The 143,077-nt window shown below is 32.5% G+C and overlaps 2 protein-coding genes and 1 pseudogene across 3 annotated transcripts; 1 reads left to right on the top strand and 2 right to left on the bottom strand.

Annotated features, from left to right (window-relative positions):
* Positions 1 to 22,232: 22,232 nt before the first annotated feature.
* On the bottom strand, positions 22,233 to 108,778 carry Snr1 (SWI/SNF related, matrix associated, actin dependent regulator of chromatin, subfamily b, member 1). 2 transcript variants are annotated; one of them, XM_035350521.2, is made up of 10 exons: positions 108,582 to 108,778; positions 82,803 to 82,908; positions 63,171 to 63,272; positions 60,045 to 60,171; positions 49,376 to 49,510; positions 47,843 to 47,970; positions 45,947 to 46,113; positions 35,592 to 35,782; positions 32,051 to 32,182; positions 22,233 to 22,371 (listed from the first exon to the last, which is right to left on the bottom strand). In XM_035350521.2, the coding sequence occupies exons 1-10, from the start codon at positions 108,660 to 108,662 to the stop codon at positions 22,332 to 22,334; spliced, it is 1,209 nt and encodes a 402-aa protein (XP_035206412.1). In that variant the 5' UTR covers positions 108,663 to 108,778; the 3' UTR covers positions 22,233 to 22,331. The 2 variants fall into 2 exon arrangements, with proteins under 2 accessions (XP_035206412.1, XP_035206413.1); XM_035350522.2 differs by lacking the exon at positions 63,171 to 63,272 and having other exon boundaries at positions 108,582 to 108,777.
* A 3,711-nt stretch (positions 108,779 to 112,489) lies between these two features.
* Positions 112,490 to 113,797, top strand: LOC118181394 (AP-5 complex subunit sigma-1-like). The gene has a single exon (XM_035350524.2). The coding sequence runs from the start codon at positions 112,874 to 112,876 to the stop codon at positions 113,384 to 113,386; it is 513 nt and encodes a 170-aa protein (XP_035206415.1). The 5' UTR covers positions 112,490 to 112,873; the 3' UTR covers positions 113,387 to 113,797.
* A 24,973-nt stretch (positions 113,798 to 138,770) lies between these two features.
* LOC118181393 (hydroxyacylglutathione hydrolase, mitochondrial pseudogene) lies at positions 138,771 to 140,380 on the bottom strand (annotated as a pseudogene).
* Positions 140,381 to 143,077: the final 2,697 nt, after the last annotated feature.

A 143,077-nucleotide genomic window follows, 5' to 3' on the forward strand; every position in this document is an offset into this window, starting at 1 on the left:
ACCTGCCAACACATTTCCTGTAAATTAATTAGAATTGTTACGACCTTATTTGTTATGGTGAGAATTTGAAGAAGTGTTTAAGATTTTAATGATTTACATAATTTTTATTGCCATTAAAAAAGTGAATAAAGTCCCACAAAATCTCCAAATGGAGTTATTTAATTTACACTGCAATGTAAACCCTATTCAGATTTAAAGATGCAGGTCTGATTAACCGTTTTTCGGACTTATCACCCCCCCCCGAAAAATAAATATCTCGGCTATAAATTTTTACAGTGATCATAATCGCTTTTAGGAAACCATTTCTATACTAATAGTCCACACCCCTCCCGCAACTGGAAACGGAGTTTAAAAAAAAAAAAAAGGGGGCTGATCGATGAGCATCTGTAATTCATATATAGTTGATTATAGATTTCCTCCAGTATTGCAAACTACATCGAAACACCATGAGATGCTACGGCTAGAAATAAAGTTTATATTCATAAAAATATGTATTTTCTGCATGCTTCAAAGAAAATTTAATAAATAGCTATCAGTACGTTAGATTTCCAAATTGTGCCCAACAGAAATTTCTTGCAAATCTCGGTAATTAGATTTTGCACAGAAAATAAATAGGAATTTATCATTTAATGTCGTTATCATTACCTTCCATGTATGTTTCATAAGCATTTGGTAAATAAAATCCAAGATTTATTTTAAAAAAGCTTTTTCATTTCGGTGATTAATAGAAAAATTCGGCCCATCAGCTGTTTTTAGATCGTGCATTCGACTCTCATGCAATTTGAGTTCGAAAACGCCGAACTTAGGCCACAGAATATTGGTTGTTCCATTATATTTCTGATGAGTAAGTTGGTCAGCGAATGGGATTTTTGTAGTTTACCCCCATGCAAACCTTGAATGTATTTGGATAGTTAACAAGAAACTTTAATACGATATTTTGTTGAAAAGTTTGCATATTGCATCTTGTAAGACATTTCCACCAGCATTTTCTCCCGATCACTTTTCGCTAGGTAATTACTTGCTTTATCCCCTTTTATGCGGTTCACTTTCGTATGTATTGCACACATTAACACTAGAAAACCATGCACATCCATACTGAGAGCTATCAAGTGCAAACTGATTTTGAGGTTGAAGACACCTGCTCATGTTACAGGAATAGATTAATGCAAAGCGCGGATCTACTTCTAAGCTCTCGAGGGCTCCCTATGGATGATTTATTTCAAAATGTCTTACCCCCCATGATATATAAAAAATGGTCTATGATTAAAGAATATGACCAGTTAAGAAACTTGATTTGCGTTCCCACATATCGTACTAATGGAAGAAACTTAAATTAACATTGACAGTTATTAAGTAAACTAAAATTCTCTAGTTTATGTATTTAAAGTCTGGCAAAAAATGATACTCAACAGCAAGCAACTCATTTGCGAATACGAATAACTAGAAAGCCTGGCGGTCATACGAAATGACCGCTGTTCTAGATATTATAAATTGTAATTAAAATGATTTGGGCAAAGGTGTCTGCTAATTTAAACTGAATTACCCAGGGCAGGCGGCGAGGACGCCCATTTGCTTGCTGGCCCACGGGGTTTCCCTTGTCTACTTGTTTAATTGCTTAAAGTAGAATGCAATGAAGGAAACCACTGGCGGTACATTTCTTAAGAGCCCACCGCTAGCTCAATCAGTAAAGGTGATTTAAATAATGAAATCTTAAATATTCACATGTCAAAGATCTCTTTGTACACAGCATTTCTTGTGTAGATCTTTCCATCATTTTTACTTGCAGAGGACCATCAATTATTTTTAATTTTACGTCCGTTCTTTCACAAACTCTTGAACAGGCAACATAAAGTTGACCGTGTCCAAATGCAGGCTCAGGTAAAAAAACTGCCAACACGCTTAAGCGTTTGGGCCTCAGACTTATTGATGGTTATAGCAAAGGCAAGTTTTACAGGAAGTTGTCTGCGTCTCAATTGAAACGGCAAACATGTGCCGTGGCAACTTCATCCCATTGGCTAGTAAAGTTACGCAAGCAACCAATAAACTATCGGCGACAAACAGACACTTAAGCCGCATATATATATATATATATATATATATAGAGAGAGAGAGAGAGAGAGAGATCGTACGACTTTAATCAGCCGATATGTTAATTAAAAATTGCGGAAACGTCAATTTCCGCCCTCATTTTTCCGAGTGGCAACACTAAACTATCGGCGACACACACTTTAGCCGCTTATATATATAAAGAAAAGACACCAGTTAGTAAATTATAAACCTCGGAAAAAATTTATGAACGTCTCATTCTCATAAGATTAGAACCTTATATGCATCGTCTGCCTAATGATGAATATGGTTTTCGTAAAAATCTCAGTACCACTCGTCAACTGATCAGGATTGTGGAATTCATCGGGTCTGCTTTTCGTAACAAGACGTGGCAAAAGCCTTTGACCGCGTCTGGCATGAGGGACTTGTTTTCAAGCTCATCAACCTTGGATTGCCTAGAGAATTAATTCTCCTGATTTATTCCTTTTAGCAACATTGCAAGTTCTTCGTCTCAGTAGACAATGAAACCTCTACTCTGAGACCTATAAGATCTAGTGTCCCACAAGGAAGCATCTTCGGACTGGTTCTTTAACTGTTTTATATCTCAAACTTTCCTCATCCTGGACTTGACAACTACTCTCTTCTTGCATGCTACGCCGATGGCCATCAAGTCTATCAAAGCTAATTATGCAATTGATAAAATGCAAGATTTTCTTTACACTATAGAGGACTGGGGCACCAATTAGAGAGTTAAAATTAACGCCAGTAAGTCTCAGCTTTTAATCCTTCTCAAAAACAAAAAACGCATTAAGTTTAAAGAACTTTTCCTTTTTCAAGAGCCTGTGCCCTGAGGCCCCGTTCAGACGAGGGCGTAAAGGACATAAGTGGTTAAAGCCGACCTCCGTTGCCAAGGCAACAAGTCACTGCTACGTCACAGAATCTGGTTTAGAGCTCGGGGCATAGGGTTCGAAGTTTTCAACTTTACGCCGAGTTTGGGATAAGCGTCGACCAATCAGAGCGAACCTAAAACGAAGCGGCTTTCTTTAGACGATTTCGCTGTCACATCGAAAGCGACTTTTTTTTTTTAATGTGGAACACATCGTATCCGAATGAGTTGTAATCGTATCCGAACAAAATAATGAGTTGTAATCGTATCCGAACGAAATAAAGAGTTGATCTCGCAAGAAATCTGCGATGATGACATGCATTTTTTAATGAGCTTTTAATGCATTTTTAATGAGTTTTTCAATTTATAATGAAAAATATGGATGAAACTCGTAAAGCGGAAGTTAAGCTCATGATTATGCACGCTGTGTATGATCCTGTAGATGATTGATCCCATCCAATATTTTTCATTTCATTATGAAAATTCTTTAAAAAATACATGCTTGCAAAAATTTTATTTTTTGTGTGTAAATTATTATTATTACTTTCTGTCTATATTTTTTTAAAAAATTATTACTATAATTTTTTCCTGTTTAATTATTTTTGTATTTAAGAATAAATTTATTAAAAAAGCTGGAAATATTGTGTTGCGATTTGCTTCAAATGCTGATTTTCTTTTCAAACAAACTTCATGAATTAATTTTACTAAAACATCAAATCAATATCAAGAATCTCCTGTTTTTTTAACAGTAAAAATATTACTTTAAAAAAAATTATTTTCACTTATTTAAGAATAGTCACAATAGTCAATTCAATGGTGTAAGCTTTGTATAAGTAATAAAAGATTAATCTTTTGAGAAAATGCTCCATATGAATTCCAAGAAAGAAAAAATGTAGTGAAATATCCTTAAAACAACAGTCAGTTTTGTTTCCTGTTGAAGTTCTGTTCTGTTTTTTTAATTTTCTCCATAAAAGGAATTTACTTTTAATGAAACTAAATAGCACACATAATCCATAACATGGACTATAATTTAATGAATAGTATTTGTTATTATTATCCACTCTTTATTACTATCATTTGAATGGTGTTTTGATCATTAAATTCGTTATTTCTCTGGTAGAAATTCCTGGATAAGGTATGAATGTTTATAATTTTGATGTATTTGAAGACTGGGGTACCTAAAATTTGTCATTGTGAAATTACTTTTGAGATTTGGTCGTAAATAGAAATGACAGCATATGTTGAAATTAAATTCAGGGGTGCGGCTTATACATGCAAATTATTAAAAATAGATGTATACAAACAGCTGGCAAGACAGCAAAATGTATTTAATGATTGAGCATAAAATGATTGAGCATAAAATCCTAGTATTGTACTAGTAGTGGTTGCTGGTCATTGTGAGCTGTTGTGGAATAGATACTATTACTAGTGATAATTGATACTGGTAGCGCAGCAAACTACTATAGTGATCGACAGGGACAGTGAATAAGGAGTGCTAAGCACACATGTTTCAATGTCACAGAAACATGTTCCTTTTGATTGAAAATTAAATAATAATAATAATGTATGGTAAGTACTGTTTTTAGCTTAACTGCTTTCACACCTGCAAAATGGAAAAATTTTATATACAGGCTATCTGTTAGTTATCCTCAAGATTTTTTTTTAATTAGGCATATTTAGAATATCGTATTTCTCCTAAGAGAAATTATATATAAAAATTGAAGAAGGTTTTATATAGTATATAAATATGCATGTGCATGTTTATAGTATAGAGTACTACAGTACAATGCAGAAATATTCCATACTGCTTTGCACCTTTCAAAAAAATATCTCTACACCATTTCGTTATTTTTCTTTTTTTACCTTCTTCCGTTGCCTCTTGGCTTATAAGAAGGGCAGGTAAAAGAGTATTCTGTTGAACCAGTAAAATTTTGTGTTGAGCTGAAAAAGCCATGACACAAAATAACGAAAAGGAGCAGAGCGAGCGCGAATCAATTGAGCTAGAAAACAGCGCGTGAAAGGTGTAGACACATCCACGCATGCGCAAATTTAGCTCCTCTCATTGGTCACAGCTTAGACCCCCGTCTCACAGGTGTGAACGGATGTCCCGTATTTTATGCCCTTATCTGACTTTTACCAACCATATTAAGAATGTTGAAAATAAAGCAATCGGAATTATGTGCAGATTTCTTCCAGTAACTGGAAAATTTTCTAACCTTAGTTTAAGAACCAAGAAACATATTTATACTACTTGTATCTGACCTATTCTTTGTTATGCATCTCCAGCTTGGAATACTGCCTCTCCTAATCTATTACATCAACTTTTCAAATAGTGCAGAATAAATTTCTTCCTATTATCACTGATGCTGACTTTCTCATCCGAAATGAACTTCTTCATAGAGATCTTAAACTTGAAACCATTACAGAATTTATTAAAAGAACAAATGAGAAATTCTTCTCTAAAGCTGTCCAGTGCGATTATGTGAACTATTCCCAAGTCTTCAACTACGAAATACTCAATGAAGACCGCAACATAAGACCACTTGCTTCTCACAGCTTCATGGGATGAGACTTCTGCTTCTTCTCTTGCTACTCAATTGAAGGCGGTAATTTTTTTCATTTTATCTGATAAAGACAGTGCTGTACTCTAAGTTGTTTGGATTGCTAGTGTGATGTTGTAATAGTCGCTGTGTATTGATTTTCCGTTGTATGGGTTGAATTCGTGTAGTTTTATGGTAGTATTGAACTTTTGTTATTGTTGTATAGCATTTTGAACCATGTTTTGCATTTGTCATTTCTCTGAATTGTGAAGGATCCGTTCGGATTTTCTTCATCTTGTCAAGTTCCGTTCACCTGCTAGATGCCTTTGGCCTTTTTCCTTTTGGTACCCATCTCACTTTTTCTTTCTCCGTTTTCTCATCCGAGATGTTTTCCATTTCCTGAATTTATTATGTCATGTGCCCTTGGGCTTAATTTAAGGAACCGGCAACGTTGCACCTGCAATAGCTCGGTAATATAGAACTGTCTAAGTCTAGTTAATTATATAAAATAAAGCAGAAATATGTATACCCATAAGTCCCATAAATATGTCGTCCATAATTATTCAGTATTGTAAATCTATCTTCTATCAAATAAGCAAACATAGCAAAATCGAGCTTAGAGCCTTAAAACCATTCTGCAGTTCCTTAACATCATTTTTTCCTTTAGAAAAATTAAGCGTGCCTACTGTGCACTTAAAAGAGTACTGTATTCGGGCTTATTATAAAAAACTGATTCATTTCAGGTCGTTTCTAATGATAAAAGAAGAAAAATTTAAGAAATGAAAAGCTTTTAAAGTAAAATTTTAAATTTTCATTTAATAAAATCTTAAAGAATCGTTTATAAAATTGCACTTATTAAGACGATACAAATGAAATTAAGTAAAAGAAGTACATTAAACCTCTTAAATCTTGTTCATTTAAGATAATCTGACAAAATACATTTGAGTAAAATTCAGATTTTTTTACATTTTTCTGGAAGTTTATTATTTAATGAAATTAAGAAGGGAAAGAAAATGTGAAAGGGAATTATTACTTCAAGAATTAACATAGATAATCACTACATTCTGGAGAGAACGCTAAATTCTCTCCAGAAAACTGACATGCATAGCCAGTGTGAAGTGCTATTTATCAACTGAAATTTCAATGATGACTTCTGATGGAGTCAATAAATGTTCCAAAATTCTGAATTAAATTGTTTAACTGATTTTGGAGTAGAATTAAAAAAATTCGAACGACGGAAAAAGTGCTGGGAGGTTTAAGCTTTCGAATCACGAAATTTCTAAGAAATATTGCATTCGAGAATTCAAAAATGCCAACCCTAAAAAATGGCTTTTAATGGCTCGAATTGAAAAGTTTTTTATACGGATACCATAATTAGGAATAATATTCGCAAAATAGATTCTAGCTCAGGCCCATTGCTTGATGGCTAAATCAGACAGCATATTCCGACAATTTTCTTCAGCAGCAACATATAAAAACAAGATAAGATCATTTAGCTAAATAAAACCACATTCCAGCGGACCTCTGAATACTGGTAATCCGACCGGGATTCGAATTTTAATGGGCTCGTTATAAGTTGCTTTATAATTTTTCTCATGTGCATCATAAATACGAAGCTGTTTTCCTTAAAAATCTTCCACAAAGCCATTCTCCTAGGCAGATAACGTCATTTGCTTTGCAGCATTCAATTAAGCAAGCAATAGATACGATTCGCAAGTATATGAATACTGAATATAAAAGTTTTTATAGATATGAGCTAAAATGAGATTGCAAAAATAGTGAAAGACATCGGAGAACTTCACTCATCATACCTTTACTTTATTTACAAGTGCTCTGGAAATTTTCGTCTAAATCTGTCAAGTTCTAACAAAACAGAGTTCGTAATAATTGATATCCTAGTATAGTTGGCAAAATTCAACTTATGATCACCTCACTTTCAATTAAAGATGCTTAATGCATTAGGAGAGACAATGGCAAGTGTTTTTATTCATCAAAAGTAAATAACTCCGTCAGCTGTATTAATTCACTTAACTAGAAATATAATATATAATACTATATAATATACTTAGAACTGTATTGAGGAGGAATATGGCAGCTGACCAAAGAGAATTTTCGCAGTTCTCTATGTGCAACGTAAATAAAAAAGCCGTTCCCCTTAAAGTCCTTCAAAAAAGCATCCTTCTCATATCGTATTGATCATCTTCCAAATCTAAATCTATTTGTCTTCATCTGTACGAAAAAAAAAGTCAAAGAGTAAAATTCTATAGTAAAATATAGAGAACTGTGATAGTCTAAATGTACTTTTCTATTTACATGCTAAAACACTGGTTATTACATGAGATGGCTACAATTGTTTATCATTGGATGGCAAGGTTTATCATTGGATGGCTACAATGAGTATTTTAATTCATGTATATTTTACACAGGGTGTTCATGAAAGTGACCCACAGGTCTTATTTTCTTTACAACTGATTACAGGTATGTTCTTTACCAAGTTAAGTTTCTTTAAACATCCACAAAAATTTAAAAGAAACCATAAAAATCTAAAAGAACCTAGTAGAGAGCTTTTTAAACAATTTATATAGGGGAAATATTTGCTTAGTAGAATGTTTAATACACTTTCACGAGTTTAAATGCAAGTTCTAAATCTTTATGTGCAAAACTTGGCAATGTTTGAGCAGTCTGAGAATTTTATAATACAAATACACCAAGATACTTAGCGCTAACCCCACTTTACTTAAGCAAATTTCCAAGTTCCAAACTTAATTTTACCCATGTTTGCATATACAATGAATCCATGGATTTCAAAAGAATTAACTCTTTGACCACAGGTATAAAATTCATAAAAGCGTTTAAAAAAAAAACACCCATTCCTTTTTCTTTCTACAAAAACCGATAGCAGTGGAAATCCCACTTTCTACCAATGTTATAAAAACATTCAACGTGTTCATGGATCTTACGGCTGAAAGGAACAAAGGGGTGACTTAATAGACCACAAAAACTCAAATACAAGGTTTATCACATAATCCATAGCTGCATAAGATGCATTTCTATTCCAAATATACATTAATTTAAATTACTAGTATTAAAATGAAAGTTTAGACATAAGTAGTACACTTTAGAACTGACAATTTTATACATATTAAAATACAATTCCAGCGTTATTAATTTATTATCTATAAAATTAGTTTAGCATTATCTTTTGGCATTCCTTATATACTGCCTTTAAACAGTGAATAATCTCTTGAATCAAGATTGAATCCTTAAGCAAAATATTAAAACAAATAAGGTAATAAGGGGAAAAAAACTGACGACAAGCCGAAGTTCTTCCAAAGGATTCGATAAGACCACTGTCCGTGAGTCCGGTTGTGGAGATGGCTATTGCTTGGTCCGTAGGACAGCCTATATACAAGCAATGAGTGTAATCCATTTAATTCTGACCATTCCGGGAGGGATAAAAATAAGTTACCATACAATAATCCTAGGAAACAGTTCTGAGATATTTTAGGTTTTCCTGGTTTAATTCTGCTGTACGAAGTCCCTCACTGGGATAACACAGGTTTTACATGACTCACCTGTTATAATTATGTTGCTCTGATGATGGCGAGATCCTCTAGCACTGTCAGCATATAACACACATTTCTGGGTTGATATTGTTACGAATTTCGTATTTAAAAAGCTAATGTTAGTTCAATTATAAATTAAATGGTTTTATTTCTCGCGCAGTGCAGCGCGTGACGAATATTAAAAGAAAGCTAAGCCGGAAAATTGAAAATACAAGAGCGCGTGCATTAAATAAATAAATATCTCTTTTTGATTTCGAGAAAGTACCAGAAAATTCTAGCGCGTGATTTTAAAATCTTATAAAAGGAGGAAAACATCTCAATTCGTAGTAGATGCTTAGTTTGTTGTTGTTTAGAAAACTGCTCTTGTTGATTGTAGCGAATTCGCGGATTAGTTTTCTTTAGCTGTTTTGAATTACGTTCTATTGGACATTTGAGTAGTTAAAAGATTACTACTGTGAGATATTGTAATACTGCATGATAATTTGAGAAAATTTAAGCATTATTGTTGTGATAATAATAAATTTTTGTTCATTTTTCATCGGACTTGTGCATTCATTTCATAACGAACCCGTACGCACGCAACAATTTTTGGTGGCAGCAGTGGGGTTTGAATGCCAATCACAAGAGCGATGGAAGAGCAGTTAAGACAGCTGATATCAGCCTTTGCTGCATTTAAAGAGGAAATGAAAACAGGTCAAGAAGAAATGAAAGAGGAGATGAAATCTAATCAGGAAAAGATTGAAGCGGGACAGGAAGAAATGAAAGCGGGACAGGAATCCGTTAAAGACGAGATGAAACCTGTTAGAGACGAGATGAAAGCAGGTCAAGAGGAAATGAAAAGAGAAATTGCCTGCGTAATAGAAAACAAATTCGAGGCTATAGAAGGTAGAATAGACTCGGTCGAAAGTAAGGTTGGGGAAATTGAAGAAAGAGTCAAATCTCCGTCAACGAACAAATGGAAGGGAGAGTTTCTGCTGTGGAGGAACGAATTAAAGGAAGAGTTTGTGCCGTCCAACACCAAATCGAACAACAAATTGATGACAGAGTTTCTGCAGTTGCCAAAGAAATGGAAACTTTAAAGAAATTCTTAACGACGGCAGGGAGCAAGAGTGATGATTTTAAATTCTTACCGATGCCTACTCGTCCATCTCTGAAGCTATCCACATATGATGGGAAGACATCCTGGCAAGTGTATAAGACCCAGTTTTCTATCGTTACGGATGCGAATGGATGGGATTCCCAAGCTAAGGCCTGTCATCTCGTCGCTTCTCTGAGAGCAGACGCAGCGGATATCCTGCAGACGCTTCCCGAAAACCAGAGACTAGACTTTGAAGCTCTATCCAGCGCATTGGAGTTGCGCTTTGGTGAAAAGTGTTTGAAAGACTACAGCAGGCTTCAACTAAAATCCCGTCAGCAGAAGCCCACCGAAACACTTCAGGAGCTCGCCACGGATGTTGAAAGGCTGTCACATCACGCCTTTTCGGAGTGCCCGACAGAAACAAGAGAAATCCTGTCGCTGCAATATTTCATCGACGGCATCCGGGATCCTGAAATACAGAAAGCTCTTCGAATGGCAGATGTAAATGACATAAAATCGCTTTGTTGCACGCCATGAAGTTCGAGGCAGCCCAGCAAGCAACTAGAAGAGATCGCTACCCAGTTAGAGCTGTGCGAGTCCATGAGCCAGTGGATCAACTGATGGCTCGTTTAGATGATTTAGCCAGACAAGTCGACGCTTTGATATGGAGTAGGAGCGAGAAGAAAGTGGCTCTAAGGTGTTGGAGATGTGGTAGTGAAGGTCACCTAAGACGGAATTGCAGAACACCCCAGGGTACGGAATATAAAGCAGATGATTTTACCAGACAAGTCAGTGTCTTGAGACGGAACAGAAGTGAAAAGAAACTAATTCTAAAATGCTGGAACTGCGGAGTTGAAGGCCACATACGAAGAAACTGCAGAACACCCCGAGGTACGGAAAATAAGACCATTTCCCAGCAACGACGCAGTAAACAAATTAGTGACCATATCGAGGAACGGAGGTTGCCAGATAATGAAAAACCTTGTTTTAAAGCGCTTAAAATTTATACAGTGAGTGGCAACAGTAACGGAATGTCCATTAATGGGAATATCGATGGAGTTCCTTGCAATATGATCATTGACACAGGAGCTAATGTTACCATCATTAGGAAAGATTTAACTGAACAGTTTAAAGATAAACTTATTTGGACGCCATCCTGTGTTACCCTTCAGACTGCGTCTGGTGATAAGATCGACATAACTGGGAAGTTAAACGTAAGCATCACGTTTGGAAGTGCCGCCTACCATCACACGGCTTATGTGGCGGATATCACAGATCCATGCATACTCGGATTGGACTTTTTAAGGAAATACAATTTTTCCTTAGACTTGAAAAACAACAAACTGCTTTCAGCATCTGATGGCATGACTATCCATCCTCAAAAGGGATCCTCACCGGGAAATGCCGACGCCTTGCCCGAAAGACACAGCTCAGGAAGGTGCCGAAATGGTGCTAGGGTCAAAAAGAAACGCCAAACTACAAGCTATTCTCCATCCCAGATGCTCTTCGGTCGAGAACTTCGTCTGCCTTGTGACCGCCTGTTTGATCGCCGTACGGATGCTCCTTCATCGCCTGAGGAACACATCCAAGATGTCCAGGCCCGTTTTGAAGTGATGCACCGTTCCGCACGAAAGCAAGTGAACTTGGCGACGGAGAAAGTGAAGACCAGATACAACACGAGAGCTACTGGACATAGATCCAACAAAGGAGACAAGGTGTGGTTGTGGAACCCGATTCAACGAAAAGGACTCAGGCCTAAATTACAGTCACTTTGGGATGGTCACCACGCAGTCCTAAACAGGCTGAATGACGTCGTGGTTCGGATCCGTGAGTCTTCGAACTCTTACGACAGGTTAGTTCATTACTATGGCCATAGTACGTAATGTAAATAATTGTAAATAGTATAAAACCATGGTCCGTTTTGTCTTTAAATGTGTATTTGATTTGATTTGTATTTAGTATTTGATTTGCATTTAGTATTTGATTTGTATTTGATAGCATTTGATTTGTTTTATTTATTGCATTTATTGTTCATGTTGTTTATTATTGTAATGTAATGCTTATTAATGCATTTATGCCACAGTTGTAAGTTTAGCTTCCTGTCCAGGGATTGTACTGCCCGGGACGTGCAGTCCTTGGGAAGGGGGCAGTGTTACGAATTTGGTACCAGAAAATTCTAGCGCGTGATTTTAAAATCTTATAAAAGGAGGAAAACATCTCAATTCGTAGTAGTTGCTTAGTTTGTTGTTGTTTAGAAAACTGCTCTTGTTGACTGTAACGAATTCGCGGATTAGCTTTCTTTAGCTGTTTTGAATTACGTTCTATTGGACATTTGAGTAGTTAAAAGATTACTACTGTGAGATATTGTAATACTGCATGATAATTTGAGAAAATTTAAGCATTATTGTTGTGATAATAATAAATTTTTGTTCATTTTTCATCGGACTTGTGCATTCATTTCATAACGAACCCGTACGCACGCAACAATATATAAAGCTATACATACTATTCTCTCTCTGAGGTTGGAAAAGCAACTCACCAGTCGAAAATCCAGCACTCGGTGTAGATTTCCCTTCCTGAGAACAAGGGCTGACGAACTGAGAACTTTACTGCAGTAAATAATGCCTTCCATTCAAGAAGTGACAGGATCCCAGGCAAACCACCTCTATTTTTACCCCTCATTTCAATAGGTCAAAAGCAGATAAATCTCCAACAAATCTCTAATGAAATTTCAAACAAATCTGACTTTCATCACTAGCAACCTCCAAGGAAAACTCGAACTCCAACACCCTTGCTGATATTGGTTCATTTAGAATATTAAAATCCAGCTTTAGCAATTCACTTAGTTGTAGCCCGTACGTAATTAACAGCAACAATTGGCCAAGAACTTCCTGGAGAAAATATTCAAGTCTCTTATTTAGTTCCAAGCTAAGAATTTTTACGATGGCCTCTGACATCACATTCACAGAAACCTAAAACTCATCTCTGATTTAGGCAATTCTAAAGCAACCAGGACGCCTATTCTAGGATCACTGGATCTGTCTACAACTCGAGCGAACAATATTGACTCAAAAAAACCGGTATGGACAGACATCACAACTTATCGGAGAAAGCCATTCTGTGGTCCTCAGTTGGTGGGCGGGTGGGTCCATTTGATTTTACAGAAAGCGGACAAGGCTTCAAGGAGCTTTAGACCAATCGCAGTGCAGACGAGTGACGAAATTTATAGCGCGCGCTGGATGAAGTTCTAGGAATATTCTCCCATTATTTCACTAACTCACACTCTGCATTTGTAGATCGAAAAAAAAATGGTACAAACCGGTATTATAATAAACAACACGCAGCATAGAAGGAAAATCCCGTTTTTTAAGGGTAAAGTTAACGCAGGAATTTAGGGCTAAGAAATAAAGAGTGATCTGGGATACCATAAAAGCAACGGTAAATAGATAAGAGTAAATTAATTAAGCTTACTTCAAATCTTTTTAGAAATAAACAATTTTAATCATTTTAATTTATAATATGATTAATTTGCATTACAATCTAATAGCAAACTAAGATTTCCCCGCACACACACACACGCTTACATTAAAACTGTTTTCACGCAATTTATTTTACAGTTAATATGAGAAAAATATTTCTTTAAGTAAGAAATTAGAAAGAAAATATTTCTTTCTTAATATTTCTTCCTTGTACGAAGTAAAAAGGAAGTATTGTAATCGCGAAAAGTTTCAGGCAGCATATTTCAACGAAAATATCCATTTTGACCGCTATCGAATGCAATTTAACGATGTTTTTGCGTGATATCTGTACGTAAGGACAGAATAAAATACTCTTTTCCTTCAAAAAAATTATAAAACTGCTTTAAAATTAATTCTGAACAGAATTTTTCGTGGCGTCTGTACGAACGTATGTACGTACGTGCGGGCGGGCGTACGTACGTATCTCGCATAACTCAAAAACGAGTAGCCTCAGGGCGTTGAAATTTTGTCTATAATACTGCTATAACATGTAGATGTGCACCTCGTATTTTGGCTGCAATCGGCCGCACCAAACGTATATAAATATATTTATATATATATCCACTCTGTTACCTGGCTCAGTGATCTCAGTTTCTTTACTCTTATATGTTTGTAAATTGTACATTTCTTGCTTTAAAAATGATTGAATTATGTTGTTTTTATCTTCCGGTTAAGGATTTTATGCCTTTAGTCTATCTGTGTGCAATATTTTTAGAATTATCAGCAATTTTAAAGTTGTTTAATTGCCGCTAAGCCTTTTTTAATGGCGGCCATTGATTTTTACATTTGAAACAGGAGATTAGTGGATTTGTTGCCAATCTAGAGAAACTTAGCTTCCCAACAACAAAGATAACGCATTCATTTATTATTACCAATTAAATCATGCTTAATTCTTTCTGGAATTTTTTCGAGGAAATATGTGTTTGAGATTTACTTCGTAATTTTTAATATAGATATTTTGAGTTTTTATGTATTTTTGCCTTCTCGCGAAGTGAGAACTGAATTAATTAAATGAGAAATACTCAATCGTCTGTGAAAAACTGTTTCTTTTTTGTTTTCTTTGCTTAATTTCTTTTATACATCATTCTAGCTTTATTATAGTATTTGAATAGAACATGTGGCAACGATTAGATAATTCTATTCTTTAAATGATATAAATTTTATGCATTATGAGTTATAATATGAACGAAATATATAAGTTAACTGTTATATAATTATTGGATTATACAACAGTTAACTTAGTTTCCGTTATATAATTATTACATAAGTTAACTGTTATATAATTATTAATACTGTTAAGTGAATCTAGCGCCAGAGTGTCGCTATGGTAAACAAATACTAGAGTGAATTTTAAAGAATTCATTTATTCCATTGTGGTTTATGCGCTGTCGGCGAAGTAGATTTAATTCAATTCAATAAGTTTAAATGAAATGCAAGAAAAAATGCGTATAATTTAATATTCCAATAGAAGGAAGTCATGTGGTGTACACATCAGATTTTTTTTATTTTATTTTTCTATGAAAATTATTTATTTCGGGAAAATAAAATTCATTCGCTGGCCGATTGCTGCTGCATTCAGCTATCACACACGCATCAAAATGTTTTATTTTAAATAATTTATTCTATAATTAGCATGAAAAAAAATATTTTTTCAATATAAAATATATAAGCAAAATTATACTAATCTATCCTGTATGTGTGATTAATTCGTATTGCAATTTGTGTCACAGAATTACTAATACATTTTTTAATATTAAATTTCTTATATATATAAGAACTTCTTATTTTAAATATTCTTCCTTCTCAAATGATTTTATTCTGTGAAAATAATTCAAAGATAGTAATATTATTTTTACAATGCAAGTACTAAAGTAAAAATAATCAGTGTAGGTGTCCTGCAGTTGAAGTCCTTGTTAAACCAGCGTTTCGACATATTAAATAGAAAACTAATAATAATCAATATCTCTTTTACAATATAAAAATGAGAACTCTGCTATGAACAAGTTTGCAAAGAAACAATGATTTTTTAATACTAACAGATTACAAAAGTACTATTCCATGAACAAACCCTAAGTCTTATAGCATAGTACAATAATTATGCAGTATAATTCTGCTAATAAGCCCCACCAGTGGCCGAGAGGTAGAGTCGTTGAACGCAGGCAGTTTGATCCGAGGTTCGAATCCCGCGAATGAGCTGGCCGCATCGGCATTTTCATGGCTTTCCCCATATGTAACGTGCATACGAGCCAGTTTCCCTCAGAAAGTCCTCCCTTAGAAACCAGTTTTAAAACGTAATAAAATTACACACACACGAAAAAAAAAATCTGAAAGCCTTCAGATTTTATATTACTCCCAAGGGGCCGTTATTTTAATGTTTTGCGTGTTACCTTTCTTTATTAAATATCATCATGTTCTTCGCACTTAATCCATAAAATTCAATTCAACAGCAATATCATATAATTTAAAAAGAGCATATCTTTAGAATTTCCGATACATAGTCTCGCGCGCTATAGATAAAAATTTGGTGATGAATGTTCTCCACCCGCTCTTGTCCTTCAATAATGCACTTGCACCACTCAAATGTATGGGCCCTAAAAGAGGCACACTTTCTTATACTGTACTATTGAAGACTGCTAAACTTCAAATAACTGAATATCCTGAATAAGAAATTTGATCATAATTTTACAAGGCATGGAAGGTTACAATTCCACGTTCCAAGGTATGTGACAAGTGCCGGAGACTCCTGGCAGCAGCCAGACGTTAAGAGGAATTGTTTCCACCCTCCTTTCAGTTTATTGCAACAAAAATAATTTTGACAAAGCCAGACAAGTACACAGCGGGGGAAAAAAAAAAAAAAAAAAAAAAAAAAAACACTTCTGTAGTAGAACAGGACTACTGGCCCGATTGAAGAAATTCAACTTGCGTTTTTCATGTCTCAAAAGCGCGACTTGGGATATGTATTAGATTTATACACATCATTGTTCTAATATAGGTATTTTGACATAAAATCGAACTTTTTCTGAAATGACATGGCAATTTGTTTCCATATTTCGATTCCAGGACTTAAATTATGCCAAATTGCCAAGTTTTGTAAAAATCGCACAAGCAGGTTTTAAAAAATTACCTCTCGAAATTTTAGCTCTTCAATGTTAATTGAATTTGGCATATATTTACTAATATTTCCTTTTTTATTAAACTCATTCTTCCTTTAATGTTTCGAAATTTAGGTTCATTTCAAATAAAATTTGCCTGTTTTTTTACGATTTATTTTTAAAATTTCTATTTTTAAATAATTTTTATAAATTTTTCGAAAACAATTTTAAATTATAATCTATAAAAGTTTTGCCATCATCTTAAAGGAGATGTATTTCTAAGCATACCTGCAAAAAATTACACTTTTTTATTCAAAATTTTCTGAAGATATAAAATTTATATATTAGCGCGTTTTGAAATTTGGCATATTTGTTCAAAGCGATAATAACATCTAATGTGGTTTACGCACTTTGTTAAAATTGATTGAAAGTAGAAGCGATGTAACTTTTTTCCCGCTCCTGGATAATGAAAGGGAAAGAAAAATAGGTTGCCATATATTAAGAAATTCTTGGCGCAAACTGAAAAAAATTGGCCAAATTAAATTTTTTAATTTCACATCAAATTTTACAAAATTTAATATTTAGGCATAATTTGAGTGGGCAGAATCGAAATATGGAAAAAATTGGTATGTTATTTCAGAAAAGTCCGATTTTGTGTCATACCTATGTTAGAACAATGCTATATATGAATCTAATATATATCTTAAGTCGTGCTTTCGAGGCATGAAAAACGCAATTTGAATTTCGTCAATCGGCCCAGTAGAATGGGAGATACAGAACTGTCCCCTTTTTTTTTCGTAGTGTACATACATGAGAGTAAATAAATGATACATTACAGATGATTTTAGGGGGGCAGTACATAATGAACAGTTTTGTCTTACAGAAGTTGAATGTAATTTCTAACCTTCTAAGGCATCTGGTGTTCGCTCATCACTCACACGTCTGAGCAAGTTCTAATCTCCATATAAAGTAAGTTAGGGGTAGTGGCTGTACTCACCCAGGGACAGATAGCACTGTGATTGAGTACTGGTTTGCAACAGCAAAGGTCCGATCATATTTGAATCCCCTTATAGTTACAAACATTCTCAAACCGCTCAATGTGTGGATCAGTCCATTCTAATTTTACTAGTATCATAGCTATCAGATTGAAAGTACCGCATACGATCATTATCAAAAAGGAGGTGCTATTTGACAGTTCAAAACCATCAAATTTTATTGGTAATTATGGGTCCACAAAAAGTTATTTGGAGAAAATTTAAACAGAAAAGAGGGAATTACACAGGATGCCCACCAGTACCACCTGTTTAACTGCCAAACGGCTGCAGCTACATTTATTAAACTGGTGCCTAGGTATAGTAAAGTGGCTATGCGCTACTTGATGATAGTTTACAGTGCCACCTGGTGAAAAACGGCAGAGTTAGCCCCCTATCTCGAAAACAAATCGAGATAGGAAGGAAAAGTGAAGTTGCAGAGCATCGTCAATTTAGTACGAATAGACACCTTGTGGATATGAATGCTAAAAACAGAACTCTGAAAATGCACATTTGTTTCTTCACGATTTCCGAAAACTGTGATGTCACAAAACATGAACGAAAAGAGAAAAGATTATCTTTCGGATGAAAAACATGCCCGTTTCAAGGCACAATGATGTCGCTTGTAATTCACAGTCGAGAGGACTGTGGTTCAAACCCCGCAAGGTGCATCCTACTGATTGGCTTTACAGACTAGACAACATACAAAACATGCACAATTGTGTTGCAAAATGCATCAACTCAATGCAACTTGAGTTTGGTGTGCGAATTTGTGTATTATGCAAATAGTGTACGAAACATCACACTTGTTCATCTGCGACAGCTATAAAAGAGATATCTCCTTGTGATTGTATGTCAAAGCTCATGGTCATAGAGAGATTTTAGAAAAATGATTGTTGCAAGATGGTTCGACCTACGGTGAATGTGAGTGCAAGGCACGATCGGCAGCGCGGCGCGCAATGAACTGGAAGTTGATCTGTCAGTACTACCCTTATCTTCAGGGCAGATGTTTTATTTTATTCGGCTTATAATTCCTTACTAAATATAGTATTTCATCTCGATGTACTCCGTCTTTGATACGATTTAAATCAAATTCCTCGTCATTATAAATATCACGATTACACATCAAATAGTTTTCTGGTTGCAATTTTCTAATTTTGACTATGCATAATGTATGCTTTACGCATGCAAGTGTTGAAAGAAAAGTTTAATAAAGTAAACAAATTAATATTCAGCTTTTTTGTGTAAATTTTGATACCCTGTAGATCACAATTGCTCTTTATTTCATAAATTACGGTTTCATATTTTTAATTTTATAATTTCTGCATGCCACCTTACCAGATTTAAACTGATGATCTATAATACGGAGAAAAACCGATAATCCGGAATCGCCGAAGTCCCGACGAGTCTGGATTAACGACGTTTGACTGTATTATGTTCGATTATTTTTAACTTTGGTTGTAAACTGATCATTGCCTTTCCAATCCAAAAAAAGTAACGACTTTTGACTGTATTATGTTTGATTACTTTTAACTTTGGTTGTAAACTGATTGTTGCCTTTCCAATCCAAAAAAATTTCGAATCATATATAGATGCTAGAACACAAGTCCTACAGCAAGAAATTTCCAAGTAAAAAGTGTTCTCTGACTGCAAAACAGTCGTATAAATGTAATAATAAGTAATGTAATGCGCGCGAGTTCACAGTTCGTAATGACATCACACAGCAGCAGCGAATCGCAACAACTGGATTAAAGACTTTTGACTGCACTTATTTCTAAATGTTATGTTTCAGTTTGAAGGTCATGGCTTTTGCATGCTTATGTATCTACAAATTTACATAAGTCCGGATGTAGTGCTATTTATGCTAGATTTACACAAGAGCAAACTTGCCCAACCATCACTTTCAAGGAAGCCTTCAAAATTCTCTTCTACTATTTAAAGAATATAATTTAAATAATATATAAAAGTTTATATGTTTTAAAATGTAAAAGCATTTACTTCAATATTAAATTGATAACATTTTAATTGCATAACTTTGATCTTACCTGTAAATTAATTAGTCAAAGTCTGCAATAAAATCATAAGAATTTTTTAAGTTCTTTCAAGAAATAGCATCTTGATTTAAAAAGTATTAGATTACATTTTATACAACATATTAACAAACCAAAACCATAAAAACAAAACATACAAAATGAGAAATTTTTTCATTTAAATCCACTCTATAACAAAAAAATTGACGCATCAAGAAGGAATCATTCAATTGCTTTGAAATTTCGTATGCATAAATATTTTGACCAAATACGCAAATGATTAAAATTTGGTGTGCAATGAAAAAATAGTGCTATGTCCAGTGCATCGGAACTGCGCATCCAGCAGATGTATATAAGGAGTTATTCTTGAATTGTTGTTACTGCATTGCGATTTAGAATACCTTTCAAAGACTGAAAAAATGCCTCGCCGCAGGATATGAGCTCATTACGAGCAACTGTCAGAGTTTGAAAGAGGTTGTATCATTGGACTGAAAATGGCAGGTTGGACAAATTGGAAAATTGTTCCTCATATGAGTCAAAGCGATGCGCCGATTAGAAGATGCTGCCAAGAATGGGTGAATGGCAGATTTCAGTGGCATGATGGTAGTGGTCAACCTACAGCTACAAGACATCGGGACGACAGAGTCATCGTCAGATCAACTGTCACAGTGCCTGTTTCATCACTATCAACCATCAGACATGCAACCCGCACACGAGTGTCCATCATGACCTTTCACAGGCGGCTGATAGAGCGAAATATACGTTCGTACCGACCATTAAGCCACCTGCCACTCATGCCTTCAAGATGTCGAGCCAGATTACAGTGGTGCTTGGCTCGATCAGATTTGAATGATGCTGACTGGGGACGTATAATCTTTAGCGATGAATCCTGCTTCCAATTTTGTTGTGACAATCTTCAAAGACATGTTTGGAGATGCCCAGAGCAGCCTGCCGATCCTGCTTTCACTATTGCAGCCACACAGGCCCTCAGCCAAGAGTTATGGTCTGGGGTGCCATTACCCTTGATAGCAGGATCCCTTTGGTCTTCATTAGAGGCACACTTATAGTCCAGCGGTACATTGACGACATTCTAAGACCTGCTTTGCAGTACCCTGGCCTCATTTTTCAGCAAGATAATGCCAGACAACATATGGCACATGTTGCCATGAACATTACAGCTTGTCAAACACTTCCTTGGCTAGATAGATCTCCATATCTCTCTCCCACCGAGCATGTTTGGGATATGATGGGAAGGCAACTGCATCTACCAGTGAATGTTGATGACCTAGCCAGACAACTGGAGCAAATTTGGCAAGAAATACCACAGCAGACCATCCAAGAGCTTTATCAGTCTATGCCATGCCACGTGGCAGCTTGCATCCAGGCTAGAGGTGGGCCAACACGTTATTGAGCTTGTTATTTTGTAACTAGGTAACTCTGATCATCAATTCTAAATCATTCAATTGTTCTGAAATTTTAATCATTTTTTATTCAGTACATAATCTTCCCATCCAGCAATTTTTGTTTCCATCGGACAACTCCTTCTTGGTGCGTATTTTTTTTTTTTTTTTTTTGGTTATAATTCTGAAGGCAAAAATGATGAATTATTCTATTACTTCATGGTGCATTTTAAATAATTTGCTTGGGTGGCACTTTGAATAAAATGTCTGATCAAAAATCCACCAACAGAGCTTCATATGGCATTGTCCAAGCCTTTTGCGAATGAACATCTTTTTTCTTCTACAACAATTTCCACAAAGTTCTTTTCTCAGGCATACTTATTAAAGCCACTGTTGTCAAATATATGATTTTATTTTTCCTTAAAAGAAAAATTATATTTTCTCCAAACAGAAACATTCACACATTACAACACACTCCATTTCCAAAATAACTTTCATATGACATTTAAAAGATAATTTGATGTTAGAAACTAATCTCTCAACTATAAGCTTTATGCAATTATATTGTTTACTACATGATTTTGCCAATAAAAATCTGTGAATTAAGCAATTTCCAAACAATATGTAATTTCGTTTTTGAAGTGTTATTTGGAGGGGGGGATGTTAGCTAGAATTGAATTTCTGATCAGAAAAATGCATGATTACCTAAAATGGATCACAGATCCATCTATAAATCCTAAGCTCTTACCCAGATTTAAGGCACCTGCATTCAGTTCTAACCCTTCAGCCTTTTTTTTTCCTGGAAGGGGGGAATGGAAAGAAGTTACAGGAACATATGAAGGTGTTATTAGGAGGTGATGAATGCTAGCGTGCAAACAGCAGTCTTTTAGCACATAAATATCTATTCAATTACAAATATTAGAGTAAATAAAACCACATTATAAACTTAACTCAAAAATCATGAGCACAATAGACAACTTCACGTAGACACTACAGACAATGTCAATATCACGCAATAGACATTTCACAATAGACAACGTCTATATCGCATTTCACGTAGCTTTATTGAATGAACGTTCTTGAGAACAAATACAATGTGTAAAGTATAAGAATTTCTTCAAATCTACAAATTATTTCTTAATTTTCACCATGATGGAGCAGTATTTGCCAGTCGCCTCATCCTCCTAAAAAAAAAAAGATAACCATTAAGAATGATTTATTTACATCTGTAAGTTGAGTGATAAAACATGAAATTACAGAAGCATACCCTCAATAGCTGCTACATTTTTTATGATTTATATCAGCATTCAAAGAAATAAATTAAAACAACATGGATTTTGGGTCATTATGAAAGTAATTTATTACACCTGAGTTCTAATAGCTTTAATTTACAAAAAAAACTGCATTGTATTATCTCAAAAATATTTTAACAGAATTACTGGATAAAGGTTATACATAGATAATTGTTTAAACATTAGATTATTACATAACCCTTACCTAATTAAGAACCTTTAACTAACCCAATTAAAAATTAATTAACTTTAACACTGAATATTTTTAAAGATAATACATTAGATAATTCAGCTACATTAGAAAATTGCTTATAGCAAAACATATTTTAGTTATCTGCTTTAGGAATTTCTTTAAAGAAGGCTTAACATCTGAGGCTTTTGATAATTATAAAATTATACAAAACTTTTAAACTTGATACACTAAAATAATGCTTAAATATTAGTAAAAACAAGAGTTGGAATGAATGTTCAGTTAAATTTCCTCGTTTATTGTTTTCTGGAGAGTTATTGTACTTCACAGAATCAGTATTCAGATATGTCATAGATTGAAAGGAAGGTCTCAGTTGCAACATGGTCTAGTGGCCTTCTCTGATTTTAAAACTGATTTTATCTCAGGGTTTACTAATGATTTTGGTTTTGCTCCACTCAGCTATTGAATTTAGATGTTCTCAGAAAGTAATTAAAAAAAAAAAAATATGCTATTTTGAAAATCTAGATGCCAATTCTGATATGAACAGCAAACTTGCAGAAGGCAATAAAAGATTGAAACAAGTCTGAACCATTCATTCCAGCTCTAGTTGGAATAGTAAGCAAGTCATCTGTGAAACTCCTTTTTAACTAATGTTTAAACATATTTTTAGCATTTTCAACCTATTTTTTTAGAATTCCAATTCCTTTTTAACTTTATTCTGAGCCTGCCTTTTAATTCCTCAATTTAAAGTTATACCAGCACACAAAAGAACATAACATTGAATGCCTCTATAAAAAACCTTTTTAAAGTCATCCCCTTAAACTATGAATGGGTTCTAATTACATGAAACATAGAGAAGGAGGTAATCGAAATATTTTGCTGTTGAAGCATGAAACAAAACAGGTACCGTAATTTCCGGAAGAAATGCCACGGCGTTTACGTGTTTAAAACTTAAATTTTCAGCGGGTGCGGCGTTTAGGTGCACTAAAAATAAAATATTTTTTATGATGGTCATTGTACATAGTTTGGATGGCCTTGTCACTGTGCACAGACTGGTGCTGTTCCCACACAAAAGACCACTCAGTTGCTTTTTGCGAACGTTATTTTGTTTACATTCTTTCCCTTGAACGGACCTACATGCCTTATTCACCCTAAACGAGATCTCAGAACAATAACATTCTTCACCCTTGCAAATCAACATTCTCATCAGTTCGAATAGTCTCTCTCCTCTGCCATTCGATGAATCTTCCAGGACCCATTCTCTCCTCACCCCTGCCTTTTCTGCAATTTTTTTCAAAGGCGGACATGACTCCACCTGCCTCGCAATAACGAACTCTGACGTATTTCCCCTTCAGCATGAATGGATTTTTCTTGGCATTCTGCCAGATACAAATCCCATCAGTTTGGGTACAAGTACTTTTTGGATAGTTTTTAAGTAAGAAGGGAGCGGAAAATTTTTGAAAATGTCCCTAAACGGCACAGAAGCTATGCTGCTGGTTTTAAGCTTAATGCAATTTCACGTGCTGAACAAATTGGAAATCGAGCAGCAGCTCGAGAGTTTGAAGTGGACGACAGATGTATTCGACGTTGGAGAACTGAAAAAGAACTTCTTAAAAATATGCCACAACAAAAACGAGCCAAAAGAAGCGGTACTGTAAGGTGGCCAAATCTAGAGGACGACCTTGCAAACTGGATAAAGGAGCAACGAGGAAAGGGAATGGCAATTTCGACTGTAAAAATTCACTTACAAGCAAAATGAATGAACATAAATGATTTCAAAGGAGGGGTAGCAGATTTATGAAAAAAAACAATTACCAATGGACTGGCAGGATAAAAAGTCATCTTTTCTAAAATATGTGACAGCTATTATTGACCAAAAAAAAAAAAAAAACTTCTTCGGTCGCAGATAATAAATATGGATGAAACGCTGTTAGCTTTCGACTCTCCTGCAAACAGAACTGTTGATGAAACTGGTGCAAAAACTGTATCTATGTTTATGACGGGGCATGAAAGAACGTCATTTACATGTGTGTTAGCTTGTGCCGCAAACGGTGACAAGCTAAAGCCGATGATCATTTTTAAACGAAAGACTTCCGAAGGGAGATGGTATGTCATATATCAGGACTTAGGTTGAGTTTTTGCATCTATACGGCCCACAACGATATCACGCGCAATTTAAACTATTGCGGCGTTTCTGTGTAATTTTAATTTTTTCCCCGCCATTTTTCTCGAGTGCGGCGTTTACGCTGATGCGGCCTTTTTTCTGGAAATTACGGTAGTATAAATAACAATACATTGATAGTTAATAGACAGTGCTGCACCTCAACCCCTTGCCAATTTTACCCGTACACCGTATGGGTGTGTTCTTCGTGCCTTTTATGGATTTGCCCGTATCGCATGTAGGTGATCTAATTTCTTTGTCGCTTTCATTATTTTGGTTGTATTTTTTTCTATTTTTAATGCCAAATTAGTCTTATAGATTGTGATAGTTGTCCACAAAATATTCATAAGTTTTGTGGACAACTATCACAATCTATAAGTTACTCCATGAGTTTTTATCTTTGAATGTTTAGCTTTTAGTATGTATTTTACACATTATTTGATAACTTTATTTATATACAAGTAGTGAAGACAATCTTTATCATAAAATAAAGGCTGATCCAGAATGTATGGAGGTAATTTATTCTGATTCGGAATAAGAATCTGAAATACCTGCAAAAGAGTCTGGAAGTAGTGGAGGTTTTCTAAATGACTGTGACACTAATGACTCTGATAGCAGTACAGATGGTTTCAGCCAAGCAAGGCAATTTTTTTAAATTAATTCTAATAATACACCCGATGCACCTCCTAGATTTGCTTTAATTGGAAATCCAAAAATCAACTTAAATATTGATATAGCTAATAGTAAACTTCAGTTTTATGAAGCTTTCATGGATGATTATTTGCTAAACCTGATTGTTTCGGAAACAAAGAGATATGCTGAGCAGTGCATGCAAAATAATGTATTTAGTAGGCATTCTAGAAGAAAAAAATGGGAAGCAACATCGAGAGATGAAATACATGTACCTTTTGCCTTGATTATTCTTCAAGGTATTATAAAAAAAAAGGCAGTAGTTGAGTAGCATTGGAGCAAGAGGCATTCTACATCTACACCATTTTTTCCCCAAAGTATATCATCATCGAGTTAATATTGGCACTTACTTACATTTTTCAGATAAAGAAAAATTGGATATAAATTCTTATATGTGCCCAAAATTAGTTAAAATCTGGTCCTTGCTAAAGCATTTGAAAATTCGCTTCCAAGAAGTTGTTACAACTGAACGAGATGTCATCATAGATGAGAGTCTTATGTTATACAAAGAAAGACTAAGTTCGAAACAATACATCCCACTAAAATGATCACGATTTGGAATAAAAGCATACATGCTTTGTGAATCAAAGACTGGATATGTATGGTCTATGTTAACTTAAACAGGAAAATGAACTGTGTTTGATGGCAATTACAAACATTTGAGCAAATCGTCGCAGGTTGTGATGACACTAATGGAAGCACTTTTACATAAAGGATACCATCTGACAACAGATAACTTTTATACATTGCCTGAAATAGCAGATGCCCTCATTAGTTGCTGCACAGATATGTACGGAACATTAAAACTTCAGAGAAAGGAAGCTCCTAAAGCAATGCTGAAAAAAAAACTTCAAAAAGGACAATTGGTTGCATACCAGAAAGGAAAAACATGTATTATGGATGGATAAAAAAGCTGTGTCTCTGATATTTACAGTACATAATCCAGAAACAGTTCAAGCATCCACATCCAAAAATGATATAAAATGAAAACCGACAGTAGTTATAGAGCAACATAGTGGATGGTGTAGATCGAATGGACCAGAATGTAAATATTTATCTTGTGATTTAAAAAAAAGGAAGAAATACTAAAAAAATGTTTTTTCCATCTTCTAGACATCAATTTATGGAACGCTTATGTGCTGTACAAAAAAAAAAGCATGGCAGTAAAGATAAAAATTTATAGTTTTGATTAGATACAGTCAAAAGTCTTTAATCCAGACTCGTCGGGACTTCGGCGATTCCGGGTTATCGGTTTTTCTGGATTATAGATCATCAGTTTAAATCTGGTAAGATGGCATGCAGAAATTATAAAATTAAAAATATGAAACCGTAATTTATGAAATAAAGAGCAATTGTGATCTAAAGGGTATCAAAATTTACACAAAAAAGCTGAATATTAATTTGTTTACTTTATTAAACTTTTCTTTCAACACTTGCATGCGTAAAGCATACATTACGCATAGTCGAAATTAGAAAATTGCAACCAGACAACTATTTGATGTGTATTCGTGATATTTATAAATGACGAGGAATTTGATTTAAATCATATCAAAGACGAAGTACATCGAGATGAAATACTACATTTAGTAAGGAATTATAAGCCGAATAAAATAAAAACATCTGCCCTGAAGATAAGGACAGATCAACTTCCAGTTCATTGCACGCCACGACATCCCCTCCCCCCCTGTGAGATTGATAAACAGATTTCGGAAACAGGTCCGGATTATAGATCATTATGGATTATAAGAGGTCCAGATTAAAGACTTTTGACTGTATATATCATATTAAACCCTGTACATATAGTATACCCTGTATATATATATATATATAGGGTGTCTCGTAAATGTTGCGACAAACTTCTGTAACTCCTATCATAAGGATTAGGAATTGAATAGGAACCCCTGTCCAGATACATCATTGTACACCGCCAGGGCATCTGGTACAGGATAGAGGAAAGTAAGGATTGCCTCACTCGAAAGGTAGGCACCATACGAAAATCATGGAATGCTACATGAACGGATAGCTTGTGAACATGTGGTTTCGACATGATGGGATGCCTACTCATTTTGAACTGGATGTTTCAACAGACAATTCCCGCATCGATGGACTGGGCATGGAGGACCGTTTCCCTGGCCCCCACGATCACCCGATTTATTGAGCAATAAAATTTTTTGGTTGATTTCCTTTTTTGAGGAGCCATCAAAAGACGTGTATCATGATCCTGCTGTGTTTGAAATGGATCTTGCGGCAAGACTCGCCTGCGTAGCTGCTACAATCAGATAAACGTCCGGTGTGTTTGAACATGTTCAGCAATCAATGGTCCATCGTTGTCGGGCATGTTTGTCATCTAATGATGCAAACTTCGAACATCTGTTGTAACATTCAAGCTGTCGTATACCATCTGTATCTATGTCCAATAAATTATTCCAATTAATCACTCTCTTGTTTCCTTTCCCATCTTCTACTTCTATTGCCACTTATCCTTGATACACCCAGGCATGGGTTCCTATGCCATTCTTAATTCTTATGATGTGTCCTACCTCCCCAAAAAGTTTGTCGCAACATTTATGGGACACCCTGTGTATGTATATATATATATATATATAAACTTAAAGCAATTAAAGTTAAAATAAAATTGGAATTAAAACACGGCAATACCTCAACAGTATTAATAATTGCAATGGTGGCTAAGAGGTTAAACACCGTATGTAAAAGTATGAAAATTAAAATATGAATACATCAGTAGAATAAACTTTTAAAATAAAAATACAAAAAGGAGAAAATATAAAAATTAATCTTCTTTTAATTTTATTATTCAAATAATATTTTATTTTTCATATTTATTAAAAATATTATTTTAATATTTATTATTCAAAAATTTAATCTTTATTATTAAAAATCCATCAAGGGAAAATGAATTAAAGTTACATAAGAGTCGATTAATATGTTTCGTTCTGGTACATTTCAGATCAAAAACTGAATAAAGATTCAATTAAATTTTCAATAAAGACATTAAAATTTATTTAAAACCGAGAAATCGAATCTCAGATGTATCCAGAGTTTTCCTTACACATAATCCGAAACACTTGGAAAAAAACAATAAAATATTACATTGTGCCAAATTAACTACTCACAAAAACAATATACAGTCAAAAGTCGTTAATCCGGACTCGTCGGGACTTCGGCGATTCCGGATTATCGATTTTTCCGGATTATTGATCATCAGTTTAAATCTGGTAAGATGGCATGCAGAAATTACAAAATTAAAAATATGAAACCGTAATTTATGAAATAAAGAACAATTATGATCTAAAGGGTATCAAAATTTACAAAAAGAAAAAGCTTAATATTTATTTGTTTACTTTATTAAACATTTCCTTCAATGTAAGTTGCTTCGTTTCATGTGATAATACTTTCTCTTTAATTCTATTAAACAGACATAATTTCTTGTTTAGTTACAAAGTTCCGCTGTTCAAGTCCTATAATTGCTGTGTTGAGAATACCGAATTATAATGAGGAGGAACTTGATTTAAATCATATCAAAGACTATATCGAGATGAAATACTACACTTAGTATGGAATTATAAACCAAATAAAATAAAAACATCTGCTCTGAAGATAAGGATAGTGCTGACAGATCAACTTCCAATCCGCAGCGCAGCGTGAAATTGATAAACAGATTTCGGATTTCAAAACATACTTTCGCTTTGTAGATACAAATTACATATTAGTAAATATATATCGGAAATTCTATTTGACATAATCTTTCTAATCTATCATAATCTAATAATGACGTTTCTGCCCCCCCCCCCTGCCGCAGGTGAAATTGATAAACAGATTTCGGATTTCAAAACATACTTTCGCTTTGTAGTAAATATATATCGGAAATTCTATTTGACATAATCGAAAGTTCAAGCTTACTTTTATAAAATTGCTCTAACAGTCTGCAAAAAATAATAAGCCGGATCCAATTCGAAGATTAAGGAACAACGCAATCTGCAACATTAACTGAATTAGATAACTTTAGCTTAGCGTATAACTCCGTTACACATTAAACGCGCATGCGCACAAACATATTTGCAGCTGTAAGGGTCTTATGCGCTCTCGTAAACGCCTGTGCGCATGCGTGAACGCGACGCATGCACAGAAAGTTTGTAGCTTTGAGGTCCGGATTATGGGTGTCCGAATTAACGACTTTTGACTGTATATATATATATATATATATGTTGTATGATCTTAAATGGTTTGTTCCCCTTGAAATGTCAACTAATTTCCGATCAATGACAATGATTACATGTTTTAATTTTTCCTTTTACAATTGAAATTTTATTCTTCATGATGATTTAACTCCAGTCCCCATTAAAACATTATTAACATTTTGCTTTCAAATTACTTCAAAACATCTTTCAAAATATAACTTACCAGTATGGATTCACACTTTTAAAATAATTCTAATTAAACTTAGGAGATAATATAATCAATTAATCAATACTGTTTAGGAAATAAATTATATATATATATAAGTATACATAAGAATTTCTTTTCAATAATAAAGAAATATTTCATTCTCAATAAATTTATACATTATTTATGAAAAATAGATATATTTATTCATATATCTTTTCCCTTTTTCTACTAATTTCATTGCATGAAAATCGAGAAAGGAAAATTATACGAATTATTGAATTTCTAAAGGATGCAGTTACAGTAAGAATGTAACAAATGAAAAGCATTCATAAATAAACTACTAGTAACTATCACAATATTATTTATTTAAAAGAAACCTGCATTCCAATAAAAATATGCAGTAATAGTAACATTACCAATATTATCATTATTATTCAAGATTAATTATATTAAAAATATCACCAATATTATTCAAGATACAGAAAGTAGAAATGATATGTTCATTTCTACTCCCTGTACATTGAATCTAGTCTACTCTTACTTTTATCCATTGTTACTACCTAGGCTTCAAATCATTTAGTTTCTAGATCTGCTATAGCTTGTAAGTCATTGCCGTCATCTCCATTACCATTCAGTTTGTTTTCCCATGTGCAATTATCTTCAGAACCATCAAAAGCATTAGGTATCTCTGTTTCCTTGAACTTTTTTGCTTGTATTGCATCCTCAATCAAGATTCCATGCACAAAACAAAGTCCATGAGGAAATCAATAGTAATATTAAAACAATTACTATGAAGCCAAATCCATTTCAAAAATCAGAGAAGCTTGCTTTCTGAATGCCTTAAGGAAGGAAAATTATGTTCCGAATTAAGTCCAGAAATCCGCAACGCTTGGGACCAGAGGTTGTACAGATTTTAGGATTTTGCGGATTTCAGGACAGAAAAGATAATATTCAGACTAAAAGTGCAAAATAAATAAGGCGTATTAGATACATTTAATTAAATTATTATATATATTAATACAATAATTAATTATACACATTAAATTAGTATTACATATATAAACTGATTATATTATACTGTTCATTTGCATTAGGCTCCTATTTTTAAATCAGCATGAATCTGCTTCCCCTTTTCTCTCAGGAGTACAGGTTAGGCTTGGCGCGGGCCTGAAATAGGTACCCCATCACTCCGCCGCTGCCAGAACCACTCGTACAATACAGCATTGAGGTTTGCCGATTTCGCCTCATGTTAAGATTTCCGGTTTCCGATGTTAGAATCACTGTTCTGTAAAATTTCAACAGCTTTTCTTTATTGTTCCGTATATCATACACAGTCCCTGTGGCAATTCTATATGATTCTGCTATAAACCGAGCAGTAGCACCTGCCTCCATCTTAAGCAAAATTTCCACTTCTTTCATTACCGTCAATGCAACGCGTTTACGTTTTTCAACGTTGCAAGCAGTAAAATCTTAAGTGCGTATCTTATCTGTCACTGTATTAAAAAGCGCTGAAATTTAAAATATTCTTAATATATCAACAAAATATTCAGATAAAAAAATGACATTACTAAACAATCTTGTAAAATAACAAAGTTCAGAAAGTACAACAATGTGAAGCGTGAACTTGAAAGAAGAGTTGAGTTAATCGTCTGCTTTTTTACCTCGATGTAGATTGGAGGGGGAAAAAGCTCTTATCATGATGTCAATAATTTGGTATTTCCGTTGAAACTCATTATTATTTGGTAATTATGACGTCATTATCCTGCAAGTATTTTTTCTTCGATATTTCGTACTCCATGTTGCGGTTTCCAGAACCTATAAACTAAATGTTTCTATTTTGAGAGGCAATGTGGATTTTCGGTATTTGACTGTACTAAAAATATTTTCAGAACCTTGCACTAAAAAAGCTAAGGAGATAAATATAAGAGAGAAGGAGAGAGTATGTGAATAAATATGGTACATCATATTATTGCAACCTATACTGGAGACTTTTCTCCTTATAAAACTACATTCTGATTCAAGCCAATCTAGTCCCTGCAAGAACAAATTTCATAACTGAATGCCAATGTTTAAAATCATTTGTTATGAGAGTTGAAGAAATCATGAGAATGTTAAAAAATTACCTAGTATTTCGATCTTGATCTCTGATTTTCTTTTCCATTTCAGCATCTGTAAGTGTCTCCAAGAATGGGCACCACTGATCAGCTTCAGATTGATTTCGATACGGAATGTCAACAGTAGGTAAAGGAGCTTCACTAAGAATATTATAAAAAATTTTGCAACAATTGACACTTAAATGAATAAAATGAATAAATGAATAAAAGCATATTCTAAATTCATACATAAAAGCATTATGCTATTAATAACAATTACATTTCCTTAATAGCCCTTTTCCATACATTATGACAAGAAATAAAAATGCTCCAATTTTGAGGAAGCACGATGTATTTTATGAATTGAAACTACTTAGTAAGTTATTTAAAAACCAGTTTTTTATTACATTTATTTCTGAAAATTATTAATTCGCCTCAACATTTTCACTTGCAGTGCTAATGGTGATAATAACAGAAATATTAGCACTATAACTAAACCTTTATTCAAATTTTTAAGAATATGAATTAAAAACTAACTTTCAACTTTTTAACAATGAGATGCTAAAAATTTAAACAAATAAAGATTCATTTATTTTCAAAAGCCATACAAAATAGCTTGATTTAAAGTTCAAAAGCTATAGAAATCAAAGTTTAAAAAAATCAATACACTTAACTCTTTTTTTACATGATTTTGAAATAACAGGGTTCACCAATAAGAACAAATACTCTTTTTTACACGAATTTTTCCTTTTAGCATGAATCCCCACCACCACCACCACCACCCCAATTTTTTTTTAAAAAAACTCTATGTAGCCTTGGCTACTAATGTTTAAAATTAATTTATGACTAGGAACAGCATGAATTATAAACAAATAGCTAAGTTATTGCATTTTATTTTCCAGCTATCGAAATGCGACGCTACGAGCAACGTTTTGAAACCAAAACCTAGCAATCATGAATCAGAACTAGAACTAGTTGCCATTCAGCATAAAGAAATTTAAATATAAATATGAACTACTTATTGCCATTCAGCATAAAAGAAATATAAATATGAATATTAACAAAATATTAAAGTTAATTTTATAAAATAATTAAACACATGAACAAATATATGAAATAAAAAATAATTATTTCTCATGCAATAACTGGGCCACTACACTACTCCCCCACCAGTAACTAAGTTACGTTATGAAGATGGAGAAATAGGTAGTAACTAGTATTGCAGTGTTAACCACTATCAAAATAATTTAGTCAGTCCTTGAATCTAACAGGTAAACGTATAGTTCTGCCTGTGCGAGAATGTTTTTGATTCACATCCGAATTTGAGTCCGGTCTCTGCAAATTAGTGTAGTCAGGTTGTATCAACTGAGAATTTTCCTCAGCTAAAATATATGCTGGTTTCAAGCGATCCAGGGATGCATTAACATGTTTTCCTTTTATGCTAATAGTAACATGATGTAGCCTTGGCTACTAATGTTTAAAATTAATTTATGACTAGGAACAGCATGAATTATAAACAAATAGCTAAGTTATTGCATTTTATTTTCCGACTATCGAAATGCGACGCTACGAGCAACGTTTTGAAACCAAAACCTAGCAATCATGAATCAGAACTAGAACTAGTTGCCATTCAGCATAAAGAAATTTAAATATAAATATGAACTACTTATTGCCATTCAACATAAAAGAAATATAAATATGAATATTAACAAAATATTAAAGTTAATTTTATAAAATAATTAAACACATGAACAAATATATGAAATAAAAAACAATTATTTCTCATGCAATAACTGGGCCACTACACTACTCCCCCACCAGTAATTAAGTTATGTTACGAAGATGGAGAAATAGGTAGTAACTAGTATTGCAGTGTTAACCACTATCAAAATAATTTAGTCAGTCCTTGAATTAATTTTGACAGTGTGATCAGAAGTCGATCAATTTATACCCACATGTGTTAATGACATGGTCTATTTCATTAAAGAATTTGTAATGTTAAGAAGGAAAGCTTCACCAAAACAGAAGAGGCTATGCCACACTGAAGAGGGGCACCCTCTTCAGTGTATATGCGAAATGCTGTCAAGCAGGTGGAAAAGGTTGAATGTCACATTCTTCGAGTTCAAACTTCTGACACCATTTTCTCCCGCATCAAATCAACGTAAATTAAATCATTGATCAAACTGTGATATGGATCAATCAACAGCAAATGAAAGTAAAACTTCATCGAACTGCTCATCACTTCCCAAGTAAGCTTCAATCCGAGTTCAAATTATTGTGAGAACTTTGTCAAAGAATGAATCCTAATAATTCTTGGTTTCATATTGTATTTTTCTCAATTTCCTGTACGCTTGGCAATGGGAATTTGTTCCTCCTAGGTATAACTTGGTATATTTGTGTAGCTTGATATCAAGAATAATATAAGCAACTTGAGTAACAAAAAAATAGTAGATAATAACAGATTTTGTAACAACAAAATTCAGAAGGCATTAACAACGAACAAAATTCTTCATTTGAATCAAACCAGAGAATAGTGCTAGTCATATCTGATACATGTACTTATGGACTGAACTTTCAATTTACACTAATTTGAATTTTTTTTTTTTGTAATAAAAATGAATTGTTTTTGTTTTATAAATATGTAATATTGGTTTCATTGTTACTTTATTTGCACACTTTTGGGAGGAAATGTTTAGAGTTTTTCCATCTTACACATTTTTTTTTTAAAGTTGTGGAACATATACCGAAATTTGTCACATGTACGATTTTCTTTTGCACGGTTTTCTAAGGAACGTACTGCTATGCAAAAAAGAGTTGGGAGTAATTTAATTTTTTACAGCTAGTACAAAAGAAAGGAAATAAAAAATCAACCTCATTTGTAAACATATTATTTGTATTGTGTACATTTTTTTTCATTTAAATAAATTTTAAATCAAAAATCAGAATTATAAAATAATTAATGAAATATTTTCTATAAATTTTGTTCTCTCGGTTCTAGTTTCCAACTTTAAATGTTTCTACATTAAAAAACTATAAATATGCTTCAGGCAAAATGCAAAATTTTCTCCTTTGAAATTTTATGAACAGGCAAGAAGTTATAACAACATGTATTTTTAACTAAGTTAATAATAATATATTTGTAGCAACAGCACTACTGAGCTAATGCACTTATAATTTATTAATTTAATCATGCTTATAAGGTTTAATATTAACTGAGGTTAGAATGATAAACATGATGCATAACATACCAATGGAGATTCCTACATCAAAGATTTTTCATATAAAAATGCTTAGATCTTATTTTCAGAGTTAGTTTGATTGGAGTGTTGAACTATCAAATTACACTTTGCATATGATGATACAAGGAAAGTTTATGTAACACTGTGACTACCCCCTTTTCTCAGCAGTACATAAAATAAAATAAAAAAAAGAGGGGAAAAAAAAAGAAGTTGACAGATCCTACATAACTGTTCACGAAAACAAATGTGAAAGCATACACATTTAACTTAAAATTATCAGTATTTACACTGAAAAAAAAAAAGGGGGGGGGAGAAAAAAAAAACTTTTTTACCTAAAAGCATAAGTTCTTTGATGCCATGATAACTGTCCTCTAATACTATAAGCAATTGCTGTACAGAATTCTCCACCTAAACCTAATTCTGAACAGAGTTTATTGGCAAATACTTCAGGACTGTTTTCTTTTTCTGACATGTCCCATTCAAATTGATCAACAAGAGAGATGTTTCCCACATGAATATTTAGCTGTGTAATAACAGAGAAAATATGAATATATATAAGTTCATTTCATCACACTGCATTCATGGTAATAGAGTATTAAAACATTAATTTAATAGGGTTAAACATGAGTTGCTTGTATATAACAATCAAGAACACAGATAAACCTCACATGTGTAAAAACTTTGTAGAGTCATTAGGTTATTTCGAAGCAGGAGAGATGAAAAAAGAGCAATGCCCTCGACGGGACTCAAACCACGGATTTCTCAAATACACGTTGAGCGTGCTGACCACTACACCACAGAAGCATACTAAGAAAGAGGGAGAATTACCTTATATATTCCCCCTTTTAAATGGCGACAGGGGTTTTAGGGGACCCAATCGCCAAATCCTGGTGGTGACGAATCATCATTCACCACCTTTTAGTTTGGGCGCCACTGTAGAGTCATTACGTTATTTCGAAGCATGAGAGATGAAGCTCGAACTACAGACCTCTCGAATACGCATCAAGCGTGCTGATCACTACACCGCGAAGGCATGCTAAGAAGGCAGGAGAAATACCTTATAACTTTCTTGATCAAAATTAAACAGTTTTCAATTATTTTACAACTGATTGTTTTTAATGCTAGAACTACAGCTACATCAAAATGCAAAATTTTCTCCTTTGAAATTTTCCCCTTGTTGAAATACATATACTTTGAATGTCAGTAATTCTTAATGTTAAAAAAAGAAAAAAAACCATACACTAATTACCAACATTAATTTTTTTTTTGAAAATTTTACTCTGTTGCAAAAGATTTTAAAAACACTAATCTTTCATAAACCTATGTTTACTTTATTTTGTGAAAAATTACAAAAATGCTAAGTAAATCATTTTTCAGTGACTCTACGACACACTACACACACTTTTGTGCAAAAACATAGCTAAAATGATTTCAAGATGTTTGTTTAGGATGTAAAATGTTTAACACTGTTCTTCAAGCTATTCATATACATTAATAATTTTCAGATCTGGTGTTTCTTCAATGTGCCTTGAGAGATATATTACTTTTCATACTTTTTAAAAAGACAATTTTTGTTGCTCTTATTTCACCAATCTTTGTAAGTTTTTAAAGCATCTTTATTAGAAGTCGAAAATATATAGAGATATAGAAACAGATTTGATCCCATTTGAAAGAAATTATTTAAATTTCAATTAGCATCATTAAATAGCAAGTTACTATCCTGCTTATTTTTACTGATGCAAATTAAAGGCTGCCTTAAATATCTATTTAATTAATTTAAGTAAAATATGTGCAGGTTAGCTGAAACAATGCATTCAAATTATTTAACCCAGCTTTATTTTATTTCGCATATTTTCATGCTTAATCCATTCGAAGAATTTTAATTTTAATTTATTTGACTAATTTAAAATAATAATATAAATTTCACTAATTTAGAATCCAAAATATATGCAAAAGCTAAGAATAGTAAATGTACATATGCTTTTCAGATCTGATACATTCAATGAAAAAAATGTAACAATTTTAATTTTAAAATTAAAATGCATTATTTCTTAATTAATACTAATTCATAATTGTAAAGGTAGAGAAATATGAATAAAACTGAATAAATACATAAGCTAAAAAAACCAGATTAACAAAATTTAACTTCAGCAAAGATTTAAAAGCCAGAATGGAATTTCCATCATGCACGAAAAATGTTTTCATTGATTAACGTTTAACTGATTTCTGATAAACGAATTTAACTTTAAGAAATATCATTTTCAAGGATACAAAGCATTAAAAACTATTATACTGTCATTAGGTTATTTTTTGATGTAAGGAGACTGAAAAACGTGCAATGCCCTTGCCAGGATTCGAACTTTGGACCTTTCGAATACGCGTTGAGTGTACTATTATTACACCATGAAGGCATGCTGGAAGAATGGAGAAATATAAATTATATATTTCTCCTTATAAATTCAATGCAGATTCACATATCACCTGCTCTCTGCTGTCCAACAATATTAATATATTATTGTGTACATATTTGTATAATATAAATATTATACATACTTATATTGATTTAATATTGCATATATTTATATAGCATATTTATGTTACCCAGTACATTTTTATATTATTTGTGTAATCATATGGTAACCATTGTCTGGAAATAAAAAATTAATTTCGTATTTGAGTGATCACACTGTAACTATTTGAATGTGTATCATATACATGTAAACAAACAGCATGAATTGTTGTCTAAACCTATGTTCAAAATTGTAATATAATCAAAAATCTGTATGTAACTGTAGATAACAAATGTTCAATTTGATCGAGTTTCCAATAGTGTAATTAGAATCTTGTAACAGTTGCATAACCATTGAATGCAAATGCTGTACTCTTAACGTTTCAATAATACCATAGGTCCAGGACATAAGCTCAACTATTGCTGGTGCACAAAGACACTCCCAGCATTAGCTGAGCTTGCAATGCCAAATGCACCAGACAACAGTTGCATCTCGCCACCAGAACAGTACCATAAGCCCCAGGAACGAGTTATTTATCTGGATAACTCCAGTAAGTGGTTTATCTGGATAGCCAGAGCTTACTCAGGGTAAATAACAGATGACCCCTGCACTTATACCTAATCTCTCTTATATATCCCACACATGGATCTACTCCACAGCCAGCAATATTACTCACTACTTTACTTGATATCACTCAATTTTCAACAAGAGAAATAAATAAAGAACAATGACAAGGGTTTCATTTTGGAGACTTATATCACTGTCACACATTCTTCTGTGCATGGGTTCTGGATATATATTTACTACCTAGTGTGGACGTGAACATAATGTGGGCATCTCATAAACATACATTTAACGGCATGAACACTTTATAATCACACGAACAAAACAAATAGTTTACACAAAAATAAAAATGAATTTATCATTATTATGCTGCCATATAGCGTGTTACTTTCGTTACTATCACATCTTCTCTTTTAATGTAAGTCATGTGAGTGAGAGGCAATGCACACTTATTCGGCTAAACTGCACATGCACATGGTCATCTAACCCCTTCTTTTAGAGCATTTAATCTCTAAAAAAATGTTCAAACTAAATAGTCAAAATGATGATGACTATGATCATAGCCTTTCAAAAGTTATCGACTTTCAGTCATGCTTCTACTGATAGGCAGTTAATCAAGATAATGAGTCTGCATTAATATGGTCTTTTCCTTTACGTAATCATTGCAATGCTAAAGACCGGTGCTGTAAATAAGAACTTTGTGAGGAACATTCTGTGAGAAATTTGAGAGGGTTGCAATCACTAACAATGACAATCTCAGAACTAAATACGTAAGTTTCAAATTTCTTCAAGGCAAAGAAAACACAAAAAGCTTCCTTTTCAATAACAGCATAATTTCTCTGCGTCTTAGTCAACTTTTTGCAAGTGAAAGCTATTGGGTGTTCCACACTGTTTTCACCTTGCTAAGCCAAACAAGCTACTACGGCGTATGATGATGCATCTAAACAAATGATGAAAATCAGACTAAAATTTGCAGAGTAGCATTTAGGAGCATTGCAAATGATACGTTTTAATTGAATGAATGCTTCATCATGTTCTTTCAACCAAGTAATTTCATTAAAACTCTTCTTTTTGTCAATGCTGTCAAAAGTTACACTACTGCAGAAAATTTGGATGTTTAAGACTGGTAATATGATAATAGTCCTAAAATACTTCTTACATCTTTCTTAGTATAGAGAAATTCTAAATTCTGTATGGCTTCAACTTTTCTGGGTCAGATTCGTGTGAACTAGAACCAACTATGTGTCCTAGAAATTTGATTTTATGCTTTGCAAAGTCACACCTTTTGAAATTAACTGTAAAATTTGCTTTTTCTAGCATACCTAGGACTTTGTTAAGATGTTTCAGATGTGTATTCCCATCATCGGAAAATATAATCACGTCATAAATATAAGAATCAGCTTAGTCTTTATGTATGACGAGAAGCTTGTTCATAGTCCTCTGAAATGTTGTGGCGGCATTCTTTAACCCTTTCAGGACGGGCATCCCATATACGCATTCCCTAAGAACGTCTCTTACAGCCGAGCGTCTCATCCACGCATCAGTAAAGATCGCATTCAGAGGACGGGTGATGCGTATACGCATTTTAAGGTGGAACGTTTTTCTGAAGGCCACTAGATGGCATCCTGTGGCCATTACTTTTGAAATGAACACAGTTTTAGTTTCCTGACCTTGAGTTTGATGTATTCTGCTTGACTTTTGTATTTTATTCATCAGCTGTTCGAGGGTGGGGAGCGGAGGGAAAGCGTAAACAGAGGTGAGCTCTTTAAATCGCTGCGTGCTAATGAAAACATTCTCGTATCTGATTTATATCCAACTCCTAACCAACGGTCTTTTAGGGTTACTGTGCGGAGTTTTCTTTACGTTTTGCATTGCCTTCAGATATATTTCCGTTCCTTCTTTTTTTATTTAGGAAAGCCCCACCTCCAGTCTATTATGGCGGGAAGGCACTATTTATCAGAGGAAGAATACCCTAGTATGGTTAGTGAACCATTTACTAATGCAAATGAGAGTATTGATTCATTTTCTAAAGAGTTAAAAAGTGATACTTTTTCTAAGAGTTACAAAGTGATACTTTTTCTAAGAGTTACAAAGTGATACTTTTTCTAAGAGTTACAAAGTGATACTTCTATGTGCTTCGAGATTTACCACACTTGTTTTCATTTTAAATTTTGTTACTTCTTACTGTAAATAGTCCTTATTGTGTTCTTTGTATTAATTTTAAACTTTATTGATGGATTTTATCAATTAAAACTTTGGAATAATTTAAATAGCGCATGCGAAAATTATTTTAGAAGCTAAGCAACTTTTTAAGCATATTTTCATGTAAAATAAAGAAAAAAATGTTTTAAGGGCTAATTTTAACATATATAAGAGCTCAAGTAATAATCTAAAATGATACCAAAAATTACGATGCTAGAAGCGAAACTTTTGTTTTTCTGATTTTTGTTATAAAATTAGGCTTAGCGATGCAAAACCTCCATCCTGTACGGTGACTCCCTTCGATTCTCTTTTGTCCCGCACGAGCGTCTTAAACAGAGGTGCGCTGTCATGAAAAGGTTAATCCAAATGGTAAAACTACAAAGACATATTGTCCTCGGTACGTCACAAACGAAGTCAAATGTTGGTACTCAGGGCACAATATTGTATCTGCCAGTATCCTTTAAGATCAATCAAAGTGATGTATTTGGACTTTGACACTTGGTAAATTAGGTCTATGGTGTTTTTCATCGGAAAGGCTCAGATTCCGTTTGTGAGTTCAAGTACCAATAGTTTACACATAATCTCACAGTTCTATCTTTTTTTGACACCCAAACTACTGGATGTGCATATTCACTCTCTGATTCAACAATTAGCCCTAGCTGTAATAGATCACCTATTTGTCGATCAGCTTCATTTTTTAGAACTTCGGGTATCTGGTACAGTTTCTGCTCCTTTGGCACCAGGCTTTAGTAGGCTTTTTTCTGTATCATATATCATACCGACACTATTCACTGAAGTTTTCAACTCTCATACCTTATTTGCCTGAACGTGCTTTGAAGAATTGTCAGGCATTTGCACTATGGAACTATAATTAGTATGCTTTTAATGATCATAGCAGGTCCGGTCCATCTGGCATAAACTTTGTTTTTGCTATCAGGAATTAAAACTATAACCCTGTCACCTTCCTTAAATTCTTTATGACAAGTCTTCCGGTCATGGCAGAATGCATAAGCTTGCTGCTTTCCAACAGCTATAAGTCTTGCATATTCAGCAGCTTTTTCTAACTTCATCTTCAAATCATTCAGGTAATCGGTCACTGAGCTTAACTGTCCACGAGGAACAAGGTGTTTCTCCCAATCTTTTGAATATTCTCTGATGATATGCTGTATCAATTCCTTTTCAGCAGTATTAAATCTTTCTACGAGGCCAATCCCCAAAAAAAAGATTTACAAAGAACCATTTATTTTCTATAATTTATTTTCTATATTTTTAGATATACAAAGAACCATTTATTTTCTATAACTGCTACATCACTTTAAAGATTGAAGAATGCTTTATTTTTTAACATAATCGCCATTTCGGTCGATGCATTTTTGTAGACGCAGTGGCAGTTTTACAATGCCCATGTCATACCAGCTTGCCGCCATGCCCTTCAGGAAGCGTTGAACCTCATCTTTCACCTCATCATCAGAACAGAACAACCGTCCAGACAAATGTTCCTTCAACTTAGGGAACAGGTGGAAATCGCTGGGTGCCAAGTCCGGACTGTAGGGTGGGTGTGTGATGACGATCCAACCAAAATTTTTCAGGAGATCGACGGTTTGACGGGCGACGTGAGGACGGGCGTTGTCATGGAGAATGCTTACACCCTTTCTCAACATCCCTCTTCTCCGGTTCTGAATTGCCCTTCTGAGTTTCTTCAGTCTTTCACAGTACCTGTCAGCGTTAACTGTTGTCTCAGCAGGCAGAAAGTCAACCAACTTTACCCCCTTCCTGTCCCAAAACACAGTTGCCATGACTTTACCAATAGATTGTGTTTGCTTGAATTTTCATGACTTGGCGAAAAGGGATGCCGCCACTAGCGTGACTGTTCTTTTGTCTCAGGTGTAAAGTGGAATGCCCAGGTTTCGTCACCTGTGACAATCGAGTCCAAGAAGTTGTCCTTTTCATCTCCATAGCGGCAAAGAAATTCGTGGGAAGAATCAACCCGTTGCCGTTTGTGGTCTTCTGTCAGCATACGCAAAACCCATCTTGCACACACCTTCCGATATTGCAACTTTGGATGGTGCTTCTGGAAACCTCGGGAACAAAAATGCAGAGAGCATCCAGACTGATCCTCAGATCTTACGCATTAGTTCCTCAACTTTCGCGATTGTCTCGTCGGCAATTGACGGCCTCCCGCTCCTTTCTTCGTCATGAATTTCAGTACGACCGGCTGTAAACTCTCTACACCACTTGCAAACGTTTTTGACATCCATGCACGACTGTCCATACACTTCCGTCAATAGGCAGTGAATTTCAACCGATTTAACGCCTTTTGCGTTAAAAAATCGAATAACTGCGCGCACTTCGCACTTGGCGGTAACGTTTATCGGGAGCTCCATTTCGAATGGCTGCCAAGCCAAGACTGAGCATCCGAGCGAAGCGCCTGCGTACTTATGTAGTAGCGAAGAAGGCACCACTCACAACAGTGTTGCCAACAACCGTATTAAAACTTTCTCTATGCCCCCAAGAAATAGGAGACCTTTTTTTGGGGGGATTGCCCTTGTACAAGGCCATTTGAACTTGGATGGTCAAGAGTGCAGAAACTTGGTGATGATCCGATCCTTTTCAAAAACTCGATGAAGCAGTAAAATTAGTTCCTTGATCTAAAGCAACAATCTGAGGAATTCCAGTGTGTGTAAAGATTTGCAACAACACATTTCATGTTGATTTGATATTATGATTCTTTAGGGGCACCGCCTCAGGCCATCTTGTACATTGATCAACAGCATGCGGAACACATTTATAACTTTGGCAGCTTGGTTCTAGAGGTCCAAGGATATCCACATTAATTACCTGGAATAGTTCGCTAGGATGTGTTACTGGCATAACCAGAACATCATCAAATGGACATTTCTTACCTTGAAGTTGAAATAAAGTACAAGTATTACAGTACTCATTCAAATCTTTCTTGATATCAAACCAGTAAAAGGAATATCTCAATTGTTCGGCTGCCTTTCTGGTTTGCAGGTGACCTCCCCATATGCTAGAATGAGCCAAGTCCAAAATCTGTTTTCTTCTTTTGTTTAGGATCAACTAATTAGTGAACTCCTTCTCCTAAAATTTTATCTTTATGACACAAAAGTTGTCAATAATAATAAAAGTATTACTTCCATTCTTAGCATCTTGCCAGCATGTTTTTAAAGATGGATCATTTATTTGCTGAACCTGAAACAGTTCTGAATCCGAAACACATTGATCTTGTCTTGTGCTACCTTTGGAATCATCCTTACCGGTGTCTCCATATACAACAGCACAACATTCTATTATTTTCTTAATGGTTTCACTACAATTTTCATTAATAAGGTATTCCCTATCATGGTTAAATATTTCATCAAAATTTTCAGTTTCATACAAAGGCATTTCAACCAAACTATCATTAGTAATATTTACATTTTTGCATTCAAAATTAAACCTTCGTTTATCATCTCCATTAACTTATTAAAAGCACTTAACGACAAAAGTAAACCATTACATACCTTATCAACCATTGCACATGTTATAAAAATGACTTGAATTTATCATCTCCAGAATGCATCACTAAAAGTTGGTTAATGAGAGGAGCTTTTAAAGATTGTCCAAAAGCTGATGTGAGGATAACACTTTCATGTGGCATATGGTATCTTTCTGGTACAATATCAGCCTTAACAACAGTTACTTGGGTGTCTGTATCTGCTACTGCATTAATTAATTTACCATCACAACTAAGTTTAACATTTGGCAAGTCATTGATTAATTCCCTAGCTTATGATGCAAATTAAAATATTTAGAAGAAATCTTTGCTCTTAAGGCGTTAGAATTATTCTTAATTTCCTCCTTATTAATCTTTTTTTTTATCTTCATGCAACAATATGTTATGATATTTTAAAAATTATATTTTGAACATTTTGATTGAGAAGGGAAATTTTTTGTTCTACAGTTCCTTTTGAAACAAAGAAACCACAGATTAGAATCTTTCAAACTCTTTTTTTCTTTCTTCCTGCGACATACTACATTTTTCCAAAATATGATCTTCCCTTCCACAAAATAAACAAGAAAGAGGTTGAACAGCTGTAATTTTGTTTACATTATGAGGATGACCAATTGGTTTAGGAATGAAAGAAATACAAGCGGGAAAACTGTTTCATTTAACATTAGATAGAATGAAATGTTTTTTCGTATTCGCATAACTCTTAGAGCAAGATAAATTTAATGAAGCTCATTCATGACTTTCAATTTCCCATTTTAGAAATTTCAGAAGGCCTCCGACATTAAAATTTTCTTCAACTGCTTTCTAACTAGCAAAATCAAGCGATATATCCTTAGGAATACATTTTATCAATAAAGCATAAACTCCCATATGATTCAATTTTGATTCCTATTGAATTTAGCAACCTTACTTGTACATTACAGGTGTCATATAATTCTCTCAAAGCATGAATATTATTCGAACTTCAATGATTTATAGAGTGTTAGGCAGATGAACGGCATACATTAAGTTATGGCAGAAACAACTCAACCTTTGTGAAATATGACTTCTGACTGAATAGTTTTATGAAAGAACTACGTTTTCTACATTTAATCTGATAACCAAATAGGCAAAAAGGTGGAATTGTGGAACTAGCTGAAAGTCTATTCTTCCAACAAAAATTCCAAGGCCTGCAGGGTTCTTCCATGATACTGTATATTTACAGGTTATTCTGAGGAACTGATAACTGCTTTCTTCTTCAGGTTAGAGAAGAAATAGCACTCATGACAAAAATTAAGAATCGTGTACAAGAGAGATTGATAATTTATTTTCAGACTGTTGAAGAGTATGCAAAATAGAGGAACTAAATAAAGTATGATACACTCAGTTCATTGTGAATCATAAATTCTATTTTGTGGATCTGGAAACAGCTGCTTATATAAAAAATGTTGAAGGACTGTGAGTCTGCTAAATGGAAAAATAAAAGGCAATGATGCACTGCTCATCGCAAGGAGGCTACTTTCTCGGCTTGTCACAACCTTGAGTCCATTTTGCAGGATGCACCCAGAAAGAAAGTTAAGATCTTACTTTAACGTTTTCAGCAAGACGGAAAAAAGATAAGTGGGTGAAAATTTAATGAGGGGAGATTATTCTTTATTTTCACTCTGAGCTGATTTTCTTTTGTTTCAAAGATGATACAGCATTTAAAATTTCCTGGAAATTTTAAAATCCTGCATTTTTTACGGTTTTTTAATTGATATTTTTAAGAAGTCAGATTTTCAAGAGGTGAGCAAAATGCATAGATGCTATACAACACACAATATAGAGAATCTAGGTATAATTGAATATATATTATTACATTGATTAATATCATAATCTAGGTTCATTAAAAAAATTAACTTGATAAATAAATAATAAAAACCTTCAGAATAACTCTTTGGTCAGCCTGTTCATCTAAAAGATTATCAGTAGGAAAAGCATCGATTTGCTGCCGTATTGACTGAGCAATAGCTGGTACAAAAGAAAGAGGAGGCAAATCTAAATCATCACAGAGAGCTTCAGCAAACTGCTCTGGAGTAATCAAAGACTCTGTAATAAACATAATTATATTTTATAATAATTTGACAATGAACATAAAATTCATACAACTGATTTTAACAAATATTAAACTATCAGTAATATCACAGGGAATTTTTTTTTTTTTTTTTTTTACTGAACATAAAGTAATCATTGCTCTTTAGCGAAGAAATGTTCGTAAGTTATAAATAATATACACATAATGTTACAGAAAATTTTTAAAAACTTTGAAAATTTACATTCTTCATGTAACCATTCATTTATTCTAAAGGAAAATTTTTGATGATATGATCAGTTCTTTTGATAACAATTAATGAAACAGAAGCATATTCCTAAAAAACTGATTTTTTAAACCTTTCTCCAGAGGGAACTGAAAAAGATCCCCCTCCCTTTTCGTTTCAGGGTGTTTTTTGTACACAAAATTATCCTACAGCACAGATTATCTGTGCTCTATTTCATCCAGCACACTATAAAAACCTAATTTACAATAGATATTATTATTATTGTTACTGTATTAGGTGTACTTACTACTATCAAGCACATCACAGTTCTCAGTCTTCATATTACCCAACACTTCAAGTTACCTATCTATCATTTAAAACTGTGTGACAGAAAACCATGATTATATTCTTTAGACATTAAAACATTATATTTTCAATAAACATGGAATGGGTAAGATGTTTAAAATATGTTAAGATTTTTTAAATAAAGATATCTAAAATAATTTTATTAAATAAATATAATTAAATTAAAAAATAAACATGCCCAAAAGAATTAAATATCAAGTGCACATACAGAAAAAGTACAATACTATAAGAGGGGGAAAAAGAGAGAGGGAGGAAAGAAAAGGCTTTGCAAAAATTTTAAAATACATCAAGACATTATATAAAGAAAAAATGGGTTTGTATTTATTTAATGGAAAACCATCTTTTCTTATTAGTAAAATCTTTTCTTACTTTCCCTAGTACCTAATTCATATCATAAACTGGAACTGTTTTTATAAAACTCGTACAAAAACTTTCACTGGGACATAAGTACACCTCACTAGTTAGTATGCAATTTTATTTCCAAATATTAAGCTTAATAACTTAATATTTTAATACAATAATGATTGCTTAGCAAATAATATTACACTTAAAAATTTTATCTCAGTATTCTCAAAGGAAAATTAAAGGCAGATGAAAGTGCTCAGAATCCTCCCACTGAGCACATACTTAAAATGTGGAGAATTACTATATTAGCTTAATTACCCACAGATTTTCTAATTCTTACTGAATAATACATATTTCCCCCTCCATCACTAAATTGAATTAATTTTCCTACTATGTATTATCTATTCTATATCTTCCACATTTTTTAATCATTATTGGCTAAAACTAAATTCTTATTATGATTGCTATTACATGTGATAATAAATCTGATATAAAATTACAAGACTGTGTGTCTTCTAAAATCAATCTTAAAATTTGTTTCTTTTAAACAGTGTGAAACCTGGTTAATATTTATATTTTTTTAAAACAATTCACTGAATGCTTTCAAATATAGCTTGTATAGAATCGTTTAACAAGTAAAATCAATTTAAATTACTATATTTATTATAAAACTTAAAAATTGTATAAAAAATTTTCTGTAATACACGATAAGAAAAATAATTATCAACATCTCTGACACAATTGTAAATTAACTAATTTATTAATATTCTAATAAAATATGTACAACTAATTTTTATGTAAAAAGTTACCATTCTTATTCCAAGTAAATGTATCTCGAAGCTTATGGCCTTCAATTTCCATATCTAAACGCACTGGGACAAGAACTTCAGTTTGTGTAGAATTTTCATGAATAACAGATGGTTCTAAATCATCATACCTATAAACAAAAATCAATCATTCATATATGTTATAAATATTTAAAAAAAAAAGTGGGAGAAGGAGAGAGAAGAAGGAAAAAAAAAAAACATAAAATATAGCTTACCGTATATCTTATTGATATATTTTCTTACTTTTATAGAATATATATAGATAGATCTTTAACAGATAAAAATTTTAGAAAATACATATAAATAAGTCATAAAATTAACTGCAAAATATATTCGTTTATTTTGAGATTGAGAATTTCTTCATCATGTTCATGCAAACTAAGCAAGTAAACATATTTGAGTTTCATATTCTCTCATTAGTCCACTATACAACTCATCCCATATGTTCAATTCTGTACTATACAGGAGCCCCAAATTAAATGCAACCACAATGGGTATGAAGCTTTTTAAGAATTTTTAAGAATTACCTTTTAATTAACTGGACAGTCGTACTACTCATTCAGACAGCTGTTAAATGGGATACAGGCTTCTGTACTTTATACCCCTACAGCCAAGATCAACAAAGTACTAATCTCTACCAGTATAGTAAATGACCACAGAGGAGGAATAAATTTTGTAACACAAAACAAAATCAAGAATTTGACATACATAAAACCCCTAAATTGAAAGCAATTCAAACTACTCAAAGGCAAAATCTTATTTTAGTAAAGAAATTAAATAATGTTGAAAATTATCAATTTATGAAACAAGACCCCAGTAAAAATTAATCTGCCCCTAAGTACTGCTTTGTTGGCTGAAAACAAAACTAAGTCTTAAATAAAATCATGAAATGTTATTAAAATACTTAGATGATCCTACATAGTGAATTAATTCTATAAAACACACAAGGGATCATCTGCCTATGACACGGGATGCCATTTTCAAGGACTGAAGCTCATATTTGTCCCAGATGAGGAAAATCATGAAAACTTCAAGCAGCTAGCATATTTAATTACCAGGAACAATTAACTTTTCAGTTCCTTGTGGTTTAAGCAATTTTGCAGTTGGTATTGATCTTATAAATACGTGATTAAACTTTCACAGAATTTGTTACATTTTTACAGACAGAAAAAACACATGTTCATGCAGCCTCTTTACCATTAACAAGAATACTGGAAAAAAAATTTAAGATAACTGTTTAAAAAAAAAAAGCTATTTAGCTTTAAGATAAAGTTTTAAAAATGTCTCCCAATTTACATGCTATATTCTCAAACACAAAAGTTTAAGTAAATTTCTCTCAACATACAGCTTTCATAAATGCAAAAAACAACTTGGAATCCAGTCTTCAATAACTTGTTTTTATCTGCATGCAGTTACATTATATACATGAAATGAAATATGACCTTTGAAAACTACCATAAAATATACATGTTAAATTATTTTTGATTAATGCTTTTATGTCATCAGCATACTTACAATAAGGGAAATGTTCGCACTTTTTTATGACTTATCCTATTACGATTCACAGGAGTTGAACATGGAACGGCATCTAAATGATGAGAACTATTTGGCATGGTAGGCATCCATGTACTTCTCTTTGTCTTGATTTCACTAAAGAAAAAAATAGTAGAAACTATAGATTTAAAATTTTAAATTAAAAATTTTATGCATAAGAGATTTTTATCTTAAAATACTGCATTCAAAATTAGAGAATTAAGGCGATCAAGAACAGGTCAAATAATTCCTTAGTATCACTAGACATGCATCTCATTTTATACCAAGTTCAGTATTTACACATAATAGTAAATTTTTTAGGCAATAGCAATACAAATATATGTTAATTAGACAATACTACTGCAATGCAATGCATTATGACGCATGCATTTAAATTGCAAGTAAAAACTAAATGTATATAACTCCATGGTGTTTATTGCAGGGTATGTAATTTATTGCATATGCACTGTGAATATCACCAAGTATCAATAAAGATCAAGTATTAATAAAGATTTTAAATCAATAAGATAAACTCAAATTTTTACATGGCCTTTATTCAACAAAAATGTTTAATACCCAAAATAAATATATAAAATCTTCCAAATAAAGACACAGGTGCATACTTGCATTTATGAAAACTTCTGGAGACTTTCATATAAAAATGACCAAAAATTTCCTTGATTTATGCTTTTATAACCTAACAGAAATATAAAATTTATATTACATATAGTTCCCTTTTACTGAATTGATGCGATACAGAAATAACAAAATATGGAAATCTAGACTGAATTTTACAATCATTTAAAGATCAAGCGATTGAATGACGCTCAATTTAGGTGATGCAGAGGATTGCATAAAATTAACAAGAAATCTAAAAAATATGCTGCAAACAGCTGTAAATCAATGCATATGAACATTTTCACCTTATCAGTACTTATGTTAGTTTTCTTATATGAAAATGAAAACTTACAACTTGCAGATATTGGGAAAGTCAGAACTAGATTTATACAATAAACTATAAATGAATAAATTTCACGAGTTCTACACCAATGTTCTAACAATCTAAAAACACAAAAAAAAAAAAAAAAAAATTAAAAAAACTTTCTTAGTCCAACAAAGGAAATTAATAAATCAAAATAGCACCAATGAAATACATGTAATAAGCATTTAAAGACTTGAAAAATTTAACTTTCAATTAAGGTTGATCAGAACACACACACACACACACACACACACACAAAAAAAAAAAAAAAAAAAAAAAAAAAAAAAAGATGCAGAAAATGAAAGGCAAGTACTATATGATTTAAGAGCAACAAAAAGTAATAAAATAAGCAAAATATGTAAAAGTATAACATTAAATATATGTACAAAATTTATTTATTAAAATGATTTAAACTAGGCAAAATTCAGTAATACAGCTTTATGTATTTCTGATCTTGGGAACTTTTTATCTGCATTTAATAATTAGCAGCAGGATAATATGGGATTGTCCAGTATTCTGTGTAGCAAAAAAGTCTTTCCAGTGTTCTGTCTGGTAAGCATTGCAGATAATTTCTTAAGTAATAAGTGAAAGGTGGGGCAACAAAGATTCAAAAGGACTATACCAAACCTTGCCTTTTGCATGAGTTTGGTCTAGAGCACAATGCAGCAGCAGAACATCAAAGGATAAGTGGTGCATGTGAATGTAACCCTTTATAAGAACATGCACACAAATGCTGGTTTTGGTACTTCAGTAACGACTACTCAAAAAGACTCAAAGTGACTGATGGAATTTCAAAGTAGTGATCTAATAAGAGGTGTAACCACCAAACCAAATATTAAATGAAGAGATAAGTAGTTTAGCAGCAAACATGTAGAAGTACTACTAACTGAACTGTCCTAACAAGGTTTTTTAAAAAAAATCACACATTCCTGTGGAACTCTCAAGAAGTTTCATTCCATCACAACTATGCATGATCTCTCACATCTCTTTAGGCTCAGAGGATCAATATGGTAGAGTTCATAAAGCACATCTTGTATTCACTTGCATTGTTCCATATGAATACCATCTCTTTTGGTCACAACATGATTTTCTACATGTAACAAAATAAAAAATCCTCATGGCGGATTACAAAATTTTTATGTGACAAAGAGAAGGAGTTTTAAAGGAGAAGGACAGAAAAATTTCCAGATAAATGGCAACAGTTTACAGAAAATGGTAGAGAGTATATTGCAGATCAAAAGCCAATAAAAGTATTTGTTCTACAGAATTCAGTACTTCTTTATTGCAGTGGCCCACAACACTGACTCACGAATCAACTGGGATATCTCACCAAAATCTTGCCACATATCCAAAGTTCTTTTACTAAAAAAACATAACTTTTGCACACATCCAACAACAGCCTTTTGTTTTTTTATTTGGCAATAAGCACACAGCAGGTTGTCTGAACTACAAGGCATTATTCAACATAGATTTTAATTTAAAAAATTAAATTATGTGCTATTTAAAAAGGATTTTCAAAATAAAATTTCTATTTCAAATTATATTTGAAGACTATTGTTTGTTAAGACAGACCAGATTTAAAGAGCCAATAAGATCCTTGAAATTTTAAGCTGCAGTTGGCTATATGCAGAATATGACATGAATGACTCTTCTTCACACAAATATTCAGCTAATCATAACAGAATATTTTTGCTCTTTGAGGAGAAGCTGCTGTCAGGCCCATAAAATGAATACAGTTTTCCTATTTAATTGTATCAATCTAAATTAGAGTTCTTAGCTTCTAATTTCAAACTGGCAAGCTACTCTTTCATCCATCAATAAGAGTTTTAATAGTTTTTAAAAATCACAAATGAATAAGACATGCATACATAGCAAAATTGATAAATTTCTTAACATTTTAGAATATAACATCAGAATACGAAATTAAACTAATTTTCCAACACTAACTATTAAATAAACTGATAAACTAACAATTTTAATAATTAACCCCTTGTTATACAATTGCGACTTAGACTAGTAGTACAGAATCTAAGACAAATATGAAAACAACTTGTGGTTATTGATCATGGTTTAAAAACAAAAAATTTAAACTATTAAAAAAAACTAATTCTTAAATGTTTGAGAAGATTGATTTCAGAATGTATATATTCCATTATAAAAAGTATACAGCATAGCTGCCAACCTTGAAAGACAACAGGTTTAGATCTGAGAGATTTATTTAATTATGGCACAGCATTTTGGGGCTATCTGCCTAAAGGGAGCATTGCTTTCATGGAGGATGAAAGGAAACTGGCTCTTAATACACATTACACAAGGAGAAAACCACAAAAATTTGCATGCAACCAGCCCGTTCACCAGGATTCAAACTCCGGACAGAACTAACAGTGTTTGGCAACAAATAGGGAGGATTTTGAGTTTAAAAAAAAAAAAAAAAAAAAAGCATTTTCAAAAAGATTCTCTAAGTTGATAAATATGACTTTGAGAGAAAAGAAAATTATTTTACACTTTTTGAGGAAAAGATAATTTGTTTCATAGAGGTAAATTTAAAATTTTTTGCATGTCACTTTATAATGCATGATTTAAATTATGAAATTAGTTATAAAATGATTTTGATGTAAAATATGTAAAATTAAAATTTAGAATAACAAAGTCTATATTAAATTATGTGTTTCACTAATTTGTTTCGATTTGGTAATCCTGAAAATTTTATACTAAAAAAATCCTAAGTGGGCGGGAGCTAAAAAATCTCTGAAATGGATAAAAACAGATTAAGTGGAATAAGAATTAATCAGAAATGCTGAAACTCATTTGGGAAAAATTTCCCCTTTTTCACAATGCGAATTTCATTAAAAGATGACAGTGCCTTAGTGGAATTTTTTTTAAAGACTTTGTCATGAAAATTTCTTCAGGGTTCGTACACATTTCTGCACACGGAAATTAAGTACTTTTAAGGACTTTTAAGGACCATTAATGAAAAAAATTAAGGACCTATGAGCAAACGGGAATTGAATAAATTCAATTGAAGATATTATCTATGCCTAAATTTCACTTTTGTAATATCATCCTAAAAATAAAATAGATCCCTAAGTAGTACGCATTATTACTAAACATGAATTAATTAACATAATTGTTAATAAGTTTGAGAATAAAATAAATTATGCCATTTATCAAGTAGCAATAAATATTTTACACTTACGATAGTTGGTCATATTTGAACGTTTATATTGATTTCCTTCTCTTTTAAGCCTCTTGTCTAACAATTAGAGATTTGTCTCAATATGCAAACCAATGCTCTCACTAGTTTCTGCATGCTTCATCTCCTAACTTGTCAACCTCTCCATAATGTATCTATGAGGGTTTAATCGATCTGGTAAAACTTAAATAGTCCAAAACCCCTGATAGACGTGAAGCATATTATCGCTATGTCTGAAATTAACTACAATATCAGACAAAGGTTTAAATAAGCATCTTATTTAAAAAGAACTTAGAACATAAAGGCATGTTCTGATGTTAACAAAATCCATTACAGCTCACGGTGATGTAATTAAACAAGAACAGTCAAATTATATTAATAATATGGATGACTAGTGGTCAAAGATAAAATTTATTTGTAATTTAATCTGACTCAATAACTCTACCATATGAGAAAATAGAAATGGGAAATTATAGTAAAGGTTGAAATCATAAACAATTGGGTAATTTACATAATAATAACTGCACATATCTTTGAAGAATAATTTCCTTTATGTACTCAGTTTCTTTCTTCAACATGTTTCTCCTTTTCATTTTAGAATTTAATTAAGGATTTCCGTTATTCTAAAAAAACACTAAATGCATTTAGAATGTACAGAAAAAGTGGCGAGTTTTATTTCTTTAGTAATATGAACATTCAGAAGCAATATGAAATACATATAGTAAAGAACGGTTACAGAGCTGATGTGGCAGAATTTCTAGAATTTAGTAACACACCGAACAACAAAATCTAGAAATGGCAAAACTTTCAGAATTTAGAGCAAGCATTGGAAGCAGAATTTAGAAAGGCAGTAGGCAGCAGAATTTAGGATCCACAGAGATTGCATCAGGTGGGAAAATGCCTAATGTGTATGATGCATTAAGAAATATCAGATGAATCTTTTAAATTGTAAGTTTTCAATTTCTTTATTAATAAAAAAAATCCCTTTCTATAATGCCTGCCCATGTGATAAGATCAGAAGCATTTTTGATATTTTCCATGCTTCTGTCTAGTGAAAAGTAGAGAAAATAAAGAGAAGATAAACATGTTAAGATTCTAGTATCAGTTTCATTGTTCTTCCAGATGTTCTCCCAAAATTAAGAAATTCATTGCAAACTTTCTGCAAAATACATCCACTACATGTTAATACCATGGAGACATTTTTCATTTTGTCACATATTTCTCAAATCTTCTAGAATCGTGGGTCTATAAATCTTGCCTTCAAATCCTTCTAAACTTTCCAAGCTGCAATGTCTAAAACCCTAAAGAAAAATTATCCCTATCATTTCTGTAACAGAAAAAAGCCAGAAATATTTTGGAAAAAAGTAGGAGGGAAAAAGTATAAAATTAATTTTATAGACAAAACTGATGCACATTCTGAGAATTTTGAATATTCTGAGACAATTACATGGGAAAAACTCTTACTATCAAAAAATTAAAAACGACATTTTTAATTAATTACATAGCTAATTTTGTTTTGCTAAGAGCTGTTTCATAAATTCTGCTTTATAGCATTATACCTTGTTTATTTTTCAGATTTAAAATATTGTATAAGTTGCCAAAATGAAACTTTATAATATGACAGCAAAAAATAAAAATGTTTTATTTTAATGTTATTTTTTAAATATAATTTCAATATATTACCATTATTTTAATAAAATTTATCAATGTTATGATGTTTAAAAAAAACTGTCGAAAAATTCTCAGATTTTGGAATTAAAATTTTCTATAGAGACTAATCTTAAAATTGCCAAAATGTTGAAAAGTCGCCAAATTTAGAACCGTTTAAAAAAGAATTCATATTCCCAAGAGCAAAAAATTGTTTAAAAGCTCTTTACTAGAAAAAATTAATTTCAAAATGCTTATGTTTCACTTATTGCTTAGAAACTCGAGTATCCCATCGTTTATATTAGAAATAAAAGCAAATTATAACTCATGAACCCATTCGAAAGATTACCATATATACGGCAGTGAATCGCCAAAAATATTCCTCAAAATGTTAATTCACACTCAAAATGACAGTCGTAAAAACAGACAGAAATTTCAGATGATTAAAATTAAGGACCTTCTGTTGATTTTGGCCAAAATTAAGGACTTTTAAGGACCAAAAATCGATTCCAAAAAATCTAAGGACTTTTAAGGACTCTTAAGGACCGTACGAACCCTGTTCTTTAAAGTATTGTTTCTGACAATTAGAAATCAACTTTTCTTCTAGACATACATCTGAAAGAGGTGATCTAAATTTAAATAAACTTAAATCTGGGAAATGTGAATATTTACCAAGAAACCGGGAGATGTGATAAAAAACTGGAGTTTCTAAATTTTATCGGAAAATTTCGCAGCTTTGATATGGTGAAATGAAACATACAGTACAAAGTCCATAATCCAGACTCGTCGGGACTTCAGTGATTCTGGGTTAGGGGTTTTGCCGGATTATAGATCATCAATATAAATCTGGCTGGTAAGATGGCATGAAGAAATTATACAATTAAAAACATGAAACAGTAATTTATGAAGTAAAGAGCAATTATGATCTAAAGGGTATCAAAATTTACAAAAAAAAAAGGCTTAATATTTATTTGTTTACTTTATTAAACATTTCTTTCAATGTAAGTTGTTTAAGTTGCTTCATTTTTTGTGCTAATACTTTCTCTTTAAATCTATAAACAGACATAATTTCTTGTTCAGTTACAAAGTTCCACTGTTCAAGTCCTGTAATTGTTGTGTCGAGATTACCGACTAACTTGTCTATCGAAATTTTGCTGTTTTCAATAACCTCTCTGTCACTTTCTTCACTATCGGAAGTGCTATTTTCTGGATCTAGAACCATACTACGGATTTTGCCGTCTGTTAATTGATTGATGATTGGGGCATTTTGTCGCAATGAAAAACTTCTGTTATATCATCTTCCTTTATTACCACTTCTCCACATTTCTTTACATAATCCAATAACTGGAAAATTTCACATTAATTTGCGATGTCTGAAAACCTTCAAATTCACAGCTATCATCTTCATCGTCCTCACCATGAAATATGGCAGCTGGCTTTAAATTATTCCAAGCATTTTTTAACATACCTGAAGACTCCCGCGATCTTGCGATGCTCCACACAGCAGATTTTATGCTAAAAAATTTCAAAAAGTCTCGTCATGTCACTTTATATTTGCATTTCAGCACGTGCACTACAGTCAAAAGTCGTTAATCCGGACTCGTCGGGACTTCGGCAATTCCGGATTATCGATTTTTCCGGATTATAGATCATCAGTTTGAATCTCGTAAGATGGCATGCAGAAATTATAAAATTAAAAATATGAAACCGTAATTTATGAAATAAAGAACAATTATGATCTAAAGGGTATCAAAATTTGCAAAAAGAAAAAGCTTAATATTTATTTGTTTACTTTATTAAACATTTCTTTAATAAATGGCCAAAGTGAATTCGAAATGGGTATTTAGTGGTATTGAAAAGGGTAGTAATAAATGTTTGTTTAAGGTTGTGCGAGATAGAAATAAAGATGTTTTATTAAGTTATTTGTCTACCTGTAAGTTGTTTAAGTTTTGCTTCGTTTCATGTGATAATACTTTCTCTTTAATTCTATTAAACAGACATAATTTCTTGTTCAGTTACAAAGTTCCGCCGTTCAAGTCCTATAATTGCTGTGTCAAGAATACCGACTAATTTGTCAATCGAAATTTTTTTGTTTTCAATAACCTCTGTCACTTTTCTTCACTATCGGAAGCGAATTATAATGACGAGGAACTTGTTTTAAATCATATCAAAGACGTAGCATATCGAGATGAAATACTACATTTGGTAAGGAATTATAAGCCAAATAAAATAAAAACATCTGCGCTGAAGATAAGGATAGTGCTGACAAATCAACTTCCAATTCATTACGCGCCCGCCGCCGAGCAGCGTGAAATTGATAAACAGATTTCGGATTTCAAAACATACTTTCGCTTTAGATCCTTTACATATTAACAAATATATATCGGAAATTCTATTTGATATAATCGAAAGTTTAAGCTTACTTTTATAAAATTGCTCTTACAGTCTGCAAAAAATAATAAGCCGAATGCAATTCGAAAATTAAAGAGCAACGCAGTCATCAACATTAACTGAAATAGATAATTATTTAGCTTATACGTCCATTATACATAAAATGCGCGTGCGAAAACGTATTCTGCACTTGCGCACACTCATATGCGCAGTCGTAAAAGGTCTTACGCGCACGCGTGAACGCCTCTGCGCATGTGTCAACGCGGCGCATGCGCAGAAAGTTTTTAGTTTTGATGTCCGGATTATAGATCATTCCGAATTATGGGTGTCCGAATTAACGACTTTTGACTGTATTCCCATACCGATAGGCTGAATGATAGACGTACAATCTGGAGGGAAGAATAATATGGATACATTATCTTTTACTAAAACTTCAAGTGAAGTATACGCCGAACAGTTGTCAACAGTTAACAATCAGGACTATTTTTGAATCATCAGGTAAACCAATTGAATTCAAATGTCACTGAGCCTTGGGTTTAAAATGATTTTCAAACCAATCATTCATCAACGCTTGTGTCATCCAAGCTCTTTTTATTTGTGCAATATATAACAGGGAAAATCATTACTCTAACTACTCGAGATCGTGCATGTTTTCAGATCATGAAAAGTTTGCACTTGTGCATTCCTGCAGCATTTGCGCACGCTTAAATTGTTAGTCTTGCTTTGGAATCTTTGAAACCAGAAGGAGCCTTTTCTATAGAAGTTGCCAAGGTATTTCGCGGTACATATTGCCAGAAAAGACCAGTTCCGTCAGCATTGGAAATTTGTTCTGGAGATAATTGTTCACTAGTAATGAGTTCAATGAATTCATCTGCAAATTGTTCAGCAGCTTCAGTATCAGCTGAAGCTTTCTCACCTGAAATTTTTAATTGTCTTATACGATGGCAATTTTTAAATTTTGTTAACCAACCTGTCGAATATATGCACTCAGTGTTTAAGTTCATTTCTTCGTGAAATATTTTGGCTTGAGCCATTAGCATTGGACCCGTCAATGACACACCCTCACTGCGACGCTGTCTGATGCATTCAATCATCACTTTGTCATGATCATCACTTTTAGCATAACGAACCCTTTTTCTGTTATTCATTGCAAATGGGGTGTCAGAATCCACAAAAAATTCAAAAAGTTCCTTTTTCTTTTTGCTGATGTCATATACAGTTGACTTTCCAATGTCATACTCCTCATATAATTTTGAGACGAATATGCCTTTATCCATTTTTTGCAGCAATTCCACTTTTTGCTTGATGGACATCGAAACATGCTTTTGCTTTGTAGATCCTTTGGCAGCTCCAGAATTGGAAACTCTTTTTGACATAATCGAAAGTTCAAGCTTAATTTTTTATAAAAATGCTCTAACAGTCTTCAAAAAATAATAAGCCGGATCCAATTAGAAGATTAAGGAATAGCACAATCTGCAACATTAACTGAAATGCCTTAGAATCAGTAAAGATAATTTTAGCCTAGCTTATACCGTCCGTTATACATTAAACGCGCATGCCTAAATGCATTACGCGCATGTGTAAAGCATACAAAAAAAAATGTTTGTGGCTTTGAGGTCTGGATTAAAGATCATTCCGGATAATGGACGTTCGGATTACGGACTTTGTACTGTATTAATTACTGAATAAATGTAGCAGAGTCATGCCTGAAAAACACCAAATTACCAAAGGATATAAGATGTCTCTGGCATTGTGGGTTCATTTAATTAAACATAATAATGCAATACTATTAAGAAAATTCAATAACAGCCTAAGAATCATTTAAAAATGCATAAAATGGCAAGTTATTCATAAAGTTGTTCTTCACCCAGTTCACCCAGTTGTTCATAAAGGTACTTAATACAGAGCAGAACTATTAAATTCAATATATTATTTATCAAACACATTAACATCTATGACATCTCAAAAGCTTTAATTTTTGATTATATTACTAATTGTTTTTATATGGCACAGAGGTTATGTAAAGATGCATATTCAGAGAAAAATAATAACAGCATAATATGAATACAGCATTGAAGTTTTTTTATTAGAGTATCACTGGGTTCTACATGTCCAGTATTGAACATAATGAAAACAATCGAGTATAGGGGTATAATTTATAAGATTGTATAAACTGTTACTATGGATTATTGGCAGTACAAATGAAGGGCAAATTTTATCCCTCACTACAGTCTTCACTATAAAATTATGCTGCATGACAAAGAACTAAAAGCAATAATTTCTAAAGCATAAATAACAATATTCAAACATTAAGCACCTTGATTACAATAATATGTGAAAACAGGATTATAAATATTTCAAGTATAGACATCACATACTAAATCTTTTTAACCTATTTTACCAAAAAATAAACTTTCAAAAAATTAAATGAATAGTACCGTGAAACTGGTGGTTCTGTGCTTATAGACACTGCCCTATATTTTTCATCTTTGCCCTCAAAAATTTCATCTACTTCAGTTGCTCTTAGAAGAGTGATATTAGTTGCCAAACTATGTGGCCCTAAACCTGTGAACAAATTCAACATTAATTTAGATTGTGTTTAGTTATCTAAGAAATTTTCCTCATAATTCATACCCAATTAAGCATTCACTAACACTTTATTTCATTTCTTTGAAAAAAAATTTAACAACTTAATGGTGAACACATAATTTGTCTTTAAGAAACAAAACCAAATACATGAATTCATAATACTCATAAAATCATTAGACCAAGATGCAAAATAAAAATAATTAAATGTTTTACCAAAACCACATTTTATAATTTAAAATTTGTTTTCGTATAAACATACTTAAAACAAAATATATAATGATATGAAATATTATTAGTACAGTAAAATAGGCAAAGATAGCATTCAGCTACAAGAATATAAGCAGAGAATAGGTAAAGCGGCATTATTAAGAAGAATACCTAAATGAAACGTTAAAAACGAAAAAAATTACAATTCTGTAATTTTCCAAAATCTCATATGATGTCATTTAAATCATACTTCACTCACACAGACAAAACCATAAATTATCTAATTCAATTTTTTTTTAATGCAACATGTACAAAATAAAAAACTTTCTTGTTATTTGGCCATGAAAGTCTATGGTAACAAGTTCATGTCCAGTACTTATAAAATGTAATTTGGTAGTTTCTGAAATTCAAGAAGTGATACATAACATATGAAACAGTAGACAAATAAAACATACTGTGCTTATATGTGTGAAAAGTGCTGAATGTGCAATAAGTAGGAACACAAAGAAGAGACAGTTGCAGAGAAATATTTTATTAAGACAGACAAATAATCAGAAACAGACAATTAATACAGAGAACAATGCAATGCATATAAAAAAAGCAAAAGCTGTGCAAGTAAAAAATAAAAAAAAAAAAAGCAGCATCTAAAAGAAAGCAAAAAAGCTGAACAAGGCAATAAAACACATAACTAAAAGACAGTTCTACAATTAAGCAATGTTACACATTTCAATAAATTTGACATATATGAAAATTATTTTTTGTAATGCTCAAAAATACAGCTTCGAAACTTCTCGCTTATATTTAAATCGATTAAATATTTTAGCAGTTTTAAGTTTCAGCTTTAAAATTCTACAACTAGGAATAACCTTATATATACCAAAAAGCGTTTAAAAAAAAAGTCTTTTCTTCAATCATTATGGTTTGATAACTTCAACATATGAAATGCAATGTCTTAAAATGATTGACAAATCTGGTGCTCAGCTTGATGAAAGCCTTCAATGAGAAAAATACATTATTAAACTAATAGTTTAAAATATTTTGATTAATATGTATGAGACACTTTTGTCTATCATACTCATATGGGAATTATTCTTATATTTTATGATCATAAAAAGTGAAAACTTTAAAATACATTTCCGTAATCACACAGGACATAAAATATTTAATTCTATGCTAATATTCAGAAAAAGATGTAAATGTTGCCTAACATAGTAAAGTGACAGAGAAAGAAACTACAGAGCTCAGTTTTCTACTGTTAAAATACATATCTATCTATATAATAAATGTATGTTAAAATTTATAATTTGAAGGCCAATTGTTATCGATATAACTAAATTTTTTGGTATGTGTGCATTAACTTCACCACCTCTGTGTTGGGTAGTAGCATACAAAATATAGCATAAAGTTACAATTTTGTTCACAAGAGTGAAAGTCAGGAGGTACTATAACTTGCAAGTAAACAATTTTCATTAATTTTTTTTTATACATTTTGCAATATTTTCCCATTTTCTATTAAGTTCAAATCAATGTAACATTAAATCTACAATAAAAAGTACGAAGTACACTTTATGGAAGTACAAAAAATATTGGTATGAAAAAATTCTGATCATCATTCCAAAAATTACTGCAAATTTTTCGAAATGATTATAACATCAATGTAACATAAAGCACCGCATTAATACTGTTTGTAGGTCTAATATATTAATCTGAAAACTGTTATTACAGTTTTCAAATATTTAAATTATTTTGATAAATTTTAACCTAATTATTAAACATGATTCAATGCATAAGTGTACTTGCATATTTAAAAAATAATTAAGGGAAAACATTTCTAAAAGCAAAAATTAATTTTTTATGAATAATGAAAATTAAAAAGACCTTTTTTTCAAAATGAAGTTACAAGAAATAAAACCCATAATAATAAATTACCAAACTGAATCCAAAGGAAATACATTGATTAATTAAAATTTTAACTTATGTGTGAATTACTTACCATAAGCACAAACTAAATGAAAATTCTCCTAAACAGAGTAATAAAAAGGCGGGGAAGTTTTCTGCATCTTCAACTGCTTAAGTTTTTTTATCTTTCCGACATCTAAATCATTCTTTCATAAGTTATATATTTAGTTGCAAGTAATTTCTCTTTGCAACTGGAAAATAAAAATTTTACTTTAAAAAGTAAAATAATCCTTCATTCATTGGCCTCTTAACACCATCCATTACAAATATTCCTGCCTAACAACAAAATATACTAAATTGCAACCATAAAATAAATCATACTCACTGGTGACTAATTACTTCAATTGTAATAATACAAAATAGGAAGGAAGCACATCCCAAACTACAACACTAAGCAAGCCCTCTGTCACTTTTTCTCAGACTTGTACATGTTTATTTACTGTACCAGAGGTGGTCAAGTGCTATTAAATATCCAAAAACAAAATAAAAAGCCTTAATATGCCTGGAAAAAATTAATGGAATGGCAAAATTTTAAATGTGTGGCAAGGTGAAAAATAAATACTAAAACATTTTGCTTACTAGAATCCTTCTACATGAATTACTTAAGTTACATCTCTATGCCTTCAAATAATGGGAAAATATTCACCAAGATTTCCAGTTTATTCAGCACAAAAAACACTGAGTATTATTTACCAGGAGGTGGTGAAATTAATACATTAAGTACCAATTTTTTTTTTTTTTTCCTTCTACCAAGCAAGATTGCTAATTTTTAGTACTTCAATTTACTTCATTAAACTGAATACTTTTACCTTTGAGATCAGGAGGTATATTAGGGTCATCAGGATTAACGGTTCCAGCTTTCTTAAGAAGTCTGTTTTTGGCATCAATTCCCATAGTTCTCGTTGACAGACCTACAATTAAAGATTTAGACATCGTAGGAATCACTGCACGGCTATCTTTGTAAATATATATATTTTGCACTAGCCATTCTTACGAGTTTCCACATGGCCTCATAAACAGATTATCCACAAAGTGACCTTTAAAACCTCAGACAAGTGTTCAAATTTGAAAGATACAATAGGCAACATAAAATTAAAATTTATTTCCCTAAATATTTATACATATTCTCTGTCACTTCCTCAATTCAAATAAACAAAAATAATATTAAGTATAGTAATAATAGTACCTCTCATCAAAATTTACTAATAAGGGAAGCACACAAGTTTAGAGTCACCAAATTAGTCCAAACACTGCAAGTAATGCCTCTCGAAAATTAGCATGATAGCTAAAGCTAAAATTTTATATAATTCTCATATTTAAGTTTATTCCTATAAAATTCCTCAAAGACATTGATTGTAGTAACATGCCAATCTTACAAACTAAGAGTTCTCAGTTTGAATTCTGATGCTAATGTCACTTTCAATGCATATTATTAGTTGTTTTATTTTATTTCAAAGCAAAATTATTTAAAATAACGTTTTCAGAGGTTGGAGCAAAAAATTATATTAACTTTTTATGAATGTTCGGTTACCTTTTCAGTCTGTTTTCCATACCAATGCAAATATTATAGAATATCTTAAGTTCTTGATTAAAACCATTTTATATTGCAGCTGCACTTCATCACGATATAGAACACCATAAAATTATGTCACTCCTAACAGAGTGCTTCTTTCACATACACCCTTTATACTAGATTTTAACTTCTCTGTTTGTATTTTGGTCAGTTTTTATGTGCACTTCCTCAGAAATCTGAATGAATAATTTTGCTCATTCTTTTAATTTTCTTTTCACACACACAGACAATAAATAACAATATTGCCTAGATTTGATTTTTTTCACCCCGTTTCCCTTCTGAAAATTAAATGTGTTTTACAAAAACATAAATATACAATGGAGGAAAACAGTTAAAAAAAATTGTGATATCAATAAGAGCAGCACTACAACCAAGAATTGCACAAAATAACAAAACAAACATAAAACAGTAATTAACAAAATTAAAACTACAAGAAACATTCATAATAAAGCACTTTCCTTTAGAATGCTTTCCCATATACAGAGTAATCTATTTTAGTTGCAAAAAAAAAAAGAGATACTTAAAGGGGTTTTTTTATTATGGTTTAAAAATAATATCATTAACGCAGCCTCCGTTCTGGTCAGTGCATTGAGATAGTCAAGTTGTGAAGTTTCTTTCCACTTTTACCAGCATATCAACCGGTATGTTGACAATAGCAGCTTGAATATTGTTCTTCAGTTGAGCCAGGGTCTTTGGCCATTAGAGATTTCATATAGCCCCACAAAAAGAAATCACACAGGGCTAAATCAGGTGAGCGCTCTGGCCACTGAAGATCGCTCCTTAAGGAGATAAAGCATCCAGGGAAATGTTCTTCAAAAAACCATGATCCAATGATGCCTATTCTACACACCAAACAGTTACGTGTTCTGTATGAAGGGGCTTTTCATGAAATTCTCGAGGATTTATGCCACTCCAGCAGTGCATATTTTGCGCTTATTCAGGCAACCGGAAAGATGAAAATGAGCCTCATCGCTAAAGGGCATCAAGGCCATCATAAGGCATATTGTCAAGAATGGTACCACATGCATTTTTTCGTGAGAGAAAATCGCGTGGGTTAAGTTTTTGCACCACTGCCACTTTATATGGATGAAAATGCAGTATGTTGAAAAGTACGACTCCACGTTGAACGAGCCCTTCTCTCTCGTCCACTGCATGATCGGTACTAAACCTACACAACATAAAACGTTAGACACTGCTCTTTCAATGAGCGCCACCCCACTCTTCCTGGAATAAATGTTCTTAGATGGCATGTGTTTCAAATAAGGAAGTTCCCCTGCCACACCCTGTAGATCCATTTTGGTCAGTTGGAAGATAAGGTTCTCCTATAACATGCAAAGTTTGAGCAAAACTGGCAAGTCTTAAGATCATGTGCTTCCCTAATCAAAATAATCTGCTTCAGCAATATTTTACACAGTGAAAATTTTATACTCTTTCAATGTATAAATAGAAAAATAAATAAGTTAAAAAAAATAGGTGTTTTTAGATTATGCAAATTTAGTCTTTTGACTAAAAAAACATCAATAAGCTAATGTAATTAAAAAATAAAAAATTCTAAAAAATAAACTGCTTTTATTTTTTCAAAAAATAACAAAACATGACTCCCCTCCCCCAGATAATTAAAATTTTATAGAAATATTTTTCAAAATATCAGAATGTGAAGTTTAAATTTCAAACTAATTTTATGCATTAAGATTTTCATCAAATGTTACACATTAAAACTACTGCTAATATTTTTAAAAAATTATTTGAAGAGTGAGAGCAGTGCAGTGAAAGCACATGCAATTTCATTTACTACAAGCATAAAATAAGATACTCAAAACTTACCTCAGATAATATTTCTTGCGATGGTAAGATGCTTAACCAATCTCATTAAATAAGGACATGATTTTTAAATGATTTTTTCCTCTTTCATACAATGGTTAGATTTCAAATATTTTTTAATGTGAGAATACAAAAATCATTAATAAAGATGTCAAATTTTCTTTGTTTACTGCAATAAAAAAAGACTGTAGAGATAAAACTATATAAATTTCTGATGACCTCAAATTAGACTACATTGAAATATAATTGATAACTACCAGAGCATTATTACAAGTTTTATTTCTGAGATTTTACAACCACTGTTCATTATGATTTGTTCTGTGTAATGATGGCATCAAACAGTACAATCTCAAATGATAAAGGTATAATTATTCCAAACTATTCAACACAGCATTTTATATTCAAAAATACAAAGTATTATGCAAAGGGATGAGTAAACAGAGTAGATTTAAAAAGACACATGGTATCACCACAAGAGACATGATGGTTGATAAAAAAAAAAAAAAAAAAAAAAGACTACCAACCTACTGTCTATATGCACTCAGCACAAAAAAAAAAGAGAAAAAAAAATTATTACTTTTTCCTTTCTATGTTATGTTCAGTGCTGCAAAATGTATGCGCATGAACGCTAGCCTATCAGATTCAAACCCCCTCCGGGGAGGGAAAAAAAACCATAAGCACATGCTTTGAGCTTTTTAATGGAAAGAATATGAAGAAACAGATTCTGAACTGTCTGCTGATTACAACTGATGCTGTAGTTATGATTAGTTAACAGATGTGCAGAGAATAATGATATATACAATCAGAGCCTGATTTAGACTTGATAAGCTATTTGAAGAAGCTGAGCCTAAGCTATTTGAGATATGGGCCCTTTATAAGTCTGTTATAGTATATTTTAATATTATTTGTACTATATTTTAATTTTTTGGGGAGGGGCAAAGAAAGTGGGGGCCCTAAGCTATATCTTGTGTAGCTTTATATGTAAATCCGACCCTGTATAACAGTACAAATTCCGAGATCCGGAAGTCCAATATCTGGAATGATCTGAAATCCGGACCTCAAAGTCAACAACAACCTTCTTTTTATCCTATAGTTTACGCATGTGCATTTGATTTTTCCCCCTGTAATAAAACATGTGGAGAGTTGTTATTGAAAAAACAATCATTTTAGCATAAATTTATTTGATCAATAATTTGACTCACTATCTGCATATCTGCTTGGCATACATCTCAAACCAAAACATTCCAAACATCATTGATTTTACACCAACTAATATTTTATATTCCTGATGCCCAACCTGGCAAATCATTTTTATTATATTTGGCCTTCATCACTGTATGTTTATCAGCACATGATAACTTGTGTAATCACTCATGCAGCAATGCCAAGTTTTCCTTTTATTAGTAATTGAATAACAAAGAGTACGGTAAACTTTTCTGATGTTTCTGTCTTGTGACGCTAGGCAATGATTACAGATTTAAGTTAAATGCATTTAGAAATGTTGACTAAAAAAATTTTTTTTTAATTTCTCTCCATGTGCTAAAAACAGATTTAGTTAATGCTACTCATAGGCCAAAAGATTAAATTTAGTGCTATTTGAATTAAGAATAACTGATTTGTCATTCACATAAACCCAGAACCGGCACCAGAGCTCATATGGTTGCAATGGGTGATGGAATTTAGGGTAGACAATTTTATTGGAATTTAGAGAAGCAGCAAAATTAAGGAATGACAAAATTTTTAGAATTCAGGGAAAGCACTAGAACCCAAAATTTAGGGACGGCAAAAATTTTGAGCTTAGGAAAGCGCTTGTTAACAGAATTTAGGACACACAGAGACTGCATCAATCAGTAAGATATCTAGCACTAATAGAGAAAAGTTATCTCAACAAATTTACAATGCAGATAAATCTGATCTTTTCTGGCAATATGTACTGCGAAACTCTACAGAAAAAGCTTCAACTGGTGTCAAATATTCCAAAACAAGACTAACAATTTTAGCATGTGCAAATGCTACAGGAGAGCATAAATGTAATATTTTCATAATCGAAAAAAGTACATACCTCGAGCATTTAAAGTAGTAAAGATTTTCTGTTATATGTTGTGCAAATAAGAGAGCATGGATGACACAAGCATTAATAAATGATTGGTTTGAAAATCATTTCATACCCAAGGCTCGGCAACATTTGAATTCGGTTGGTTTACCTGATGATGTAAAAATTACCCTTACTGTAGACAATGGTACGGGCTCATACTTTGCTTAAAGTTTTAGTGAAAGATAATGTATCCTTATTATGCTTTTCTCCAAATTGTATATCATTCATTCAGCCTATAGATATTAGAATAGTGCACAAGCTGAAATGCAAATATAAAGTAGCATTTTTAATGCCCATGTTAAATTTAGCATTTTTCAAGTCCAGGTTAAATTTCTTGAATAATAGTACGACTATTCAAGAATTTTTGAAATATTTTAGCATAAAATCTGCTGTGTGGAGCATCACTAGATCGTGGGAGGATGTGTTCCCAGATTCTTTAAAAAATGCTTGACATGATTTATGGCCAGCTACCATATTTCATGGTGAGGTTGATGAAGATGATAGCCACGAATATGGAGGTTTTTGGATATCGCAAACCAAAGTTGAAATTTTCCAATTAATGGATTTTGAAACAAATGAGGAAAAGCATTAATAAATAAAAATGATATAGCAGAAGTTTTTCTTTGTGATGACAATGCCTCAATCATCCTTTAATTAAAGGATAGTGAAATCTATAGTATGGTTCTAGATCCAGAAAATACTGCTACCGATAGTGAAGAAAGTGACAGAGAAGTTACTGAAAATGAAAAAAATTTCGATTGACAAGTTAGTCAGAATTCTCGACACAGCAATTACAGGACTTGAACGATGGAACTTTGTAACTGAACAAGAAATTATGTCTGTTTATAGAATTAAAGAGAAAGTATTATCACATAAAACGAAGCAACTTAAACAACTTATATTGAAAGAAATGTTTAATAAAGTAAACAGATAAATATTAAGCCTTTGTTTTTTATCTTGATACCATTTCAATCATAAATGCTTCATTATTTCATAAATCATGATTTCATATTTTTAATTTTTTAATTTCTACATGCCATTTTAGTAAATTTAAACTGATGATCTAATATCCGGAAAAAACCTAAATCCGGAATCGCCGAAGTCCCAACGAGCCCGGATCTCAGACTTTGTGCTGTATATATATATATATCATTATTATGGAAAAGGAGTTAGAAAGCTTGTGTCATAAATTGTTGTATGAGAACTTACGTTGCAATTTCGTTAATTGTATAGATGTGCCTGGAATGAAGATGCACTTAACTTTTCAAAGAAAATACTTTAGCACTTTTCAAAGAAAATACTTTAGCAGTGGCCTTCTTTAATAAAATAAAAAACTACTAGAATGTTTCCTATACAGTAATTTATTAAATCAGAACATATTTAATATTTTTGTTGCATGCCTCTTGTAACAGTTTATATTATTATTTTTTCCAAACTTAACTTCATGCAATATCATATGCTACGGCTAAGTTCGGAAAAAAATTTAATGCAATATTAAAGAAATTAAATTTTACATTTCAAAAAATTCTGACAATGACTTTCATGGACCAAATAGTAAGAAAGTTACATGTTAACTATAAATTTATTTTATTATGAGAATTTCCACAAGATTTCTGTGCAGTAAACATGATTTTAATTTGAAAAAATATAAGATGGAAGAGATATGACATTCATGATTATTAAGAAAATCTGATATACGAAATATTTTTCCTTTACCATATGACATATAAAATAAAAATTTTGTCTGTTTTAAAAATATAACTACAAAATGCAACCAATATAATAAATCGATAAAAATTCTCAGTGTATCACTGTTTAAATTCTTAAGATTAGAGATAAAAATTACTTAATACATATACTTCTGTTTTTCATTATCACAGCCCAATTGAATGTAAGAAACCATTTGCAAAAGAATGCTGTAACCGCAAGTAAAAATTTAACATACAGAAAAAGAGAAATTAAACATAGTCCGCAATTATAAAGTTTGAATATAGACAAAACACTAACTCATGACAAAATAAGATCTGTTATTTTTAAATTCAAGAGAAACTCAACTACTATTAACCATTCTCATTATCCTCTTAAAGTGTATGTATAAAAACTTTAAACATATGAAATTCAGGTATTCAAATTTCATTCAATGTGTAGATCTTCAGATAGATGCAAATTACTGTGTTTGCTTGCATAATAGTCGCACCCCCGTTTTGAAGTGGAAAAAAATCATCAAAAGTGTACAATATTGTGCAGCAGATTTCCCTGCATAACAGTCGCACCTAGACTTTCGCAATGTAAAATTGGCAAAAAAAGTGTGACTATTACTCAAGTAAACGCAGTATAACTTATTAGGTAAAATCATTTTAAATGCAACTATGAATGCTTATAGATCTAAACTAATTACCTGAAAATCATTATTTTTTACAATTTAATATTATTGATTATAATATAATAACTGGCAACTATTCCACTGATAAGATGCTAGTATGCTAAGAATTTCAGCGCAGTTTGGAAGATAAAAAGCACTTTCATAAAAAGAAGTAAAATAACTAATTAAAACTAGACAACAAAAATAGACTAGATGATTTTTCATATTGTTAATCAGAAGTATATTTTCTGCACCAGAGTATAAGCTACTGCATTAAGATAAAACATATACTTTTTTTTTTGTTTGTTTTGTTTTTTCATATTCACCAACATTTTTCATACATTTTCATACAACTATTAGATAAACTTTCTTCCACAATCATCATATTTAAAGTAACAGAATTTTTTTCCCTTAAAATTATTAGAAAATACAGGTACATATATAATAATAGAAATAATGCAAAATTACTAAAATTGACTATATTACACATCTAATTATTTGAACCATATATGAAATTTTTCTCAGCCATCAGATATACATTTTATATGATTAAGAATATAAAACATACATTGCAAAAGAGAGAGAGAATATCCAGCATGCTATATATTTTATAGACTGCATTTAATCACGACCAGACTACAAACAATGAATGTTTTCACAATTTTTCATCTACCTTTTTATAGTCACTAGCCAGGACTGTGGAGTCAATAGGGAAAATTACCGAAACCGACTTCTGGATCGACTCCCTCATATATACATATATGTAAACATATACACATGGGTTAAAGCTTTTTTTAATATAAAAGAAGTAATAGATACTATAGGGGAAAAAAATGATGGCATAGCAAATTATTTATACTAATTAGCATTTGTTATGAAATGAAAACACTGGCATTAGTTATTTCTAAGAAACAGTATAGCTTCAGCAAGATCTTCTTTGTTGAAGGACCATAGATCCGATTTTATAAACTTCTGAGCAAAGAAGTCCTTCCATACTGACTTAAGTAGTAGGAAGAGCTATTACTCTTAGGGCTACTTCTTTTAACTTTTCCAGATAGATTTTTATAAGTTCTAAAAGAGGTGTCTTGCAAGGGCAATCATATTTCTCTATTCCTTCAAAGGTGGTGCAGAAATCTTGTTTGTATTTTTTCATTTTTACATCTAAAGGCTCTTGGTTCTTTATTTTCATTCGCTTTGCTTTAGCCTTTTCAATATTATCCAAATATATGTCTCAAAATCTAATTCTTCACTAGAAAAGGATAAAAGACTCAGTTGCAATGTCTGCAGTTTGACTGTCATAATTTGAATATTCCAATTGTTCTCATAATAATTTCATTCTTATTGAAAGTTCATAGATGGCTTTCTTCGCCTTCTTAATTTGTTCGTCATCCAACAAAATTTGATGTTTTCAATCTGAATATATTGAACCCAGCAAGATCTCATTGTCCAGCAAACTAGTTTCTCTTTTCTTCATTGCAGAAATGATTCCTTCTGGAATATACCCTCCATTTCAGAATGAACAAACATCACATTCTTCCATTCTCACCTCCTTTTAATTTTTCAGATTGTAGCTTTTTTGTGGCTATATATGGTGTAGAACAAAGATTTTCCAATTCTGAAAGATCATTCCACAGTCTTTCTGTTAGTGACGCAATAGGGTTATAACATCTAAAAACATTCTTAATTCTAACAACCTCTATATCATCAAATACATACTTCCCCATCGCTTTGCTTGATCAATAATTGCTTTTTTCCTGCTCGCTTCCTAAGAATGGCATCAATTTTGGGAGTTCTTGCTGCTATTGCTGCTTACAAAAATTTACCAGTGAGATTTGTAATTAAATGAATCAGTTTAATCCCTAATGGCAAATATCACATCCATCCTCCTCCCTTATATTTATTTATTAATATGTCAATAAAATAGATAATAACTATTAATGTATATAGTCCATAAATAAAATTAATAACTCAATTTGTCATTAATTTTTTTTTACTTCACTTTAATTTCACTTGAAATTTAAACTGTCCAACAAAAACTAGAGTTGGAGTTGACCTGTTTTTATCAACTCCAGCTCAGACTCCTTTTACCCAAAAATCTGCCTAACTCCGATTCAGACTCCACAGCCCTGTCACTAACATACAGCACTCAGTTTAAAAATCAATAAATCTACAGACATTTAATTTTGCATCCAAATTAATCTGAAATGTGAAGGAGATAAAAATGTCAGGGGCTAAATATGTCACTGGCAGCATATGTAATGGGCACCACGATACCTAATGTCCTTTAGCCAGCTGCCTGGACAGACACAGTGGCCCATACTGAAAGTGCTGCCTGTGACCAGATGGTGGACAAGTTGTTGCTTTTGTGTATGTCAATGATGTGATGGTCCTCTCGGCTACTGGTCTGTCAAGGACACCCTAAGCCAGGCCGCCGCATATGTAACCTTTCATCTATTAGTCACACCTCTTCATAATACATTTAGAATGGCCTATGTGGTGAGCTACTCACTGAGCTAACAATCCAGCTTCTATTATCCCAGTGATTCTTCCTCTCTTGAATGCAGATAGCTAATCATATGGTCTTTGATGACAATGTAATGGTATCCCTAGTGAAAAAACATTCCTGTGCAATAGATTAATGATAGGCTTGCCTCTGCATAATTTTTTTTGCACCAGGAAGAATTAAATTCAGTGCTCTCTTGTGGCATTACACCACATGTTATCCTTTTGCATTTTTAACCATTTGCAAATCTTCCTGACATATAGCTTCAAGCCAAGTTTTCTTATAATCAGGCAATTACTTTTTGGTGAACAAACTTTTAAGGCACTGAGTGCATTATAAGGTGAATTTAAATCCATTTCTTCTTCAGAAACAATAATTTAAAGAACTGTTTTAAAATACATTATTTTCTACCACAAAAGCTTCTTCTGTGTGGGGGGACACAGCAGAAATGCAATTACTTGTCAATAAATGACTGGCTTTTCCTTGCTGCAACCACAGCCTTTACATCATATATAATAATAATAATAATAATAATAATAATAATAATAATAACAATAATAATAATAATAATAACAAGTGGTTTCCTGACAAATGTTAATAATGCACTGAACAAAATAACCTTATAAATACACAGAATTTCTAAACCCAAGGTACAGGTGTGATTGTTAGATTGCTTAATGAACATATTTTGAGAATTCATCAAAAATAAATAAATTTGCCAAATTTTTACCATACCAGAACTGAAATAACCATTACTGATATCATCCCTATTTATTCGGTTGATGCCATAACTTCTTGTGGATAACCCAGAATTAACAAAAATTCTATTATCATTAGAGTAATACATTATTTGCAGATATAGACAAGTGTTATACTTAAGTGTAGAATATTTACAAAGACTAAATAAAACAATGTTCATCTGCAGAAAGATAAGAAAAGTTTAATAGACACACAATATTCATTACCGATGTCTGATATTATAATGCGTTTTGATAATTTTTATATCTGATACACAAATTATAACTGCTTTTTCCAAAATTAAATCTCTGGTTCTTAATCAAGAAACTTCAGTCACATAAAAATAGATTCCAAATACATGAATGTAGAAGTTGTAATTTTTTATATGAAAATAAAATCTGTTAAACACAGGAATTCTTTTAGTATACAAGGCTGAACAATAAAATTCAAAATTTCATATTTCCTTCTCCAAAAATGATTCATTATTTGTTTTTTAATATTTTTCTCTTCTTGCTGCATCTGAAAATCATAACACGTAAAAATAGGAAGAAGCAGTATACTATTAAGCTTATAGAATGAGTAAGCACTTCTAAAACAAATTCTAAATGCATTACTGATTTAATCCAACTTCAGTTTTAGGCTTTTTATAAGCAAACAGCACATTGTATACAGTAAGACCACGCTTAATACTGGTCCGTTTAGTGTTGTTTCAGTTTAATGCATTTTTATTGGAATAGTGGGATTCCCCGAAAACTGCGAGCGACATTGGGCTTCTCCAAAATCGAAAGTAATTTATCTGCATTACTTCTTCTCTGTAGCATTACACTAACATATTCTTATTATTTCAAATATTTGTTGAATTGGCAGACCATCTCGCCAAAGAAGCAGCTACAGGACTGACCAATTTACAAATTGACATCCCATGGCCTGTCTCATTCCTGAAGAGGACTCTGCGTTTAAAGGCAATTGGGCTATGGCAGCAGACATGGGACAATAGCGAAACTGGGAGACGGGCTCATTACCATATCAGCTACGTGGATACCACCAGGAACATTGCTAACATACAACTGGTCAGGTACATTACGGGTCATGGACCATTTCCAGAATATTTCAACAGATTCGGCATAAGCCATACCAGTCAGTGCACCTGTGGACAGACTGGCTCTCTGGAGCACTACATAACATCCTGTCCCCTTACAGAAGAGCTTCACGTCAACTTTCCGTCCACAAATCGACAGGAATTCTGTAAGTTTTTAATAAAGCAAAGGCACCTGGTCAGAAAAATCGGGCTCCTAATGGGCAAACTGGCAGAACTAAATATGGATCTGTGCCAAACTTAGCCAAACTCACAGACTGCCACAATAGACAAATAGCGATTTAGTGATTGGCATCAATATCTAATACCTTTGAATAATATTGAATGTGTGTACAACACTGATAGTCCTATTGCATGTATATACAAGCATTATTTAACGAAACTGTATTATGCCAATTATCTGTATTATGCTAACTAACTGAACTGTACAATGGAATTAGCATTATCTGTATCTGCATATATTTATATCTTCTGTACCTTAAATCATTTATTTCGTATCATCCTGTATCATGCAAACTATTCAACACCCTGTATCATGTATTCTGACATCCACATATATTATCTCGTATTATCCTGTATCATGTAACTTATTTATTCAACTTATCCTGCGCCTTGTATCAAGTATCCTGGCATTAGCAAAAATTTGTATTTCTAGCACCTAGTATCATATATCTCGCAAAATCTTAGTTATGTAACTTTTTCTGAATCCAGTATCATGTATCCCGGCATCTGCATATATAATCTCATATCATCTTGTAGCATGTAACGTATTCTGCACCATGTATCTTGGATCTTGGTATCTGCCTATATTAGTATCTTCTGCACCTTGCTTCATAAATCTTGTAACATCCTGCAATACGTAACCTATGTTGTAAAATGTAACCCTGTACGTTTTAACAAATATCTTGTATCATTGTGAAATAATTATCATATATCTCGTATCATCCTTTAATATGTAACCTATTTTGAACCTTCTTTTCTTAAGTATGTGTATGTCACCTTATGCATGTCCTTATATTTGTCACCTTATGTACCTACCGCACCTTATGTTCTGCGTATCATACATCCTGGCATCTGCCAATATTTGTATTTTCTGCATATTGTAACATATATCTCGCATAACCCTGTATTATGCATCTTATTTCGCACCTTCTACCATGTATCCTGCCACTTATATCACTCTGCACCTCCTACAGTCAAAAGTCGCTAATTCGGACATCCATAATCCGGAATGATCTATAATCCGGACCTCAAAGCTACAAACTTTCTGCACATGCGTCACGTTGACGCATGCGCATAGGCGTTTACGTGTGCACGTAAGACCTTTACGGCTGCGAATATGTGCGTGCGCATAAAACGTTTACGCATGCGCGTTTAATGTATAACGGACGGTATAAACTAAACTAAAATTATCTAATTCAGTTATGTTGCAGATTGCGTTGTTCCTTAATCTTCGAATTGGATCCGGCTTATTATTTTTTGCAGACTGTTAGAGCAATTTTATAAAAGTAAGCTTGAACTTTCGATTATATCAAATAGAATTTTCGATATATATTTGCTAATATGTAAAGGATTTAAAGCGAAAGTATAATTCGAAATCCGAAATCTGTTTATCAATTTCACGCTGCTCGGCGGGGGGGAGTGCCGCGGCACGCAATTAATTGGAAGTTGATCTGTCAGCACTATCCTTATCTTCATAGCAGATGTTTTTATTTTATTTGGCTTATAATTCCTTACTAGATGTAGTATTTTATCTCGATGTACTCCGTCTTTGATATGATTTAAAACAAGTTCCTCGTCATTCCGATAGTAAAGAAAGTAACAGAGGTTATTGAAAACGAAAAAATTTCGATTGACAAATTAGTCGGTATTCTCGACACAGCAATTATAGGACTTGAACAGCGGAACTTTGTAACTAAACAAGAAATTATGTCTGTTTAATAGAATTAAAGAGAAAGTACTATCACATGAAACGAAGCAACTTAAACAACTTACATTGAAAGAAATGTTTAATAAAGTAAACAAATAAATATTAAGCTTTTTCTTTTTGTAAATTTTGATACCTTTAGATCATAATTGTTCTTTATTTCATAAATTACGGTTTCATATTTTTAATTTTGTAATTTCTGCATGCCATCTTACCAGATTTAAACTGATGATCAATAATCCGGAAAAATCGATAATCCGGAATCGCCGAAGTCCCGACGAGTCTAGATTAACGACTTTTGACTGTATTATGTTTGATTATTTTTAACTTTGGTTGTAAACTGATCGTTGCCTTTCCAATCCAAAAAAATTTCGAATCATATATAGATGCTAGAACACAAGTCCTACAGCAAGAAATTTCCAAGTAAAAACTGTTCTCTGACTACAAAACAGTCGTATAAATGTAATAATAAGTAACGTAATGCGCGCGAGTTCACAGTTCGTAACGACATCACACAGCAGCAGCGAATCGCAATAACGGTTGAGTTGCAACAAAGCTTCCGAAGTCCCGACGAGTCCGGATTAACGACTTTTGACTGCATTATGTATCTTGGCATCTGCATATATCTGTATCCACAGCATCTTGTATCATATATCTCGCAACATCCTGTAACATGTAACTGATTCTGCTCCTATATATCTTATATTCATAAGTATGTGTACGTCACCCAATGTGTGTCACCTTAGATGTGTTCTTATGAATGTCCCCTTATACGTCTCATGCACACCATGTTCCTATGCAAGATTTATTTAGGCATCTGAATATATATGTATCTTCTGCACAGGTCTATCTGTAGCCACCGTATGTTCTTAGGTATCATGTATCTAGGCAATAGATAAAGGTGGACGTGGTGCTATACCGATTAACCGTATTGGTAGAGGGATGGTGCCCACGTCCTCCGTCGCATGTCGCATGCTGTTATTGTAAGTATAAATTTATGTAATGTAACGATTGATATAGTGATAAATATTATAATTTTTAGTTTTCTATACGGATGATAATATGAAACACGAAAATAAAGTGACAAGAAAAAGCATTTCGCTAGAAACTAAAATACAAGTGCTTAGAAGATTAGATAGTGGTGAACGTCAAACTGGTGTTGCATTGAACTTGTTAACTTCAACAATAAGGACAATTCTGAAGAATAAAGAAAAAATAGTGTCATCAGCAACAACTACAAAAGCCTCTGCAACCAGAATAACCTGTTCCAGAATTAATACAATGGAGAAGATGGAAAAACAACTTTCTGTTTGGATCGACGACGAAATTGAATGCAATATACCATTAAGCCAAGCTATTATAATGGGAAAAGGGAGAGCAATTTTTAATCACATTCAGATGGAAACAGGTAAAACAACTGAAACTTTCGTTGCATGTCGAGGATTGTTTAATAAGTTTCAAAATCAAAATAATCTTCATAACTTGCAGATTACAGAAGAAGCTGCAAGTGCAGATATAAAAGCAGCGGCTGAATTCCCAATGACATTAAGAACAATAACTGAACGAGGAAACTATCCTCCAAAATTAGTTTTGGGTAGTCTATATTTTAGAGTACCCCTCGGATTATTGCCAAATTGTTTCATATATGGTAACTTAAATATTTTACAGTGTATGTTTTAGAAACCCTATCATCACGTGATCGGTTGTAATGCATGATGGTACTGATTTTGATCATTCGGAAAGCATTTCTCAAGGCTTATTTCTGTGTTGGATGTCAGTTAGAAAGTACGTTGCTTATTTTGTGCTTTATACTGTAAAATGGCTGCCAGTGGTAAACTGGGTGTTTGGTGGTATAGAACAAGGGAGTAGAAGGTTTTTTTTTTTTTTTTTTTTTGAAGTGGTTGAGGACAGAAGAAAAGAATGTTGGAAACTTCAATGGAATATCTTACCTGGAACAATGATCATATCTGATTGCTGGAAATTGTACGGTTATGTTTCTCATGATGGCTTGGTTACCCTCTCAGTAAATCATGCAATGGCATTTAAACATCCAGAAACTGGAGCTCATATCAACACCATCGAAGGTATGTGGGGTGTAATAAAAAGGTATTTTCAAAAGAAATGCCCCCGAAAGTCCTGCACTACAGAGGATATTTTTAATTCTTACTTTTATGAATTCATGTGATGACAGCAGTATGCAGATTCTAGTTCAGATAATTTTAAACAGTTCCTGGATGCTGTTGAAATTCGATGTACCACACACCAAAGACACAGGAAATTTCTAAATAAGGTAAGTCAATATTTCCTTTTTGTACTACGCAGATTAAATAACATATATTTTCATTTTTATGTTATTTCCTTTCTTTATTTTGAATTAAAATGCAGTTTATTGAGATTGTAATTTTTTTATGTTTTAATTATGTTTTTGATGCTAATTTACTTGTGAGGGCATTGCATATAAACAGGAATGGCAACAAAAAAAAATCGCCAATTTTTGCCAAAAGGGACCTTGAAATATATTTTTTCCTTAGTTTTTAATGTTGATGAAAAAGGCCTATTTTGGAAAAGAATGCCAAAACATACATTTCTATTCTGTGAAGAAAAACATGCACCAGGACTGTGAAAGATCACTTAACACTTCTCCTGGGTACTAATGCCAATGGTGACTTCAAATTAAAGCCACTTCTTGTTTATTATTCTAAAAACCGAAACGCGATGAAAGGATTATCAAGATCAACTTTATCTGTAATTTGGGTGTCTAATGAAAAAATCATCAATAACTATGAAAATTTTCCAGAATTGATTCACTGAACATTTTTGCCTGTCTGTTAAACGCTATTGCAAAATAAAAAAACATGAGCCAAAAGCGCTACTTTTAATAGATAATGCTCCAAGCCACCCAACAAATTTATCTGACTTAATAACATGCATTCCAGTCGAAGTAGTTTTCTTGTTGCCTAACACAACTTGCATTAATCCAACTTATGGATCAAGGTGTTACATGAAATTTAAAGCTTATATAATGCCCAAATGTTTAAAAAAAACAGACAGAGATGATAAACAATCAATGAGAGATTTTTGGAGGAACTATAATTTCACGGATGCTATAAAAAACAAATATTTCTTGGAATGAGGTTACCAAAAATGTTTGAAAGAAGTATGGGAAAACATTTGGCCAGATTTAAACAAGAACGATGACACTAGAGATTCTGTTGCTGGTATGGACGAAACAGTGGAATTAACGAAACAAACAGGTTTAGAGGAAGTAAATGTGGAATACCTCGAAGAAATGTTGCAGGAAACAGCAGAAAATCTTTCTAATGATGAGCTCAATTAGCAGATCAAGAACAACACTAAAAGTAACGATCCTGAAGGAGAGTAAAAAGAACTTTCAATGGCACTTCTAAAAACCATAAAGGAAATTATGGATTTGTTGACTGAAAATGATGCAGATTTTTTATAGGAGTTCAAGGGCAAGACGGGGTGTCATAGATGCCTTGTCCTGCTATTGACAACTTCTTACGGTGTGCAATAGAAAAATGCATATGACATCAGGTACCTTGTTTGTAAAAAAAAAAAAAAAAAATAGAAAATTAGAAATGCAGAAAAATCTGAATGATCTAAAACACAAATGATGACTTACAATTTTATTTATTTCTATACATTCATTTGTTACGTTTCAATTTTGTAAAAAATAAGTTTTTATTTTCTATTGTTATAAAAAAACATATTTAATGATCTTAATACAAATAACTTGAACAATTTTTTTTATTTTACAATTGTTTTCCCCTACCCCATTATATACAAGATAAGATAACCTTGTTTAACACTATTTCGTATAACGCTCTACTTTGATGAAACGTTACCCTTGTGTTAAGCGGGGTTTACTGTATAAGTAATAAAATGAAAAATGAACATTGTCCATTTAGACTTTTCTCCCAAACAGTCTCTATTCTTAATATGATCTTTACAAACATACTCGAGTTACTGTATTAATTCCTCTCTCAAGGAAGATTATTGAAAAGAAACTTTCTTATACTGGATGGAATTTTCTTTCCAATGGTTTACTGCAAACCTGCCTAGTCAATAATAACTTTGTATTAACATCAGCAGCAGTAACAGGGATAAATATAGCAGAAGCCTCTTTCACACCCTTACATCGGTGAGGGAGGGTAACATTACCATCTATGGGTAATAGAAAATCGAAAGACTGGAGAATCTGAAGGAAAAGAATAGACATCAGGCCCTTCTCATTCAGCTACGACAGAGAAATACTATTAACATTTCCTTAATTGTAAATTCAAAGATATATATTTTTAGCATAATAAAAATTATATTTAGTTCAGAAATGATATTATGGTTTGTTCTTCAGTTATGTTACACAATATATGTGCAGTTTGACAAAATGCAATGCATGCAGTTTTTGTTACATTAAAACCCACTATTAAACTGATTTATTAATAGGGTTTAACTGTAAATTAGATATTAATTAACATAGACAACATTAACTGCCGTTTAGGTAACAAGCAAGGAGGTAGTGCAAGTTGGTATCTAATATCATGATTTTGAAATTCAATAATTTGCATCAAGCATCTAAACTTATTTTCAATTCCATTATATAAAGATTTTGCTGATGACTTATATTACATTTAAATCCTTGCAAAAGACTGATACAGAAAAGTAGTCACATACAAATTTACTGTCCGCTAAAAAAATAAGTTTGGTTTATTGAGATTACGGCAAAGCATACTAGGGCTATCTGCCTAAGGGAAGGAATGCGAGGGATGCTTTCATGGAGGACATTCTATGAGAAACTGGATCATATACACATTACACATGGGGAAAACCACAAAAATGCCCATGCAGCCAGCCCGTTTGTGAGATTTGAACCTCAGACAGAACTAACAGTGTTCAGAGACTTTACCTCTTGGCTGCTGGTGGACAACTAAAAAATAAGAAACAGTTCCAAACTCAGCTAGTATGAAACAATAAGCAACATAGTAGTAAACCTGTATCGAAAAGTGTTCCTACATTTCATGCAAAATCAACCTTGATTAAGTGAAGCCTAAGATAATATTGATCATCACATATCAGGTGATTGTCATATTATGTGCATAAATAACCTCTTTTAATAGAAAATTTACACAAGGTCACGTTAAGATCTTCCTTTTAATCTGCCATACAATCCAGGGCCGGCACTAAGTTTTTTTTTTTTTTTTTTTTTTTTTTTCCTGGTGCAAACTCTGTGACTCTGGAATTCTGCCATACGTTTCCTTCCTAAATTCTAAAAATTTTTCCACCACTAAATTCCGCTGCCCAGTGCATCCTCAGCGGCTCTAGTGCTAGCCCTGCATACATCCGGCATCAATTATCTTAGATTCGGTAATCCTACATGAAGCAAAATTGCATGAAATAAGAACAAGAGGACAGAAATTTGATCAAGTTATTCATTTGGATTCCAACTAACAAAGCAGACAGACTGCAGACCTTGGTAATGTTTAATCATGGTTTTAAGCATGTTATTTTAGTTTCTATGCTAATTGTTATTATGCTATGCTATTTTATTTCGAGTTAAAATTGAATGTTTCTGAATTTGCTGTTATTTTTTTTTAAACTTCACAGTAACTTTTTAAAGTTAACATCGCAATGTACAATTTTAATATATATTTTTATACTTTGCCAAAACATTAGATTAAGATCTTAACCAAGCGAAGTAATAGAATAAGAAACACATGTAAAATAAGTAATAGTTACGTATTAAAAAAAGTACCACTATCTTATACCTCTATAATAACATTAACATATTTCTCAGTTTTTAACACCATATTTTTCGGTATGTACTTTTTATTAATACTAATAATGCTAAACTACAGTAAAACCTCATTCATATGAATCTCAATCATTCTGAAAAAATAATTCATGTTAAAGTGTTATCTGGAGACTCGAGTTTTACTTCCGGAATAGTCTTCTCTACACATTAATCATTTATATACTGTAAGATCAGATGCATCACTGCCGGGAGATTTTTTTTTTTTTTTCCTCGTTAACCGAGTGTTTCTCTCAAACGAGTTTACATTAAGGAGGAGATACTGTAATAACATAATGATAAATGACACAGCTATTTTTCTTAAAGATATCTATATAAAATTCTAAAAGCTTAGCAATAAAGAAAAGAATGTTATATGTATTACTTTTTAAAAATACTGAGAAAATGGAAAATATAAAAAGATTTAGTTTTAAATTATACCTATCACCATAAACTGAGCTGTTAAGAGTAAACTGGAAGAAAACTTTCAAAAATATTTTTTGATACCCGCATAACTTACCAAGTGAAGCAATTTTCCGTCGTTCATCAACAGTTACTAAACGTCGCCACAGTGAAGGGTACCTTTTGTATAAAGATCCTCTAAACATTCGAAGGTAATTCCCAACCTAAGAATTCAGACAGATTAAATATAGTGAAAATAAAACATATTTAAATACTGTGAATAAAAACTTCAATCATTACCAAAAAAAAAAAAAAAAACTGAATTTATTACATACATTCTTGCTAAATCTTCTTAAGAAAATGTTAAAAATATGACACACCCTCGCCCTCTTGCAGAAAAATGAAAATACTGGCAGTCACATCATACTTCAGTGTAGTAAGAAAATTACTTTTCTTTAATATAATTAATATTTCATAGCACTAAAAAAATCTCAAAATTGTAGGATCATTATTTTTTAAACTCTGATAACACATATACTAGATAGACATGATGTAAAATATTTTTCAGCATTTTTCTTTGTAGCACTGGAACAGTAACAGGTTTCGAGCCTGCAAAGAGCGTGCAACGCAGAAAACACAAAGTATAAAAGAAACTTAATAAAAACAACAGCACTTACTTCAATTCTAATAAGCATTTGCTTTAATTCTTTAATTCTGATTTTAATTCTTCTACGGTAAATGCAATAGGTATTTGATAAAGATGGCAAACAATTAAAATATCAACTTATTTATTTAAATATCACTTTATTTGTCATGTCGAAGCACTCAAGGGCTATCTGCCTAAAGGGAGGGATGCCTTTGTGAAGAACTTTCTAAAGGAAACTGCCTCATATACACAATATACAAGCAGAAAACCACAAAATCGCCCATGCAGCCAGTTCATTCACCAGGATTTTAACGCAGGACCAAACTACCAGTGTTTGGTAACTTTACTGCTCCACCGCTGGTGGGCATTTACATATAAGACATTCATAATGAAGTTCATTGGTTCCAATATATTGATATTAAAAACTATTTATCAGATGAGATATAATTTTATAAGAACAAATATTAAATAGATAATTGGAAACTAATTAAACAGTCATAAAATTAATCCAAATCTATGCATTTAAAACCCTTATTAAAAAATGAAAAACTTAACATTTTTTAAGAAAGGCCAGTTTACAGCTGCATGTAATTACAAGTTAGTAGTCTGCTTGCATGTCTATAAAATTTATTATGCTACCAGTTTATAACGTTCTATTAACATTTTCTGCCCCAAAAAAATTCATGTTTTGCAGACTTTAATTTTCAAAATACGTAACAGCGCCTAATGAAACTGCATCCTTCCCATGAAACCTTAACTATCTGCTGATGACTAATGCATATCTAAGGGATATCTTACATAAAAGTTGTTGACTGTGATATAATTGAGCTATTTTTCATTTTACCACGCCTTCCACTCGCTCTTTCTGTGGTAGAAATTTTATAATGTTTGATGCTGTTTAGCTCAAAATTTCTAAATAAGACAAGAATACCAAAGTAATATTTGCTTTCAGGGGGGGATAAAATGGTAGCTTTGATTAATAATAATTGAAATCCTAGAGCTTATAATCCTAAAAAAAACGAATCAGCATCCTTAAATATTGAAATTGAAATTAACTAAATCTACAGAAAAGAACAAACAGAAAATATAAATTCATTTACAGTACTTAACACTGCATAAGTAAATGCTAATATTTTCTTTAAGACTAACAAATTCTTTCTGCATTGAAAATAAACCCCTATGGACACGCCCGACCATAGCAGGGGACCATAGCACAGCATGTGGGCGGCTAGATTTAAAGGCAGCAAAATGATTATCAAGCATATTATATTTGTGTAAAAAAGGGCAGCTGATGATCTAGCATCGGTACCGCCTAGGAAAGTTTTTTTACTCTCCAGTATTGCAGATGATAACATAGCTTAAAGTATCATCTTATCCTCCCCAAAGAGGTGTTGCTATGGTTATCCTGGCCATTTGATTCAATTCTTTTTGATGAAAAATTTCAATTTGGCCTCAGCCAGAATCTTGACAAAGAATAAATTAATGAAATATAATTCTGATATCAGAAATCTAATGCAATGGTCAGTGGTACCCATTGACAAATTGGCAACATTTTCTCAAAGGCATTTAAAGCATTCAACACTAAATTTCCCTTCAGGCAAAAGAAAGAAAATCCCATTTATAATTATGTTTATTGATTGATTTTCTGAATAAATATGTAATTAAAACATAAAATATAGTTGTAATAATTTTTTTTTTCCAATTTTTAACTCATCATTCTTTCTTTTTTTGCAGAAAATTGCCAGATTACACCAAGGTGGATGCACTAATACATAAGTAACAAATTGTTTTGTTTAAGAGCACAAAAATTGCTTCGAATGTACTTTTGCTGGAAGATATATCAATTTTTAATATTTTGTTGCACATTTATAACAGACTTCTTCATATCTGCAAAATATATATCTCTCTCTTACCTCTTTTCTTCCTCCACTATATTCTTTTCCTGCACAGGCATATTTTCTTTAAATATAATAGTTTCAGAAGATATAACAGTTTCATATTCTACAAAACCTGATTATGCAATTCTTAGAGTATGATTGGTTGGTTGGTTGGCTTTTAATGGCACAAAACCTTGAAGGTTATTATACACTAGACGGATTGTGAATAAAATCCAAAATGTACAAACACACTGTATCAGATGAATTGTTGGAATGAACCTGTAATGCTGATGAAGGCATGGATAAATGACTTTGAGAAATTCTCTAGCAATAGGTAGAGCAGGATAAAAGGAAAAAAACTTCAAATCCTATGGTAAAAAGAGATGTCTTTTAACCCTCTGAGCGTTATGACCAGGTTTAGCCGGTCAAGAAGACCTACCTCAAAAGCATTACCGATGCTTCTATTAGGCGGTCAATGGAAAAGTGCTCGAAAGCGTTACTGACGGTTCTAGGCGGTCAGTGGCGACGACCTCAAAAGCGCTATGACCACCTTAAAGCGGCCGTGCAGATGTCTCAGCACCTCCCTTATTTCTGGAACCCTGGAGATCTCTAAATGACAACTCTCAGTAGGAGGCCAAGAGGGTTGCTCTTTTTCGTTTTAGATTGCTATGTTCAATCGCCAAGAAAATGATTGAGCATACAGTGGTTTATAAACAACAAACAAACATGGACATTCCTCGCTAAATAAATAAGTAGCATGTAAGCATGTTTTTTCAATAATCTATTTAAACAGATAATATTTTCATAAAATATCCTTTAGTTTTTAAACTGAATGTTCAGAAATATGCAAAATGCCCATGAATTCAATTAAAAAATAGTACTATTTGGAAATATTTAAACAAATTTACTAATGGATATATAGATACATAATTAAAACCGGCAAGTTAAAAGTTTTAATTATTCAAGCAAAACGAATAGTGCATTTAATTAACCTGAGTTACATATAATTACATGTAAAGAATAACATTAATTCAGCAATAATTCAAATAAAAATTAGCCATTAACAGTAATTTATAATAGGCGCATTCTTGAACGGGTTTATGAAGCACAATCTAATTTGATAGTAAATATAATTATGGCGAATTATTTATTCTTTTTGGAACAATATTCATCGCTTATACTAGTTTGATGAAGTTCTGTTCAAATTCATTTTAAATATTCCAAATCTTTTTATGTACATTGATTTCAATGTGATTTTTTATTAGAAAAAAATTCAATGAGTTTGATTTTCTTACATAATTGTAATTACACTGTTCAACACAATGTAACTACAAGCAGAAAGGCAAAGGTGAGTTAAAATTTCTGTATTTTGCTATATAAATTATTAAAATAACCAAACTACAGCATAACAACCGAGTGTATGAAATATAACCCGCAACTTTTTTAAAAGTAACAAATTTCAGTTTAAAAAAAAAAACTACAGTAAATAAATAATTAAAACAAAATACTAATAAGAAAAGAAGCACAAAAATTTACTTTTTTATGTTCGCTTATTTTATTTTTAGTCCAAAGGGGCAATTTCCCCTGAAGGACTATTAATTTCGTTGTGGCATTTTGCATTGAAAACTATAAACGGCAAATCACTTTTCAAATTGTCGCCCTAATTTGAATTTGAAAATTGTTTTATTATCTATTTCATATTTTATAACACTTCAAAGAATTTTTGATTAGAAAACTAAATGATTTCAAAGCAAGCAATGTCAACATTGTACGAAAAAAACTCATTTTTATCTCCAGCAAGCGATAAATCTTATTAAATAATTTGAATCACTTTTAGCTCATTTTAAAATAATTTTGAGATATTGCTGTTGAACTGAATTTTATGGTTTGAGTATGTAGAACATGATATTTAATAAGATAACACACAAAACGTTAAAATCGCTGCCCCTTTGAATGTAGTTTAAAATATGAAACCTTTCAGATTTTTATTTATTAGTCCAAAGGGGCTTGTCCCTAAAAGACTATTGTTTTAGTTTGCGATTTTGCATTGAATCACTTCAGACTGTTGCCACCAAATGTTAGAGTCCTCCATTATATTTGAACTAATTAAATAATGAAAAATCTGCATAAATGTATGTATATTTCTCGCACTGTGGTAAAACAATGGTACATAGAGTCATCCAATTTTGACTGACGTAATCCTCCTACGAATATGGGCATGTGGAAGACCAAACTTGGAATTTGTTTTATTATCAATTTCATGTTTTGTGAAACTTCAACAAATTTTTGAGTAACAAACTCAATGATTTCAAAGCGAGCAATGGCAACACTCTGCGGGGGGGGGACCTTTTCATCTCCAGCGCGCGGAAGTGTGTATCGGAAATTCTAAAGAAATGCTCATTTAAAAAATAATTTGCGACATTGTTACTGAACTGAATTTTATGGTTCAAGTGCAAAGAACATGATGTTTAATAAATAAAGGTAACACACAAAATGTTAAAGAAATGTCACTTTAGACGTAATTTAAAATCTGAAACCTTTCAGTTTTTTTTTTTTTTTTTTTTTTTTTTTTTGTTTTTTGAATGCATGTTGTTTCCGAATGATGCAGTAGTCGTGTACAATAAAGAATAATGATCTGTGCTATTTTTTATTTGAGATGCATAGAATATTCTAAAATAGTAGCATTTTTAGACTGAATGCTGTCTAAGCAGTCGCAATGATATTTTAACTTTATTACCATATCAAATACAATTTCTTTTAAATTTACGCAACTTCATTAGTGATCCAAAGCCCCTTTCCGAATCATAAGATAATTTTTAATAAAATCTGTAGTAGTACCAATTTTTATAAATATTCAGAATTATTGAAATAATAAAATCTATCCTTTTTTAAATTTCTTTATGATTCTTTATCAATTCTTTTATCAAAGTATTACATCTTAGGTGAGCAAGACCTGATTAATAAAATCTGGGAAAGGATCTAAGATTCATAGGTCTAAGCAGTAAAAAAAAAAAAAAGCTTTATGCCTCTATGGAAAATTGTCACGTATGTTGGAAAAGATTTTGCAAGAGATTAATATTTTAGCCCAAACATGATTTTTTTAAAATTTAGTGTCTTGTATTGGAGATAGGTTTCAAGAATTTTACCATAATTTTATTTTCACATGTGCAGAATTTTTATATTTTTTATTGATCGCTGTATTTTTAACTTCCATAGCATAAATTAAAAAAATAGACATAGCAACTTCAAATGACTTGAGAGAAATTTGTTTTGACATGTTATGTGAAAGAATAAATATTAAATGATTTTGCATTTATATTAAACAGTAATTTGAAAAGAATAACTGTAGATGTGTAAAAAAACCTGTACTTATAACCTTCTGTATTTTTAAAGAAAAGTACAAAATAGTTCAGAATAGCTTTGAGATCATTCAGTAATGTCATCCTAAGAATATTCTCTTCACATTTCGGAAGAATTGCAGCAGATTTGTCGTAAAAGAGTAATTACACCCCTGGGCATTGGTGTACTTACGCAATGCAAAAACAAGCTTTGAAACATACACATACAAAAGTCCTACCTTTTCTCGACAGATAAATGACAGATGTGATAATTTGAACACATGCTTTCAATCAGTTATTTCCTTCTAACAAAGCGTCTTGCACTGCTAGCAGGATACTAGCAAAGTCTTGTAATAGTCTCTTGTTTAAAATATGCTGTGATCGAACTTAAATTCAAAGACAGGCATTTAAAAATTTTATTAATGCTTTTTTTCCCCCATACAACGATTCAATATTTGTTTAAAAAAATACATAAATAAACTTGCATAGCAGATCAAAATTATGTTGCTGTGGAAATGTTCCATCAACAGTTATTTCTTGTAGTTATTTTAAGTAAGCCCCTTTTGAAATGTGGATGATATTGCATTCATTATTTTTAATATGAAACAATATCAAGTCAACTGACACATTATGCGAAAATTTTTAAAATGAAAATTGGATTCACTTTCTTTCACATAACTTCTTCCACTTTATGCAAAGTAACTAAAATTCAAATACCTTCGTTGTTTAAATTAAAGATAAACAAAAAATGTTTTTTTTTTTTTTTTTTTTTTTTTCATGAAATGCTAATTTTATGTTATTTGATAAAAACTGGGAAGTGCAAAATCAAAATCCTGGCAAAATACATATATTGATGAATGAACGCAGCACACAAACATTTCTTCACACCAAGCATGAACACAAATAATATTTTAAACAGCTTAAAATGGATCCACGTTCAAAGTATTTAATTTGTGATAGATAATGAAAGATGAAAACATTTTCCAATCTTACAAGATAAAATGGTTATTTCTCAGATAGTTTCACAAATAAACTCACAAAAATAAAAAACACTTTTTTCATTAGGTGCTTAAAGCCATGAAAGAGGTACACTCAAAACGCCCTCGGCAGGATCAAAACCATGATTGATTCAGTTATTTAAATAACGCAAAGCTGCGAGGGCTATCTGCCTATAAGGAAGGATGCATTTGTGAAGGACATTCTGGGAGAAACTAGCATATTATACAGGGGGAAAACAACAAGAATCAACCATGCAGCCGGTCAGTTCACTTGTGATTGAACCCAAACCATGTCAAACTGCAGTATTCAGAGGTCTTAACCACTCAGCCCCTGATGAGGCTTGGATCACAATCATGAATCTTCAAACTTATTCATCTAGACGTGCTATCAATTTACCTTACAAGGGGGGGGGAAACACCGATCATTCCTTATATTCTCCTCTCTTAAGGGCTGAGATTCGAACCACAGATCTTCCAATTACTAGCTGGATCTGCTACTACTTGCAGCACCACAGGATGCAAAGTAAACCAGTAAGTCTTTATAAATGTACCAGCACGACAGAATTATATGAATTGTTGAACATTTTAACTTCGAAAATTAGATAGACTGTATTTCCAAATGAATACAGTCAAAAGTCGTTAATTCGAACACCCGGAATAATCTATAATCCGGACCTCAAAGCTACAAACGTTCTGCACATGCGTCGCGTTGACGGACTTCAATGCGTAAAAGCCTATGCGTCGCGCATAGGCTTTTACGCGTGCACGTAAGACCTTTACGGCTGCGAATATGCGTGTGCGCAAGCGCATAATAATTTACGCATGCGCGTTTAATGTATAACGTACGGTATAAGCTAAGCTAAAATTATTTAATTCAGTTAATGTCGCAGATTGTGTTGTTCCTTAATCTTCAAATTGGATCCGGATTATTAATTTTTGCAGACTGTTAGAGCAATTTTATAAAAGTAAGCTTGAACTTTCGATTATGTCAAATAGAATTTCTGATATATATTTACTAATATGTAAAGGATCTACAAAGCAAAAGTATGTTTTGAAATCCGAAATCTGTTTATCAATTTCACGCTGTTCTGCGGCAGGGAGGGGGGAGAAACACTGCGGCGCGCAATGAATTGGAAGTTGTTCTGTCAGCACTATCCTTATCTACAGGGCAGATGTTTTTATTTTATTTAGCTTATAATTCCTTACTAAATGTGGTATTTCATCTCGATGTACTCCGTCTTCGATATGATTTAAATCAAGTTCCTTGTCATTATAATTCACTTCCGATAGTGAAGAAAGTGACAGAGAGGTTACTGAAAACGAAAACATTTTGATTGACAAATTAGTCGGTATTCTCGACACAGCAATTATAGGACTTGAAAAGCGGAACTTTGTAACTGAACAAGAAATTATGTCTGTTTATAGAATTAAAGAGAATGTATTATCACATAAAAAATGAAGCAACTTAAACAACTTACATTGAAAGAAATGTTTAATAAAGTAAACAAATAAATATTAAGCTTTTTCTTTTTGTAAATTTTGATACCCTTTAGATCACAATTGTTCTTTATTTCATAAATTACGGTTTCATATTTTTTATTTTGTAATTTCTGCATGCCATCTTATCAGATTTAAACTGATGATCTATAATCCGGAATCGCCGAAGTCCCGACGAGTCCGGATTAACGACTTTTGACAGTATTATGTTTGATTATTTTTAACTTTGGTTGTAAACTGATCGTTACCTTTCCGATCCAAAAAAATTTCGAATCATATCTAGATGCTAGAACACAAGTCCTACAGCAAGAAATTTCCAAGCAAAAAGCTCTAACTGCAAAACAGTCGTATAAATGTAATAATAAGTGATGTAATGCGCGCAAGTTCACAGTTCGTAATGACATCACACAGCAGCAGCGAATCACTACAATGGTTGAGTTACAACAAAGCTTCAGAAACTGTATTTACTAAGATTTCGGGATTTCAAATTTTAATATTTATGACAAAGATTACCAGAGGTGTTTCGGCATTGAAATAATGGAATAATAATTCTGAATTCCCTGTCATCCACATGTTTAAGTCAAAATATTTGGCAAGGAACTAATAATAACTTAGCAACAACTTAAAAACATTTACTTGATTTGGCCACCCACTTAACTTACACGCTGACTATTTAAATAGAGCACTACCATTTGGCACATTGAAAATGATCATATTGCAATCAGTGTCTTTGGAAGAAGCAATGAATTTAGAATTTACGGCAGCTCCATTTCTTGTTAACAAAATGAAATAACTGAGCAAGATCAAAGTTATAGATAGCGGATGCTTTTTTGTAATTGCACAAAGGTAACGGTCTCCCACATAAAGTGTAAAATGTACAGATAAGCTTTTTGTTCAGTATCCCCTAGAGGTATATTTACGTTGAAGTCAACTTGGAGATTCGGCTATCAGGTGTTTTCCTCTGCGTAAGCCTTAACGTTTAATATGTATACATGATTATTACAAAATGATAATTCTTTTGGGCCTTTCTTTAAAAATCCGGATAAAAAATAAATGCAAGTTTTAACTTTTTTTTTTTTTTTTTTGCAGTCAAATACCGAAAATCAGCCAACCTGAAATCCGCGTTGCCTCTCAAAATATAAACATTAAGTTCATAGGTTCCGGAAACCGCAACATTGAGTACGAAATATCGAAGAAAAAATACTTACCAAATAATGACGTCTTAATTACCAAATAATTATGAGTCATAATGGAAATACCAAATTATTGACATCATGATAAAAGCGTTTTCTCCCTCTAATCTGCATCGAGTTAAGAAAGCAGATGATTTACTCAGCTCTTCTTTCAAGTTCACAATTCCCGTTGCTATATTTTCTGAGTGTTATTTCACGAGATTATTTAGTGCTGCCTTTTTTTATCCGGATATTTTGTGGATAAATTAAGAATATTTTAAATTTCAGCCCTTTTAATACAATTACAGATAAGAAACGCACACATGATTTTACTGCTTGCCACGTTGAACACATTGCATTGATGGTAAAGCAAAAAGTGCAAATTCTGCAAAAGATGGAGGCAGTTGCTACTCCTCGGTTTATAGCAGGATTGTACAGAATTGTGATTGTGTATGATATACGGGAAAATTATAGCAACAGTGATTCTAACAACAGAATCCAAAACCGGAAATCTTTGCATGAGGCGAAATTGGCAAACCTCGATGCTGTGTATATATAATACAGTGAATAATATAATCAATTTATATATGTAATAATAATTTAATGCATATAATAAGTTATTGCAATAATGTATATAATAATTTAATTAAATGTATCTAATAGGCCTTATTTATTTTGCAATTTTAGTCTGAATATTATGATTTATCTTTTCTGTCCTGAAATCAGCAAAATCCTAAAATCCGCACAACCTCTGGTCCCAAGCTTTGCGGATTTCTGGACTTCTACTGTATTTAAAATTTTTTTTAAATCAATGCGCAGAAAAAAAAAAAATTCTGAAATGTTTCAGATTTTAAATTACGTCCAAAAGGGCTTTTTTTTAATGCTTCGTGTTTACCTTTATTTATTTACCTTTGTTAATGTTTTGTGTTAACCTTTATTATCATGTTCTACGTACTTAAACTATAAAATTCAGTTCAACAGCAATATCACAAATTACACATCTTTAGAATTTCCGATACAGCGTCTTGCGCTGGAGATTTTTTTTTTTTTCGTACAGTGTCACCATTGCTCGCTTTGAAATCATTTAGTTTTCTAATCAAAAATTCACTGAAGCAATACAAACTCTGAAATCGATAACAAAACCAATTTCAAATTCAAATTAGCACTTCCATGTGTCCATATTCTACGGAAGATTACGTTATTCAAATTTGGATGGTTCTAGATACCGTTGTTTTATCACAATGCAAGAAACATACATACACTTATTCAGATTCTTCCTTATTTAATTTCTTTAAATATAAGACAGGGTGATAATACATGGCAGAAATGATTTCAAAAGTGATTCAATCTCTTAAAAGTTTTCGATGCAAAATGCCAAAACAAAATTAATAGTCCTTCAGAGCAAACTGCACTTTTGGACTTTAAAAAAAAGAATGGAGGTAAAATGCACAATGTAAGGGAAATTTCCTTGCACAACAAGGTATTCCATATTACTTCAGCTTAAGAGTAATAATTTTATCAGATTTTAAATAATGAGAAAAAGGAATTTAGACTGCTCAGGTATATGATATACCAATGAGACAAATAATATGTGCGTATGTCCGATTTGCAACAGAACTGCTATAGGCAAATATTAAGTTACATTATACATAAAGTTTTGCTTAATTTAATAACATTTATAGTGAGACATCAGATAAATAAATAGCTAATGAGCAATATATCGAACCACTAAGCAGTGAAGAAAATCACACCATATCATATGATCCTTTTTTGGAAGGCGGCTGAAAAATCGGCAAAAATATTTTGTAATTATGTTATTACATTAAAATTGAATAATTGAAACTACAATAACTGAAGAATTGAATTATCGCAGTTAATTTTATATACAGTTTTAATTTAGCTGTATTAAAAATTTTAATACTTATAAACTTCATTACATTATAAGGTACTTCTCCCACCTTCGTGGTGTGGTGGTCTGCACGCTCACCGAGTAATTGAGAGGTCCGTGGTTCGATTTCTGGCGAAGATGTATATTTTTCATCACTCCTGCTTTCCAAAAATTACCTAATTTCTCTACAGTGGCATCCGAACTAAAAGGGTGTTGGATGATGATTCTCCTTACCCAGGATTTGACGACTGGGTACCCTAAAAACAAAGTTGCCAAATCCCCCCTTCTTGGCATGCCTTCATGGTGTGGTAGTCTGCACGCTCAGAGCGTAATTGAGAGGTCCATGGTTCGATTCCCGGCAGAGGTGTTGCATATTTTTCATCTTTCCTGCTTCCAAAATACCTAATGTCTCTACAACAAAATAAGGTTTATGATTTCTCATCCATGAATAATTTTTTTTGATATATTTTCAATTTATTCAAGCTAATTTGTTTTAAGTGCATTCTGATTTATCCCAGTTTGGAAAGTATGTCTAGAAGCAAAATATTGTTTGCATTTTATTCTCCTTCGAAAAAAGTTTCAACACTTCAAATGCATTTACTGCTTATTTTTATGTCATACTTTCTCTGTGTATGTATATCATACTTCCTCGGAACGATATATGTATATAGAGGACTGTTGTACTTCCTCTGTCCTACTTTTACATCGCACTTCATCGGAAGCTCATTTGATTTAACTATAAACTATGAAAAATACTAAGGTTATCTGCCTAAAGAGCGTAATGCGTGAAGGATTCTGTAAGGAAACATGCTTCACATTTGAATTCCATATGGAGAAATCCACAAAAATTCTTATGCAGCCAGGCATATGTCATGATTCTGGCCCAGGTCGAAAAATCAAAGTCTTTGGGCTTATCCGATCAGCCACCAGAAGGCCTAGTTTTATAGAAAATTACTTGAATTAAGTTATTGAGAATTTAATAATTTGTTGTTATACAGTATCTGCTAAATAACTTAAAGATCACATAGATTTAAAATTCTAACATAGTACAGTGGTAATATCTCTGAACACTAGTACTTCGAACCGGTGTCTAGTTTTGGCGAACAGGCTGACTTCATGGACGCTTTCGTGGTTTTCCTTATGTGTTAAAGTCAATGCCAGCCAGTTTTCCTTAGGCAGTTCTAAACGAAGGCATCCCTTCATTAGGCAGATAATACTTACTTGCCTTGCCGCAATCAAATAAATAAAACAAATATTAAAACACTTATGTGTTTTTGCCATCTTTAAAAGGACGTTTCACACACAACATCTGTAACAGCAATGAGATAATTTTACTTGATCGCATATTTCATATTGATATATTTTACCGTTCCAATATTCAAAAGGATAATTATAACGCTATTTTGGCTGATCATAGAGTTAGAAATGGATTACAGAACAGATGGAAATAGATGATAGAAATCAATCTTTACACAGAGATTGTACAATTGTTACATTGTGGCTGAACTGGCTGCTTATAGTATATGCAGGTAGATAACATACATTTAAGCATATCAAATTTATGAGTAAAAATCTGACTTTAGAATGAATATTACACAAATATTTTTCGGAAAACAATTTAAGGGGGAAATATTGTGCTATATTCATTCTAAAACAATATTTTCCTCCTTAAATTGTCTTTCTGAAAACCATAACTGGTTTTATATGTAATATTTTATAAAAGGATTTAAAGAAAATTTAATCAGTTATTCTTTAAAATTTCAATTTTCCTTGAAAAGACAATGCATTCAATGTGTTTCTTCTCAAGGTATGCTATTTAGATTATTTCTTGTCTTCCTTGCAGAATATTTACAAACAAATAAAGCTGATATATTTGAGATCATTTGATATATAAACCATAAACAATACATTTGTTTATTTATTTGCAAACATTTTAAAAAATCTGACGTGGACACCACATAATTTCCTTGTACGCCAAACAAAGTAATCACATTTTTGCTGCACTTAATTTAAACTTATTTTGTTTGAAAATGAGATATGATCTTCCAATTCAAAGTGCCCTTTAGCACTGCCGATTGCACTATAAAACGGAGGTGCACAACTAGATATTATAGCAGTCCCATATAGAAAGTTTGAACATTCTAAGGATAATCGTTTTTGAGTTATGCGAAATGCATTCATACATACGTACATACACACGTCACGCTGAAACTAGTTGTTACTCCCAAATAAGTATAACGTTCCATCATTTTGTGTCGAATAGTTTTTCTAAGTTATGTGACATACATAAATATTGGTGTCACAATGGAACTAGTCAAAATGAAAATATCCTATGAAACCTAAAAATTGAAATTTTTAACGAATACAGTCAAAAGTCGTTAATCTGGACTCATCGGGACTTCGGCGATTCCGGATTATCGATTTTTCCGGATTATAGATCATCAGTTTAAATCTGGTAAGATGGCATGCAGAAATTATAAAATTAAAAATATGAAACTGTAATTTATGAAATAAAGAACAATTATGATCTAAAGGGTATCCAAATTTACAAAAAAGAAAGCTTAATATTTATTTGTTTACTTTATTAAACATTTCTTTCAATGCAAGTTGTTTAAGTTGCTTTGTTTTATGTGATAATACTTTCTCTTTTTATCTCTATAAACAGACATAATTTCTTGTTCAGTTACAAAGTTCCGCTGTTCAAGTCCTATAATTGCTGTGTCGAGAATACCGACTAATTTGTCAATCGAAATTTTTTCATTTTCAATAACCTCTGTGTCATTTTCTTCACTATCGGAAGCGAATTATAATGACGAGGAATTTGATTTAAATCATATCAAAGACGGAGTACATCGAGATGAAATACTACATTTAGTAAGGAATTATAAGCCAAATAAAATAAAAACATCTGCCCTGAAGATAAGGATAGTGCTGACAGATCAACTTCCAATTCATTGCACGCCGCGGCGTTCCAGCCGTGCGTGACGCATGCGCAGAAAGTTTGTACCTTTGAAGTCTGGATTATAGATCATTCCGGATTATGGGTGTCCGAATTAACGACTTTTGACTGTACAATACTTTCTCTACTTTGCGCAAGGACTTGAAAATAGTAAGATCGAAGCTAACTTGTATTCGGGCCAATACAATATTTCATTTAATTAAGAATGTAGCCTTGACGTACAGTATATAACATTACTTGTTCACTGATTATAAGAATTGTTTGCTATGGGGGGGAGTCAGTATACAAGTTCAGCTATTCTTAAATTACTAATGAACATATCTGCCAGCAGATATCGATATTAGAATTCACCTGACTCCATTTTCTTAATTATTAATACAGTACAAAGTCTGTAATCCAGACATCCATTATCCGGAATGATCTATAATCCGGATCTCAAAGCCACGAACTTTTTTTTTTTTTTGTGTGCTTTACATGTGCGCGTAATGCGTTTACACATGAGCGTTTAATGTTACGCATGTGTGTTTAATGTTTAGGCATCCGCGTTTAGCACAAAAAAACGAAGCAACTTAAACAACTTACATTGAAAGAAATGTTTAATAAAGTAAACAAATAAGTATTAAGCTTTTTTTTTTTTTTTTTTTTTTTTTTTTTTGGAAATTTTGATACCTTTTAGATCATAATTGCTCTTTATTTCATAAATTATGGTTTAATACTTTTAATTGTATAATCTTATCAGATTTAAATTGGTGATCTATAATCCAGAAAAACCCTTAATCCGGAATCGCTGAAGTCCCAACGAGTCTGGATTATGAACTTTGTACTGTAATAAAAATTGTTAACCAAAATAATTTCTTAAATTGTTAATGAAAACGATATGATAAATAATTAACTATTAATAAATTTACAATGCAATATAAAGAAATTTTTAAATCTAATAGTTAAATCTGAAATAAATTTAAAATATTTGAAAATTAAAATATCATATTAAAATAAGTTGTGCATAATATATATTCGAAAAACTGGAATGCAAGGGGAAAAAGTTCTTGCGTATTTCCTTTGATTACGTATATTTAAAAGTATTTTCACAGAAAATGCCTGGAAAGAATGCAAGATTAATTTTTCACCAGTATCGAAGCAATTTCTTAAAGAAACTAAAAATTTAAAACATATTATGTAGTTTCTATTAATGATGCATATTGACTATATTTCTGCATTCGGCACATATCCTGATTAAGCTACGAATACTATATAGCATAGGTGTGTTTGTATCAAAACTATAAAATAGCCAAATACGAGCTAAAATATCATTCTGGCAACAACACATGTTGTGAAGATACCATAGGGAGAAAAACTAATTTCATTCGCTAAATTCAATGGAGGGAAGAATTATCTTAATTATATCCACATGGTAAGGGGGCCCACTTTTGAAATAGTTTGAATCAAAATACTTGCCACTTTTGCGAAAGACCAATTGAGTATACACGATTATTTTTAATGTGGTTTCCAGAAAAAGCCTTGCCACTCGGGGGGGTAAAAATCTAATGAGGTTGATGTGAGAGTTTCTTCCAATGAGATCTGTTAACATTCATAGAGTTAAAATGATATTCACGTTTCTGACTAAGAGCAGGGCAGCAGATTAAAATGTGATTGACTGAAATGGGAACATTGCAAGTGCCACAGATAGGCTCATTATGTGTCAGTCTGCAGTGACCAATTCATAGGCGAGTCAGCAGTACATCATCCTTTCAATGCTCTCTTGACTCCCAATACTCCAAACTGGGTTTTTTACCTGCCTTCATTTGTTCAGTGTCTGGCATTCCCAGAGTTCTTGCCCCTTGGACAAGATCTTTGCTCTGATGTAATTCCGTATGTCTGTAAAAAAGACATCATTTTCAGAGGTAATATCAGCAGATTTTGCTACACCAGTGAGTTCATGGCACCCAGCAGTACGCAATAGATGCTTACTGCGTTTCTCATACGAAGGTGTGCCTTTAAAATTTCTAAGACAAAAGGGTAGCTAGTATTTGTATTTATTGAGTCAAGAGCACTCAGAGAGTCAGAGTAGATGATGAATGTTCTGCTATTCTGCTTAGAGATAAAGATTACGGAATTCAAAATGGCAAAAGTTTCTGCAGTAAAGACAGATGCAGCCTTATGAAGTTTATTACTCTTGATTTCTTTATCACACACAAAAGCTGCCCCGACATGATCATGATTCTTTAAGCCATCAGTAAAATTTGCTTTATAGTTAGAATGACTGCTTCTATGCTGTAGGAAAATTTGTTGATATTGGAATTCATTCTTACTGCTCTTTTTAAGTTCTCCACAAACGTTAAGTAGGTGAATATTCACTTCTTGCCAGGGAACAATACCGAAAAAGTTAAAGCTTTTGGGATGCAGATCTTTTAGGTTGAATTCTTCAACCAGTGAGTGAATGCGAAGATCAAAAGGTGGGATACATGAATGACGTACTTGGTAGATATGCCAGTACTGATCAGATGTCATATCAGAGACAGGATGTTCGACTAGTGTAAACAAGTCAGTTCTAAAATAAAAGTAAGAACTAAAGACATGTAAACAAACTTCAGAAAGACATGACTGATAATTTGCTGTGCTTACATACTACCACAGCCCCTTTGGCAAAGTTTCGTGATTTTTTTCCAGAAAAATAAGAATGAAGACAAAGTATAATTGAAAAAAAAAATTACTCATCGCATTTGTAGATAATGTTATCTACATAATTCTTATTTTAATTAAGTTTATACAGTACAAAGTCCGTAATCCGGACTCGTTGGGACATCAGTGATTCCAGATTAGGGGTTTTTGCGGATTATAGATCATCAATTTAAATCTGGTAAGATAGTACGCAGAAATTATACAATTAAAAATATGAAACCATAATTTATGAAATAAAGAGCAATTATGATCTAAATGATATCAAATTTTACAAAAAAAAGCTTAATATTTATTTGTTTACTTTATTAAACATTTCTTTCAACGCGCGTATGCGTAATGTATGCACATTCTTTATGCACATGCGTAAAGTTTGTGGCTTTGAGATCCGGTTTATAGATCATTCCAGATAACGGACGTCCGAGTTATGGGCTTTGTACTGTATCTCAAAAATCAATCAACAAACCTACTTATAAGGGGTTTTTGTTCTAGTGGAAATGTTATGCCTAAAGTGAAGCAATTGTTCCCTTTAGCAAATTTGTTGCAAAATGTTCAATTCCTGCAGCAATTTTACTTGTTTCTTTAATTGCAGGCAAATCCCATGACCACATATTTTTAAACTGAACTTAAAACAGAAACATCACGATTTGACTATAAAAATCACCAGAACTTGGAATACAGTAAAAAGGCCATACAAAATACAGCTATGCTGCTTGTTAAACTGAAGAACTGTTATGCACATAGTTGCCAGAACTTGGCACATTTTAAAAATTTGGCAACTTCTGTTGAGGTGGTTGCATTAATGCATAAGTATCTAATCTGCAAAATATCAGACCCTAATCCACACAACTATTGGCCCCAAAATAAGTGAATTATCTGAATACAATAGTATTTACCACCCACTATTAAACAAGTACTCTACAGCATATATAAAGCAATCAAAAATACTGGATAGTATTTGGCAATATTTCATAGAAATTTTCCTATCAGTATAATTTTTATACTGCTCTTAATGATTACCAAATAATGTAAGTTCAATTATTGGTACTTTGTAATAATCTGCACAACCCTGAAAAGAATCACTCAGCAACGCACAGTGTCGTTAAAATAGGCAACACGTAATGTCACAAAAATATCAGAGCAGGCTCGAACAAGCCTGCTATGACACTGGAAAAATACAATTCTGCAGATTCCCTAACTTGTGTGTATATGCAAAATGCAGAATGACTTTAGGGATCTGCAAAATGGGATAAAAAAAAGAGAGAGAGAGAGAGAGGAAAATAGCAAGATATCACTTTCCAGGTTATCTAGTAAAATCCATGTGGTGAAAATGTCAGCAAGCAAAGGAGAAAGACTGTTATGATAAAAGCTGAAAGCAAATAACTGAATAGCTAAAATTTTGAAGCAAACAGCTGAATCCTCAGGCTATAAAGATGTAAATACTGTTGAGATTTTTTTAATCCTCACACGAATATTTTTTATGCAGTGTGTCTTTTTATTACTATTATTATTACAGTTGTTATTAAAGTAATAAAATGGCACATTTGCTAGCTTTCTTTCAACTCAAATGTTATATGATTACAGTAGCTGTGCAGCTCGAATGTAGTACATCAACCATTCTTAGATGATTGTGTTAAAAGCTTTCGCAAATTTCTGTAATTTTCTTATCTTTTTTTTAAGAGAAAACAGATCAATGTGTACATGGGAAGAGGAAGAGTTTGTACTTTATTAGTGATGTTTCTTGCACTTTACATTTTGTTAATTTGTTGTTCTATATAATTCTTAGCACAGTGCTGTTTTTGAAAATGGATTCGTCTTTCGTATAAGTTGGCAAAAAATTAATCACCAATGACTGGTGACTTTTCAGGAAGGTTATCTACATAATCTGCACCCAACTAAAAAGTACCCAACTACTTACTTAAAGCACTGAAGTTTATTTGCTTTAAAAAGCCACACCCAGCCAATATAGCAGTTAGTGACATTGTCTGCTTTACCAATGAGCCCAATTTCAAATCCCAGGGAACGAATGGATGTTTGTAAGAGTATTGTCTCTGTGCAGCAACAGTGCATTCAAAATAGATGGTGAGCAGAAAGTCTACAGGGGAACATAGTGGGTGATCTTAAGATATTATTTCTCAAATTTGGGGCAGGACTGCAATTACTGTGGTGGGGCTATATTTGTACAATCAATGGTGAAATTGTGGTATTTCATGCCCTTCTACCTGTACCTGTCTTAGATAGAATGCCCTTTGTGTAAGATGTTTTCAGGAAATTCAAATATTCATAATACATGTACAGGGGGGGAAAACTTAAGTTCATTTAACTGTGGATGTAAGAATCTCCAAAATACAAACAATACACTTGTCTTACTTAAATACTTACAAGAAATAAAGTGATGTAAGTTAGTTGAATGTGGCAAATATTTAATATTTCAACTGTCATGTTTTTCATATATCTTTTCTCAAAAACATACTTTCAGGTGAACATGTGATGACAAAATTTTTAAAAAAATATTTCACTGTAAACTAACTTCTGCAAGTGCAAACAGAAGTAAAAAAATTATGTGTCTGCAATATAGAAAACAACATACTAGTATACGAATTTAAATTTTCCTTCGTATTTCAAGTATAGAAAAATAACAACTAAGTTTTTTCTTTTAATCTTTCTGTAATTCTATGAGACTATTCAATGATTAAGAAATAAAACACAAAGTTACATTTCAGAGTGATGTACCATGATAGGATAAACAGTTCTTTTACAAACTCCCCATCATGAAAAACATTTTGAAGTCTTAAGTACTTTAACAAATAGAGGGATCATAGTTTTATTATCTGAAAATCTCTTCACTTGAAAATTCTGAAATTTTCTATACATATGCAGTATGCAGTCTTAGGAACAACTTTGTCCAAGAGATCTGTTTTTAAGTTATTACAAATGACAGAGTTAGCTATGTACTTAATGATATTCAAAATGCCACACATTATCTTATTTTGTAATGCCTGAAGACTTCTGCATTTCATTTTTTAACATATTCAATCAGACAGGGATTGCATAGGCACAAATACATATGAACTAAACTGCCCTCCAAAAGTTAAGAAACATAGTGTTTTTGTGTCTAATTTGAGAATGAGGCAATATAGAAACACGAAATTTACAGGACATGTTCACTAAACGGTTTTCTTAATGAATGTGACATAGAATGTTTCTAAAGTTTAACACAAATTACCAAAAAAAAAAAAAAAAAAAAAAAAATGCACTCTTGGCAGAGAAATCCAGTCTTGGAGAAACAGTATATCACAGTTTTTTGGGGGAAAATGGGGTGTTAACATTACAAAAACGGGTTCTTTAAGGAATGTGTCCACCCCTAGCAGCAATACATTGGCAGCAGTGACGTTCCATGCTGTCAATTAAGCTGTCGGTCTGTAAAATGGGAAACAACAACCAGACACGGAGTAATCCTTATTCAAGCTCATGTAATGACCTTGGAGGCGGACTTAAAGCAGCAACCTGTCTACCAAGGTAGTCCCAAAGATCTATCAGATCCAGGTCTGCAGACTGAGCTGGCCATTCCATTCACTCCATAACATGATCCTCAAGATATTCTTCAGCAACCCGAACTCGGTGCGGTTGCGCATTGTCGTCCATCAGAAGAAATCCTGGACCAATAGCAGCAGCATATGGGCAGACATACTGATCAAGGATCTCGTCATATCTCACACCGGTCAAAGTTCCTCCATGGTACACATGCAGGTCAGTGTGACCACCAAGAGCGATCTCCAGCAGGTGTTGTAACTCTACATCTGCCTGGAACATGTCTTCTGGACACAGAATCCCCGGCTTCAAACTGATTCCATAGTTGGTAGACCACACTATGAGACATTGGGACATCTAGCAGCATCAGCTAGTGACATTCCCATTTACATCCATCTGATCGCCCAACCACCTCAACGAATCGGGCAAACGACTTCTCCTAGGCATTGATAAGATTCTCTTGGATATTGTCCACGAAACTGTAATAACAACTGAAGATCAACATTTGTGAACAAAAATTACAATTTTTGCATCTATTCTCCAACTCCTATTCATTTCTATAAAATAAAAGTGGTAGCTATTGTTTTTGCATATATTTTCTTAACTTTGTTACTGTCACGCATATGAACTGTAAATTTAAACGTTACTGACATTTTTGTAATGGTGAGCTTTGAAAAACATGCTGTTCTTAACTTTTGGCGGGCAACATACATCATGGAAAGATAAAGGGTTCTTTCTGATTATCCGCACACCGTTCACAAAAAATACCCATTGGTATGTCTCCAAAATGTATTTGTGTGGCAATCCCGGTATGCATGTGTATAAAGCTCACCAAATTTAATGATCCTTTTTTAATCAGTGCTTGTTGTAGCACCGAATACATTTTTTTTCCTTGCAATGAATCGTAATGAGACTGGAGTTTGCCAAATGATGAAAGAGAATTTATTGCATTTCTTCAGGAATATGGTGCTTTGGATAAGACTAGATAATGCAAAAATGTCAATTCCATGGAGAAGCATTTCTCAAACAATAGAATTTTATGGAAATGCGATGTGAAAAATAACAAGCTAATCGGTAGAATGCAAGATGCCATATTTGTGTAATTCTCTCACTTTTTTTACAATAAATATTGATTGCTGTGTCCATAAGAACAGTGCCAAAAAAATTACATAGGAATTTCTTGAAAAAGGTAAGTGTTTTATTACAGGTGTTTCTTGCTTCTTTAATTTCATTTCTATATGGAATTCTTAGTGTGCCACCATTTTAGAAATGGCTGCTAACTTTTGTATATTAGTTTGGGGAAAAAATTAATCAACTAGTTGATGACATTTTGGAAGCGAGGTGCAGATAATCAGACACCACCATAAAAAGTTCTGTGTATATGTATTACGCATGTGTGTAATAATTCAAAAGTTGTTGATGCGAAAATACACACAGGTGTGTTGATGTATAGATGTAACACCACTCATTGAAGCTAACTGAACATACTCTATTTCTTGAATGCTAGTCCGAGTCTAAAATGATTTCTCGATATTTCTATTTGAAATTTCGGTACGGTTAGAATAGACTTTCAGGTACCCCTTGCATTATGGTGAAGTTGTTTCATTTATTACCGAGTTGTTGCTTCATTTATGGTAGCCTGAGTAGTTGAATGTTATGGAAACCCTATTACGACAGAATTGGGTGCATGATTCTGGGAAATTTTGAATCATGGGATGTTTTGTAAGCACTTTTGTGGTGGTTTTATTGTTTAGATGGTAGAATGGCTGAATGTAGTAAGATTAATTTGAAGTTTCTGTACGATTTGGAAGGAAAGGGGAAAATAGCATTAATTGACTGGTGTGTAAATGAAAGTTTATAAGTGTCCTGTATGTAAGAAAAATATGCATCTAGTCGAAAGTAAAAACCGTTTAGATGGATTTGTAGGAAGAAAGGTTCAAATTTGGTGATGCTGATACACGGATTCGAGTTCAGATAATTTTAGGAAGTTTTTGGATGCTGTTAAGAAATTTTGTGTGCCACAGACTAAAGACAAAGGAACTTCTAAATAGGGTAAGTGGATATTTGCTTTTTGCAGTGCTTAAATGTATAACATGTTTTTCCTTTTTTATGTGATTTTATTGTTTGGTTTAAAATGTAGTTTATTAAGATTATTTTTTTTTCTGTTTGTTTGTTTGCCTGTATAATTGGGTGCTCCTTTGACTTTTTAAGTGATGGTTTGGTTTGGTGTATTTGATTATGGCAAAGCACACGAGGGCTATCTGCCTTAAGGGTGGGATGCCTTCGTGGAGGACGTTCTTAGGGAAACTGGCTAGTATACACGTTACACATGGGGAAAACCAAGAAAACACCCATGCAGCCAGCCCGTTCGTGGGATTTGAACCTCGGACCGAACTACCAATGTTCAGCGGCGTTACCGTTCGGCCGCTGGTGGGCCTTTTTAAGTGAAAATATATCGATGTGTACATGGACAAAGTGACGAGACTGCGCAATGCAAGTTTATGCAATTCTTGGATTTTTTTAAGTGAAAATAGGTTGACGTGTACATGGATAAAGTCAAGGGAGTGTGCAATACCATTTTTGTGCAATTCAGGGATTTTTTTTTAAGTGAAAATAGGTTGATGTGTACATGGATACCGAGCTTATGCAATTCTTTATCTTGTTATTTTGGCTTTGTGTAGCAGCGGTTTTTGGCTCAAAAATCGCCGTTATGCAAGACAAACTTGGTATCCATGTACCACCAAAAATAACCAAGTTTCGCCTTTTGTGCAATTCGGGGATTTTTTTTAAAATGAAAATAGGTCGATGTGTACATGGATACCGAGTTTGTGCAATTCTTTGTCTTATTTTGGCTTTGTGTAGCGGCAATTTTTGGCGCAAAAATCGTCGTTATGCAAACCAAAATAACAAGTCAAAAATTGCACTAACTCGATATCAATGTACCACAAAAATTCGCCGAGGGCTACCCTAAAATATACTTTCACCTTTAGGTACTGGCAAATAAACTTCACCTTTACCGTTTCACTGGCACAAATCTCACAAAGCAGACTTTAATAGCGACAACACACCGTATACACATAAAAAATTTTAACAAACGTTAGTTCCAAGAAATTTTTATTTTAAAAGCATAAAAATTTTAATATCGTTAAGATTTTGTAAAAAAAGACAATAAGTAAAGACGATAAATTTGCAGAAAGACATTAATTTAAGAATTTACTATGCTTTCATGCTACAACATCCTGATTTGCTGTTTCATACCATGTGACCCCAAGGGAAGAATTGTTGAGTGTCCACATGAAATCTAAGTTAATGTCCTAGATTTCATGTGGCCTTTTTTTTAATATATATATAAAGTACTGAAATACATTTGGTTAGATTTATTGTCAGGTAGAGTAGCCTTGTATTATGGTGAACTTATTGTTTGATTTATCGCCAGGTTGTTGTTTCATTCATGGTAGCCTGAGTAGTTGAATGTTATGGAAACCCTATTGTGACATAATCGGGTGCATGATTCTGGGAATTTTTGAATCATGGGATGTTTTGTAAGCATTTTTGTGGTGTTTATTTGTTTGATTCTTTAGACGGTAGAACGGCCAAATGTAGTAAGATTAATTTGAAGTTTCTGTACAATTTGGAGTGAAAGGGGAAAAGAGCTTTAATTGACTGGTGTGTAAATGAATTTTTACTTAGTAGCCATTATAAGTGTCCTGTATGTAGGAAGGATATACGTCTAGTCGAACGTAAAAACCGTTTAGATGGACTTGAATGGGTTTGTAGGAAGAAAGGTACAGATGGTCACTATGCGAAGTGTTCGATCAAAAAGAGTACCTGGTTTGAAAAAAGTCATTTGAGTATGATTGATATTTTGATTTTTATGTCGCTCTGGGTGTACGAAGCGAACTCGAAAATCATGGTAAGTGAATACTTGCTTTTGGTAGTGCTTAAATGTATAACATGTTTTTCCTTTTTTATGTTATTTTATTGTTTGGTTTAAAATGTATTTTTTGTTTGCCTATATTGTAGAATTTGGTGCTCCTTTGATTTTTTAAGTGAAAATACATCGATGTGTACATGGAAAAAGTAAAGGGACCAATGCAAGTTTGCGCAATACTGGGATTTTTTTTTTTTTTTTTTTTTTAAGTGAAAATAGGTCAGTGTGTACATGGTTAAAGTTAAAAGAGTGCGCAATGCCATTTTTTTTTGAAATTCGAGGATTTTTTTTTAAGTGGAAATAGGTCAACGTGTACATGGATAAAGTCAAAGGAGTGCGCAATGCCATTTTGGTGCAATTCGGGGATTTTTTTTAAGTGAAAATAAGTTGATGTGTACATGAATACCGAGTTTGTGCAATTGTTTGTCTTGTTATTTTTGCTTTGTGTAGCGGCAATTTTTGGCACAAAAATCGTCACTTTGCAAGCCAAAATAACGAGTCAAAGAATTGCACAAAATCGGTATCCATGTGCCGCCAAAAATCGCCAAGGGGTACCCTAAACTATACTTTCCCTTTATTGTCATTCTCCAGAGGCTATTCCACTAGTTGATGATCAAAGTTCAGTAATGCTTAAATGCAAATGAATACAATTATGGAGTTCAGGAAGATAATAACATTGTTTTATGATTCACAAATTTATCACCAATGATTTCTGGTGATTCTGGAAGACCATTAGCATATATTAAAAATGTTAAATCAAAAGAAAAGGCTCAGCCTTTATATCATCAGAGAACTGTGACTATCAGCTATGATTATCCATATCCCTCTGTAAAGTATTCAAGAGGTAATGTACTATATCATCAAAATAAGCAATTCACAGCATTGCCCAAATGTATTTATGTGACAATTCATGTATACTACATGCATAGCTGTCAACAGCTGATTTTTGCCTTCAGATTCAATTTTTTTGGTTTTACTTTTTGTTGCATTCAAGTACACCTTTTTCTCTTTCTCTTAAAAAAAAAAAATCACATTGGAACTGTGCAGTTTAACAGCTCATGAAAAAGACAGCATTCATTTCTTTACAAATATGTCGTTTTGCTCAACAATAGAAAACGCAAAAATATACTTACTCATTATCCTGTTGACAATTAAACTGTCACTAAGCAGTGCAATATAGCACCAGTTATAGCAAGCATTCAAGTAATTACAGAATTAGAAAAGATAATTTATATCAACAAAAATCAGTTATTCGTTTAACATGAAGTTATGGAAGTAAATAAATTAGGAATCAATATTATTTCATGCGGTTTAAAAACCCAAATAACCACACTTATGTACAAAACAAGTTAACCCGGATTAAAAATTACGGAAGAACACAAACCTCAGATCCAATATAATAATATTCCCCATTTTCTTCAAGTTGAAATGCAATAGGTTTCTCTCCAAATGTTCGCATGGTCATTTTTCAGTTTCTTTATAAAATATAGAATTGACAGGCACACAGACGCCAAATCCGAGCTCAGTAGATCAGAAATCCGAGTCGGTGTTGGTTCATCATAGTTACTTTTGCACATAATAGATAAAGGAAATGTAAATGGCAACCCTCTTAGCAAATTTGGCGTTGTTGCAATCAATTGGTTATCAGTTTAGTATTTCTGCGAGTGAGTTGGATTGTCGAAAGTGTCATAACAATACAAATTTTTGTATTCATTTTGTGAATCAGGAGAGTTCAGTGTTGATGATATTAATTTGCCTTCATGAGTGAAGGTTGTGCTGTTTAACGCTCTTACTGGTTCTTACCACTATATTTTATAATACGTCCCTGAAGTGTACTAAACGAGCCATGCCTCGCAGAAGATTGTCGCATTTTCTTGCTAGCCACATGCATAGAGACTTCAAAGAAGTGTTCTCGTGGAGGACATTAATCTGCATCGTGATGAAGAAAACTTCATTGATTATTTAAAAATCATCGAAATAGATATTCTTCCATTTCGATGGATGAATATTCTGAACGACTTAGCCGCACAGGGTCCTGAGCCGCTCAGTGCTTTCATCGGATGATATCTATTCTTCCAAAAGGGGGAAAAATAAGAAAACGCATGACTTCGAAGCTGAAAGGAGTACTGATCAGAGTATTTCTATTACTAAATCTGATGATTCTGTATGGACTACCCCTGCTATAATTGCAATGATGTCGCCAATTAAAAAATCTTCATCTGAGCTTAAGGATGTTCATACTACGTCAAACTTGGATCTTGTTATCCTGTTAAAAATACTTTTGAAGTTCTAAATGCGCATACTGACACTGAAAATACTACGGACTGTGTTGAGGATCTCCTGCTGTCAGGGGAGTAGCTAAAGGGGGGCATCTGTCCCCGTGCGCAGAATCCAAGGGGCACCAAACTGATATTACGGCATTTTAGAATTAAACGTTTTCTATCCTTGGCAAGCAGTAGGGGGCGAGAAATCTTCAGTTGTCCCTGGGCGCTGAAAACCCGCTGTGCAAAATTCACAAAATGAGGTTAGCGTCGCTACCCCCACCTATATTGCAACCTCTTCAGAGGTCAAATATAAAGAATGTATTCCGATCATGTGTCCGCGACCAGAGGTCTCCTGGATAGGCCACAGTGATCAGAACCCTCTTCACCAAACACGATGTAAACGGATACACTGGAATTCTTACGAAGGACAAAATTACCATCACCTTTGAAAATTCTGTTAGTCACAAATTAACACTAACTATTTTCAGGAATAATTTCCAGTTCAATATTTTCTGACAAAATAAAGATTCTCCTCTCAAGATCGTCATCAGAGGTTTACCTGAAGGCTGGGATGTTGAAGAAATCCATAAAGATAATGGTTGACTCAGCAGTGATGGTTTTCCGGTCACCAAAGTTACTCAATTGTTTTGGGGGGGAAAGTAATAAAACTGCTATGAATTTACCTGTTTCCTTTGCGTCTCGGGAGCGGAATGATGCAGGTAAAAGCATCTAGAAGAAGAAAACAATTTTGAATCTACATGTTACCATCCACCGATTCAGATCTAATTGAATTACAATGATGTGCTTCCGCTGCGAAAGATTTGGCTACGGACAGTTATTTTACAACAATGTGCTGGATCAGTTAACCTATACTTATAATTTATCAAAAGATGGAAAAAACCCCTTGTGTAAGGTGCAAAAAAAATCCATATTGTTCCTTATAAGGGTTGCGAGTTTTATCCAAAAATTCGCAATAGTTCAAATCTACAAATCCTGTTCCTGATGTTTCTGCAGCCCAAGAAGCTAAAGACTCTAATTCTAAGAATTTGGACTTTGATAAATTTGCTGATGTGCAGTTTAAAACTTTATGCACAATTTGCTGTTTTCTTTGGCAAAATTTTACATTTTGCTAAGATACTTAAAAACTCGAGCTCTCAGGAAGATAAACTTCAGCTTGCCCTGTTATTTATTGAATTAATTGAAAAGCTGAACATTTAATTTTATTCTATTTTCAGATTCACTGAAAGATGAATGTGTATAACTCCTACCTTGCTCATCAGATGGCACCACGTCCTAGAGGAATTATTTTACTATTCTACGACGCCTCATTGTGTTTCGGCCTGTTTTGTTTTTGGCTACTATTCTTTTCATCTTATATTTGTTTATTTTCTGTCATGTAATATTTTTCTTTCAAGTTTCACTACATCATGGCAAATGGCAAAAAGCTTGTAATCCATACAAGCTACGACCAGTGTAACAGCTGAAATAAATCATTTTGTGAATTTATCTGATTAGATTTTTTACACGAATGTTGTTTAATATAAAACCAATCATACTGACATGATTACCTATACCACTGTCTTTTGCTGTAAGGAAGATTTATTTTATATTCACATATGAAAGATTTGTTTTACATGAAACACAGCTAAATAGTATTTCGCCAAGACAAGGAAACATTCCATTAATTCAACGAATTTTATTGAATAAATTACCTAAACATACGTGGAAGATGATTTTAAAGAAATCAACAATTACCGTTATATTAAATATATATATATATATATATATAAATCAAACGGGTACAAAATCGAGTAAATTTAAAGAATATAAAGCAAATCTTAATAAATTCAAATTTGGGAAGTATATACAGCCAAATTTGCGATAAATACTAAGCATGGTAACCTAGCTCTTCACATTGGCGATGTCTTTAATCTAATATTGCAGATTAAGCCGGACCACGTCATGCGACAGAGTAGCGTCTCGCCCGCATATTCACAAAGCCTACAGACCATTTTCTAAGGTCTGCTCTCATTGGATGAAACATGTGCTTGGCGTTCATATTTGGAATAGCGAGTTATCGCCCTATAGGCGTGGTAATTAACGCCAAACAAATGGAAACAGCGTTCATTTCATTCGATAATTTTTTTATTTTATGAATGAAAGCTAAGAGGAATTGTGTGGAATATATTTTAAATAACCTACTAATCTTATTAATAGTTTATTTGAATTTGAATTTAAACTATTTAAAGTACGGTAATTATTTTGCAAGAAAAGGTTTTTACATGGAAATGGCACGTGTACTTTTTCGTCATTTCTGTTAGAAAGAGCCTGTTGTGTAAATTTCCATAGCGCATTAATTTATACAAATAAAGGAATATTCAAAAATAAACCAAATGAAAACATTCAGTAAACATTTAAGGGCGTCGGATACCTATTCTTTTTTACCTAAATTATGAAAAGTAAGTATAACTAAAATAATATTTTATCCCATTATGCGCTATTTCTATTGACTATATCTATTGCGCTATTCTTTTCGGGACCTTGGATCGTAATCTTGCTACTGGTACCTACTACAAAGAGTACAAACCAGTAAATAAAAATAAGAAAAATTAACAAAAACAGAAAATAAAGACGTTTAATTTTTAACACCGTACCCAAACAAATAATGACGAAGTCATTCAATAAAGTTAAAATAAAAAACTTAAAAAAATCCGTGTAGAGCAGAGTTTATGAAAGCTACGAACGGGGATAGAACCGGCAATCTAGAAGTCTGAGAACTTTTTCCGCGCTCGTTACCGCTGAAGTGCGTTTTCGCCGGTCAGCTATGCTCAAATTTTGGTACACCATGCTTAAATACAAATTCTAAAGGCGATGAACCAAAAGTCGCCAAGCACTAGGTTCTGTAACCCTACATTTCCTGTTTCAACCAATCGGAGCAAACAGCAGTACAAATAGTCTGTAGGCTTTGTAAATAAGCGTCTCGCCCTAGCATTGAATTGTTTCACGCATGCTCAATAGGCTGTAAAAGTGACATACGCAGCTGAGCGCCGATCACACTCAACGACTTTGTATAATAGTATATATCTCGTTCATCCCACTGGGGAGTCGGTTCCATGTGTCGACTAGCTCCGCTGTGCCTGATGTTCAGATTTTTCAACTTGCTTCCCTATGAGGGAAAACTGGTTTTGGAGGTGGGTCGACTACGTTAGCTGAGATAATAAACCCCAGTGGGAACAGCCCTTGTCATGCGAGTTTTGGAGAATATTGGAAACGAGCTGACTTTGTCGTCTTAGAATGTTTTTATATGACTTGTATTAAATAGTTTTAATGTCAATACAAAACCTGCATAGGTTCTTGAGTGCATGATACTCTAGCAATTATAAATTGTGAATTGAAGGCAAACTGAAAGACAATGGTTTATTCATTTATAATAGCAGATTACGATTGTCAAGTTTTGTACTCATTTGTATTTGATTTTGCAGAGAGACGATGTGTGAAAGAAGACATCTCTGTAAGAATTGTGCAGCAGATAAAGAAGGAATTTGATTTCAATTCATCTGTGACAAGTAACATTGTAGATGGTTCTGAAAATCTCTCACTTGATTTAGAAACTAAAGGTATCCTTAATGTTAAAGTAATGGAAGTCCAAAAACCTACTGTATGGCATTCATATTCTGGTTGCTTGTATATTCTTGTTTGCGACAGCTCTGATAATCGAATTTTGGCAGCCAGAACTCTTGTCATATTAATACGAACCTTCAGAGATCTTTTACCTAGAATATCAAATGGTATATCCGAATTTGTTTCTAAAGCAAATATAGTATCGCTTATTGTTAATACATTCATTCCTAGTGGACAGCTGTTATTTTTGCATAATCAAGCTATTCAACAAGTGACTAAAGACTTGCAGAAAGCTGTAAGATAACAATTTACAAAACAGTTTTCATATAGTAGGATTAATATTAAAAATGTCTTTTTAAGTTAAAAATAATTATATATGGTACCAACTACATGTATTGTCTCTTCCTCTGATTCTGTGTTTAATATTTTATAATTCCTTCAGATTTGCATTATCCCTGTAGACTGTCGAAGAGAATGTGTGCTCAAAACAATTTTTCTCCTTCGTATTTCTGAAGAATCAAATTTTTGTTGAGACCTTGGTGTATTCATAATTGCAGTATCTACTACTAGAATTATAAGATCCTGCAATGGGTTGTTTCACAGAGTCATATTTTTCTGGGACAGTGTTTTATATGGATGATGATATGTAATAAATTATTTGTATTACAAACATGTAATAAAAATTTATATGAATCTAATAAAATAATTTTACATATTTTCTGCGGATAAAGGCAAATGCCTTTATTATCTGCAATTCAGGTATATATTTATATTAATTCTCTAAATATGATAAAATGTTTATATTAATGCTAGATAAATTCTGCTACATAAAAAGAAAACAATACTTTCCTATAATTGGGGCTGGATTCAGAATTATATGTATCTGCATGTATGTATATACACACAGACATGCATACATTTCTGAATCTGGTCCTGGTAGCAGGCTCTTTTTCTTCAGTGCACAAGTTATATAAAATAGTGTGTGTTGTCCACATGTGGTATTATAACATATTGAATGATACTCAGTTATATTTGCTCAGAAAAGGGAGTTAAATATTGTTATTATGTAACTGTTATGCTAAGTTCTATAAGATCTGAAATAAAAGTTAACATATGAGAAAAGGACAAGCTTAGCTTTAATAAACAAATTTAAAATATTTTACATTAACCAGATATAAAATGGGTTAATCTTTGGATTATGGTAACTTGGCGGTTTTTTTGGCGAAAATGTGGCGACCAACCTTGCTACATCAACCTGCTAGTTTTGTTTTGGGCGCCATTTTGTTTTCACGAAGTAAAGGCATGTTTTTCTTTTTTTTTTTTTTTTTACTCAAAATTTTTCTCAACAATCTGCTTGCCGAATTATGATTATACTAGAAATTTATGGAACAAAAATGCTTAATCATGACGAAGATTAGGTGCGAAATTGGGAGAAACGGCAGAATCACCCACTGCTAGCCGCGTTTTTAAGAATTGCACATACACTGTATCATCCACGTACACGTCAACCTATTTTCACTTGAAAAAACGTCCCAGAACTGCAAAAAAATGGCATTGCGCACACTCTTGACTTTATCCATGTACACTGCTAAAGTCCTAGCTAGTAACCTTTATCGCCTTACCAAAATGTCGCCAAACTACCTGTTACCATATTCGGTTGATCTTTACATTATGGTAACTTGGCGTTTTTTTGTCGAACATTTGGCGACCAACTCTCCTACAGCAACCCTCTATTTTTTTTTCCCGCCGCCATTTTGTCTTCACGAAGTAAAGACATGTTTCTTTTCTTTTTATCTACTGAACACTTCTTCCAACAATCTACTAGCCGAATTACACTTATGCTAGAAATTTTATCTAACAAAACTGCTTAATCATGACAAATATTCACTGCAAAATTGGGAAAAAGTGCACAATACCATACTCCTTACGCGTTTTTCAAAATAACACATACACATAAACCATGTATACGCCGACTTATTTTTACTTAAAAAAACATCCCAGAATTGCACAAAAATGGCATTGCGCTCACTCTTCACTATATCCATGTACACTGCTTTTTTCTCATAAATTAGAAAAATTTCAGGAAAATACATGACAATTTTCTCAATCTTTAAACCCGGTAAAAAGAACATATGTGAAATTACCTGATCGCGAAAACGTATTTACCCTTTCCAAATATGAACATTTCCACATATAAAATAAATAAAATATCCAAAAACTTTTACCTCTAAATCATCTATTATATTATAAATGTCACCAACGAATTCATACCTCAACCATTACAAATACTTAGTGTCAGATATTTAAATTATTTCCATGCACGTTTACTTCAACTAAAACGTATACCAAATTCCTACAAACATATAATTCACAAAATAACTATCATTTAATTAAAATATAATTAAATTAAAAAACACTACTTAAAATATAAATGAGCACATATATTAAATTAATAAAAATTACCTTACAACCCTAATTACTTTAAACTAAATCATTGCTAATAACAATTTTCCTAATAATACCAAATTCCTTTACTTCCACCTTACGTTTAGAACAATGCATAAAAATAATATCCTCAAATAATTAAAAATACTAACTTACCTAATCTTCTTCAGAATCTTGATTACGTGTCCGATAAACTTTTCTTCTTTCTGTTTCAGGATCTTTGAAATCATACTTATATTTCACAGCAAGGTACCAGGTAAAATAAATAACTTAATAAAACATCTTTATTTCTATCTCGCACAACCTTAAAGAAACATTTATTACTACCCTTTTCAATACCACTAAATACCCATTTCGAATTCACTTTAGTTACCGCCATGGGATCCAAAAATTCACGAACACTGTTTCACGCAACACAGAATAAAGCCAAATACAAAATTTCCAGATTTTTTCCCGATTTCCCCCCTTTCCCGATTAAAGAACCGTAAGTCGTCCATTAATATCACATGACATATCCCATGATCTCTCATTTCCCTCGCACAAAATAATGCGTAATCGGAACTGAGTACTGCTCACATTATTACCAAAGTCCCAGGTAGTAACCTTTACCGCCTCCAAAATGTCGCCAAACTACCAGTTACCATATTGTAAAGATCAACCCCATATTCCAAAGATTAGCCATAAAATGATTTTGTGTATTGTATTAAAATCATGATGCTATTCCATTAGAGTAGCATCAGTTAAAAACGACTGCTTTTTTTTTTCCACCAATTGTTGCCAAGTAAAATTATGAAATAATAATAAGAGTTCAAAAGTTTTAAAAAAATTATTTCCATAAAATATAATTTTTTTATAATTTCTTAATTCATAAAAAAGTGAATTTTTCTTTTTATTTTTTTAAACTACAAAATTCTACGCATAAATAAAAAATAACAAAAACAAAATTCAGTCTAAACGGGTAACATAAAGTTACAAATATCATTCAATATTTCAGAAAAAATTTAAGTTTTTTAACACAACTGCTGCCACATAATTTCTATCAAATATGATTGTAAATGCTGCGATCAATGCTCTGCTGACGGTACTTTCTCCATTTAGTCCATTTAGCACTGCCCAACAATCGCTCTACAGTTTGGGTATGACATGCAGTTACAGGGTCTATAAAATTATAACGATGATTTACAGTGAAATGTTCATACCCAGCATTTCCTTACTTCTCTTTCGTATATACTTTCCAGCAGTCTGAAGATATACTGCCATCCACGATGTTTTCCTAAATGGTAGTCATCAATGTTTATAGCACAACAATCGGGAATGGTGACCAGAAAGCATTCTTTGCTTTTTCGGCATAAACCACCAAAAACCTATTGGTCCGGAAGAACACGTTCAACGTTGATTTATTTTTTTGTGAAAAGACTTTAAAGTAGTTATTCCAATCTATTGTCATACTAGGGCTGATTTCTAACTGAAGTTGGCAAAATTCAATAAACGTCAATTCGAGATCATAGATAAATAAAATGAAGACACTGAGGAAAAAAAGATGCAAGCCTTCAAACTATGTTTCGATTCTGAATACTTTTTTTTCACAGCAAGAACGTACGTAACAATGACATATAGGACCTTTGTCTGAATCAAAAGTTAACTTCATTGGATGAGTTTTGAGAACAAAGACTATTGCTATGAATTATTCCTTTGTCCTCAAAGAATCTTATGGCAGGTCATTAGGTAATCGTATTAAAGAAATGGCAAAATACGGCACAAAAAATCAAGTGATGATGTTTCATACGAGTACGAGAAATCTCTAGCCACAATATTTCAAACATAAATAAAAAATACTCAAAATAATGAGTGACAGTATTTAAAATGAAAACTAGAAATCCTCTGTACCCACAATATTTCAAACTTTAAATTCTCGAGCTGTGATATTTGGCCATGTTGTTCTAAATTTTTCTTCATTTTTAAGTGACATCGCTCTGATCAAAATCATATATATTTTTTACCATGAAATGATTATGCATAATTTCTCTTTTACATCAGTGTTATTCTGAAATGGACTCTGGCAAAGATGAAATTAAATAATAAATTTATTTTGACTGCATTTACAATTTAAACTGTATGAATACATAGTATGCTTTATTTTTTCTTTAAATCTTTCAAGTCAGCTAAAGGTTTTTACTTACTTTAGAATAATTTGGCTTTCAGAACTCACAGATTCAATTTGATGGACTGTGTACATGTGTAATTATAGCACTTTCAATGTTATTGAGTGTTTTGTATAGTTTCGTGGATGTTTATCCATTAGATTAATATATTTTTCAGTCGTCATGTAATGTGCTTTTATGCACTGTAAACATTTATCTGTTTCTTCAACAAAACTAATTCTATTTTGTTCGTACTAAAGTATAGCATGGTAATAAATAGAATTTAATGAAGGGTAATATAATAAGATCATATCCACTAACTAGGATAGTTGCTACATATGAAGCCCATTAGTATATGAACACTAAGTTTGATGAACACTGTAGTTTTACCATATGTTTGAATAAAAGCCTGTTCCCTCTTGTCTTCCGAAGGAAAAACATGTATCTGTAGGCAGATAGACCATGTGCTTTGCCATAATCAAATCCAGTGTAGTGGATTATGTTTATGAGGTTGCTTCTGTAGCACTGTTATCACCATTTTGCAATAATTTATATTTAGTGGGTTCTTCATGGAAGTGTTCAAGTATGTTGATAGTCATACATTAGTGTTTAGTGACTATTATCATATATCACTAGTCGGATGGATTCATAGAATCCAGGAATATGACATTAGCATCCATCACCAGACAGGAACATCATAAAGAAAAGCCAACACCTTGTCTAGAAGACCCTTTGCAGAAACCTGTCGATATTGATCTACGGTCGAAACAAAATAGTAGCTGGTTTTTTTCGGCCATACGTCAAGTTACAAATTCAACATCGCTCAAACCACACCCGTGGAATGATGAAGACATCAGGAAATACCAGTTAGATGATTGTAACATAAAACCCATAATTGCTTAAAGGAGTCTTCATATATAAAACTTACCTGGCAAGATATGATTTATAGTGCTATTACAAAAAAATCCTGAGCATCTGGAACATACTCCATATTCGAAATGGAGTCTTGTACTGGATTTTTCAATTGAATGATGGAAAGACATTCCTTATGGCAGCTCATACTTCCAAGATCCCAGACGTCTTTGAAGAACTACATTACAGTGCATATAGGAGGCTACTTCGGAATAATGAAGATTTTGCATCGAGTTCTAAAGTGCTTCTACTGGAGTTGGGCAAGAATTGAGTGAAAACACCAAGTGGCCTGAAGTGTATCCTTTTTCTGATTGAAAGAGTGTCACAGTAAGCAAAGGTAATAATAGAGCATTGGATTTCCAGGTTTGGAGTGGCTCTTCAGTTACATTCAGACCAAGGAAGGAATTTTCTCTCGGCTTTAAGCTATAAACTGCTCAGCATAAACAAAACTCAAATGACACCTGTACATCTACAGTCCGCGGCATAGTAGAGAGGTTTAATTGACATTCCTTAATAATTTCTTACTCAAGGTTTCCAGAAAGCAACAAGACTGTGACCAGAAGTTATCTGTCTTCTTACTGGCCTATCACAGTGCTGTCCACGAGACTACCGGCTTTCCCAGATACTCTTTGTTTGTGACCTTCATCTGTCTTGTGCTTATTTGGTCACCTTACAGATGCGACTTACGGATGAGGAGTACATTCAAGGTCTCAAGGCACGGTTGATGTGATGTACAATTTTCCATGAAAGCAAGTCAAATTGACAATGGAAAAGATGAAGACCCAATATGACACTACAGGACATCAATTCAGCAAAGGTGAGCAGCTGTGGTTATGGAATCCGATTTGACAGAAATGGCTTTCTCCTCAACTACAGTCAATCTGGGAGAGTCCTTACACAGGCTAAACGGTGTCGTAATGTGGATCCTTAAGTCATCAAATTCTAAGCCTAAAGTTCTTCATAGCCCCTTACGGTGACAATACTTCTATAATCAGAACTCTTTCATCTGTGCAGCAGATTCTGGTGGAAATAGTACTGTTAGAAAATGTATTTTCGTACTAAAAATTAAATGCAATAACATCAGTTTAGTTTCTGTGTTAATCCAAGCCCACCAGCGGCCGAGCGGTAAAGTCGCTGAACACTGGTAGTTCGGGCCGAGGCTCGAATCCCGCAAATGGGCTGGCTGCATGGGCGTTTTCATGGTTTTCCCCATGTGTAACGTGTATACGAGTCAGTTTCCCTTAGAAAGTCCTCCACGAAGGCATCCCTCCTCTTAGGCAGATAGCCCTAGTGTGCTTTGCCATAATTAAATACACCAAAAAATACTGTTTTAATTCAAAAAACAGTTTATATCACAAGACTCAGTAATTAGTAATAGCAGTATATACAATACAAAGTCCGAAATCCGGACTTTGATTCTGGATTTGCGATTTTTTCTGAATATTAGATCATCAGTTTAAATCTAGTAAGATGGTATGCGAAAATTAAAAATATGAAATCATGATTTGTGAAATAATGAAGTATTTATGATCTAAAGGGTATCAAAATTTATAAAAAAAGCTTAATATTTGTTTACCTTATTAAACATTTCTTTCAATGTAAGTTGTTTAAGTTGCTTCTTTTTTTTTGTGCTAATACTTTATCTTTAATTCTGTAGACAGGCATAATTTCTTGTTGAGTTACATTGTTGAAGTCCTGTAACTGCTGTGTCGAGAATTTCGACTAACTTGTCAATCAAATTTTTTTCGTTTTCAGTAACTACTCTGTCACTATCGGTAGCGGTATTTTCTGGATCTAAAACCATAGTACAGATTTTGCCATTCATTAATTGATTGATGATTGAGAAGCATTGTCATCACAATGAAAAACTTCTTTTATATCATCTTCATTTATTACTGCTTCTTCACATTTTTTTGCAAAATCCGTTAACCCGGCATTAATCCCGCTAATCGTACATATGCAAGTGCTCGCGCCGGGCCTACGAGGCCCATTTATGGATTTATATTTTATGAAGGTCATTAAACACCCCATTAAGCATTTACTAACAACATAATTTAAGACAATATTTAGAGCTCTAATTATATTCAATATATGTATAGAATTTCTAAAAAAAAATCTGTCCAAGTTTTGGTACATGTTAAAACAGGATGATCTCCGCAGACATTTCTTTCACATTTTGTACATATTATCTTAGATTTTCATAGACTCCAACTACTACGGATTCTCCGTAGTTTCTACGGAAATTCATGAAAAACTACGAGCTACGAAAAGTATGGAAAAAACTACGGATTTTACAGAAACAAGAGCAGGAGAACCAGTACGCAAAACGGAGCCAACTAATTCATCCGATGATTGGCTGAATACTTGTGTTATCATATATCACGTGTTGAGTGCGTTCCTAGTTTTGAAGCCAATCGTAGATCAGTAACTCCAACCGTTAACGATGTATCTATAGTTCCACCCAATTGTCTGTCTCCCAGGTTCCTCGCTGATGCGTGTTTAGGCTGCATTGTGTAGTTTACGGCGAGAGCTTAGCGTGTGTCTTGTGAACTGTGAATCAGGTGAAAGATTTTTAATCATAATGCTGCCTCGAACGAAGAAGCCAAAATTATCAAAGCATAAGTTTAAAGATTCATATTCTTCAGAATTTCCATGCATTAAAGCGTCCGAAATTTCTGTGAATCACGCACACTGCAGTGTATGCAACAAAGACTTCTCAGTTGCTCATGGCGGAAAAGATGACTGTAAACGGCATGTGTTTTCTCAAAAGCATATAGAACTTGGCACCGTAAAATCTAAAGAAATAACAAATTTCTTAATAAAAGGTGATGAAACAGATCCTATAAAAGCCAAATGCTATTTTGTTCGTTTTTTAATTGAACATAATCTACCGCTTTCTGTTTCGGATCATTCCAAAGAGCTTTTCAAAGCAATGTTTCCGGATTCTGCCATAGCAAAAAAATTTAGCTACGGTCATACCAAAACTGCTGCTATTGTGAAAACGCTTGCAGAAAATACTGTTGCTGATATTATAAAATCAGTGTGCAGTACATCATTTTCTCTAAGTACTGATGGAAGTAATGATAACAATGATAACAAACTGTACCCATTGGTTATAACATACTACAGTAAAGAAAAAGGAATGATAATTACTTCATTGATTTCTATTTTAGAATGCACGAATAATACAGGAGAAGGTATTTTTAATTGTATAAATGAAAACTTTAAAAACAAAGGTTTGGAATGGAAAAATTGCTTATCATTTTCTTCAGATAATGCTAGTAAGATGATTGGAAAGTTTAAAGGTGTAGCATCATTTATCAAAATGCATCAACCAAGTATAATCACCCGAGGTTGTCCATGCCACCTCTTGCATATAGCTGCAAAAAAAGCTACTGAAAAATTAATTGGCTCAGAAATTGAAATGTTGATAATAGATATATATTTTTACTTGGAGAAAAGTTCGAAACGGAAGCATAGCTTCAAAGTTGCTCAACAAATTTTGGGACAGAATGCAAAATCTCATAAAATTTTGAAATATTGCAGTACGAGATGGTTGTCTCTTTTAGAATCTATAACAAGGATTTTGGAACAGTGGGATGCTGTGATAAATTTTTTTGGAGATAAACCAGATAACAGTGAGAATGAAGGAAAGAGATTGCAAAACATTAAAAAAATTTTACAGTCACCGACCACCAAATTGTACTTGTTATTTTTGAAAAATACTTTGCCTTTGTTTATAACAGTAAATATTAATTTGCAACAACAAGCTCCTTATATACATAAATTGAGAAGAGAACTTTTTGAACTTTTAATGAATTTATTTGTTAGATTCGTAAAACCATCAGTAATTTCTAAAGAAAATGAAGATGTTACTCTAACATCTATTCCATTTCAGAAGTATAGTAAACAAAAAGAAAATGAAAATTTAGTGATTGGTGCGGAAACAAGACTATATTTAAAAAATGCCAAGTTGAATGAAAGTGAAGTGAAATCATTTTTCAATTCTGTGCGAGCTTTTTTTGTAACTGCATGTTCATACATAATTGATAAATTTCCACTGAGTGATCCATTTCTAAAACATGCTGAAGTTGCTGACATCAACTTGAGAACTGAAGTCTCATTTTCATCTGTTCTTTACTTGATGAATACTTTTCCATCCATTATTGATGAAAAATGTCTTAATCAAGTAGAAATTGAATTTTCCATGTATCAAGTAGATGATTTGAAAGAAATTGTAGATTTGCGTATTGATATAGCATGGGGAGAAATTGCCAAATTAAAAAATATGAATGGGTGTATTAAATACAAAGTATTGCCTTCTGTAATGCTTGCTGTCTTAATAATACCTCATTCAAATGCAGCTTGCGAAAGAATTTTTTCTATTGTTAAAAAAAATCAGACGGAATTTCGACCAAATTTAGGTCTTAAAACTCTTGAAGCAGTTTTGATTGAAAAAATAAATATGCAGGCAAATGAAGAACTGTGTTATAAAAAAACATTCTCAAAATCAGAACTTAAGCTTGCTAAGCATGCTACATATAAATCTTTGCATTCATAAATTATGCGTATTTTGTTTAATACTTATATGTATCATTCTTGGTTATTTAAATTTTATTTCCTTGTAGAAATCATATCCAGAATAAAGATATGATTTATAGCTTCTGATTTTTTCTATGATTAGTAGTGATTTGAAGTACTTTTTATTAGTGAATGCTTGAGAAGTTAAAAGAAAATTTCTAATTAAATGTGCATATAATTTACAAGGTATATTTTTAATTATTCAGTTTTATATGTATATGGATTTTAAATGTAATAAAATTGATTACAATTAATTATTAATTTAAAATTAATGAATGGTTAATTACAACATACGCTACACGCACATTTTCAAAGTTGTAAAAATGTCGTTCGTGCGTTGACTACTGACAAGGTTTGCTGAAGGTTGGAGTCTATGGATTTTCAGTCCTTTGAACTTGGGCACCTTGGGAACTTGGCAGTCCTTTGAAAAAGGGCATATAGCACCTTTTTCTCTCAATTATTTTGTTTTTTAGCAGTAGGTTCTTTGCTCTTGGGAGTCTTTTCTTGCAAATGTCGAGGGAGACATGTACAGTGCACCTCTCTGCTGTGTAGTCTTTCAACAAATCTGTTGTAAGATCTCTCAAAAACTGACTCCGCTTCCTGTGCTGTAAGCATGAATGTTTTGAGCATTGGAGTAATACTCGAGCATTGATTGCAGGAGTATGTAGCAGTGAAAAGAACAGAACCATCGGCCATCTTTTGCTGATTCTTGTAGTTGAATACGGTCCACCACATCAACAGCTCCTTTCGTCAAATTATAAAATGTTATTATTTCAGTTTTTTTTTTGGCCTCACCTGTTGTTTGAGCAATAGCGTCATCGTTATGCATTGTAGATAAGAGGTTAACAAATTTGTTTTTTTTTTAGGAACATACGACACTAAAGTCATGTCTTTCTGGAATGCAAACAAGGATGAATGCACCTTACGATTTTTACTGTTCACAAACTCTTTCAGTATTTCCCTCTTGTTCTTTTTTATGGTGCCCACTAGAGTAATGTTTTTCTGAAGGAGATACTTTGCAAGTTCATAACTAGTATACCAGTTGTCGACTGTTACATTGCTCTCAGAATTTAACTTTTCTGTTAACCTTTTGACGACTTCAACTGGTGAATTATTTACATGATACGGGCCTTGGGGCTGAGTGCCTGCATAAACTTCTAAATTACATGCAAAGAAAGTTCTTGCATCAGCAAGAGCAAAAATCTTTATTCCATACCTAGCTGGCTTTTTTGCCATGTACTGTCGAAATGAACAGCGTCCTCTAAATGGTTCGAGTTTTTTGTCAGTTGTAACATATGATCCCACTGTGTAAAACTCCTGACAATTATGCACAAATGAGCCAAATAGATATCTTATTGGGGCAAGTTTGTCCATTTCTTTTCTCATTTGCCTGTTTCTAACATCGTCAAATCTTATGCATCTCATAAAAAACAAAAAACGATTATGATACATGGTCCTATGAAATATTTCTACTCCCATTCCATCAATGCACCATAAATCTCTCACATGCACATGGGATGATTTATGTGTACCACATAAATATAGAAATCCAATAAAAGCTTTAATTTTGGAGAGTTTTGTTCTTTTAGCATCGCATTCTCTCTGAAAGTTGTCACTGATATTGTCAATATATATATTTGTACAGGTGTTGATCGTATTCAAGATATTTTCATCCAGTAATAAACTCCAAGACTCAAGAGAAGAAGTTGCATTTTTTGCCACTCCAACATTTCCAGGCAACTTTGAAATAATATTTCGCAATAAAGTTCGGACATTTTGACGAAATTTTGTTTTCTTCCAAATTGTCTTTCCATCTTTTCCAATAAAACAATCACAAACTGAATTAGAATCAATAGCGTCCTCTTCATCAGACTGGATTTCTTCTTCAGATGACGTATTATGCTCACTAAACCTTTCATCACAATCAGACAATAAATCATCACCTTCGATAGATTCGTCATCAGTCAATACTTCATCTAGCGAATTACGCAATCGTTCCATTTCTTCATCACATGTTAATCTGCGAGCCATGTTGTGCTACGAACTCGGTGCACTTCAAACTCGAAATTAGAAACACATTTACTCGCGCCGGGCCTAAGCGACCCGAAAAATGGCTTTTTGTCTGAACAGAATAAAACAAAATTCTGGAAACACCTCCTTTGTGTCAAAGGTCACCTTATACTCAGCTAGACCGGGTGTGGTCCATTTCAGCATTAAGCGGTAGGGTTTACATAGCTTTAACAAACTGATCGGGCCTTGGAAGCCCAGTGCAAGTAACGCCGGGTTAATTAGAAAATTTTACCTTTGATTTGCAATATTCAAAAACCTTTAATATTCACGACTATCATCATCAAATTTAGCTATCGTTCACTATACATATTTGGCTATGCATCATGAGCTTGGTGACTAACGACAGGTTGTTATGTTAAATTTTTTATCTTGCTATTATCGTGCACTGAGGCAATTAAGCCTGAATTGTATTAGTTTAGTTATTTATTATACTTCTTGTACATGCTTAAGGCTTATCAGAGTTCTGAATAAATAAATTCCCGCATATACTTAAATCTTATTGAGGGCGGGCATTAAATATCTTACCGCCTGATGCAGTCTTTGCGAGTCTTAAATTCTGTGACCCGGTGCAGCTACACGAGCCCTGGCGCAGGTTCTGGTTTTATGTGAATAACAAATTAGTTATTCTTAATTCAAATAGCCCTAAATGTAATCTTTGGGTCTATGAGTATCATCAACAAAATCTATTTTTAGCATATGGAAAGAAATTTTTTAGCGCATTTAACTTAAATCTGTAATCATCGCCAAGCAAAATGTCAACATAAAAGGTTACCATACTCCTTTATTATTTAATTACTAACGTTAAAAAAGAAAAAAAAAAAAAAAAAAAATTAGGCTTCTCTACATGAGTCATTAATCAAGTTATCATGTGTTGATAAACATGTGGGGATGAAAGGAAAGTATAATAAATAATGATTCGCCAGGGTTGGCATCAGATCGACAATGTATCTATGTGGAATGTTTCAGTTTGAGGTCAGTGCCAAAGCAGATACGAAGCAACGGAGCCAAATTACTGATCGTACAAATTTATGCTAAAATGATTGTTTCTTCAATAACAAGGTACTTTAGTTAGTGTCAAAGTGAAATTAAGAACTGGGACTTTTCAGGTGTTTTATTATCCATGGAGGAGGGGAATCATATGTGCATGCGTAAAGGTTACGAAAAAAACGGTGGTGGTGGTGGTTTTGAGTTCTGTATTTTAGATTATTCCGGATTTTGGACTTTGTACTGTATTAAACATTGATGCTTGTGCAATAGAAATAACATGAGGATTATTTACTATACCATTTAGGGCAGCAGCAGTTCAGTAATTTTCAAAGCAGCATTGCTTTTTCCTTGGTAAAAAATTAATTTGTTCTTGCTTTGTTTCCTCTTTTATGAATATATAGGTTTTAGGACTTACAGTACAATATAAAATCCAAGATCCAGACTCTTTGTGACTTTGGCAGTACCAGATTTGGGATTTTTTGGACCAGTTTTAAATCTAGTAAGATGACATATAGAAACTATAAAATTACAAACATTTTTATTTTTACATATCCTTGTTTAAAAAAAAAAAAAAATGAGATAATTATTGCAGAATGAGTGTCTTTGTCTCTGTAGAGATAGATAAAAGAAATAGTCTTCTAAATTAAGATATTGGGATCTCTCTAATTTAACATATTTTATGATCTTTAAAATGTCTTTAATTTTTTTAGCTATTTGTAAACTGCTAAAAATAATGATTTTTTTAAATAAAAATTTAAACCATCCTTTTAAGCAACTGACAATTTTAAGTGACATCTAAATGGATTACTAAACCAAATAGAAACTTAAATGAATTTTAATTTTGTGCCACTGAATAGATTCAAAGATCTTGAATTAATGATGTTCTATATTTATTACTATGATGATTAGAAGGAATAATTTCCTATATTCAGAGGTTGTTGCTGTTTTTGCCCCCCTTTATTACCCTCTTCCATTTTATGGATTACAAAGTACAGAATAAAATGTATGTACTATAATGGAACCTGGATCATGAATAAATTATCTGACAAAAATGAATAATGTCTTGAGTTTTGAGCAATCAAATCAGCAACAAATGATTTTCTAATGTGTTTTAAAGCACCTTCTGACATAATTAACACTCCGGATCTTCTAGAAATAACCATTTTAATATTTTCTATTGCTTTACTTTTATTATCAAAATCTAGCATAAAGGCAAGGATTATAAATTCAGCCTGGAGGATAGTATGGCCAGTTTATGTGCCAGGCTGAGGCTTTGAGTATTTTTTATTTATTTTGTCATCTGTGAAATTCTGTGTATGTAGATAACTAAAGCTATGGTCTTGGAAGTTAACAATAAAGACACAGAGTTGTTACTCAACCATCATAAAAATAAACAAAACAAGAAAGAATTGGAAAGTTTCAGAAGCAGTAACAAAAGGCAATTCTAGAGGAAATATCTTGAGAGGAAGGTAAGATGATTTCAGTTCTTTTATCCATAAAATTTGTGCAAAATGGAATAAGATGCAAATGAATATTACTCTGATAAAATAGTAGCAAGCTCAAGCATATCCATTTTCAATAAGAAGAAACATTTTAAAACATAGCCAAGAATAAATCATATTGCACAAATTTTGAGTGAAATGGAGGCATGATGAGTCTCAAGCAGAATGCTGTAGTAGGATGTGGGTATACCAAGAAGGTGGCATGGTTCCTTCAGTAAAAGACAGTTAATATTTACTGAAACTTAGCAAACAAATTGCAGACTAAAGTAAGTTTATGCCTTGCTCTGAACTCTATTCTTGGCACCAGCATTGTAGCACTTGTATACCTCAGATTTGCTGGACCACATGCAAATGTGCATAAGAGATAAGCTGTTCCCATTCTGTTTTTCATCATTTTCCGCATAAGTTATCCATACTCCTTCAGAAATAACAGTAAAATTAAATTTCTGTCTTTTATCTGCTTAATATTGTTTATCTTTTGTCTTACATTTAATGGTTTCATTAGTTTTGTCTCATGAACTTAACACAATATATTGTAAAGTTTGAATAAATAGTCGTATGTGGTCCAGAAATGAATTAATCCATTGTACATTAATAGTGAAAATGATTTCAGTTGATAAGCATTTCAGGTCATGAATAATGGTCTTCAGGAATGAATTACATTCATAAACAGAGATTCACTGATCCCCCCCCCGAAATTATACCATTTGAGTTAAATGTAAATTTATTATTTTTCACAATATTCTTAAACATATAGGATTAAAAATAAAATTTTGGGGCATGTAATATATTTTATCTTAATAAAAATTATGTTGGAACGTTACAAGAATACAAGTGATAGCATAAAAGAAACAGGAATTGCATTTGATTTTTTGAAGTTTCTCTCTGAAAATTTTGGTTTAAATATCTGTTATTGTTAGAAAGCTTGCGATTTTATTTTTAGTCATGACTAAAAATATTATGATTATATTTTATTTCATTTAAATAAACCATATAACATTTTTTTAAGTATTCAAAATTATATTTGGTAATTATGCAGGTAAACTTTCATGGTGATTGTTGACACCGGTGCATGAATATATGAAAAAATGTAAGAGTGTGAAACATGTATTTTTAAAAAGCATGTTTAATTAAGTAAATGTAAAATATTTGAAATGATTTGTAAATTTACAAAAGGCATTATTTTTAAGAGTATCAAAGCATTACATTCTGATTTGTAGGGTTTTAATAGAGACTATATACAAGAAAAGTAAAGCAATATCATATAGTTCCAAGTTTTATTTTTATGGCTGATAACAGAATACTGAGTTATTATACAGCAGCCTGTCTGAACCATTAAATTGTAGAAAAGCAGATGGACATTACATGTAAAAAGCAGTGAATTAGTCTAAGAGGATCCTTATTCAATTCCTAGGTCAACTTATTTTCCGCTTCAATAATTTATTTACATTTTTCAAGCATGTACTCAGATTTTAGTATTTATTAATCAAGGACAGAAAATTAAATATCGATTGAGACCTTTTTCCCCTTCAGTAGTTTTTTTTTAATTTTTATTTATTTATTTATTTTTTTTTTATTATATTACCTATCCATATTCACATTGCTGATGTTAGTTCAAATCTCAGCTTTTTCATTTTGCTTTTTATTGAAAAATTGGGGTTGTATATAACTCATAACTAATGTTTATCCCATTTTTCTGTTTTGAAAACATCATAACATAAAAATTATGATAACATTAAAATGCTAGTGGAATTACATCATGGAGATTGGATAATTTTTGTATGAATAAATTGTATAGATTCATTTAGTTTATTATCTATGTCATTTTTAAACATTCAAGTTACCATTAGATAATTTTTTCCATTACTAAAGAATGGTCGATCTTGTTAATTTATCTTTCTTTAAAATTGTATTCTATTTCTACAACTATAATTAACAAAGTCCTTATATTTTTTTAATCCTTATAATATCTATGTATAATCCTTATAATATTTGAAATTTCTTATAATAATACTGGAAGATACTGATACTATAATGATAAAAAGCACTTCCTTATTATAATACTGATATTAGAACAGTTAATGCATTTTAATGCAACCACCTTGGCACACGGTTTTTAAACCCTTAATGGTTTTCACTCCTCACTTTAGCTATGCTCACTCTTAATTATTCAATAATTTTCTTAACGAAGTTGTGGAGGTTATTGCATTTATTTGCAAAGGTACTCCGGAAGCAAAACGCCTTGGGCCTTGGCACAATTTGGTGATTCAGGAGGGAAAGAATAATGATTTACAATTGGGAAAGAAGGAAAAAAAAAAAAGATTTGTTGCATACATATATATTTAATGCTTGAATTAGTTATTTATCGCAATATTAGTAAATTTATGTACAAACAGATTTTTTTCTGTTGTTCTGGTAGAAATTTCTTAGCAATACTCTAATGAATAAATTTCTTCTCAATGATTTTGTAGCAAAATTTTATATTCCTGTAGATATTTTACTGCAGCTTCTTCCATTGCATACAAATTTCACAAGCATATATTTTTAAATTGAGTATAAGAACAATATTTTCACCATTTTTCAATAAAACCCATTAGAACTTGGAATGTTAAAAAAAAAAAAAAATATAGAGAACATATATAAATAGGACATTGCTTGTTAAAACTGAAGAATTGTTATGTGCACAGTTGTCAGTGTTCAATGTAATCTGACTATTCCTGCTAAAGTGATTTCCCTAATATGTATGTACTCAGTTTCTAAATGCAAAGTGGCTGCTCAAGTACTATATAACATAGCTTTATTTTATGCAGCAGGTAGTATAAGGAATTACCCACCATTTTTAAAAAAATTCTTCTCTCCATAAATGATCTGAAACAGCATCACATGCTACTAAGAAATTCTTCATGAAAGAAGTGAATCAATGTAGTAAATTTCACTATTATCTTATTTAAAAAATTCTCACATTAACTCCCTATTTGAATAATGATCCATACAGCAAGAAAAACCAGTGCACATAATTGCCATAATTGTTTGAATAATGAAAACCTTTCAACATAAAGACAAGGTTCCCTATTAGAGAAACTGCTGACCATCCAAAATGAACACCTTATCATATTATGAGTATGATTTTAGTGCATGCCCACATCATGGGCAACTGCACTGCTCATTACAGTCTATATAATAAAGAGAGGAAAGATTACCATTTTAAATAAAGTGAATTTTTTCCTTGTGGGATTTTTTTGAATGTGCAGCTTCAGTATGTCTTATAGAAATGCACAAGTATCATTTCTGGGTTTATCTGATGCAGAATCATTGCATATAAAGATTGCAGATTATCATCTGGGAAATCAGTCATTGAGTCAAACATAGCCAAGCAACAGTGAAGTTAATATAGAATCGGTGGTTGCAGGAGAGTGCACAAGAATCATTTCTGGGTTTACCTGAAGCAGAAACATTGCATGTAAAGATTGCAGATTATCATCTGGGAAATGGAGGGACATTGCACCTACAAATGGTTTCATTATTAATATATATAGTTTCCTGTTGTGGCTTTTTTTGCATAATAGTTAGTCAGGTAAACGGCCTGTTTATTTAGTAAATTAAAGATTGTTAACCACATATTCACCAAACAAAACAAAACAAAAAAAAAAAAAAAAAAAAAAAAAAAAAACAATGAATATTTTTAAAAACCAATGTAAATTTGAAAATCTTAGCAAAAAATGGGACACGATGCTAATATGGGGAAAGATATATCGATTTATTAGTGATTTAATCTTGGGGGCTGCTATAATAAGGAAATACCCATTATTTTTTTACATAGAACAAAAGGTCATGAAATGTTGAACTCAAATTCTGCATAATTGAGTGTATAGAAAAGATAAGTGACTGGAAGAAAAAAAATTCCCAGTCTAATTTTATAAAAACTCACCATATTTATTATCAGTTTTAATATATAATACCTACATTTAAATTATGTGAGATTTTGTCAGATAAAAAGAGCATCTTGATTTGAAAACTACTCGACTTGTTACTTAATTGAGATTTTGACAGATAAAACTAGCATATTTGTTCGAGTTATTTATAGTATTAGCAATTCTGACTGACTGGCATATTTTCTTTTCATTATTTCAAGTTCATTAGGGAAGCCACAGTTAAGTCCCTTTAAATGTCCACTTTTCTTATGTAAATCAGTAAATCCCATGTGCAGCCTATTGGGAGTTTCCGCTGAGAACACTGGTGATGCATTGAATTCTAGGAAGAATTGTACATTAAAAGCCTGACTATCTAGCATTCAACTAAGCAGAATATTTTAGGACTTAGGAAAAAAATTTTCACTTGAACAATTTTGTTAAGTGAGAGATTTGTAACACTATTATAGGTCTTGTAATACTGTTAATATGTATACCTTGTCATCAAACAATATGATTCATTGCCAATAATAGATTAGCATAACGTTACAACATAATCAGAAAAAGTTTGTTTTGGTTTAATATAAATTATATTAACCTGAATAAGCTATTTTTCTTTCTGTAAAGGGGAATATAAGTTCTATTTTCCCTTGCATTTCGAAAAAATATTAATATTTGTAACATGAAATATTATGGTAAGGTGATTTGATTTTTTTATGTGGTATCACAATTTGTATATCTTTATTAACTGTTAAAAAAAGAATGATCTAAAGGATTAACTTAAATTTCTGCCGGAAAGACTAATGACATCTTCACCAAATTTCATAATCAGATCAGATATTTCACTTTCATGTTTAAAGCCTACAAAAAATGCCGGCTTTTATGTCTGAAATGTGTTTCTTTTTTTTTTTTTTTTATATCTTATATTACTTGAAATGTAGGCTTTTTATATTCAAGTCAATAACAAATACATTTTTATAATTTTAGTGCAAAAACTGTTCAAATTCTTTTGGCTTTTCGAATGTGAATTCCATTTTTTTAAATGCACAACTATCCATAATTTGGCATTTCTTAAGCTTTCCAGATAGTCAGGCTTTTACTGTAATAGTATTCTAATAATCAATTATTCTATAGCAGCTCACTTCATTTTCATTCACTCCAGATATTGGTATTTCTTCATTACAGTTCATTATTTCCAGCATCTAAGTAAAATTCATATTTGTTTGAAAAATCAACTCGAAAGATGCATGGCTCTGTAATATCAGTCACATAGACTGCATGATTACATACACAGGATATGAAATTGATGTGCACATTTACTTTTGTACTCAACATTTTCACTCTGTTTACAGTCTGTAGATTTAAGGACGGAGCCATATGCAGAAGGTGCCGATCCAAATCCTGGGTTACATCAGCTCGCACATAGTCGTTCATTCTTGTACCTACTATCATGTAGGATGAAAATTTCTCCTTCTACGGAAAGGAAGTGAAGCTACTTCAAGAATATTGATGACACTTCCTGCATATGACAACCTCTGCTCCCCAAAATGGTCACTTATTAATTTCCCTGGTTTGTTTTGTTTTGTTTTGAGACATTTTCAAACGGGAGGCAGCAGTTTTTTTTTAAATGTCCTGTATTACAATTCCAGCATTTCATTTTATCATTATTACTCTTGTATTTTGTTTTGAATGCTTCCATCACTTTGTCAGCTCCATCAACCATTGTGTGCTCTATACTATTGATACCCCAGACTGATGGATGATCTTTGCATTCTGTGAAATCTTCACTTTCATGCCATGCACTAAAGCACTCTTCATATTTTTACTATTAGTTATCCAGAGTGCTTGTTATATGTTGGAATCCCTAATGGCATCCACAAAATATTGGAGATTCATTATGTCTTTAATTTTCCAACCATAATCTAGAAATGCTAACAGCCTTTTTTTTTTTTTTTTTTCAGTGTCAGTCACCAGTTCTTGAATGGTTTCTCCTGTTGGGTCTTAAGCTGCAGTTGGTAGTAATTCTTGAGAAATGTTTCTCCAAATGCAGATCTAAAACATTAACTAGGGTGTCAACATATGAAATGTTTTCAATTCCTTTTCCTGAAAAAGTTTAATACCAGACTCTTCATTTAGCAATAACCAGAATGTAAATCCATCTCAATTCTTTTATCAAAATTTTATATAAAAACACATTTGGATCAAAATATGTTGAGCTGCAAAGTTTGATGCATAGTGGCTGCTGCCTAACTAACATGAAGAAGAGAAGTTCTGTTACTGCAATCTCAAATGAAACAGAAATAATGTTGTTAATCTTCAGTATAAATATAAGTTAACAACGAAACTTTGGCGAAACTTATTTGGCAGCAGGTATTAATAGAAAATGGCAAATTGAATGAATATGAAAAACCTATCATCAATAATGCCCAAAGCTATTTATATAAATATAAATATATAAATGCCCATTTACTATTGACATTTGAGAAGTTGCCTGGTTTTTCTGTCTTGTCCTGTATTCTGCAAACTCATCCACTTGGCTATCAAGATGTTCAGATGAACAAAGTATCATAGAAAAGAAGTTACTTTTCAGGCTATAAATATTCTAATAAAGCGCTTACACTAATGCAGAACTTGTCACAGTTGGACTATACCAATAGAAAATTATTATATGGAACAATGAATTTTGTTATACACTCTGACAAGCAGATGGTAGCATCCAGGTGTAAAGAATGTCAGGCAAATGCTACAAGGGCTGCCACTTGAACTAGTATAATTATGGCAGCTCTACTACTGGGTAAAATTTTAAGAATTTACAGAAACAGAGGGGCCACAAAACTTAGAAGCTGCAGTTATTGCATCAGATGACAAAATGTGTAGGATTGGCCCTAATACTACATGCCCAAATGTATTACTTTGATTATGAAAATATTATTAAGGCTATTTTTTTAACAGACCAAATTTAATACTTGTAGGAATGGCAGGCAACCCATTGAACCTGAATTCTGAGGATCACTCATCTTGAAAATAAAAAGTATTATTTAATATTTCTTAAAAATGAGTCAGTGATTTGGAAGCTCCTTGGAAGAAGAACTTATGAATGTGACTTAATTGATCCTATAAATAAGCCTCTGTCTTGAAAACGAAGGTAAAAATATATTCATGAGTATCCCTTGGCGAAAATTGACAATTTTTGGTGGTACATGGATACCGAGTTTGTGCAATTCTTTGACTTGTTATTTTGGTTTGTGCAAAAATCACCGCAACACAAAGCCAAAATAACAAGACAAAGAATTGCACAAACTTGGTATCCATGCACACAACGACCTATTCTCACTTTAAAAAACATCAGAAAATTGCAATAACTTGGCATTGCTCACTCCCTTGACTTTATCCATGGACACATCAACCTATTTTAACTTTAAAAAACATCAGAGAATTGCACAAACTAGGCATCATGCACTCCCTTAACTTTGTCATCATTGCACACATTGAACTATATTCACTTAAAAAGTCAAAGGAGCAGCCAACGAAAAAATATATAATTTCAATAAACTACATTTTAAGTCAAACAATTAAATAACATAAAAAAGGAAATGCATCTTTGCACTACACAAAGGAAATATCCACTTACCTTATTAACATATCTTCAGTCAAACAAAATTCCTTAACAGCATCCAAAAACTTCCTAAAATTATCTGAACTAGAATCTGTATACTGGCATCGCCACATAAATTCACAAAATAAGAATAAAAATATCCTCCGTACAGCCGTTTATCGTCCGACATTCAATCATATGCATTTCCTTCCTACAAACAAAACACTTAATAATGGCTACTATGTAAACCTTTATTTACACATCAGTCAAGTAATGCTCTTTTTCCCTTTCTTTCCAAATCATACAGAAACTTCAAATTAAGCTTACCACATTCAGCCATTTTACTGTCTAAACCACAAAACAAGCAATATATTTCCTAACCAACACACACACAAGTCCTTACAAATTTATCGCAATCATACAATCGACTACATCATAACAGGTTTTCCATAACATTCAACTACTCAGGCTACCATAAATGAAACAACAACTTGGCCATAATACAAGGGGGGGAGGGTAGACTTTAAGGTACCCCTTGTATTATGGCGAAGTTGTTGTTTGATTTATAGACAAGGTGTTTCATTTATAGTAGCCTGAGTATTTGAATGTCATGGAAAACCTATTGTGATGTAATCGTGTGCATGATTCTGGGAAATTTTGAATCATGGGATGTTTTGTAAGCATTTTTGTGGTGTTTATTTGTTTGATTCTTTAGACGGTAGAACGGCCAAATGTAGTAAGATTAATTTGAAGTTTCTGTACAATTTGGAGCGAAAGGGGAAAAGAACTTTAATTGACTGTTGTGCAAATGAAGGTTTACTTAGTATTCAGTATAAGTGTCCTGTATGTAGGAAGGATATGCGTCTAGTCGAATGTAAAAACCGTTCAGATGGATTTGAATGGGTTTGTAGGAAGAAAGGTTCAGATGGTCACTATGTGAAGCGTTCGATCAGAAAGAGTACCTGGTTTGAAAAAAGTCATTTGAGTATGATTGATATTTTGATTTTTACATGGCTCTGGGTGTACGAAGCGAACTCTAAAATCATGGTAAGTGAATACTTGCTTTTGGTAGTGCTTAAATGTATAACGTTTTTCCTTGTTTATGTTATTTTATTGTTTGGTTTAAAATGTATTTTATTGAGATTATGTATTTTTTGTTTGCCAGTATTGTAGAATTTGGTGCTTTTTGACTTTGGTGAATTTGACTTTTTAAGTGAAAATATATCGATGTGTACATGGACAAAGTAAAGGGAGTTGAAGTTTGTGCAATTCTGGGATTTTTTTTAAGTAAAAATAGGTCAACGTGTACATGGATAAAGTTAAAAGAGTGAATGATGCCATTTTTGTGCAATTCAGGGATTTTTTTTTAAGTGAAAATAGGTCGACGTGTACATGGATACCGAGTTTGTGCAATTGTTTGTCTTGTTATTTTGTCTTTGCGTAGAGGCGAATTTTGACAAAAATCGCCGCTTCTCAAGCCAAAATAACGAGTCAAAGAATTGCACAAAATCGGTATCCATGTACCACCAAAAATCGCCAAGGGGTACCCTAAAATATACTTTTACCACAAGGGGTACCCTTCTCTCTACTCTAACCAAAACAAATTATCCTATGTAACTTGAACACTAATACATTTTGCATCAGCATGAATTCAGATGTTTATCAATAATATAAATGCTCCTATTAATAAATCAAGATCTGTTAATGCATGGTTCAATGAAAAGCACGAAAGAACTTAATCTTCTCAGAATTTCTATTGTCTTAGCTTACCAACATTTGAGGAATGAGTTCGGCCATTATATATCTGACCCCCTTAGAAGCTCTGAAAAAAGAATGGCAAACTTTTAGTTTAATTCTCCAGAATTTTGTAGAATGTTCTCCTTATTATGCGATTTCAAAGTAGCCCCAAACTGACTTAAGTTCACTTCACTTTGAATGATTCAGATTACTGAACTATTTGTAATTCAATTCTGATGTGAAATATATTAATATTTAATTAGGTATTCTAAATTTCATGCTCTTTGGCTAATTTTATTACACTTAGAAAATCCCAAACAGAGATGAGAAGCTTTTATTTAGTACTTTTATATTATCAAAGTACTTTAAATAGGATGAAAATAAAGTTAATAATTAGTGTAAATAATATTTATCTAGATAAATTTAGTAACATATCGTAAAATGAATGGTTGAATCTTCGTACTATAAAAATCTACAAACTAAAATGTAAAAAGAGAAAAATACAGTTCAGATGAAATAAATTTAACAAGAAAAATTACTCTAAAAATTATTAGAATTGAAGGAACAGAATTTGCATAATTTAAGTTCCATTCTTTGCTGGAAAATATTTTCCTTAATAAAGACATGATGAAAATCGGGAGAGCTGGCAGCTATGAAACAGCAAAAGATAGTGTCATATAATATTCAAGTATGTACATTTTTCATTAAATTTTTGTTACCTAGTTTTTCAAAACTTCTGTTAAGTGTAAGCTTTAAACCAAACGTGAGAAAAAGTACATAGCTTACTGAAATTCTATATTGAAAAGAAAATATTATTTTAATGAAGAATCAGAGCTGGGACAAGGGTGCAGCAAATAAGATATGTTTCAGATGAACTACTAGATAGAACATCACAGTGGATATAAATTTAGAAATTCATTAAAAAAATTATGACTGTTAACTTTACACAAATGAAGCATAATCTTAAAATGTCATATTTAAGTTAATTTATACCAAGTAATAAAACTATGTTTTCATTGTCTAGGATAATTTAAATGTGTTATATTCCTGATATTGCTATTTTTCTTAGTGGATGGATGTCTGGTCCTTCATAGGCATCTTTTCAACCAAAGTGGAATCTCTCAATTTATGTTATAGCATAGTGTAAATGAAATAAGCAGCAAAAATATTTAAATAGAAGTTAACTAATTAATTTTATTACTTTCTTGCTATCTTTGTTTAATGCACTTTTTTTATCATATAGTTGCCATTAAATAAAAAAATGACTTAAAAATTTTTTTTTATAATACTGCTGAATTAAGAGAATTAATGACAATTTATTCGCTAAAAGTGCTACAGTTTCACAATACTAAACTGCATCAAATTAAACTAAAAAGACTGAATTAAAAACAGGAATAGCTAAAATTTCCAGTCATAATGAATCTGCAACCACTGAAACTCAGTTTATTAATCTAAACTAAGATTTTACAAAGAATATTTTAAATGTATTTCACCATACAGCAAACATAATATTTAGTCTACTAAATTCATATACACGCATGTACTGTTTATATGACTCAATATATATAAAGTAAGAAATTTAGGACCAACTTTTCACAAAGACCAACAAATTGAAATTCAAATAAATAAATTTAAAAAAATCAAATAAATGCAGAATTAGCATTCTGAAAATACTACCTTTATTACTCAAATTATCATATACATATATTTTTTCTTCATTATTCAAAACATGAAACTTTCAAAAATAAAACAATCTACAGTTTTGAGCACATCATAAGAATATAATGAAATTACTCAAAATATGACAATATACATATATTTTTTCTTTATTATTCAAAACATGAAACTTTCAAAAATAAAACAATCTACAGTTTTCAGCACATAAGAAAATAATGAAATTATTCAAAATATGAAAAAGCAACCTACAGTTTTGAGTTCATGATAATGAAATATATAAATCAACTCTTAAAATTGTCTTTCAGATCACGAAGTACTCTCATAACATCAACAGGATCTGTCTTCTTTGTGTATATGTGTAACTGCTCTTGGTCTACACGTAAAAACGGGTTATAGGACAATTCTTCACCTATTGTTGATGGCACTGACAGTTCATATTTGGCAAGTTTTTCTTCTACTGTTTTCATTTTATTAACTGTTGCTGTATTATCTGGCTCAACTGCTAGAGAAAATTTTAAATTACTTAAAGTATATTCATGTCCACAATATACTCTGGTACATTTAGGTAAAGCAGCTAATAATTGCAGAGAATGCAACATTTGACTAGCAGAACCTTCAAAAAACCTACCACAACCGGCTATAAATAATGTGTCACCAGTAAAACATATCGGTTCATTATCCAAATCAATAAAATAGCATACATGTCCACTGGTGTGACATGGTGTTAATAAACATTTGATTAATATAGGTCCTATCTTAAATTCTTCATTATGGGATAATTTTTTTGTTAATGAATCAATTCTATCATCCCCACCATAAATTGGAATATCTGGCAGCACATCATGAATCACTTTGTTTCCTCCAGCATGATCAAAATGATGATGAGTTGTAAGTACTGCTTTTAATTCAACATTTTCTTCTTTAATCGTATTTAAGATTTTTGCTGGTTCAACAGGATCAACCGCGGCAGCAATTTTTAAATCTTTATCCATTAAAATGTACATATAATTATCTTTCAAAGCATTTAGTACACGAACTTCACATCGCTCATTTACAGGACTTGTAGCTGAAATGTTATAATATCGTACAAATAGCTTTTTGGGGGAAATATTTGTAGAGAACCGTCTAAAAGCATAAGCAAAATTCATTGTTACTAGTTTCAATAATTAACTGGCATTTATTATCACTCAAGTATATTACCGTAAATGACTTCAACAACTAGATTCTGCCACTTCCAACAGTTATTAAAAGTACAACTAAATCTACCACTTTCGAAATTTAAATCTGAATAAATATGCCGTTTCCTAAATGATGAATGTTCTTTTCGTCAATGAACAATGATTATTTTTCATTCCCTTGAAATTTTCAAATACTGGATCCACGGCTTACAAAGTTTAATGGCTTTTACCCTGATATATAATATAGCATTACAGTTTTTTTTTTTTTAATTATGCTTCCTGGAATAATGCTATAAACGCAGACACCAATCTTCTTCAACCAGAAAAATTTGTTTATGATTCACATACTTCATCAAGAGCAACCGCCAGCATTACAAACAGGATCGCTCTTCCCAGGTATCTCGTAATTTGCGGCCAAAGCTTGTTTACGCCTGCCAAAACCAAACTGATACGTTATTTGGTTTGCCTTCTACGTCTTTCTGCCCGCAGGCAAGGTAAGAAATTAGGCTTGCGGGGGGGAGTGAAATCGCCAGTAAAGAATGAAGAGAACAAGCCTTGGTAGCACCTAATACCTGGAATTACATTCTAATTAAATATGTTCTACCTTTATGATTGCGCTCTTTGCTACACCGCTTTAAAAAACAAACAGCAACGGCGACGATGTTTGCCTCTCTGCTACTGAGCAAAATCCCTAATCAGGGGAAAATGTATCACAGCTGTTGCCTTTGGCCAATGCTATTCCCACCACCATTAACCACGCATGCGCATTGAGTTGTTGGATCCGTAACGGATTCCACACGCCCGACTCTTTTATTTTTTTTAAAGGCGGGTTTCTACCTTGGTGTAGTTTATCATTTTTTAAGCGTTGGCGACTTTCAAAAGTTTAGAAAGGAAAATGAGATCCTTTTCTTTCAAAAAGAAGAAACATTTCTTTTTATTAAAGTACATATAAAAAAGAGTAGATTTTTATGTTCGCAAAGTTTATCGTTGTCCTTAGTTTAAATGATTGATCAGTGGAAGGTGGGATCTTATTTACATTTTTTGTACTTCTTAGAATACATTTAGATTCAAAGATGTGTTTTGCGCATTCAAGACTTTAATTCATTCTTCTTTGAAATTTTTCGTCCGAGAAAAGATAATAAAAATTAGACAGAGGATTTCTGTGTAGAAAATTTAGACATGAAATGACTTAAAAGCGATTAAATCAACTATTAAATGAATCATATAATACTGGTTATTGACAATTCTGTATACCTGCTTATTTTTTTTTTTTTATATATATAGAAATACTTGGCATTTTCAGGACACAAAAAATACTGCAAAGAACTTTGAAATATTAGTACAAACACATTAATAAATTAAATTGAAATAAATAATGAGATGTAATTTAAAAGACAGAAATAATTTAATGTAAGAGTTTTAGATTTAAAAATTTGCACACACAAATGATTTATCAGATTTTATAAGGTTTTATTTCATACATAACTTTGATTTTGAATATGGCATTTTAACTTATAAACATGAGTGGATACTGAAAAGTGATGAATATTTAAGAATATTATAATTTTCACTAAGTTTTCTTATTGAATAATAATTCTGACAGTCCAATGCTATAAGGCTAGGGTCTAAGTTTGCATAAAAATTTCTCTCTTAAATAAAAGAATTTAAGTAATTTCTGTAGCCTTTTTGTCAATACATTAAAGATTTTTTTAACTAATTACACATCCTCTCTTGCAATTAAAACAATCATTAAATTCCTATTTTATCTAAACATTTCCTGAACATTATCATGTAAATAGATTGACTTCGTCTTTGTAGCCAACAATTATTATTGGTAAATTATTCTCTTGCTGGTGAACAATTAACAACCTTTCTATTGCTGAGCTAGGATTAACAATCTTCGCTCTCGCTACCGCCTACCTTACGGAAATCGGCGTAAAATGCTGGTACCTGGGCTGATTGTGCGCATGCGCGAACGTAGGTGGTGTGAATCACACCGTCGGTGCGATTAGTCACTGCGGTTGCCTTAAGCTCCTATCCTCTAGTAGCTCTAGTTGCCTTGGAGGAGGATCCTTTGAGAAAGTACGTTATCCGATAATACCGATTCGATTGTCTGGATCAAGGTAGAGCTACTAGAGATATAGGCCCCTTTCAATTAGTTTTAGATCAAGGAGGTTTGAATAGAATTCTACCCTCCTTGGTCTGGATTACCATAATAATCTGTTTCCCCCCTCGCTGTCAAGGCTTCAAACAAAACCCATTCTTTCAAAAAAAAAATTTTTAACTAACAGGTAAAAAAATATATATTAGCCATATTAAATACGTTTAGAATAACTAATTAAACTGAAAATAAAGGAAACTTGGAAGCGCGGGAAGAGTGCAGCCACTTAATCATTTGCTCGCAGCACTCCTACGTTCAAAGCCATTAAGTTAGATCCTTCTGTAGTTTTAAATTTAGGGTAATAGTACTTCTCTGTTGAAGTTAGTCAGGAAAGGGCAGAGTGCTATTTTAAAATGAAACTAATTGCTACATATGAAAGTGTTTTCTAGATTCTCTACATATATTACAGTACTTGTCAAGCGTAAATAAGAACAGCAGCATGATAACGCCAGGCGTCACTCTGCTTTCATTATTCGGGAAATCACCACTCAACTTTATAATTGGTATGTTATTCCGTGGTATCTTTCTCAAGAACTTTTAATGGGAATCATTCAAATTCTTTCTTTTACCTTTGGATAATCATTTTATTCGATCTTTATAGAATTCCTTGGCCTATCAAATCTTGGATAACATATAAAATATGAATACAAAATACTAGATTTTCCTCAAATACTAAACTACAGGATTTTTATTGACGAGAGATTAGTCTGCTACAAAACATACAGTAAGCTGTCATTCCTAAGTGCTGTTAAATCATTTCAGATTCGAACCTACACGAGCATGACTGGTTGCATGATTTACTTCCTTATGTGTAACGTAATGTCCCACGAATAACGTTAATTTCCCTTGGAAGGTCCTTCACGAAGACATCTCTCCCGTTAGGCTCTAAGGGAGCTCTGTCATATTCAAATAAATAATATAATAAAGTTAACAGGTTAAAGCAAATTTTTTTTTAGATAAACTTTAAATTAGGGAGGACGTTAAAACTGATGGAGAGGGTTAGTGGTTGGTATATAATATTCTCAACAAATAAACAAATTTCAAATTGTTTGAAACGCACAGATGTTGCAAAAAATGTCGGCTGAAAATCAACTAAGCTTG

Source organism: Stegodyphus dumicola, chromosome 5 (assembly GCF_044657685.1).
Source record: "Stegodyphus dumicola isolate Sdum_Otavi_A_Nest chromosome 5, ASM4465768v1".
NCBI lineage: Eukaryota > Metazoa > Arthropoda > Arachnida > Araneae > Eresidae > Stegodyphus > Stegodyphus dumicola.

Coding starts and splice junctions, on each gene's coding strand:
- Snr1 (XM_035350521.2), bottom strand. CDS start 108,662: ATGACCATGCGAACATTTGGAGAGAAACCTATTGCATTTCAACTTGAA. Junction 82,909..108,581: donor ATTATTATATTGGATCTGAG/GTTTGTGTTCTT, acceptor CTGAATTCTTAG/GTTGGGAATTACCTTCGAAT. Junction 60,172..63,170: donor TATACCTCCTGATCTCAAAG/GTAAAAGTATTC, acceptor ATTTGTTCACAG/GTTTAGGGCCACATAGTTTG.
- LOC118181394 (XM_035350524.2), top strand. CDS start 112,874: ATGGTTTATTCATTTATAATAGCAGATTACGATTGTCAAGTTTTGTAC.